Source organism: Triturus cristatus, chromosome 4_2 (assembly GCF_964204655.1).
Source record: "Triturus cristatus chromosome 4_2, aTriCri1.1, whole genome shotgun sequence".
In the NCBI taxonomy this organism is placed as follows: Eukaryota; Metazoa; Chordata; class Amphibia; order Caudata; family Salamandridae; genus Triturus; species Triturus cristatus.
In genome coordinates, this window is record NC_140586.1 from 396,300,655 (window position 1) to 396,444,833 (window position 144,179).

The following is a 144,179-nucleotide window of genomic DNA, read 5'->3' on the forward strand; positions in this document are numbered from 1 at the left end:
GACCACACTTCATTTCTTTTTTTTATTTTCAGCCGGATTGTCGGACCTTGCGTGAATTTGGACAAAAATATAAAAAAATTGCTTTTTTGGGCCTTAGGGGTCCCTGTGGTACCCCCTGAGTAGCCCTAGGGGGTCACAGTGTTCGTATCCTGCCCCCTTTTCTTCTTTTTCCACCTTTTTTCTAGTGACAGTTCAACCGATTCCCACGATGGCTGCCAACAATTCCTGGTTTGAAGTGTTGGCAGCGAATCAGAGTCAAGCTCGTGATCAGAAGGGTTCAGAGATCCACAGCTGTCACCAGATACAAATATTTATTTAAATATGAATTTCCTAGGAACTACTGAATGGATTTATAGGAGCGCACTCTGGGTCCCGAGCTACCTCTCTGTGAAATGTGGTGTAATTTCGTTCAGCAGTTTGGGCTGTAGCTGCGACAAACTTTTCCTATGGACATTGAAATGGAGAAAACGTGCTTTGGGTCACCCTTAATCTTTCAAGACAGGAGCTGACCTGAGCAGGGCATTCGTTTTGAAAACTTCGTGAAGGTTCGTCTAATGGCGCCAAAGATATTGCCAAAAGAAAAAATGCGTTTTGAATAGAAACAGGATCCTAACTATAACTACCTACTGGTATATTCACATAAGTTTTCTTTATACATGTGTGGTTTCCCTAGGGGCTACAATTGGCCCCCACGGAAACCACACATATATAAAAAAATACATACATATATGCCTGCTGTTTGAGAAGAGCGCCATAAAACTACTTATCTGCACCAATCTGTGGTCCGTGCTCCTGTTCGTACTTCAAGCAACGAGTGCAAAGCGGAGAATTTTGCCATAGATATATATATATATATATACAGCTGCGGCCTTAGATATGTAGGTAGCACTAAGCTGCCAGTGCACCAATGTATCTTGCAACACCTCAGGGCCATAGTCAACAACGATGCTTCATACCCCATAGCACGACACTTCAAGGAGATTCACAAAAACAATCTGGGTGACCATTGCCTCGCTTAACAATGAAAAGGAAAAAGTCACTTTCTAGTCCTAATCATGTATGTATATATAAATTGCCTGTTATTCGCCGCAGCGTCTTCTTGCCATGCTTGCTAAATAAACCGGCACCACTACTGGAGTCTGTGTCCCTTTTATTTGACCTGGAGAGGTCTTACTCTGTGACTTTTCTTTGTATATATATATCTATTCACTGAAAAAAACATAGGTTTCAGGCACATTATAGTTAGGAATTAGCATTAAAAAAAACCTTAGAAATTCACTGAAAAAACCATAGGTTTCAGGGGCGTTATAGTTAGCTGGACATTTCATTCGTACAAAACCATTGAAATTCCCCCGTTATCGTTAGTTCAGCCAACTATAACTACCGCTCCCGCAATGCACTGCTGATGACGTCACATATTACATCACTCATGACATGGTCAGTGACATCACTCATGACATCACTGCTGAATGGAATTACACCGAATTTGGCAAAAAGGTAGCCCTTGGTTCAGAAAGAGCCCTTTTTGTTAAATGGTGTAAATCCGTTCAGTAGTTCCTGAGAAATTATAGAAAGAAAAAGTTTCAATATCTGGGGCAGCGGTGAGTTCGCAAACCCTCCCGGGCTCAAGCTTCACTCTAATTGGCTGCCAACACTCCAAACCAAGAAGTGTTGGCAGCCATCATCGGTAGAACTGAGTCATAAGAAAACGGTAGAGAAAACGTTGTGATACAAGAAAATGGGACAGGGTAGAAACACCCTGACCCCCTAGGCCTACTCATGGGGTGCCACAAGCACCCGCAGGGCCAAAAAAAGCATTGTTTTTTAATAATTTCAGCAGAAATCGCGAAGAGGCCCTGAGGTGTTGCAAGATACGTTGGTGCACTGGCACCTTAGTGCTACCCACATATCTAAGGCCACAGCTGCATATATATATATACATATATATATACATATACATATATGGCGAAATACTCCACTTTGCACTCATTTTATTAAAAAAACGTGGGTTCCTGCGTGTCGTTTAAAAAAAGCCCCTGGATAGGCCGGGTCCCGGAGGCACTGCCAATTTATTAGTGGGGGACTGCCACCTCCCCGGGGCTGTGAAAAAAAATGTGTGGGGGGTCCCAATCCCCTCCACACAACCACGGGGGGCACGCAGCCCCCCTGCAGCCCCGGGGACCACCACCTCCCCGGGGCTGTTAAAAAAACCACAGGTGGGCCCAATCCCCCCACGCTGTACCAGGGACCGCCACCTCCCTGGGGCTCTTTTATTAATTAAAACCTTTGTGGGGGGCCCCCACACGCCCCGGGGACAACCACCTCCATGGGGCTTTGTAATGGTAGGGATGGGGGCCACACGGCCCCCCTCCTGAAGTCCTTCATGGCCCTGGGGACAGCCACCCCCCAGGGCCGGCTCCTGCAGTGTCCCGGGGTGCCCACCCCTGGGACACTGCTGTTTGCTATGGCAGGGTGGGAGCCGTGAGGCTCCCATCCTGTCATAGCAAAAACTGGTTTGGATTTTGGAAGCAAGAGCAGGTTTCCTGCTCTCGCTTCCAAAATTCAAAGCAGATTGCTTTTCCACAAGGGGAGCTGCATGTTAGCAGGAAGCAGGGAGCCGGCGGGACCATGGGGTAATTGGGGCTCCCCCCACGGTCCCCAACAGAGAGCCAGGCCCTGGGGAATGGGGTCCCTGAGGCCAAAAGTGGCCTGGGAGGGGGGCCACGTGGCTCCCCTCCCCAATATTAAATTTTTTTAAAAGGAAAGGCCGGCCCAGGGGGATGCGGTCCCCGGGGCCATAATTGGCCTTAGGAGGGGTGCCACGCTGTCCCACTCCAAATAAAAATAAAAAAAATAAAAAATTCTGGCCATGCCCTGGGGGATGGGATCCCCAGGGCCATAATTGGTCTCTGGAGGGGGGCCACGCAGCCCCCCTCCCTTTTTTTGTTTAAAAAAATAGGGGTCAGGCCCTGTGGGATGGTGTCCCCAGGGTCCCAAAAATAGTAAAAGAAGGGGGGCCACACTAAAAAAACAACAAAAAAAGCTGGCATCGCGCCAGAGGCCCCACCCCCTCCCTGCAGCCATCTGCAAACGTTCCCCCTGGCGCGTTGTAAGTTGGGAAATTAATTCCCCTTGAATACTGAAGGTCCCTGGGGGCCGAATAGCACACCAAGTACCTCCAGTATGCGCGAGGGAGCTGCGTTGCAGATAGGTGGTCCAAAGTTACGCCCCCTTTTACACCATTCCGTAACACAGCTCTATGGCACTTACTGGAGGTACCTGGTGGGCTAGTTGGCCCCCAGGGACCCAGAGGATTCAAGGGGACTTAATACCCCAACTTAGAACGCGCCAGAGGCCCCGCCCCCTCCCTGGAGCCATCTGCAAACGTTCCCCCTGGCATGTTGTAAATTGGGAGATTAAGTCCTCTTGAATCCTGAGGGACCTGGGTGCCAACTAGCCCACCAAGTACCTCCAGTAAATGCCACAGAGCTGCGTTGCAGAGAGGTGGTCTTAGGCCAAGCTCCTTATTATACCTCTCTGCAACGCAGCTCAGTGGTGCTTAATGGAGGTACCTGGTGGCCTAGTTGGACCCCAGGGACCCTCAGGATTCAAGGGGCTTAATCCCACAACGTAGAATGCACCAGTGGGCGAGTTTGCAGAGTGCTGCAGGGAAGGGATGGGGCCTGATATATGGGACTTACTGGAGGTAATAAAAGGGGTAGTTTGCCCCCAAAGTTGATGTTGGGAGCTAACTATCCCTCCTGTTACTTCCGCTAAATCCCACACAGTGGGATTGCTAAACTGTGTATGAAGGTCACGCTCACCTTTTTCCACAACTCTGCAAATGCAGCTGCTACGTTATAGGTAAAAATTAGCATTTAAAAAACCTTTATAATTCACTGAAAAAAACATAGGTTTCAGCCACGTTATAGTTAGAAATTAGCATTTAAAAAACCTTAGAAAATCACTGAAAAAAACATAGGTTTCAGGGACGTTATAGTTCGTTGGACATTTCTCTCATAAAAAACCATAGAAATTCCCCCATTATAGTTAGTTCAGCTACCTATAAATCGCCCACCTGTGATGCACTTCTGACGACGTCACAAATTACATCATTCATGACATGGTCAGTGACATCACTGATGACAATCTGATGCACCTCCTCACACTCTAATATAACCTTTGATACACCCACTGTAAAATACAGACTACCATTTTCGAAACCATCGTCACACCAATACCAGTTACTAAATACGCACTCACTGATTCCTAGGTCTACACACACATCCACTCATTCACTCATACAATCACTCATACATACAGTCACTCATCAATACAACACTATCATAAGCACTCATACACCTATACAGACACTCACACACCACCACTCATCCATGGAGTTACTCACACACCTAGTCAGTCATGCAAAGAATCAATCACACTTCCATTTACTGACCTATAGAGTTATACACACACCACATCACATATTCAAACAGAAACAAATGCATACTTACTCTCTTATACAATCATTGATAGAAGTACACTCTCATCCATACAGCCACTCTCACAATCACTGACTCTCACGTATAGTCATTTATATACTCCAACTCTCCCATACACTGCCTTTTACATATGTAGTTACTTGGACATGTACCACTGAGACATCCATTGCCTCACCAACACACCCATACACACACTCACCCACCCATACAGCTGTTTGCACATGCACTCTTGAACCCATACATCCAGTGAATCAACCACTCACACATCTATGCACAGAGTCACATATCTCCCACCCAACCTACCCACACACACACTCAGGCAGCCATATAAATACTCAGGAAACCAATCAATAGCCCATATAGACACTCATGTAGCTACTGACAAACCCATGCAGCAGCTTACACATCAGACAGACTGAGACAGACATTCACACAGTTAAGTCACTAACCCATGCATTCAGTAAGACATGTTTAATCACTCACTTACACAATCAGTCACGCACCTACAAAATCCTCCATCCACACACCTATACACCCACTCATTCTTCAATACACCTTGGCATATATATATAAAATATACTTAAACTTTACAGAAACACACAGTCACTGGTTGATGTCATCAGTGAAGTCATTTGAGATATCATCAGTGAAGTCATCAGTGACCATGTCATGAATGATGTAATATGTGACGTCATCAGAAGTACATTGCGGGTGTGCAAGTTATAGTTAGCTGAACTAAAATAACAGGGGAATTTCTATGATTTTAAACAAGAGAAATGTCCAACTATCTATAACGTCCCTGAAACCTATGGATTTTTCAGTGAATATATATATACTTGTTTGCCCTGAAATAAATATCTGTTAACCAAATTGGATTGGCGTGACTCGTGCTTGCGAGGAAGTTTTGCAAGCCTTTTGGTGGATATATATATATATATATCGCCAAGCACTCCTCTAAACCACGCTTTTCCCTTCAGCCACGGCAAAAAGAGCACGGACCACGTTTTTCTTAAAATACCGATTAATTTATTTCATGTCGGTTCACATCAACAAAACTGCAGCCATTACGCGTTTCATCCCTACAAGGGGACTTGATCACACGACGCTGAACTACCAATGGTATCTCATTTTTAAAGGGGTTGTGTACTGTTTTTTTCACTTTTTTTCTTTTTTGTTCAACACAAAGTGATTGGATCATGCATATTAAAAACATAGTGCTGCATGTTCATTGCAATTTGCTATGTTTTGTGTGGCCAACGAATGAAAATTCAATAATTAGTATCATTATGAAGAGATTGTTTAGCAGCACATAAACTTTCGCTTTCTGTTGGCTGCTAATTAACGTACCTATGCCTGTATCAATACATTATTCTGGCTCCAACATATAAAGAGCAATATTTTCTTAACCAGTTATTACTTCATAAATGATTAAGGTAATGGGCACATTTTTAAATAAACAGAGAAAAATACATAGATAAATAGAAAAATACAAACATGGCTCTATATATACACATATTAAAATAAATATATAAATATATAAATATTGGTATAGATTTATAAATATAACCATAAAAACAGTCATAAATACATAAATAGAGTTGTTATAAAATCCCTATTCATATGTATTGATAAAATCCAATACAAAATAAATTACCATCTGTATAGCAATATAGACACATCCATTCATTACTAAGTGTGGAACCTCATTATTTTGATTAGAGAATAACAGGATAAATCCCTTCTTAAAGATTTATCAATAAATTTCTATTGTAGACTCATCTTGCTTGTGCCTATGTTGTCAATATCTGTATTCTGTTTATTGCTTGCCCATTGATTGTTGGATCACTTGCTATTCTGTTATTTGTTCGAACCTTAATACTCTCTATAATCTCCTCAATCTTGGCCCGCTTAAATTTATTGGTCCAGTGAAGTGTTGTTTGAAAAAAGATGTGCTGGTGTAAAAACCTAAAAACCCACAAACAAAAAATATATACATAACTATATGTATATATGTGCACATTGTGCTGAAATTTAAAATGATAGTAAAAAAATTAAAGTCAAAAAGAGAGGAGAGAGAGAGAGAGAGAGAATATATATAAAGAAACAGAGATATTTGACTATAGCCTTTATGTTTCTGTTGCGACGACAATCATTTATTTAAATACTCTAGTTATTTCAGTTGGTCCAAATGTTTAACATGTTTTTGTTTTGCTAGGTATCACAGTTTGAATCAGGTCTTCAGTAGGGAAAAATATGAAATTTAATTAGCACCGTCATGCACTTACTGACCATTATAGATTGGCATGGAGCTCCTCCGAGCTATTTAGTCCGTTAGGGTGCTTGCTATCCAAGTTTAAGATATAGTACATTTCCAATATTCTAAGTGATTTTTCCCTATCTCCGCCTCTTTTGTTCTTAGGGACTGAGTCAATGAGGAAGTAACTGAGATCTTTGGGGTTACCCTCATGTTTCTCTTGGAAGTGACGTGCTACTGGGTACGCCTGGTCATGGTTCTTAATGGCACTAATGTGTTGGAGTACTCGTTTATGCCCTGGTAAAATGGTACTTCCAATATATCTTAATTTACACGGGCACTCCAACACATATACCACATGATCCGTCTTGCAGTTTAGAACTTTGATAATCTCATTGTTAGGTCCACCAAAAGGTGTAGAATAATTGGTTGTAGAGACCCCATGTTGGCAGGCTTTGCACACCTTGCATTTAAAAAATCCCTGTCTTTGTGCCAGCCAAGATCCCTTGGCTGGTATACCACACGGATCATTGTCTACCAACACATCCCTCATTGATACACCTCTTCTATATGTTATAGCTGGGTGTTTGGGGACCATTTTTCCTATTATAGGGTCCTGTCTGATGAGGTACCAATTTTTATTACTGCTCCCTCCAAACGGTTATATTCAAAAATGAATCTAAAATTATTTGAAACTTCGTCTGAGGTGCTGTATTTAGGTGTTTGGTCTATCAATATCCCTCTGTCAACCTGATTACATTTAATTAAGGCTTTTTGTAAACATTTGTTGCTGTAACCTCATTCCTTGAATCTGCCAATGCATTCCTGATGTGCTATCTTTAGGGTTTCGCCATTACTGCAAATACGCTTAATCCGCAGAAGCTCACCATAAGGAATGCTTTGTATGAGGTGATTGGGGTGGGCACTACTGGCATGTAGAATTGAATTTCCAGCCGTCGGTTTCCTATGTAGTTTAGTTTCCACTTTGTCCTGGTCTATGTATACCTCAACATCTAGAAATATTACCCTCGTGCTACTGATGCTGGCAGTGAATTTAAGGTTTAAATCATTGATGTTGAGCAAATCAATGAAATCCCTTGCCTCCTTTTCCGTGCCCTTCCATACCAAAAACAGGTCGTCAATGAACCTCCACCAACATTTAGTATTGTTTTCAAATGTTTCATTATATTTGGTCATGAGTACAAGCTCCTCCCACCAGCCCATGTGTAAACACGCGTAGCTGGGAGAGAAGCTTACACCCATCGCCACTCCACGCAGTTGTTGATACAACACATCCTGAAACATAAATATGTTGTTAGTTAGGCACAGCCCAACCATGTTCATTATCATTTTGTTGTGCTCAGCATAGGCGAGTCCTCTTCTTGCCAGGTAATATTTCAAGGTGCGTAGTCCATCACTGTGTTTGATTGATGTATATAGTGAGGTTACATCTAAAGCGATTAAAAGATAATCCGCATGCGATTGGAGATTTTTTATTTTAATTAAAAAGTCACCTGTGTCCTTGATTTATGAGGCTAATTTCTGAACATGTTCTTGTAAGAAAAAGTCCACATATTTGGAGGATTTTTCAAATATTCTGTTTCTTGCTGATATAATCGGCCTGTCTGGTGGATTTATTTTGTCCTTATGTATTTTGGGTATAAAGTACAATATAGGGATTAAAGGATTTTGGGTCCACAAATATTTGCACTCGTCCATTGTTAATAGGCCCATCTCTCGCCAGGCCATTAATTTGACTCAGTATGTTGAATGTACTGTATTTCAAGTCATTTTGTTACTCCTCCCATAACATAATTTATCTTCCAGGTGGCTCATTGCTTCCTTTAGGTAGTTTTCTCTTTTCAATAAGACTACGTTTCCGCCTTTATCCGCATTACGGACTACTATTTCTTTGGTATTTTTTATTTTTGTCATTAATTGATGGAATTGAAGCTCATTTGTATTTTTTCTGGCCTTCATTGATAATTTATGAGTCGATTTGTTGAGATTTTTTAAATCCACAATCACTTGCTCTTGAATATATATATATATTCCATTTCCCCCTTCACGCACACCACCCTCCAGTATCCAGCGCGTCTTGAGGGCGAGCAGAAGAACAGCACCAACAACTCCTGTGTAATGAGGTAACTCGTTTTTTATTTTTCAAAGTTTCAAATGGCCTCCATTACTCACGGGCCATCACAAGCAAAGTGCAAGAGTGCATACAACCAGAAAAGATGGCCTACGCGTTTTGGCTTGCGCCTTCTACTGGGTCATAGAGTGTTGTGCTGAGTGTCAATTTAAAGGGAAAATACTCCCTTTCACCACCACCAATTCAAAAACAGGTATCACTTTTAAAGGGGAGACAACCACAAATTAGGTTAGTAGAATGAAGTGCTGCTATACCAAATGAATTTCACAATAGTTGTGATTTAGAAGCATCAAGAAAAAATTCATTGTAAAGGACACTTAGTCAGGGAATTGTTTGTAATGAATCTAGTATGAAATAAAGACTTGTCTGTATTTTCATCTGAAGGATGGAGTATGCTACGGGCAGGACAAATTATCTCTAGGAAAAATATATGTATATATGTGTGCATACACTATTGTATATGCCGCTGGGATGGAGGTACTCCTTCATTTGCTATTTACAGTGACATTCCTTGGGGATAAAGTAACCACCTCCATACCAAAAAAGATATATATATAAATGTATTAAACTTTTTGCAAGTAAAAGTACTCATCTCAGCCTCCACATTATATATAACTGTTTTTCCACTGATAATATTATCATTCCATATGTTGATTGACACTTTACCCTAGATATACATCATATAGACATTTAACACAAAAATAAACACTTTCTAATATATATGTTCCACCGTACATTTGCAACACCCTAATGGTGTATTCCTACATTGATCACCCATTCCAATACACATCAAACCATTATAATCAAAATAACCGGTTAGTTTTAGCTCATGAAAAGATGTGTGTAGTTAATATTCACCATATCTTCCACAATTAACAAAATGCAATGTGCATGTATTGATCACTAAATTCAGTGATACCTCCCAATTCTGTAATCCTCCTCTTATTTTAGTTCACTCTATAAAGAAAAGGTCTGCTTTATAGTGCAAATTACTGCTCACGAAGTGACGCATGTTGGCATTAAACATTCTGAATAAAGTGCAATATTCTAAAGCTTGCTCTAACCTGCTGAAAAGAAACACTAACTCTAGGTTCTAATTTCCATTGAAGTGCATGGTACATGACTTCCAAGAAGAACACTTGCCCCTGGTTCAATGTCTTTGTTAAAACATTATCTTGGAATCTTTGTAAATAAGTTAATCAATGTGATTTCCTCAAAACTAATCAAAGTGCAAAGTGCAACAGTACTCTGTTGTATAAAAAGTGACATGTGAAATCTTAGGATATCAATGGACAAGTATTGGCCGTGAACAACCATTATTTCAAAAACAAGACAGTAGCATTACAATTGATTAAAGCACGGAAATATCATGAATCTGTACAGGGAGCAACAGCCACTGTTATCATACGGTTATGCTCTAGTAAAAACAGCTTTCAAATATCACAGTCTTACAGAAATGTATATAGTTCCGCATCCGTAGTCAGGCCCCAAGGAATTTCTGTGCCCAAATTCACAACCCATCGCGATTCGGCACGCCGTAGGGCTAATTCTCTATCCCCTCCCTTGATCTTTATTGGGATGTGCTCAATGCCAGAGTAGAATAGGTGGTTTGTATCAAAAATGCCATCATGATCTTTCCAAATGTGCTTAGCCATTACATATGTGAAATCTTTATTGGTCACAGCCCGCAGATGCTGGAGGATGCATAACTTAAGTTTATTCACCGTACTCCCAACATAACGTTGTCCGCATCCACACTCCAGCAAATATGCCACTTGTGTGGTCTCGCATGTGATTCTCTCTTTAAATGGACTTCTTAAAACCTTGGATGATTGTTATTTCCACCATATTCCATCCATAGTTGCAGGCTTTGCACTTATGGCATTTGACAAACCCCTTGTAAGATAGCCAGGTACTTCTTTGGGCATTTTTGTTGGTAAAGTAACTTTGAGTTAACAGATCGCCCAATGACGGTACCTTTCTGTAAGTGATGTTCACATGCTGTGCAATCACTGGTTTGAGATCTTGGTCCTTTTTTAGAATATTCCAGTGTTTGTTTATTGCCTGTTTTACTCTGATATTGGAGCGATTAAAATCCTTAATAAACCTTGTAGTTTCAACAGTGGATTCAGTTGATGTCTCAGTACTTTTGGGTAGTAATAGAGCCTCCCTTTTCATGTTTGTGACACTCAGTCGTGCGTTTTCCAAAACCATAATTGGATTTCCTCTTCACAAAAAACGTCGAACATTAGGTCTACTTGTCTCATGTACTCTCCATCCCCAGAGCAATTCCTGCAAGCCCGCAGGAACTCTCCATACGGGATGCTCCATTTTAGGGCCTTTGAGTGTGCGCTGTTTGCTTATAGAATGCTGTTGCAGGATGTGGTCTTTCGGAAGAGGGTGGTGCATATTCGAAATAGTCTCCCCAGTCATACGGGAGGTGATAAATTCCTCCCTCCTTAGTGGAGTGGTGCCCCCTCTTTGGAAACAGGCACGGGTCAAGGCACTTTTAAAAAAGACAAATCTTGACCCTGAGGATTGGGCCAATTATCGGCCCATCTCCCTGTTGCCAGGAATCAGCAAGTTAGCTGAAAAACATGTTAATTTGGTACTGTCAGCATTTTTGGAAAAAAACAATTGTCTGCACCCCTCTCAGACAGGTTTTAGATGCCAACAGGGCACTGAAACTGCCCTTATTGTTGCAACAGAGGAGGCCAGGAAAATTATGGACGATGGAGGCTGCGCGGCTCTTATATTGTTAGATCCCAGCGCAGCCTTCGACACTGTCGATCACTATCTTATGGTTCAAAGACTTAGGGAGGTGGGCGTGGCAGGAGTTGCGTTGAACTGGCTCCAGTCCTTCCTCGAAAATCGCTGCTTCTGTGTCTACGAAGATGAAGCTGCCTCAGAGCATATCCCCTTGCAGTGTGGAGTCCCCCAAGGATCATCATTAAGTCCCACCATGTTTAACATCTACATGAGTTCTCTGGCTGAATTGGTGTATCCTTGGGGGATCCAGATCGTCACCTACACTGACGATACACAATTGGTGGTATCCCTTAGTCAAAAGGACAAATCTGAGCCTGGTCTCATATCATGCTTGGGGAAAATCTCTGAATGTATGGACAAGTCATTCCTAAAACTGAACGGAGCCAAGACAGAACTTATGCTCCTTGGGCACTCCGTCCCTGCTAGTATTGATGCATCCTGGCCCAGTTGTCTGGGCCCCCCACCTGTACCAAAAAACCAGATTGAGAGTCTGGGTGTATGGCTCAACTGCAAGTTGGATCTAAAAGAACAGGCTCGTAAAGTTGCAGCTAGTTGTTATGGACTTCTCATGATGCTAAGGAAGATTCTCCTGCTTCTTCCTTTTGATGCTAGACGAGTATTAATTCAAGCGCTGATACTTTCGCGACTGGATTATGCAAATGCAGTGTATCTAGGAGAGCCCCAGGGAACTACCAACAGACTGCAAATTGTTCAGAACGTTGCTGCTCGCCTATTAATGAACATCCCTAAACACAGTTCAGCCAAACCAGCCCTTTTTAGCCTGCACTGGCTTCCCATTCAGGCCAGAATTAGCTTTAAGGTGATGTGCATCATTCACAAAGCCATTTCTGCAAAAAGGCTCCCCATTGAGCCAATCTATGGCGCAACTATACCACCTCAATAGGACGTTGAGATCTAACCATAAACGCTTACTCATAGTGCTCATGATTAAGTGAGTTCGCACAGGAGGCTGACGGTCTTCATACAATGCAGCTAAATTATGGAACCGAATTCCTGAGCATATTCGCCTAGAATCAAATTATTTCAATTTCGGGAAACAGCTGAAAACCTTTCTCTTCCCTTGATTTGTGCTTTGATGGACTGAGGCACCACATCAAGCGCTGGGATGCCCTCGGGTAGCCATGTGCTATATAAATTCGATTTCATTCATTCATTCATATTAGTTTGTTCTCAATATAGATCCGTATATCAAGATAATCTACGGAGGTCCTGCTGTATGTATGTGTAAACCGTAGATTGAGAGAATTATTGTTGAGCGATAATAGAAAATCCTTCAAATCATCTTGTTCTCCCTCCCATATGAGGAATATATCATCGATATAACGGACCCAGCTCCACCCTCTCCAAGTTGATGTTATTACTTTCTGACCACAAACATTCTGCATCCCAAAAGCCCATGGTTAAGTTTGCATAGGTTGGAGCAATTGATGTGCCTATGGCAGTTCCTTCATTCTGCCTATAAAACTTGCCATCAAAAATAAAAACATTGTTGAAGGACATCATTTCGAGAAGCATTTTCGTGTGGCTCAACAAATTGAGGGACCTTAATCTTAAAAAATGCTTGCATGCTTTGAGATCATCCTCATGAATTATTGAGGTGTACAACGAGACTACGTCGACCGAAACAATGATGTAACTTGGTTTCCATGGGATGTTATTAATCCGGTTCAGAAAATTCATGGAGTCACGGATATACGATGGTAGATTCGCAACATAGGGAAAGATAAAAATGTCTATGAACCTTGAGGTGTTTTCAAGAAGAGATCCACACGAGCTAAGAATTGGGCAGCTAGGAGGATTTTCAAGACTTTTATGCACCTTAGGCAGCACATAGAGTGTTGGCATGATGGGATGGTCTACTTTCAGGTATTGTAGCTCGTCATCATCTATAAGGCCATCTTCATGCCATTGATGTAACTTTGCATGAAAGGTGGACTTAATATCGTGGATTGGATTGTTCTTCAGTCTCTCATTGTTGGTCAAATTCCCCAACTGTCTTCTGATCTCTTGTTGATATTTATTCCGATCCATCACCACAATATTTCCGTCCTTATCGGACTGTTTGATGATGCTATTCATGTCCTGCCGTAGGTCTGTGAGTGCCCACCAATCTTCCTTTTTCATATTACAGTTCTTGCGAATTCTTTTTCCTTTATGTAGATGTCCCTCAGGTCTTCTGCCACCAGTTCCTGAAAGACATCCACCCTATTACCTGGAGGTAATTGTGGGCAAAATCTAGATTTACCTTTACGTCCACTACTCACAGATCTAGTGGTGTCAATACTAGTGGCTGTACATAGATCAGAAGGATTTCCCCCATCAAATGTGGACACATGTGATGTATTATCATCCAGTAAATCTTGTATTACTCTCAGGGGTTTGATGTCTTCTCCCGTGAGGTTTGTTAAGGATGTTCCATATGGGGTCCTGGACACTGGGTTGGGCCTATTAGCAAAGAACTTTCTCAATTTTAGTTTTTTGCAAAAATTTATAAAGGTCCACCCGAGCTGATGCAAGATCCATGCCTGAGTCTGGGCAAAATGTCAGTCCCTTATTTAGTAGTCTTGTGTGTTTTTCATTGAGAATCTTGTTGGATAAATTATCTTCCTGTTGCAATTCACCGTCACTAATCATAGTTATTTCCCTTTCTTTCCTATTTCTCAGCCTTTTCCTGCTGCGCTTTGTTCTTTTTGTTCTTCCATTCCTGATGTTGGGAGGGTAAGGTTTTTTCCTCTTCCCCTCATCGTCATGCGCAGCAGCCGCATTTCCCCCGGAAAATCAATTTTTGGGCTGACCATCTGGGGTCCCCCGAACTAACCTCAGAGCTGTCAACACTTGAGATTCTATGTTGTTCCTGTCCTTGGATCTGTTCCATAGTTTGTTTCTTGAAATTTGAATCATAGTGACGTGCAAAATGTATAAACTCTACCAGTGGCGTAGTCAACTCTGTCCCTATTGAATTTTTTCACCTTTTTCAACTGGATCTCCTTTTCATGTTTATCCAGTCTTTTCTCAAGTTCCTCTGAAGCCTTCTTGCCTTCAGCTGTTTCAAAGAATATTTCCAGGGACTATTCCAAAGCTGTAACCTTTTCCATTGCTGTTTTTAGTCTCCTTTCTGCATGGATTATTAAAGTATCCATTAATGTCATAGAGCATTCTGTGGTATCACTTTGCCATTTGAGGAATAGATCTGGGTCCAGGTCACTGAGAGTTGGTAGGACAAAAATTCGTAGCCCCCTTGGGATGCACTTGCACTCAATGTATTTCTTCAGGGTGACACTCTCCCACCACTTATTTACTTCCATTACCGTGGCTTGTTCCAATTCTCTCAATTGCTGTTTTGGTGTTTCCAATGTGTTTGACATCTGACTACACCCTGCTCCTTCTTGTATTCCTGCATCGTCATTGAATATATCTTTTAGCAATGATTCACGTTTACTCCATCTATCAGCCATGTTCTCAAAGGTCGATATTATGATTATTGTCCCTGTGTAAAAACGATGCTGCAATGTGTCCCTTTAAAAAGGCGATAGACCTCTTATTTGCTATCAGTATTAATATCCAAATTGGACGTATGCACCCGATAAATTATCGTATCATTTAAAAAAATGTTGCCTCATATACAGCGGATTTGTTAAACACATGCAGGACTTCCTTTCAGAGTTGTGCTGCCTGTTGTGCTTCCGGGATATGAACCTCGAAGCCACGGAGTCTTCAACACTGATGCAATGTGGCAGAGCAGGTTTAATCATTAGAGTTACGTCGGACAGAGAGATGCGAAAGGTAGAGCACTCGCAGAGAACGCCTGCAAGCAGCCCGTCTCCCCTCGTCGGAGTCCTCAAACGGATGTGCAATTGAAACACGGATTTAACATTCTTGGGTATGCCGGGCTTAAAGGCAAAAGGAGTCGGACACTCGCTAAACCAACAGCAAGCGCCGGTCTCCCCCAGTCCCACTGCCAAGCCACGCACCGTTAATGTGCAATCCTCAGACTCCATCCCTCCTCCTAATCCGGTAAGACTTGGGGCTCGGAGCAAACTCCTTCTTCCTCTCGCATCCATGCCACAATTTGCCGGTCCTGCGCAGCTGCTTCACTCCCGGGTGCTTGTTTCATACAGACCAGCTCTACGTTTCATATTTCCATTTTCCCCTTCACGCACACCGCCCTCCAGTATCTAGCGAATCTTGAGGGCGAGCAGAAGAACAGCACCACCAACTCCTGTGTAATGAGGTAGCTCGCTTTTTATTTTTCAAAGTTTCAAATGGCCGCCATTACTCATGGGGCCATCACAAGCAAACTGCAAGAGTGCATACAACCTCAAAAGATGACCTACGCGTTTCGGCTCATAGAGTGTTGTGCTGAGTGTCAATTTAAAGGGAAAACACTCCCTTTCACCACCACCAATTAAAAAACAGGTATCGCTTTTAAAGGGGACACAACCACAAATTAGGTTTGTAGAATGAAGTACTGCTATACCAAACGAATTTCACGATAGATGTGATTAAGCAGCATCAAGAAAAAATACATATACATATACATCTATATATATCTGCGACATCATTAGCATTAACATAGACAATGCAAATAGCAGAAAAAGGGGGGAGCATTTATCCAAATAAAATATAAAAAGGTGCACTGCTAGGAGAACCAACAGACATGGACATCAAAAATCATGTTGATATATTAAGTGATTAACCCCACAATTCAATTTATGTTATGTGCATCTGTAGGGGTAGTAACACTTATCTCAGTCATATTAAACTATAGGCTCCATGGCTAGATGTACGGGGCGCTTCCTCCATAGTCACACACTAATGGTACAGAATGAGTTATAAGACAAACATCAGGATGTAAATACTGGTAACCCAATTGAAAAAGGTAGCATTCATTTTTCGCACAAAGCTTTGTGATAATTAATAATTTCTCAAGTATAATCTCACATTTTTCATGCATCATGCCACACATTTGTTAGTGGCATTTTCTCTTTAAAGCCCGTAGGTAATATGGGCAGGTGCAGTATGTGTTTGCCATGCCACCCAGCATACAATACAAGTTTTCGCCATGGGAGACCTATACATCTTATTAATGTGTACCCACCCGGTGCGGTGCCCACTAAACATGTAGACCTGCTGACTGTAGAAGGGTAAGCGTGCTGATGTTCAGCTAATTTTATGAGCTACATATTAAAAGTGCTTGGTCTATATATTTACAATTGGTGCTAAACAGCCCGAAGCTCGCTAGCCTCAATTGGTGCAGTTTTCTGTATCTAATGTCATTGTGCAGCGCATTATAAGAATATGTGCCATTGGCGGAGGTCAAACAGCAAAGCCTTTTATCTGACTCCAACACTGTCAATAAGCTACCTGTTAGCAGCAAAGCTATGGAGGCCGATCAACAGAGACTTACTTTCTCAGAAGGTCGGCGAGGTGGAATTACCTATTGGCCGTAATATGAGACGGAGGCTCTATGCTCCGACTCCCGATAAATAGTCAATGGCGCTTTGATGACTGGCTAAGCGCCTGTGTGGTCTATCCTGGTGCTGGGAAATGTAGTTTGTACAAGACACAGCTAGCATTTTATTTACATTGGTGATGTTTTTCTTACAAAGACACCCATGTGCTGTTACACTACTATGTAAATGCTGGGTGATGTAGTTGTTGCTAAACGGGTGGTAGTGCCGAAATTGGCGGGGACTTATAGACCATCCAAAAATATAGATCTGTATGGGCTAGTCACTCTATATTATGTGGGTGCAGATAGATGATTTTTACAATTACAGAAAAGCGACTTTTTATTTTCCAATTTGTTTTCTATATATCTATAGGTACTATATTCATCTTTGCTCAGCCCTGAATAGTTGTTTATCATGGTTATCTCTTGATTGGATATGTTCGATGATGGTCAATTTGAAATCATTTGCAGAATGTTTTTTGTCAATGAAATGTCTCATTAGCTTTCTGGTGTTCTTCTTGCACCTAGAAGTATTCCTACTTTCGTTTATCTGTACTTTTGCTTTCCTTGTGGTCATACTGACTTATCTCTCTCCACAGGCAGAAGTAAGTAGATACACCACATCGGTAGAGTCATAGTTTGTGAATATTCTTTGCTCCCATGGGGTTCTCAGGCCCAAGTCTATTTGTCTTGTTCTGTTTGTTAGGGCACATATGCTGCAATATCCACATGGGGCATGGCCTGATATGGCTGGTAGATTCCACGGTGTAGTTAGTTATCCTTTTCCTGCTGTCATTTTGGACGAGTATCGACTAGTTCATCCTTTATAGATCTCCCTCGCCTGAAGGAGAACATAAGTTTTGTGAATTCTAATGCTCCCTATATGAGAATATTCCAATGTCTTTTCACTATCTTCTGAACATACTTGGAATGTTGGCCAAAGGCGGTGACATATGTCACCTGTCTGGTGTCTCTCTGATGGACTTTTCCAGTAATGCTTCTCTCGGAGCGTTGGATGCTCCTTTGCATGTGCGATTGATACATGTTGGGGATATTTTTGCTCATTCAATTTCTCAGAAAGGCGTTCTGCATGTTTTTTAAAGTCTTTTTTGTTGGTACAATTTCTTTTCAGTCTGAGAAATTGACACACTGGAAGATTGTCTCATAATGACTTTGGATGATTGCTGCCATACTGTAATAAGTTGTTTCTGTTTGTGGGTTTATAGTATAATTCACTTCTCAGATTGTTTTTATATGAACTGACCATTAGATCTAGGAAGTGAATTTCTTTGTTACTCAATGTCGTTTTAAATTTTAGATATTCATTCACACTGTTGATCCAGGCTGTGAAGCGTATAGCTGTATGTGCTGTACCTGTCCAAAAGACAAAGATGTCGTTGATTTACCGTTTCCATACCTGGATGCAATCAAGGAATGGGTTCTCCTTATTGTAGATGTATTCTTCCTCAAAGGCATGGACATACAGGCAGGCCACACTGGGGGCGAACGTGCTACCCATGGAAGTCTCATGGGTTTATAAATAGATTTCATCTTCAAAATTGAAGTAGTTCCTTGCGAGTGCTGTATCTGCACAATCCAATATGAAATTTCGTGGGATTATGGACATCCAATTTTCTTTTTGCAATAGCTGGTCCAATACTCTGAGTGACTCTTCTAGTTGGATGCTTGTGTAGAGTGACTCGACATCCAGAGTTAAAAGTATTTGCTTGTCTGGGTCGAATGTTACCTGCATCAGGACTTTCAGCATGTCTTTGGTGTCTGGTACATAAGATGGCATCCTCTTGACTATTTGGTCTGAAGAAGCAAGGTTTCACATCTAAAGAAACTTGCTCGTATGCAATCCTCTCAAATAACCTGTATTACTATAACCAACTTGTCCGTGAGTACTAAAATCACATCACATTCAATACTATTGTATCTAGGGGACGCTTGCCTATGTGCTTCTCTTAATGACTAACCCGAGTGTATTAAAATGTCCGCTAAACGCGGGAAATCTTCTGCACATGCATCTACGACATCACGTGGTGTGACGTTCTTCTGTCGCTTGGGGGAAATCTTTACAGCTGCGCAATAGCTTCTAATATGGCCGCTTCAAAGCAACATACCAATGCGCATGCCGAGTCGAAACTACCCCATGCCAGTTCGACTCAGCTATTAATGCGAAAGATTTATTAAGTAAATGGGGTTAGAGTAGAAGTAAGTGGTATACAGTGAATTCATTTAAATTCTTCATTCTAACATGTTTCTCTCTGACTTTATTAATAGTTCGTATTTGGGCCTTGGAGGGTGACTGATGTCCTCAACCTTTGTGGCAACCACGCATGTGCCTTACAGTCCTGCTCTGAAGTCAATGAAGTCCTTTGACGGACTGCCAAAGCCCAAACCCAGCAAGGACATGTGAAAGTAAACTCCTGACCCTACGAGAGAAAGACCCAACTACATTGTACCTTAGAATTATCGATCCTCTTCTGAAATGCTTGTGGGAATAAAGCTTGTAGGTAAAATTAAAGGGCAGGGAATTAACAATAGACTTAAGAAAAATATTGCACTTGGTATGGTGTGATGTCCTCTCCCCACTGCTTGGCTCAATCAAATTGCGGGTGAACATAGAATTGAAACATTTGGGGGTGGATCATACACTTGACTTTGGTATAACAGAGGTAAGTTCTAGAGAGTTAGACACACTTGATGCGGAGATGCTGATGCTGTGCTGAGAAGCTGCCCGATTTTGCTGCAACCTGACTGAAGAATCCTACACTAGGGAAATTCGCAGAACAACCAAGGAGGCACATCCAGGGAAGGGTCCGGACGCACCTGAACCGGACAGAGTAGCACCAGAGAGGGGTGTTATGCTGGCGTTACACTAGAAGAGGTCACTTTCCTATCCTGAAACTCTGACACTCTGACGTCGGGGTCCTTACACCATACTAGGTAAATATAATTGTAGGGTAAGTGCCCGGTACTTGCTTTTCTGTCCTTTGTCTCCTCAGGTGCTGTCATTGCAAAGAGTTATAAATGCAACTGATTATAAGCTAACTGTACTATTTTTCCTGATGGAGATTTCTAGTTTAGTCATGTGTATATTGATTTGACTCACAAAATTATTAATTCAGATAAACATTTAAAACTTTCCCTGAGTCTGTTGTTCTTTAAATTGAAGTTAAATGCATTATTGTCTTTCCTCCCTATTCTAATCTACTACTAGATCGTATCGCATGTACATCTACTCAGGAGACAGGAATGGAAAGAATACTGGTGTAAAGGTTTCCTAGGGTGAAATAAAATTGATGACCAGTGGATATTTGCTAGCTCATTGCGTGTATGAATGTATATGGGCCCAAATGTGTGTTGTGTGTATGAATGTGTAGAGCTGGTAAACTCCACTGCATCAGGTCTACACATTTGGATAAGGGTTCTAGTGATGAACCTATACCCGCTACAATGGGTCGTCCTGGCATGAGGTGTTTTTCATTTATGTATTTTTGGCAGTATGTAGAAGTAAGGCACAATTGGTTTTGATTGGTTTTGGTTGCATCTCTTTCCAATTTTTTGTAGTTTCTGTGGCTCTTTAGAAGCTTCCTACACTCTTGTCTGTACAGCTCCACTGGAAGGCTGACTACTGTGCTGCCTTCATCCGCTGGCTTAATCACAATTTCCATCTTTTCTGTCAAGTCAGTTGATGCTTTTCTTTCTGCTCTTCAGATCTTATGAAATAATTCTTTTTGTGTGTTTTTTAATGCAGCAATCTCCTTTGTGACTGCTTTTTCAAATGTTTGTACTTCAATGGATAAACTATTAAAAGGTGGGTAGAAGGTGGATTTTCAGCCATCTCTTTCCGTAGGGTAAATGTGTCATGTCTTTGGGTTGACAGGAAATCTAAGCCTTTGTTCAAGACTTTGACTTGCAATTCAGTAAGGTCTACTGTGCTTAAATTAACCACTATATTCTGTCCTTGCTGGTCCCTGGTTGTGGAGAATGGTCTCTCTGATCTCTTTGTTTTCTTGTGGGTTCCACTGTACCCAGTGATCCTTTCATCTTCCTCTGTTCCTTCCTCCACCTCTGGCTAAAAAAGGCATTGCTAGCTGAAACCGTGGGTGGTTCCTGAAGGAGGTTTGTAATGGGGGCCTTGGAAAGGATTCCAACCCATCATTTGTTGAGGAAATTATAGTGGGCCAAAATATTGTTTTCTATATGGTCCTCTGTTTTTTAATTTATCTCCTCTGAGTCTGTTGTGTTCACTGTCACTCTGATCGGATCCTTATGTTGAAATTCTGGAAGAAAATCGTTCTGATCGATCGCTCCTATTACTTTTGAAGTATAGTTTTGAATATGGATATACATTCTTCATTGAGAATTTTTAAAGATCTTTCTGGAATTTCTGTATTTTTTGGTTTGTCAGATTCTCTTTGAATTCATTAATTGTTTTGTTAGTCACATCGAATTTCTTTTTGAAGATTGTGATAGAAATCTGTGTTTTTAATGCAGTTTCACTTACTTTGAATTCTATCAACAATAGTCCGAAAGTTTGTTTTCAGTCTATATGATTAAAACCAACCAGTCTCTGGTGCATTTCCATGCTACCAGAGACCAATTTTGTTTAAATTCCCCATTTTTAGAAAAATGCGCGGTTCATTGGTCACAACTAGACGTCTTGAGGACACATCACCCCACAGGTACTAAGTCATTAGAGCACCGTGTAACAGTGTCTTAATTTGTGTACGCTTGAGTTCGGTCAGAGATTCCCAATCATTAAAACGAATGATGGTTTGGCTCATAGTTGTGTCATTGAGAAGAGGAGGTGCAGCTAAAATTGAATAAATGAAGTCATCATCAAATGCCAGGCCTTCTGCCATTTTTGTGTTATTTTTTTATATATATAGTTTACTGGAAAACAATGTCTTGTATGCTGGGCGGCATGTCAAACAAGTACGGCACCTGCCCATATTACCTACGGGCTGTAAATAGAAGCATGAAAAAACCCACTAATGAATGTGTGGCATGATGCATTAAAAATTGTGAGATTATATTTGAGAAATGATTAGTTATCACAAAGCTTTCTGTGAAAAATGAATGCTACCTTTTTTCAATTGGATTGCAAGTATATATGTCCTATTGTTTGTCTTCTAACTCATTCTGTACCATCAGTGTGTGACTATTGAGCAGGAGCCCCGTACACCTATCCATGGAGCCTATAATTTAATATGACTGGGGTAATTGTTACCGCCCCTACAAATGCATATAACAGAAATTGAATTGTGGGATTAATCACTTGAAATATACAACATGATTTTTGTTGTCCATGTCTGTTGGTTCTCCTAGCAGTACACCTTTTTATATTTATTTTTGATAAACGCTCCTCCCTTTTTCTGCTACTTGTATTGTCTACATTAATGCTACTGATGTCCCAGATATATATCAAAAAATGCTACAAAAAAAATGCTACTCATCATATTGGGAATAAAATTGACAGGGAAGAAACCACAAGGATCTTGACCCCGACTGATCAGAAGTTGGTGTCTGCTCTATGTACGATCCTTATTATATGTGTCTAATGACTCAAGAGAAGCAGGTGCAATAAAATTGTTTTTTACCAACTAATCCTCTTGTGGCTAATAAATATATAATGCATATAGAGATGTTGGTATCATCACCTGATAATATGCGCCTTAATAGATTTGTCTCCCCTGTCTTTACTTTTATCTCACTCAGATATTAACTGAATTAGCGGAGGCACCAGTATGGTATTAGGCATCTATTTGCATGGTTTGAATGTACACCATTGCCCGATAGACATTTACCCTGAAGAAGACCCTTGACCTGTTTAGACTTGTATGGAGGTCGAAACAGGTTGGTAATAGATATTCCTTAGGTCAATTGATTAATTGTATTTTGCTAGATGACCACACTTTGTTACTTTTTAAAGTATTTTTGGAACATACCAGAGGTACTCACCGAATAAAATAATATTTTGAGTATACCTCTAGGTATATTGTATATTCACCCTACACATAAAAAAGCGGGATCGACTGTACTGTCCTGAACTAGGATTTATAAGAACTCCGAGGGTTAGATTAGCTTCCCATGGTCGAGTCTGCCGGCTCGGCACTGCTCCTAACCTGGTGTGAGATGGCCTCTCCAAAATCATTTGATGACCCACAACCAGGAGTTGCCAGATAAATCTAATTGGACTCAATTGGCTGCAAAGACCATCAAGTACCTTACTTATGTTGTACAGCTTTTGGAGGATATACATAGGTGTGGAACCTCCCTTACTCTCCTTATAGGGATTTAGGATCAGAAACGTAGACAGCAGATACTGAAACAGCATCAGAGGGAGTGGACAATGGGTCAGAATCTGGGATTTTCAGTCATCACAGTTCCATTCGAAGACTCATCTTCCAGCAATTCTGAGGGAGACGATGACAGTTGCACTGTCCCTTCGCAAGCACAATTTGTGCAGTGTAACAACTGCAGCAGGTTAGACCAACCCTGAGAGCAGGCACGTGCGATAGCAAGCACAGCCGGAGTGTTCTCTTGGCAGCCTCCCAATTTAGTTCAGTCCCAAATTCCACCTTTGACTGGCGATGCTGGATGTAAAGTCAATACAGCTAACATTTTGCCAATTGACTACATCCATCTCTTTTGGGATGTTGACTTACTTGATGAAGTTGTGCAGCAAACAAATTTGTGTCCCAATCAATTTCTGAGGGAGCATGGAGGCACTCTCAAGCCTCATTCTAGGGCACACAAGTGTACTCCCACTTCATTAGGGGAGTTGAAGATATTTGGGGCCTTGAGTTCAGATTGGGGGTGGTGCATAAACCAACCTTGCTGTCTTACTGGTCTACTCACATGGTTTGGGTAGCCCCCATCTTGGCACCATGCATGAGCAAAGATAGTTTTATGCTATTGCAGGGCATTCTGAATTTCAATGATAATTCTGCTGCATTGTCCTAGGGCCATCCAGACCATGACAGGTTGTTTAAAAGTTGGCCTATCAAGGAACATTTGCCTGCCAGGTTACCAGTGGTTCACATCCTGGGAAGAATATAGCCATCGATGAGTCCTTGATCCTGCATAAAATACAGCTGCTGTTCAGGCAGTACATTGTGAGCAAACAAGCTTGGTATGGTATCAAGCTGTACATGCTGTGTGAGAGCCTACTGGATATGTGTCCAGCTTGAGAATGTATACAGGGAAGGAGGCAACTCTAAACCCTGTAGGTTGACCAAGCTAGGGGGTCACAGGGAAGATTGTATTGGAGATTGTCCAGCCTTTTTTTCACAAAGGTTATAAGCTTTATGTGGACAATTTCTATACAGGAGTAGAGCTGTTCAGTGAGCTATACAAAGCTGGCACTGTGACCTGCAGAACAATTGGTTGTTGTTGCAAAGGATTCCCTCAGGAGCTTGTTTACAAGAAGCTCCAGAAATCCCAGAGCACCCCATTGCATTCCAACAAAATGCTTGCAGTCAAGTTCTCAGATAGTTGTGATGTGTACATGCTCACCACAATTCATGATGAGAGCACTTCCCCATCACAGTTTGGGGTCAATGGCCAAAGTCCATAAGCACACCTGTATACTTGATTACAAGTACATGGGCAGTGTGGACAAGAATGGCCAGGTTCTTCATCAATACAATCGGAGTTGTAAAACTCGCACTTGGTATAAGAAACTGTTTACCCACCTGATCCAGATGGCGAAATACAATGTGTATGTTGTTTATCGTCAGAAAACAACAGGAAGACTTATGTCTTTCCTTGACTTTCAGTTGTCTTATTGAAGTCTCACTGCTAAAGAAGTAGCAGCCTCCACTTCATGTGTTCTGGAGGACATGACAAGGCAGAAGTAGCAACACTTTGCTCATAAAATTCCTGCAACGCCCAAAAAGGAGTCACTATATCATCATAGTAAAGTGCGCTCGAAGCAGGGAAAGAGGCAGGAGACTTGAGTTTACTGTCCCCAGTGCCCATCTCATCCTGCCTTGTGTTTTCCTACTTGGTTTATGTTTGTATCATACTAAAGCAAAGTACTGGAAAATCGACTGAGGTAGAGCTGCAATTAGGTAAACCTTCCAATTGCTGTGAATGAATACCTACTGTCTGTGGGCCACTACTTCACTAGGCAAGCAGCTACAGAATTTTAGTTCCTCTACTTCAGGAAATCATGGATCTCTCAACACATGTATCTGCTCTCAGAATGTGGTAGGTGTTCTGTTCGCTGAATGACAGGTGCATTATAGTCCCCACGCTACACATACTGGTGGACAGAACATGTGCCACATTGCCACGGAGTATCTTGTTTGGCAAAATGTTAAAGACTTGACTGGATTTTGAAGTGCTCATTAGGGAAGAACCACCCTTATTGCCATTGATGACCGGAGTGAGCGTATTAAGTCAAACAAATATGGAATGGGACTTATTCACCAACATTTCTACTTGCTTTGAAACTGTGCAAACTTAATTAGTAACCATCTTATTGAAAAGGGGGACAGGACAAAATATCTTGTATAATGATTGTTTTCACATCTTTAGTATAAGATATGAAAAAAATCATCATACGTGATATTGTGCCCTGTACCCTTTTTCAATAACATTGGGTTTCATGCTGTCAAAGTAAAAGTGTGGGTGAATGATTCCCACAGGGCATTTGTTTGGCTTATTATTTTAGGAAACTTAGACAGTATTCTCCAGCATGTTTTCCTTATTTTCAAAGGTAGATAATACTCGCAGGGAATGGCTTAGCGGCATACTTGGACAACCCCAACTTGCATCCACAAACTGGAATGAGTTGGATTTAGAACAGTGAGTACGCTAAAGGCGCATAAAAGACATGTCTTCCAGAGCCTCATGTGGCTGTCATGGGAGCCATTAGTAAAGGTCTACTCTGGATGAATTTGGTAATGTTCTGAAAGAAGGAAGCAAATGCTTGACAGGTGGTAAAATGTAGTCAAACTCATTACGTCTTGTGGTGTATGAATATGATGGGCCCTCTGCATGGCGGTGGTATGTTGATGTGAGTGCAAGTGATCTGTTTGATTGGGACATTGGTATGAGATTCTTGTGTGTGGTGTCTTGAAGTAGCTTTATGGCTCAGCTTCAGAAGGTTTGGTATAAAAATGTAGATACTTTGATAAGTATTTGTGCTTTGAAGTGTAAGTGGTGAATTAAATTTATCAAATTAGTACCAGGTTTATATTTGTGGCTGTAAGATGGCCTTAACTCCTTAACCGCAGCGTGAATTTTGCCACGGTGCGGAAGTTCTAAAGAGTGGGTGGGGCTGCGTCAGCCAACGGGCGTGCGCAGCACTGGGCAGGAAGTGCTTACGTCGGCCGTTGGCCGACGCGAGCACAAACGGGTTAAGTAAGAACTTTAGCTGAGGATTTTGTACCCTAGCTCAGCCGTCACCCAGGCAAACCTGTTCATTTTTGACAAGTAGAAAATGAGGGGAGACAGGGGTGCATGACTTGCGTTGCTCTCACCAGGTTTATTTGCCCAGAATCCCCTGCAAACCTCAAATTTAGCTAAAAAATCAAATTGTCCTGACATTTAAGTGATGGAAAGTTCCAGAGTCTGTGGGGACCCATACATTTCCATCCACCCAGCATTTGCCCAAGTCTACTGATAAAAATGGTACCACATTTGTGTGGGTAAGCCTAGCGCCCGCAACAAAAATGTGAGGAAAATTTTTGGTTTTTTAGACACATTTTTAGGGATTCTGGGAAAACAGAACCTGGTGAGAGCTACACATGTCAACCCATTGTGCATTTTCCTGGGTGTCTAGTTTTCAGAAACCAAGTTAGGGCCCAAAATCCACAGCTAGGAACATTGCAAAAAAGGGTCAGTTGTCACTGGAAAAATGTGATGAGCCCATGCTGCATTTTGGGCCATTTCCTGCTGTGGGCACTAGGCCTACCCACACAAATGAGGTGTCATTTGTATCGGAAGACATAGGGAAATACAGAATAGTAGAACAAGTGTTATTACCAATTGACTTTCTATGCAATTCTGCCTTCCAAATGTAACAGTGTTTCAAAAAGAACTAATTTTGACAAGTGCCCTCTAATTCACATGCCAATATGAGTACACACATATAAAGAGATGTGCAAATAACCACTTCTTCTAAACTCCATATGTTGTTTCAATTTCAGACATACATAGAGGGATATGTACAATGAAGTGGCGGAGTGTGTTGCTAGCCTCCTTGGCTTAATGGCACGCTCCGCCACTTCGGAAACACAAGGCTGCACCATATTTACAAGAATGTGGTGCAGACTTGCGTTTCTCCTAGTGATGGTGCTAGGTTTAACAACTTAGTGCCAAAGCAGGCCCCCTACACCAGAGTGCAAGGGTGTCTGCGTGCAAGGGAGGATTGTTTATGTGGAGGAAGGTGTCTCTTCCTGCACATAAACAATCCTAAAATGCAATTCTGTCACTTTCATGCAGCACACATGACAGTGACAGAATTGCATTTGTTTAAAGGTTTGTTTATATACAGGAAGGGACACCTTCCTGTACATAAACAAACCATGGTGTTTTGCTTTTTCCATGTGTGCTGCACAAGGCAGCACACATGGGAAAAGCAAAAACCAGCAGAAATAATGCATTTCTCCTCGTTTCGCCAACTTAAGACCAGGGTATTCCTGGTCTTAATTTTGGCGCTGCCTCCTATGTACGCCACCCTTGTACATGGGGGCAGCATCAAATACAATGGGTGTTGCGGTGGAAAGCCCACCGCAACACCCACTGTACGCCCTTTTCACGCTACCCATAGCGTGAAAGGGTGCCTCATGTACAACGCTGCCTTGTGCATAAGGCAAGGTCCCTATCACCATGGGAATGTCACAAAAAGTGACGTTCCCGTGGCGATAGGGGCTTGTACATATGCCCCATAGTTTTCCTTGATACCTATTTTTCACTGTTTGTATTTTACATAATGAATTGCTGTATACCCAGTTAGTTCACAATGAAAAACCATTGCGAGCTACAGCTCAGTTATTAGCTCTGGTCACCTAGGGTTCTTGGTGAACCTACAAGTCCTATATATCCCCACAACCAGAAGGGTCCAGCAGACCTAACGGTATAGTGGTTTTAAAAATCTGCTATACTTAGAAGAAGTTACAGGTGAAAACACAGGCACAAATTACTGTTTTCTTCAACCTATTTTCAATATCCCTTGATTTCAAAGGATGTATGACGTTACAATGCACACTTTTACAACGCATGCACTTACAACGCATTTTTTACAACGCATAATCCATTACAACGCATGACATTACAACGCATGACACTACAACGCATTTTTAAAAACTACCTTTACAACGCATTTCCATTACAACGCATACTACCTTTACAACGCATACCATTACAACGCATAATATTAAATTGCATTTAAGGTAAGTATTAGATAGTATAGGGGTAAAAGTTACTTTTCTAACTCCAGGGGGTGCAACAGTAGGGTAAGTGTTGGATAGTATAGGGGTAAAAATTACTATTCTAACTCCAGGGGGTGCAACAGTAGGGTAAGTGTTGGATAGTATAGGGGTAAAAATTACTATTCTAACTCCAGGGGGTGCAACAGTGGGGTAAGTGTTGGATAGTATAGGGGTAAAAATTACTATTCTAACTCCAGGGGGTGCATCAGTAGGGTAAGTGTTGGATAGTATAGGGGTAAAAATTACTATTCTAACTCCAGGGGGTGCAACAGTAGGGTAAGTGTTGGATAGTATAGGGGTAAAAATTACTATTCTAACTCCAGGGGGTGCAACAGTAGGGTAAGTGTTGGATAGTATAGGGTTAAAAATTACTATTCTAACTCCAGGGGGTGCAACAGTAGGGTAAGTGTTGGATAGTATAGGGGTAAAAATTACTATTCTAACTCCAGGGGGTGCAACAGTAGGGTAAGTGTTGGATAGTATAGGGGTACAAATTACTATTCTAACTCCAGGGGGTGCAACAGTAGGGTAAGTGTTGGATAGAATAGGGGTAAAAATTACTATTCTAACTCCAGGGGGTGCAACAGTAGGGTAAGTGTTGGATAGTATAGGGGTAAAAATTACTATTCTAACTCCAGGGGGTGCAACAGTAGGGTAAGTGTTGGATAGTGTAGTGTAATATTATGCGTTGTAATGGTATGCGTTGTAATGGTAGTATGCTTTGTAATGGAATGCGTTGTAAAGGTAGTTTTTAAAAATGCGTTGTAGTGTCATGCGTTGTAATGTCATGCGTTGTAATGGATTATGCGTTGTAAAATATGCGTTGTAAAGGTAGTGCGTTGTAAAAGTTGCGTTGTAAAGGTTGTTCCCCGATTTCAAATGTTACTTTCTATAGAAAATCTTGAAGGATCTACACAAATGACCTCTTGCTGAATTCAGAATTCTGTCTAATTTTCAAAAATGTTTAGGCTTCCAGGATCCATTATTGGTTTCACACCAATTTCTACCACTAACTGGAAGGAAGTAAAAACCACAAACAAATAGGAAAAATAAGTTATCTCCCACTAAAATGCCAAAACTGTGTAGAAAATGTTGGTTCTATGACAAAAGTTTGCCTTTTCCTGAAGGTTGTGGAGATAGTGATTTTAGCACTGCAACTCCTCTTGTTGATACCATTTGCAGGAGAAAAAAACAGAAGCTTTCTTCTTCAGAACTTTTTTCCCATTTTTTTCCAAGAAAATACAAAATGTAGCTGTATTTTGGCAAATTTCTTGGTCCCCCCAAGGATATCCCAAACCCTCAGTACCAGTAGAATCCCCAGGATATTGGAAGAAAGGATGCTAATTTGGCATAGATACCTTATGTGGAGAAAAGTTATGAAGCCCTAAATAGCAAAAAAGGGCTCAGCACTGGGGGCGGGCAGCATTTAAGGGGTTTAGATGGCCAATCTCCCAAAGAATACAAGATATAAAATTGTGCAGGAATTTGGTGCGAGACTTTAAGCATTCTATTCATCAAAAAATATATCCGCAGGCCATGAGTACTTGGTGCTAAATCAATGCAAATATGGAGGCCTGAGAATATCCTACAGTCTTTTAAGATTTTGAAACACAAGCTGTTTTGAAGAATTAGGACACTTCTTGGTGATGAGTAAATATATAACCCTGCAAGATCAACATGCAAGATGTGGTGATTAATATAAGCTAATTTTGATAGGGTTTTAGAAAACTATTCAATTTTTGAACAAATGTTGCCATGAATCTAGCTCAAACTCTCACCCGGCATCATCTGGGGCTGTATTATGTATTGGCATTGTTTGCGCCCAGCGGATCTTTGAAATGGTGCGTGGGTGCAAACAATGCCAATGCGCCCCATTATGGTGAATGAGCTGCCCTGGGGGCAGTCGTGAACTCATGCTGCCCCTAGGGCAGCGCATTGCTGTGAAAACACGGAACAGCTGCTCTGTGTTTTCACAGTGCAGGTGATAGCCGCCTGCACTTTAAAGGGGATTAGAGATACCCCTGCAGGCAGGTGCAGTCAGTGACTGTACCCGCCTGCAAGGTAATGTCTGGGCAGTCCATGGGACCCCCTTTAACCCCTGCAGAGGTCTGCTTTAAGGAGGTGCCCTGACAGTGCGCCAACCTTTTAAATGGTACACTGTCAGTGTGCCTCCTGAGGACTTCTTTGACTCTGCGCCCACGTTTGTAATATGGCCAGACGCAGAGTCAAAGGAATTCCCTCATGCACTATGCAAATGAGGGAACACCCTTTGTTGATAGCGCTGGTGCTTTAAGTGCGCCAGCGCTATCGGTATTATAGAAGGGGACGCACAAGCGTCTGTGCCCCCTCCTATAATGCCAAAGTGCCACGGGGGCGCACCAAGCGAGTTCAAACGTCTGTTGCGCCCCTGCTGCACCTTATGTAATACCGCCCCTACTCTGCAAAGGTCAAAACTTAGGGGGATTGATAACTAGTATAGATAATTACAGAATCAAGGAGGTAGTCACCAGATGAAAAGTTTTGTAGATAAAACAGTCCATGCACTTTCTCAGAGGCAGAGTGGCTGTCAATCTCATTAATAGGCCATAAGGCAGTAAGAGCAGCAGAATTTAAGACAATGTCCATTTTATCCCCTTGGATGGTATACTACTCTCCAACGCTCTCCACAGAATGTATTCAGCCACGGAAATCGAAGCTTTCTCAGGCAACAGGGGATGGGCAGTTGGTTGCAAATATTTTTTGATGCAAAACACAAGACCTGGTAATAATAGAGAACTTATTTGAATACATGGGATAAATAGGAGGGTAATGTAAACAACTATTACACCATCAGAAGTAGTTCTAAACATGAACTATCAATAAATCCCTTGTGCCATGGAAATTAGTATTTTAAAATTCCAAAAAGTGAAAAAATTCACCAACCATGTGAAAATTATTCCACCAACTTCTGTGAAGACTAAAAACAGAAAAAAGGTGTGAAAAAATGTGTGAAAAAAAGAGAAAGCATCTCACGTGCGCAACACCAGGGGAGCTGCTGGCAGGTTCTCACCAGTTTGCTCACGCATTTCTCATCATTGATGTCTTTCTCATATGACAAACAGGGAGGTTTGTATAGGCAGCCCAAAACCACAAAAGAAAGGGAAAGGTTTTATTGAAAAGAAAAAGACCTGTGAAGTCTTAAAAGTAAAATTAGGTCTGGCCCACATATATAATTCCGATTATTTTATTTCATTCTGTGAGTCAACCCAAGGTTAAAAACACGGTCATGTTATGTAACCACATTCAAGAATGGCCAACATGTTTCATTGCCTACTTATCATTGCGGCAAATTCATCAGGGCGTCAAGGAACTGCAGTCACTTCCCTGGTTTCTATCTATTCAAAAAATATAAAAAAAACTGCACACATGCAGAAAATATAAAAAAAAACACATAAGGTTGGTGAATACATGAAAGAAAACAATAACAACCCATCTTAAAACAACCAGAGGCATCCTCTAAACAAATGACTGCAAGGTCATAGGTGTAAATTACCTAATGAGAGCCACGGGCCCGCATACCAGCTCTCATGTAGTTTAGAGGGACAGTGCAAGTCGCACGCTTTGTTCCAGCAAAAAGCACATCCGTTGCTTACACCTTCATCTGGAGAAACAAATGTGGGGGAGATTTGTCGAATGAGCGAAAGTGGTCCCTTTATCTAAACCTTTAAACAATCAGCCTCATCAAACTCATTAGCAGCAGAGATGATAAAATGTCTATTTAGTGCCAGCCTTTCACACTACCACTATCGCAGTTGAATAGCAATGCTCATGTAGTGTGGGAGGACCCCGAGCACCCAGCATTCATCAGCGTCTCGATATCATCCGTGGTTAATCATAGTCTATACCCACTAATAATTGGGCCATCATTCCCTTCGTACTATCACTCGTGCCAAAAAAACCACGGACCCGCAACTATCAGTGTTTTAGCAACTGAGATAGCACACTTTGTACCAGCAGATCTAACCTCACCGTCAGATTCCTTGGACCGCGTCTTCACTCATTCCAGGATCAATGGGACTGTGGACGCGTCCGGGATTATAACTGGCGACACTTGTGAAGTGCTTCCGGATATGAAAAGCGCTTCTGGGTCGAGGGTGGAGACCGAAGCCGAACAATCAGAGTTAAAACAGCATCGGTTACTCAATAGCCAACGGGGCGGCCATCTTACAATGGCACAACTTATGTGAATGAATGCTAGGGTAACTAACTGGATGGAATAAACGGCACATACACGCTGGCATGGATATTGCATTTTTCAAAAAATCAACCAATCACTCGATGGGCCACATCCCAGCTAATAAGAGAAAAAATGTTCACATAGTGAAAGTACGTCTTCTCAGCGTGCCACAAGCAAATACATAGCCTGGATTTACAGCAGCAGTCCGTATCAGACTTCTCCAGATCAAACCTTGAAGCCACGACAGGACAACCAAGTCACAACGCCATTGCTTACTAAAGGAGCATCAAGGCAGCCATCTCACACTGGCAAAAATTGTATAACTCAATACTGTCATAGCTCAACAAATACACTCATACTGAACTATATCTTACATTTTCCAGAAATAACACTGAGCGACCACGATCCCAGTCTATTAAGAGGTGGGGTGCTAGAATTGTAAAAACAGTTGATCAGCAGGTGGCACAGCTTACTAGTTTCATGCAGGGCTAGAGGGTAAACACTCAAAAAAGTATATATCTCATGCCCGTATAATTTTGGCGCATTTACAACAAAATAACACTCAACTGTCCTAATATATATACTGTTTTTTTTTTTTACATACAGTACAGGTTTATCAGACGCTCTCACCGTCTGGAGACCTTGTTCCATTCAATCTGATCATTTAAGCCAATCTGATCAACTTTCTCCGAGTAAATCCAGCGGGCCTCTTTTACTGCGAGAGTGTTCTCAACCTGACTCGCATTATCCAGTACTTTTTCTAACACCACCCATTTCACAGCCTTACAGTTGTGTTGACTATCTTTATAATGTTGAACCAACATCGTAGTCAATTTACCATTTTTAATAGTACTGAGATGTTCTTGTATCCTCACTTTAATTTTTCTTGTGGTGAGGCCAATATAATGAAGCCCACATGGGCAAGTTAATCTATATATGGTGTTGATTGAATTACAGTTACTGAACTTGTTCAGATACCAAGTTCGTCCACTCTGCAACTGTGCACTAGTTGTCTTCTCCGTCAATTCACAGACTGAGCAACCCCCACACGGGTGGTGCCCCGAAGGAATAGATGTGCTTGTAACTTGTAATGGGGGCCTCGTATGAACCAGTCTATCTTTAAGGTTCTGAGCCCTTTTAAAGGCAAAACGGAGCACAGGCATTTTAAACTCATTCGTAGAGAGCAACGACCAATGCTTCCTAATGGCCTGGCGGATTTTTGTTGCAAGAGGATCGAAAGTGAGTACTATGGGTAAACAATCAGCTGCCTCTTTTGAACTCCTTTCCAACAAAGCATCACGAGGGGTGTTCTGAGCCCTTTTACGAGCTCTGTTGACAATTTTTCTGGGATAAGCCCGTTGGACCAATTTCTCAGTGAGATCTTCAGATTGCTCCAAAAAATCAGCAGTCGAAGAACAGTTTCTGCGATCTGTTCTTCGACTGCTGATTTTTCATAGCAATCTGAAGATCTCACTGAGAAATTGGTCCAACGGGCTAATCCCAGAAAAATTGGCAACAGAGCTCGTAAAAGGGCTCAGAACACGCCTTGTGATGCTTTGTTGGAAAGGAGTTCAAAAGAGGCAGCTGATTGTTTACCCATAGTACTCACTTTCGATCCTCTTGCAACAAAAATCCGCCAGGCCATTAGGAAGCATTGGTCGTTGCTCTCTACGAATGAGTTTAAAATGCCTGTGCCCCGTTTTGCCTTTAAAAGGGCTCAGAACCTTAAAGATAGACTGGTTCATACGAGGCCCCCATTACAAGTTACAAGCACATCTATTCCTTCGGGGCACCACCCGTGTGGGGGTTGCTCAGTCTGTGAATTGACGGAGAAGACAACTAGTGTACAGTTGCAGAGTGGACGAACTTGGTATCTGAACAAGTTCAGTAACTGTAATTCAATCAACACCATATATAGATTAACTTGCCCATGTGGGCTTCATTATATTGGCCTCACCACAAGAAAAATTAAAGTGAGGATACAAGAACATCTCAGTACTATTAAAAATGGTAAATTGACTATGAGGTTGGTTCAACATTATAAAGATAGTCAACACAACTGTAAGGCTGTGAAATGGGTGGTGTTAGATAAAGTACTGGATAATGCGAGTCAGGTTGAGAACACTCACGCAGTAAAAGAGGCCCGCTGGATTTACTCGGAGAAAGTTGATCAGATTGGCTTAAATCATCAGATTGAATGGAACAAGATCTCCAGACGGTGAGAGCGTCTGATAAACCTGTACTGTATGTAAAAAAAAAAAACAGTATATATATTAGGACAGTTGAGTGTTATTTTGTTGTAAATGCGCCAAAATTATACGGGCATGAGATATATACTTTTTTGAGTGTTTACCCTCTAGCCCTGCATGAAACTAGTAAGCTGTGCCACCTGCTGATCAACTGTTTTTACAATTCTAGCACCCCACCTCTTAATAGACTGGGATCGTGGTCGCTCAGTGTTATTTCTGGAAAATGTAAGATATAGTTCAGTATGAGTGTATTTGTTGAGCTATGACAGTATTGAGTTATACAATTTTTGCCAGTGTGAGATGGCTGCCTTGATGCTCCTTTAGTAAGCAATGGCGTTGTGACTTGGTTGTCCTGTCGTGGCTTCAAGGTTTGATCTGGAGAAGTCTGATACGGACTGCTGCTGTAAATCCAGGCTATGTTTTTGCTTTTGGTACGCTGAGAAGACGTACTTTCACTATGTGAACATTTTTTCTCTTATTAGCTGGGATGTGGCCCATCGAGTGATTGATTGATTTTTTGAAAAATGCAATATCCATGCCAGCGTGTATGTGCCGTTTATTCCATCCAGTTAGTTACCCTAGCATTCATTCACATAAGTTGTGCCATTGTAAGATGGCCGCCCCGTTGGCTATTGAGTAACCGATGCTGTTTTAACTCCGATTGTTCGGCTTCGGTCTCCACCCTCGACCCGGAAGCGCTTTTCATATCCGGAAGCGCTTCACAAGTCTCGCCGGTTATAATCCCGGACGCGTCCACAGTCCCATTGATCCTGGAATGAGTGAAGACGCGGTCCAAGGGATCTGACGGTGAGGTTAGATCTGCTGGTACAAAGTGTGCTATCTCAGTTGCTAAAACACTGATAGTTGCGGGTCCGTGGTTTTTTTGGCACGAGTGATAGTACGAAGGGAATGATGGCCCAATTATTAGTGGGTATAGACTATGATTAACCACGGATGATATCGAGACGCTGATGAATGCTGGGTGCTCGGGGTCCTCCCACACTACATGAGCATTGCTATTCAACTGCGATAGTGGTAGTGTGAAAGGCTGGCACTAAATAGACATTTTATCATCTCTGCTGCTAATGAGTTTGATGAGGCTGATTGTTTAAAGGTTTAGATCAAGGGACCACTTTCACTCATTCGACAAATCTCCCCCACATTTGTTTCTCCAGGTGAAGGTGTAAGCAACAGATGTGCTTTTTGCTGGAACAAAGCGTGCGACTTGCACTGTCCCTCTAAACTACATGAGAGCTGGTATGCGGGCCCGTGGCTCTCATTAGGTAATTTACACCTATGACCTTGCAGTCATTTGTTTAGAGGATGCCTCTGGTTGTTTTAAGATGGGTTGTTATTGTTTTCTTTCATGTATTCACCAACCTTATGTGTGTTTTATATTTTCTGCATGTGTGCAGTTTTTTTATATTTTTTGAATAGATAGAAACCAGGGAAGTGACTGCAGTTCCTTGACGCCCTGATGAATTTGCCGCAATGATAAGTGGGCAATGAAACATGTTGGCCATTCTTGAATGTGGTTACATAACATGACCGTGTTTTTAACCTTGGGTTGACTCACAGAATGAAATAAAATAATCGGAATTATATATGTGGGCCAGACCTAATTTTACTTTTAAGACTTCTCGGGTCTTTTTCTTTTCAATTTGACCTTTCCCTTTCTTTTGTGGTTTTGGGCTGCCTATACAAACCTCCCTGTTTGTCATATGAGAAAGACATCAATGATGAGAAATGCGTGAGCAAACTGGTGAGAACCTGCCAGCAGCTCCCCTGGTGTTGCGCACGTGAGATGCTTTCTCATTTTTTCACACATTTTTTCACACCTTTTTTCTGTTTTTAGTCTTCACAGAAGTTGGTGGAATAATTGTCACATGGTTGGTGAATTTTTTCACTTTTTGGAATTTTAAAATACTAATTTCCATGGCACAAGGGATTTATTGATAGTTCATGTTTAGAACTACTTCTGATGGTGTAATAGTTGTTTACATTACCCTCCTATTTATCCCATGTATTCAAATAAGTGCTCTATTATTACCAGGTCTTGTGTTTTGCATCATTGACTGAGTGGAGGGTGGCCTGGTATAGTTTCCCTCTTAAACTCCTCTCTTTTTTGAATAGATATGCAAATATTTTTTACCTGCCAAAGGGTTGTACGGTTTTGGGAAAAGGTGTTTTCTGCCCTTAGCCTTGGTTTCCAGACTAAAATCGATCCAAAGGCCAGTGTGGAACTATTTGGTTTCTTACGTCAGAGGCCGTTATTCGCAATTGGTAAAGGGGGTCAGGCTCTCGCATTGATCCTCCAGAATTGGAATACATCTAGAGTACCAACATATCAAGAGTGGCATAATAAAATGATTTGAATAAAAAAACTTGAAGAAGCATATGCAAAGAGGGTTGTGGGTATAAAAAGATTTAACGCCTAGTGGTAGTTTATGGGGGGCAGCAGTAATAGGGTAGCTATTAGAGGCACAACGGCCTTTCAGTGATGGATATTGCTGTATATGTTCCGTATAATATCATTTAATTTTTTCTGATGGCAGCTATATTATGAAAGTTGTCAAAGGCAAGAAGGTACTTTCAGTGGTGGATATTCCTCTATATGTACTTTATATATCTCTTTTCATTTATCCTGACAGCTGCGACATTATGAATGCACGATCGGACTTTGTGTGTGGGCTGTTTTGAATTGGCACCCCACAATTCCCCTGCGCTCTGTAGTGGATGGCTGCTAAGAAGGCTAGTTTGCACTTTTTCTGAGTTGACTGCTGTTATACGAGTATCCTATAACAAGTTTACTTTTTTTTAACTTTAGGGAGATGTCCCTCTGTTCTCCCTATTTTTTAGCTACAAACTATGAGGCTCATTGTGATGGCGGGAGGATCGCAAACGCCGGGCCGGCGGTGGCTATCCTCCCGCCATCATAATGTGATTCACCCACCGCTAAATTAGGATGGCGGTGGGAATCACATGGGTTCCGCAAGGCGGTCCTTTTCAGCCCACCCTGTGGGACCTAGAACCAGGGCATCTTTGTGGTGGTGCCATGCAGGCACCGCCGTAGTGATTAGGATGAGCCCTTCCGCCTGTCTTTTTGTGGCGGTTATCCTGCCGCAAAAAGACAGGCGGAGACCGGCTTTGGGGGTTAAGGGCCCGTTGCGGTCCCCCTCTGTGGGGGGGTGCAATGGGGGGTACATGGGTACCCCCCTACATTTCCATGCACAAGGTGGCTGGCACCTCTTGGTGCCTGCCACGTTGTGCATGGAAATGCACATCGTGGTATTTTCACATTGTGGACGGTGCTGCTTTAAGGGCAAGGAACTATCGAGGCAGCAAATGTAGCTTGGCACAAAGGCACTGTATTGCTATATGTAGTATATGGGTGTTTTAAATGATTGTCAATTTCTGAATAATGTTTAATACCAAGTTTGTAATTTAATGAGTACGCCGTTAACAGCTATTTATTTTGAATGTTATTGACTTATCTTCTCTGTAATTGATTGTTCTGTGACTCTGCTTAATAGAAAATATTTTTTTTTTAAACGGATAGTGAATGTGGACTGGTTTAAATTTCAAATTTGCACTCGCACCCTAATTTAATACCCTTTTTAAAATTGCTCTGAGCCTTTCCTCACGGAAGGGGCCTTGTTGCATTTTGCTTGGCTAGGGGTAAGATTGTGATTCAGGTCTCCCTTTTTTATTTGTTTGAACAGGAGTGGTTTACGCTCTTTGAATCCCAGTTAATATGGACCTGGTTTTGGAAATGGTAAATTTACTCCTGTAGGATTTCTTAAGCATTTGTAGTAAATTTCTAACTTTCAAAAGATTTACAAAGTGCCACCCCCTGGCAGACCTTATTCACATGACCAGGCCACATTGCAGTTGGTTTGTTAAGCATATAGTGCAGTCCTATCACCCAGTCAACAGGCCCACAACCCAGTCCTCAGTCCCATTGTGAATCTCCCAACCTGCGGTCACGTACGGGCCCATTTGGAAGAAGCAACATCTGCTGTTAAGGAAGCATTGGCAAAGTCAACTGATCTATCGCTTGAAGGGGAATGCTAATGTATTGGCTTTACGATTGCTGGATTATTTTCACTTTACCGTTCTAAGTGGAAAATCATGCAGCAGTCATGTTTGAATGGTTTCTAAGCACTCGCATATGGCCATCACTTGTGCACATGCATCTCTACAAATATACATGTATTCATGATAATGCATGTGCATACATGTGATGTGATGCTCCAGTGGCCATTTTGGTTGTTTTAGTTTACGGTTCTTTCACGGCAAGTGCCCATTTTAAAACAATGAATAAAAAATGTGTGGAAGTGCAAACAATTGATTTGTGCAGCTCATCAGCACTTTGCAGCTGCTTGGCAAACCAAAAAATGTTTTAATTGAAAGTTGAGCAAGAAGGCACAAGGAGTAGAGAGGAGCAAGGCACACAATAGGGTTGGGTCAAGGTATAAGGGAAAAAATAGCAAGAGCATGGACGATGAGCTAATTGGGAGGGAGGGTACAAAGTGTGGAATTCCGAATAAGGTGTTTCCATCCATGAAAGTCGATTGGATATACCAGTGATATTGGACAACCCCTTTAGCGAGTGAATAACGGCAGATGTATATCTGCAACCAGTGGCTGAAAGTTCAAAATACCCTTTCTCTATATGTATGTATGTGTATGCTGTGTGGTGTTCCTTGTGTATTCTGTTGTGTATGGTGTGTAGTGTGTGTTGGTAAAGCTGTTGTAAGAAAATGGTTTATTAGTTGAGAAGGGTGGAAGCCCCACTCAAATAATAAACACAGTCCTTGTCAGGGGGAAGCACAAAAGTAACTAAAAAAACCTGTACTTAACCCTCTTAGAGCTTGGCACAAAAGCAATCAGCCTTAACTTACAGGCAATGTGTAAAGTATTTATGCAGCACTCAGGCAGTAATAGTGTGAAAACACAGCACACGAAAAATACCAAACCAATTTAGAAACAATAGAGTAAAAAATAACACTAAAACGACAAAAATCCAATCAGTTGAACCTAAGATATTAGTTTTTAAGTTTTAGTCAAAATAGTGCCAAAAAGCACAAAGTACCATTCATGGTTATCTGGTCGCAACGGACCATAAGAAAGTCATAGGTTTAGGCCGACTGTGATGGAGTGCAGGTCGAATACAGGGACCAGGTTCGCCCTGTTTAAGAGCTACTTTCTCAAGTCTCCATGAAAAGGTGCTGTTCACATTGGTAGGGGCCGGGAATTGGTCATTGTTGGCACAAGTAGTAGGTCAGGCACTACAGATGGTTGTTGCTGTAACATCAAGAGCTGCTTGTCAGTGGTGCTTTGCATTAAAGGTTGACGTGTACTATTGCTGTCAGCATGAAGTGCATATCTCACTAGAGCCTCGCATTGGCAGTCATTGCAAATGGTCGCTGTTGGTGTGAAGACCAGGTCACACTGGAGCTTTGTTGTTGGATGTCATGAAGGGCAGTTGATTTTCAGTGCGAAGAGGCCACTTTGCGGTCAGAAGGAGACCCAAACTTCAGTATCTTTACCTTTTCTTCAGGAGTACACCCTGATGCCAGCCAAGGGTCCCAGACCTGGGGGGCACCACTTGGGGTTCAGGACTGACTCCAGCAAAGGCCAGCAGCAGTGCTCAGGCATGTCTAGGCAGGCCCAGATGGTGGCGGTCAGCTGGGCTGTTGAAGGGAGGAATCTGGACGCTTGTAGCGTTCCTGTAGCTCAAACAGGAGGTCAGCCATCTGGCCCATGGAATCACTTCTGAGGAGGCTGGGTTAGAAGCAAACTGTTCAATCTTCCATCTTCAAACAGCAAGGCAGTACTTCTTCTGTATCTGCCACAGGTTCAGGAGTGCTCCGATGAGAGGTTCTGAATGTGCCCCTTTTATCCCCAGTTCCAGCTGTGTGGGAGATGCCCCTTTGTCTAACCTTACCTATTTTGTGGGTTAGGCTCCAAACTTTCTAGGGTAACAAAAAGCAGGCAGGCCGAGGAGTGAGGTGTATTTGTCAGTGAGAGGGCAAGTAGCCCTTAGTAGTCAGGTAGGAAGTGGAAAAGACCTGAGGCTGCCCCTTTGAAGCCCATGAAGGCTGAGTACAACCCTCCAGGACATCCTGTTCAGGAAAGCAACACCCTGCCCCACACCAAATGTTCTTTTGGCTCCATGTTTGGAAGGAATGCACAAAACACAACAGGAGAGGCATTCACCTTCATGTGACCCTAGACATTGGCAGAAAAATAAAATTGGTTTAGGCAGAAAAATGCAAACTTTCTAAAAGTCAATATACAAAAGAAGAGGACACCTATGCCATAGATTTGTTAAGAAATTACCAAGGAAGCGTTACTGTTTATCACCTGCTCTCACAAGTCTACTTTGCCTTTATTTCAAAATGTTTTTCAGTTACCCTCACCTGTTCTACAAGCTTATACTGGATGCCTAATGAATTAAACAAAGCAATAAACATGACAGGCAATAGTTGTTCTTTCTTGTAAATACATTATCTATTAATAACGTGTATTCATTGTCAATGGGGTGATATGCTGTGCTCCAACCACAGAGGGCCACCTGCTGTACTTATGATAACATGCCAGGAGGTTACTGTTGTATCCCCTTTGTTGGTATATTATTTATGTTGGACACTCTTCTATGTTGATATAAATGTATTTTTGAGCCTATGTAAATGTTTATGTTGGATATTGATGTAATTTTTTTGAGCGTGCAGTCAACTGTCAATTGTCATTATATGTATATCAAGGTGAATACACATTGTGAATGGAATATATGTTCACAGGAAAGAACACCTATTGTCTGTCATGTTTAATGGTTTGATTAATTCATTATGCATCGAGTATAAGCTTGTAACGCAGGTTTAGATGTATGAGCATATCTGAAAAAAACACGTTGAAATACAGGCAAATTAGGCTTGTAAGAGCAGGCACGAAAAAGTAACACAGCCTTGATAATTTCTTAACAAATCTATGTTATGGGGGGTCCTCCCCTTTTGTGTATTGATTGTTTACAGATCCTGCACATTATTTCTTTAACACGATCACTGCCCGTCAAGCCAGACAACTTTCTAAACGTGGCCTTTTCAGAATAGTAACTTAAAATCTAACTTTACCATTAACCCCTTCGCTGCCAGGCCTTTTCCCCTCCTGTGCCACGCCCTTTTTTGGCTATTTAGGGTAGTGCGTGCTGAGGTCCCTGTAACATTTTGACCACGTAAGGCATCCACGCCAAATTTGCGTCCTTCTCTTTCAACATCATGGGGATTCTAAAGGTACTCAGGGTTTGTGGATTCTCCTAGAGGTGTCACAGAAATGAGCAAAAATACAGCAACATTTTGTTTTTTTCGGAAAAATTGGAAAAACGGGCTGCAAATGAAAGCATCTGGGGTTTTTTCTTGCAAATGTTATCAAAAAAATGTTTGTGGGGTTGAAATCACAATTTTCCTAGCTTTTCAGGGATACCAGACTTTTGTCAGAAACACAACATTTTTTACACAGTTTTGGCATTTTTCTGGGACATAGCCTAATTTTGCTATTTTTTGTGCTTTTGACCTCCTTCCAGTTAATGGCAGAAATGGGTTAAAAAGCAATAATGGATCCTGGAAAGCTATACATTTTCGAGAAGAAGACAAAATTCTGAATTCAGCAAGGGGTCATTTGTGTAGATTCATAAAGGTTTTTTTATAGAAACTAACAGTTAAATATAGGATAAATTGAAAATTAGTTGAAAAAAACAGCCTTTTGTGTCAACATTTTCACCTTCAACTTCTTCTAATTATGACAGCTCTTTGAAAGAAATATACCATTACATCCGCTGGAAATTACTGGTTGTGGGGATATATAGGACTTGTAGGTTCACCAAGAACCCGACGAACCCAGAGCAAAAAACTGAGCAGCAACTTGCAACGGTTTTTTATTATGTACCGGGTATATAGTAATTATTCTGTAAAAATGTGTACATGGAAAAATCGGTATGAAAGACACCTATGTATTTCTGAAATGGGAACAAAATATAGAGTTTAGAAACTGTAGATATTTGCACATTTCTGAAATTGGGAATACTCATACTAGCATGAGAATTATCAGTCATTTTTTAGAATGACTTCTTTTTTACACAATATATTTCATTTGGAAGGCAGAAATGCATCGAAAGTCAATAGATAATAACAGTTCCTTTACAAATATGAATTACCCTAAGTCTCCCGATAAAAATGGTACCTCACTTGTGTGGGTAGGCATAGTGCCCACAACAGGAAACGGCGCAAAACGCAACGTGGTCACAACTCAATATCGCAGTGAAAATGTACCCTTTTTTGGCAAAGTGCCTAGCTCTAGTTTTTGAACCCTAGCTCTGCGGGCACCTTAGGAAACCTAGCAAACCTATACATTTTTTAAAACTAGACACCCAGGGGAATCCAGGATGGGGTGACTTGACTGCCTCCCACCAGGGTCTGTTACCCAGAATCCCTTGCAAACCTAAAAAATTGTAAAAAAAACACATTTTCCCCACATTTCTGTGGTGGAAAGTTCCGGAATCTGCGTGGATCCACAAATTTCCACCAACCCTGCGTTCCCCAAAGTCTTACGAGAATAACGGTACCTCACTTGTGTGGGTCGGCCTAGTGCCCGTGACAGGAAAAGGCGCAAAACGCAACATGGTCACACCTCAATTTCGCAGTGAAAAATGACCCTCTTTTGGCAACATGTCTAGCTGTAGTTTTTTAACCCTAGCTCTGCGGGCACTTTGGGAAACCTAGCAAACCTATACATTTTTGAAAACTCGACACCCAGGGGAATCCAGGATGGGGTGACTTGACTGCCTCCCACCAGGGTCTGTTACCCATAATCCCTTGCAAACCTAAAACATTGACAAAAAAACACATTTTTCCCATATTTCTGTGGTGGAAAGTTCCGGAATCTGCGTGGATCCACAAATTTCCACCCACCCCGCGTTCCCCAAAGTCTTACGAGAAAAACGGTACCTCACTTGTGTGGGTCGGCCAAGTGCCCATGACAGGAAACGGCGCAAAACACAACGTGGTCACACCTCAATTTCGCAGTGAAAAATGACCCTTTTTTGGCAAAATGTCTAGCTGTAGTTTTTGAACCCTAGCTCTGCGGGCACCTTAGGAAACCTAGCAAACCTATACATTTTTTTAAACTAGACACCCAGGGGAATCCAGGATGGGGTGACTTGACTGCCTCCCACCAGGGTCTGTTACCCAGAATCCCTTGCAAACCTAAAAAATTGTCAAAAAAAACGCATTTTCCCCACATTTCTGTGGTGGAAAGTTCCGGAATCTGCGTGGATCCACACATTTCCACCAACCCTGCGCTCCCCAAAGTCTTACGAGAAAAACGGTACCTCACTTGTGTGGGTCGGCCTAGTGCCCGTGACAGGAAACGGCGCAAAACGCAACATGGTCACACCTCAATTTCGCAGTGAAAAATGACCCTTTTTTGGCAAAATGTCTAGCTGTAGTTTTTGAACCCTAGCTCTGCGGGCACCTTGGGAAACCTAGCAAACCTATACATTTTTGAAAACTCGACACCCAGGGGAATCCAGGATGGGGTGACTTGACTGCCTCCCACCAGGGTCTGTTACCCATAATCCCTTGCAAACCTAAAAAATTGACAAAAAACCACATTTTTTCCACATTTCTGTGGTGGAAAGTTCCGGAATCTGCGTGGATCCACAAATTTCCACCCACCCCGCGTTCCCCAAAGTCTTACGAGAAAAACGGTACCTCACTTGTGTGGGTCGGCCAAGTGCCCACGACAGGAAACGGTGCAAAACGCAACGTGGTCACACCTCAATTTCGCAGTGAAAAATGACCCTTTTTTGGCAAAATGTCTAGCTGTAGTTTTTGAACCCTAGCTCTGCGGGCACCATGGGAAACCTAGCAAACCTATACATGTTTGAAAACTAGACACCCAGGGGAATCCAGGATGGGGTGACTTGACTGCCTCCCACCAGGGTCTGTTACCCAGAATCCCTTGCAAACCTAAAAATTGACAACAAAAAAACACATTTTCCCCATATTTCTGTGGTGGAAAGTTCCGGAATCTGCGTGGATCCACAAATTTCCACCCACCCCGCCTTCCGCAAAGTCTTACGAGAAAAACGGCACCTCACTGTGTGGGTCGGCCTAGTGCCCGCGACAGGAAACGGCGCAAAACGCAACGTGGTTGGCAAAATGTCAAGCTGTTGTTTTTGAACCCTAGCTCTGCGGGCACCTTGGGAAACCTAGCAAACCTATACATTTTTGAAGACTAGACACCCGTGTGCTTCCAGGGAGGCATGGCTTGCATGGATCCCCCAACGTTTCCTTACCCAGAATCCCCTGCAAACCTCAATTTTAGCTGAAAAAATCACATTTTTTACACATTTTTGTGTGGGAGAGTTGTAGCATCACCGGGCTCACTCAAATTTCCCACCACCCAGCGTCCCCCCCGGGTCTCCCGGTAAAAATGGTGCCTCACTTGTGTGGGAGGCCCAAGTACCCGCGACAGGCAAGGGCCCAAAACGCAGTGAGGCGACATCAAAATTGCCTATCTCAAAACCACCTGGTTTTGCAAGGGGGGTCACTTGGGTTTTTGGCCCGGTGCTCGGTGGCCATCTAGGGAAACCTACCAAACCCATACATTTCTGAAAACTAGACACCCGGGGGATTCCAGGGAGGTATGGCTTGCGTGGATCCCCCAACGTTTCCTTACCCAGAATGCCCTGCAAACCTCAAATTTAGCTGAAAAAATCACCTTTATCACACATTTTTGTGTGGGAAAGTTGAGGCATCACCTCGCTGACACAAATTTCCTACCACCCAGTGTTCCCCCGGGTCTACCGATAAAAACAGTGCCTCACTCGTGTGGGAGGCCCAAGTACCCGCGACAGGCAAGGCCCCAAAACGTATTGAGGCGACATGAAAATTGCCTACCTCAAAACTACCTGGTTTTGCAAGGGGGGGTCACCTGGGTTTTTGGCCCTGTTCTCGGCGGCCACCTAGGGGAACCTACCAATCCCACACATTTCTGAAAACTAGACACCCGGGGGATTCCAGGGAGGTATGGCTTGCGTGGATCCCCTAACGTTTCCTTACCCAGAATGTGCTGCAAACCTCAAATTTAGCTGAAAAAATCACATTTTTCACACATTTTTGTGTGGGAAAGTTGAGGCATCACTGGGCTGACACAAATTTCCTATCACCCAGCGTTCCCCCGGGTCTCCGGATAAAAACGGTGTCTCACTCGTGTGGGAGGCCCAAGTACCCGCGACAGGCAAGGGTCCAAAACGTAGTGCGCCTCAACAGGCAAGGGTCCTAAACGTAGTGCGCCTCACTTGGGCCTCCCACATGAGTGAGGCACCGTTTTTATCGGGAGACCCAGGGGAACGCTGGGTGATAGGAAATTTGTGTCAGCCCGGTTATGCCTCAACTTTCCCACACCAAAATTTGTGAAAAAGGTGATTTTTTCAGCTAAATTTGAGGTTTGCAGGGCATTCTGGGTACGGAAACGTTGGGGGATCCATGCAAGCCATACCTCCCTAAAATCCCCCGGGTGTCTAGTTTTCAGAAATGTGTGGGTTTGGTAGGTCCCCCTAGGTGGCCGCCGAGCACCGGGCCAAAAACCCAGGTAACCCCCCTTGCAAAACCAGGTCGTTTTGAGGTAGGCAATTTTCATGTCGCCTCAATACGTTTTGGGGCCTTGCCTGTCGCGGGTACTTGGGCCTCCCACACGAGTGAGGCACTGTTTTGATCAGGAGACCCGGGGGAACGCTGGGTGGTAGGAAATTTATGTCAGCCCGGTGATGCCACAACTTTCCCACACAAAAATGTGTGAAAAAGGTGATTTTTTCAGCTAAATTTGAGGTTTGCAGGGCATTCTGGGTAAGGAAACGTTGGGGATCCACGCAAACCATACCTCCCTGGAATTCCCCAGGTGTCTAGTTTTCAGAAATGTTTGGGTTTGGTAGGGCCCCCTAGGTGGCCGCCGAGCACCGGACCAAAAACCCAGGTGACCCCCCTTGCAAAACCAGGTGGTTTTGAGGTATGCAATTTTCATGTCGCCTCAATACGTTGTGGGCCCTTGCCTGTCGCGGGTACTTGGGCCTCCCACACGAGTGAGGCACCGTTTTTATCGGGAGACCCGGGGGAATGCTGGGTGGTAGGAAATTTGTGTCAGCCCGGTGATGCCACAACTTTCCCACACAAAAATGTGTGAAAAAGGTGATTTTTTCAGCTAAATTTGAGGTTTGCAGGGCATTCTGGGTAAGGAAACGTTGGGGGATCCGCGCAAGCCATACCTCCCTGGAATCCCCCAGGTATCTAGTTTTCAGAAATGTGTGGGTTTGGCAGGTTTTCCTAGGTGGCCGCCAAGCCCGGGGCCAAAAACTCATAGGACCCCCTTTGCAAAACCAGGTTGTTTTGTGATAGGTAATTTTGATGTCTCCTCAATAGGTTTTGGGCCCTTGCCTGACGCGGGCACTAGGCCTACCCACGCAAGTGAGGTACCATTTTTCTCTGAAGACTTTGGGGAACGCAGGGTGGGAGGAATTTTGTGGACCCACGCAGATTCTAGAACTTTCCGACAAAGAAATGTGATGAAAATGTGTTATTTTGAACACATTTTTAGGTTTGCAATGGATTCTGGGTAACAGAACCTGGTGAGAGCCAGTGTAGTCACCCCATCCAGGATTCCCCTCGGTGTCTAGTTTTAAAGAATGTACAGGTTTGCTAGGTTTGCCTACGTGCCAACTGCGCTAGGGCCCAAAATCCACAGGTATGCACATTGCTAAAAAGAAATCGGAGCCCAGTGGGTTTTCTGCCACCCTGGGGGTGAATCGGGGAAGGGGGTTTCATCCTGATATGCCCCTAAAGGGGCAGAAAGACTGTGGCTAATTTTTGTGGGGGCATTGGTATGACCATTTTGGGCAGCCCCCACCCCCATGCATAAAAAAAGCCTGCATACTCGCTGGCGCCTACTTGGCTTTCTGCCCCCCCAGGGGGCAGATCAGGGGCCACTGCCACCATCTGCCCTCCCGGGGGGGGCAGAAAGACTGGAATTTCTCTGGGGTTGGGGTGGGGTATTGTCATACCCATTTTGGGGAGCCCCTACACCTACACTAATAAAACAAAAAAATCCATGGTTTCTAGTGGGCATTCTGCGCCCCCAGGGGGGCCAGATTGAGGGCTACAGCTCCCATCTGCCTCCTGGGGTCAGAAAGACTGTCATTTTTGTGGGGGGGGGGAGTGGGGGCATTGGCGTGCCCGTTTCGGGCAGCCCACACCCTAAAAACAATTGCGCAAAAAAAAACCCTGGTGTTTAGTGGGCTCTCTGCCCCCCCCCCCCCCCGAAGGCGCAGATTAGGGGCCAATGCCCCATCTGCCCCCTTGGGCGGGCAGAAAGACTGTAATGGTGGTGGGTGGGTGGGGGCAATGGCGTGCCCGTTCCGGGCAGCCCCCACCCTAAAAAAAAAAACTGAAAACAAATCCCTGGTGTATAGTGGGCTTTCTGCCCCCCCGAAGGGGCAGATTAGGGGCCAATGCCCCATATGCCCCCCGGGCAGAAAAAGTGTAGTAATTGGGGGGTGGGGGCATGGGCCTGCCCGTTTTGGGCAGCCCCCACCCATATTTTTATGGATAAAAAAATTCCCTGGGGTCTAGTGGTCTTTTTGCCCCCCCCAGGGGGGCAGATGGGGGCTGATGCCCCCATCTGCCCCCCAGGGGGGGCAAAAAGACTAAATTGTGCCAAATTTACATGGGGGATCAAAGGCCCTTGCCCAAGGGGCCGCTCCCCCCTCCCTGGTGTCTAGTGGGTGGATCCCTGCTTGGGGATCGCCCTCCTGTGGTGATCCCCAAGCAGGGATTCACTGGGGAGGGGTACCATTGGAAAGGGAAGGTTCTCCCCTTTTCAACGATACCTCTCCCGTCTTTCTACGTGATCAGGGGGCTGAGATAGCCCCCTGAGCACGTAGAAAGTGAAACTGAAATGAGCCTCTTGGCTCATTTCAGTTTCACTTTCACTGTAATGACGTTGGCGCGACGTGCGCGCCGATCGTCATTACAGTGAAAGGGGGGGGGGGCCTCGGGAGCTGGGGAAGCTCTTCTCCAGCTCCCGAGGCTATTTTGGCAGAAAGGGAATCCCTCTGGTGCCAGCACCAGAGGGATTCCCTAGGGTATGCCTCATGACGAGCTGGACTCGTCATGGGCACAGCGCGACTGTGCTCCATGACGAGTCCAGCTCGTCATGGGCATCCAAGGGGTTAAAGAGGATTTTAAATAACAATTCATTTGAGCGTGAACAGCATATCTCTGGCTGGTCCCAACCTGTAGTTATCACTCAATTAGTGCAATACGATAACCCAGTGTTAGGAGAGATAGCGTTACATAAGTGAAAAACTACCTCATGAATTTTTCACTGCCTTGACAGGTAAAACTTAAGCACGCATGTCCTACTTTTTAAATACCATGCACCCTGCCCTATGAACCTTTAGGGCATACTGTAGGGGGTGATTTATAAGTACTGAAAAGGAAGCTTTAGGCCTGGCAAAAGGTTTATTTTGCCAGGTCGGAATGGCAGCTTTTAACTGCACTACAGGCTGCAGTGGCAGGCTGAGGCATGTTTCACATAGGCTACTGGGTGGGAGGCACAATGAGTGCTGCAGTCCATTAGTGGCATTTAATTTACAGGCACTGGGTACATGTAGTGCCATATACTAGGCCAATTTTACTATGTTTTCAATAGAGAACACAAGCATTTTACCACTTGTTAGCAGGGAAAAGGGCATAAAGTCCTAAAAGCCAATAAAATTGGTTTCAGCAAAGGAAGGCTAGGGAAGGCAACAATCTGGGGTGACCGTGCAGAAAGAGCCAGGTCCAACAGCTTTCTATAGATGACACCTAAAAAGACCAGAAAGGCATTGAGGGCAGGCCGAGCTTACTCTGCACATAGGAGCAATGTAAACGCATGCGTGCGCCAAGGCTATTCTCAGCCTCATTCTTCACATACATGGAAAAAGAAGGGCTGAAATATAGAAGACTTAAAATTCCTTGAAGATAAATATCACCATTGTTGGAGGCTTGAGTTAGGGGCTTTTCCTTCTCCTGCTAACTGGAAAAGGCTGAAGTGCATTATGGAGAAAACTTTTTTAAAAAAGTAATCTTTCCTTGATTAAACCTGCCTTATTTTCCTTTATGAGAAATATCATGGCTAGCAATCGTATTTTCATTTTTTTGAAAAAAAAAAGAAGCACCATCAACAAGATCGAGCCCTGCAGTACTTCACAGAATTTGGACACATGTACATGGCATCTGGGCTTGAATAACTTATACATTTATGGACTGGTGAATCAAATCGAAGTCATGCATGTTTAACGAGTAAATCACGCTTTAATGACTGAAACATCCCTCTGAATGAGGTCCCAAAGGAGAAAGACTTCTGAGAGGTTGGCAGATCCGAGGGCTGCCACTTTAAAATAAAATCAATTGCAATCGAATGCATTAGTATGAAGTGCAAATCTCTTTATTACCGACCAGAATTCAGCATGGATAAAAATAAGGATTGAAACATAAAGCGTACTGTACTAAAAACAAACGTTTTCACGTGCTACAGCTTCCGAAAGAAAATGTCAACACAAATATTAATGTATAACAAGAGGTTGCTCCTGTGCAGTACGACCATGAGCGGGGTGAAATTTTAAAATTGACCAACACCGACGTTTGGATCTGCAGGTTCCTTTATTGAGTTTTGGGTTAACGAATCGTCAATATTTCAGATGATCAAGAGCAAAATACCGGACGCCAATCGGGGGTAGCAAGCAGGAGCGACTGCTACTCAAAGTTTGCCATTTGGTACTTCAGGCATTGCCCTTGTTAGCCCCGGTTTCAAGAGCCAATAAGGCAGCAGAAGCAATGAAAAGCAAAAAGGGGGCGTAAGCGAATAGGCGGATGTTGACGGGCTAAGAGTTGGATTATTGTCCTGAGTTTGTGACGTCACAACCGCTGGCATTTGGCTGATTCAAAGGCCATGAGCACAACACCCGTTCCCCATGCACTTCAGGAAAAAGTGTGTGTGTGTGTGTGCGTGGGTGTGTGTGTGTGTGTGTGTGTGTCAGTCGATATATATATATAAATATATATCCAGGGGGAAGCATGTGATCCCTTTGACCCCATATACATTGAGAAACTTAAAACATACATAATGTGGAGACTGGATTCACTGAGGACACAGATTGAAGGGCACGATCTAGGTTTATCCCACAACTTCCCAGGGACACAAGCGTGCACATTTGTCATGCATGTTTTTTTACCTCGGGCACCGCAAGAAATGTAACAGCTACAAAAGATTGCTTCCAGCAGAGTTTACATTATGCCTTCTTCCTCGCATTCCTGATCCCTGTGGGCGGCTGGATTCCCTTACTTAACTGCTGAGATTGCCCAGTGATACATATGGTGAGTGGGACGATTGAAGCATTTGCCATTGCAAATTTGGTGCATGCTGAGTGAGAAACATGTTTCTAAGCGCTCTGAGATGAGGTGTTCTAAAATACCAGCATTTGTCGCATTTCACACAGATGAAATTTGGATGCAGGGTTTAAAGTAGGTATTGGCAGAGTAAACCAAGGAAGTGTAAAATATTCTTCAAATACTTCATTGTACAAATACTTGAAGATATAGGAATAGAACAGCTGGTCATGGTAGCATGGTTTATGGTGGCCGACAGGCAGACACTGTTTGAAGAAAATGTAACTTTTACGTGAATTTGTTGTGACCACAGGTTAAGGCACAGAGGCAAAATTGGTTTGGGCACCAAATTGAAAGTGGCCCCCTCTAGCGAACCAGGGTGCTGTATTAGAGATAGCGCCCAGCAACAGGTGTGTGCCCCGGCTTTTTGGCACCCCCTCGGGCACTATGGTGTTACTGAAGGGGCTGCAGACGCTTGTGCATCCCCTTCTGCAATACTGATAGCGCTGGAGCACATGTAGCGCAAATGCTATCATGAGAAGGCATTCTCTCATTTGCTTTGGGGCATGACCCCAGTCAAATGAGTTAATCTCTGTACCTGTGCACCTGTGCTATATTATAGATGTGGGCACAGTCACAAACAGGCCCATAGGCGGTGTACTAACAGTCTGCCACAAAAAGGTGGCACACTGTGAGTGTGCTCCATGAAGACAGCCCTCATAAGCCTGAAAGAGGGACCCATGGACCCCCCAGACATCCCCCTGCACAGACATCACCTGCTCTGCATTCCACTGCATGTGATGGGAGCAGTGTGAGGTTGCGGCTCCCCTGAGGGCAGTTAATTCATCATAATAGGACGCACATTCTCTGTTTGCACTCAGCGCACCTGTTTAAAAGTGCGCCATGGCGCACACAGGGAAAGTATTCCTTATTTAGAATAGGGAACCTGGTAGCTCAAAAAGTGGTGTATATTTGCAAATCAAGCTACTTTTGAACTTGTAAAGACACACTTTATGGGTATTTTTCAAGGTATGGGAGACTGCATTTATTTGTGTTTGTCCCAGACAATTCTTGAGGTAATATCAGCGAATTCTTCAGTAAAAAACGGTCCACCTTGTCACAAAACAGTCCCACAAACTGCTAAAAAAAACACCCATGCACTGACCTGCCACTGCAGCCCTTAGAGCACTGCCAGATTGCCCTATAGGCCAGTCTGTTTCTGTGTGACCACAGAGAACATCCAAAGCATGTGAGAATGAACACAAAATAGCAACACCCCTCAGGGAAAATTACACTAAGGGCTTTATTTGGTGGTGGAACCAACCGATCGTATGTCGGCCGTTCCATGGTGCTGTTGCAAACTCCCATTTCTTCTATTGAAGCTTGTGCTGTGTGCAGTTTCTGCCCGCAGCACAAGCTCCCCTAGACAAATGGGAGTTTGTGTAAATCCCTGGACCGTGTGGCAGGCATCTCACAGTGCCTGCCATACGGTGCAGGGATTTACAGGAGGCACCAGGGAGAAGGGGGCCGACATGAAATGCCTGTTGGAAATTGACATTGTAGTCCCGATGGCGGAAACGCCCTCCTAAAGGATTAGGTGCCGGATCCGACTGGCTGATGAGCTCCTTGAGCTTGTTGGAAGCCAACGAGAATGACCGTCCGGTTTCACTTCCAACCACCATCATTATAATACGGTGGTCGAAAGTGAAACCGAATATGTCAGTCAGAAAGCAGGTTAGGATCTTTCCGACCAACATCAAAATGAGGCCCTTAGATAAAAGACTGGTAGTCCAAGAAGACAGGTAATTGGAATTAGGTGCAAATTTGAGCCTACACCCAGATTGGGAATAAAAGTAGTGGCCACAGTTTTTACTTTTTCTCCTGCACAAAGTTTGTAGGTAATGTATCCAGTTGGAGGGATGGTGCAATATTCCGAAATTCACAAACTGGAGTGGGTAAAAGTGTGCAAATTACCAAATTTTCCACCAGTCCAACTTGCAAAATTCTGAATGGGCTGACATTCATAAGAATGCAGAAAGAGTAAACTTCCAAAATGATTTGTCATTGAGAATCATTGACATTCCTTACTCATGGCATGAATGATGGCTCTTCTTAGATCATAATCATTGCATGACCATCCTCTACAATTGTTTCCACTTTCAAATCTATTAGGTCAGGTTAAATGATATAAGAACTGAATTAGAACTGGGGGTGGTAGTGGAAAAACGATTTTTGGACAAAACATTCAGTTGTAAATATCTGGAGACAGAAATATCAAAAATACCATTTTGTGATGCACAAATATCGTGATGCAAGAATAGTGTCAAGAATATCATTTTTTTGGGTAAGTAATATTGTTTTTAAGAAAATTGTTGTTTTAATATAGTTTTCAGTAATATAGTTGTATATAATACAGTTTTTAAAACTTTTTAATGTGTTTTAGTTGATATATTAAGTCTATGTGTTACTTTTGTCTGTATAATTTTTGTTCATTTTTTAAATGTAGTTTGTAATTTTAAGTGATTTAAAATGTTGTATTTAACTGTTAATAGTAATTTATAGTGTTGCAGCAAGTTGTTGGGTTTGTAGGGGGATAGGTTGGGAAATAAATTAAAAAAGAATGAATTATAATTCATAATTTTAATTAATTAGGTGTTTGATATTGATTATGTAAAATATGTAACACTGATTATTTCAGTTATATTCGAGGTGCACGTTGCTAGGTTTGTAGGTGTCTAGGGTAGAAAGTTAATTAAGTAATACTTAATTAACAAATAATTACTAATTTAGATCTAATTATGTAATTGATTGCTAATTATGAACATTGTGTAATACTTATATAGTTTAGTTATGCTTTAGGTGAAGGTTGTTAGGTTTGTAGGGGTTTAGGAGGGGGAGTTATTTAAGTAATAATTAATTAATAATACATTATTATTTGTTAATTAACAATGTCAATTATGTATCTTGTGATATACTTATTTATTTTAGGTTTTTTCAGGTGTGGGCTGCTAGGGTAATATGGGTATATGGTGGGAAGCTAATAAAGTAACAACTAAATAATTATGTTAACAGTTTTTTAAATAGTGAATAATTATCACAAATATTTTCAATAGTAAATCATTATTATTAAAACAGTAAATATTATTTTTAGTTGCTAATTAATGACTAAATATGTAATTTAATAAATATATATATTTGAATGTTAATTAGTGTTCATATTAAGAGTTTAATAGGGTTCTTCAAATATGTAATGTGTTTAAAGTTAAGTGCTTAGACTCGAGTGGGAATAGTAACTTTTAACCCTCCGCAGTCCAACTCATTACCTACTGTTGTAGAGACAGGAGTGGGAATAGTAAATCTTACCCCCTGAAGTCCAATGCTTCCCCTACTGTTGCCTTGACTGGAGTGGTAATAGTAAATGTTGCGCCTCCAAAGACCAGCACTTTCCCTACTATTGTGCTGTTTGGAGTTGGAATAGTATATTTAATCCCTTAAACGTTGACTGGAGTGGGAATAGTAAATGTAACACCACCACAGTCTAACGCTTTCCCTAATGTTCCTTAGACTGGAGTGGGAATAGTAAATGTAACACCTCCACAGTATAATGATTTTCCTGCTGTTGCATAGATAGGAGTGGGAATATTAAATCTAACCCGTCTGAAGTCCAACACTTTCCCTAATGTTGCGCTGTTTTGGAGTGGGAATAATACATTTAGGCCCTCCAAAGTCCAATGGTTTCCCTGTTGTTGCACTGACTGGAGTAGGAATAGTAAATGTAAAACATCCATGGTCTAATGCTTTCCCTGCTGTTGCTTAGACTGGAGTAGGAATAGTAAATTGAAACCCTTTGAAGTCCAATGCTTTCCTTACTGCTGCTCTGACTGGATTAGAAATAGTAAATCTATGCACTCTGAAGTTCAACACTTTCATTACAGTTGCAAAAACTTGAATGGTAATTGTATATTTAATATTCCCAGATTCCAATACTTTTCCTATTTTTGGTTACATACATTTAAAAAATATATATATATTAGTTTCCAATTTCTTTTCATTTTTACAATATGTTTTGTCATTTTGTTATTTAGTTCTTTATCCTTATATATTTGGTGATTTATTTAATATTTTGTCATTCATTTTGCAATATTTTTAAGTTTTATATATATACATATGTAGATATATATTGAGAATGAAGTGTTTCACGAGCATCCAGAATATAACGATCGTTTGATCGACTACAAAACAGCTCAGAAAACTACAGACAGGCATCCCAACAAGATAAACAACTCCATCTTGATCAATTTTGGGGTAAACTTCTTTGGGAAAGCAAAAATCGTAATTCAAGAAAATTTGGGGCATTACTGAATAGACAACTTAATGGAACAACCAGACAGGGGAGTGCAAACATTGCTGAGGCAGAATGGGTTGCATTTTTGACTGACCATTTTAAGGCCAACGGAGGTGCAGACCTTCTAGCAACAAACATCTCCATTACATCCAAAGACGGGCCTTTGGAGCACCAGGATAGTACCCAAGAGCTGATGCAGCCTCAATGCGAGTCGATCTTTATTACCCAAGCAAGGCTGATCAAAATATTATCAAAAGCGAGAGCAGACGGAGCGGCCAGGCCCAAATGGTCAGCCAAAGGCCTTGTTTAAAGCAAATGTTCCCTATTGGGCACAACAATCCTCTTTAGGTCTGTGCTGAGATGCTCAACCATACCAGACTCATGGTGAGGTGAAGTAATTCACCCAATATATAAGTCCAGCGTCCACTCGTCCCCAAACAACTATAGGTTGATAGCCATACTGGACAATGAGGCAAAGTACTTTGCGAGCATTTTACTTGAAGAATTGAGCTCCTGGGCGGACCAAAAAGGTTTGATTCCACAAAACCAAACAGGCTTTACTGTAAATTCAGGTACAACATCTAATCTACTGGCATTATCAATACTTATTGATAAATTGCTTACTTCATCTAAGCTGGTCTTCTGTTGTTTTGTTGATTTCAAAGCTGCCTTTGACCGGGTCCCCAGGGAAGCACTTTGAGCAAAGTTAATGAAATGGGGAATCCCGGTCAAACTACTGGAGGCCATTGTCCAACTACATTCCAACACCTGGATTCAAGTCAAGCTTGGTACTGGCACACATCTGTCTAAAAAAATTCTAACAACACGAGGAGTAAAACAGGGGTGTGTGCTAGCCCCATTGCTTTTCAACCTGTTTATTGCCGATCTCTCAGCCGAACTGGACGAGATAATTAGCCATTCCCCCAAGATCAGTGGCGTGCAGTTAAGTAACCTTCTGTATGCTGATGACCTTGTTCTCTTCAGCCTCACCTGAGTAGGGCTGCAACGATTGTTAAACAAACTACATAGTTATACCGTTAAGAATAACCTAGAGGTTAATTTAAAGAAAACCCAAGTGGTTATATTCGGCAGAAAACGTTATGGAGGTGGTAGCTGGTCATACAACAATTCCAGTCTTGTTGTAGGAAAATCCTATAAATACTTTGGGGTTAACTTTGACTCTAGAGGCACCTTCACCAAACATCGTAGTGACATTTCAATGAAAGCCACAGCTCTCCGATTGAACTTCTCAAAACTCTCAAAAAAACTGATGGGTCCGAGTTTAACCCCAATGATGGAAGTTATGAAAGCTAAAGTCGGCCCCACGCTGTCATATGGTTTTGAAAATTTCAGGGATAAAATAAGCACAAGATTAAATCAACACGTGACCAAGATTTATAAAAGTGTTTTTCACATGCCGAAATCTTCCTCCGCCGCACAGATTAGATTAGAACTGGGCCTCTTAAACTACGAAATCTCCAGCTTAGGTGGCTACTTAAATCTGTGCCATAATCTAAGGCGAGCTGAAGCTGGTTCCCTTGAGTCAATGCTATGGTCTGATATTGGCATTAATAATCTAAGTGGGTCTTACAGTAAATTTTTTAATGAATGTGTTCAGCAATTTTCAGCAGGTTACCTTTGGAATCTAAACCCCAGTCAAACAGCTTTTAAATCCAGCATTAAGAAGCGTACTCGCATCCTGTCCCACACCATCGACAAAGCTTCTCTTGCCAAACGCAAGCATGCATGGGCAGTAATTAATTGTTATCAGTTGGCATCACCGTCATCATACCTGCCCTGCACATATTCTTTGTATTTAAAACTGCGATTTATGGCACTTAGACTGGGGGAATGGCACCTGCTGAAACACTTACCTATCTGGCGCCGCTTGTCAGATAACCAACAGTTCAGGGGTTTCGAGGCCTTGGTGGAATCTATGGAGCATGTTGCATGCCTCTGTCCCGCTCTCCTGACTCAGCGTAGATTAAAATTGAGGCCAGAATGGAACAGACTGGGAGATCAGACCTGCAGGCAGGCAATTATTGCGGCTTTGAACACAGTTTTAAACATAAGTTTTACTATTTTTATTTATCATGTATATCGCAAATTTAACCAGCAAATTGCAGGCCCGGTAACAATTTTAAAGAGAGTCAAAGGTGTCTAAAACAAAACTGTAGACCTACAAGATTTCATTCTGGTCCCCCCTGTGCTCTCGATGCCTGCAATATCAGGGTATGCGATCCCGAGGATTTTTTATTGATACTGTTATTTGACGGTTGTTTTTATGAAATGTTTACACTCTCTGGGTCTCCTTATAATTCTGGGCCTTTTTCTTAGATTCTGATAGTAACACTCATTTCCTTGCCATATCATCAACATTTTTGCTGCTACCTAGTTTTAAAATTCGCATTTTTATATAATTCTTGGTCATTTTAATTATCTTTTTTTGTATATGTGTGGTGTGTATGTCCTGCTTTTATGATTATATTTTTAATCAAATAAAGTTATTTGCACGAGTCATTTAACATTAAGGAAATTAACTCAGTGTACTACTTTCAATAGAGTTTATTCCAGGCAACGAGTTTCAACCTAAACAGGTTTTCGTCTCAGCCACATCTGATATTAGTGCCCCATCCACCATAGAAATAACTTCAAAGATGATAAACATAGAAAAAATACCACTATGAAATTATCATAGAGGAGACAAATGCAATTAAAAGAGACCAATTGGGAATGATATATATGAAATCACAGGATGGAACAAAAAAGAAAAAGTCTTTAAGACACATATCAAATTGGTATTGGTGAGACAAATTATATGTCAACATTTGGTGGGATTGCACATGTAGTACAGATTACATATAATGGCCAAGTAGCCAAATACCATCAGAAGAACAACAATCTTAACCAAACACAAAGTCATGTGACTTAAACAATGATCAAACCAAAATTGAAAGATTTTTGAAAATTTCAAAGTTTTATATTATATCGTGGCTGGTGAATCACATTATCCTAATTTGATGTAATGTGGACCAAATATTGAACCTTCCAAAAACAGATCACAAATCGATAAAGTAAAATTGAAGATAATATGTAAGGTAAGTAAAGGAATTGCATACAATCAGGCCAAGTGGCCTATACATAAATTCATGATACAACCATGAAAAAAATATATATGACAAAAATATATAAAAAATATATCACACCCCTGGCCTCAGAACATATCCAGCAAAACTGTGTAGGGGGCAATGACGTGTAAAGGTGCATAATGTGAACAAAACGAAAGGTGGGGGGAGAAAGACACTCAATCTAATATAATGGGGCATGAGCTCAATGAGGGGGATGAGAAACACACATTTAGCGATCCATCAAGAAATTATGCTATCGAGGTGCATGGAGAGGCAGAAGAGGGGGTTGAAAACAGGTCAAGAGGAAAACAGAATGAAATAACTTCAATAAAATACCACATCAGCCGATATGTAAATGAAGCTCCTCACTCTCATTCAAACCTCCCGGAAACTTGCTGCCAAGCAGAAGGATATACTCAGGTTCTTTCTGCTGTATATGTCACTCTCTGTTGCCAACTCTGACAGTCCTTTCAATCCTGTCAACAGCAAAGAAAACAATAAGGTCAACATTTAGTTGGTGCACCCTGGCCCAGGGTCTGGCTACAGGGTATGTCTGATCAACATTCTTGATAGCCCTGTAATGTTCTAAGATATGTTTTTTCACTGGGCCAATAGTGCTACCCACGTATCTGAGCCCTCAAGGACATGTAAGGACAGAAACAGAGAAATCGCTGCCACAGGTGATAACCTTGTTTATGCGTTTCTGTTTACCTGTGGCTGTGGTATATGTTATCATGTTGCTGCTACTTTTGCATGCCTTGCATCTATCACACTTGTACAATCCACTCTGTTTCCATAACCAGCCCTCTCTCCCAGTATGTTTGTCAATGTAACTGTGCACAAGCATATTGCATAATGATTTGGGTTTTCGATTCATGATTTGTGGGAATGGGCCCGACTGCTTTACCAGTGACTGGGTCACGTTTGATCAGGTTCCAGTGACGTGCAATCACACTCCTAACCTCCTGACTCTCGCTGTTGAAGGTGGTAATGCGTCTCACAAGTTCCTGGTTTCCCTCTGGTCTTTTTTCTTTTGACTAGTAAGGTGTTGCTAGCCACTCTGGATGCCTTATCACTGGCTATTCTCAGAACTTTATCAGGGTAGCCTCTGGCTCTAAATCTTGAGATCATCCTTCCTTTTTCTTCCTCAAACATGGCATCAGTGCTGCAGTTACGTTTGGCTCGTAGCAACTCGCCATATGGAATACCCCACTTAAGATTCTGTGGGTGATGGCTATCAGCATGTAAAATGCTGTTCCCTGCTGTATCCATACGGAAAAGCTTGGTATGTAATTGCCCATCATGAATATCAACAGATACATCTAGTAAAACAATTTTGGTGTGGTGCATCTTGGAAGTGAATGACAGATTCAAATCATTGTGACCAATACATGCCAAGAAGTCTTCCAATCATGTTTTGGACCCTCCCACATGATGAATAGGTCATCTCTGTAGCTGGTGCATATTGTGATGTATTTCGTCCATTTCTCATTCTTTTCCACCCGCACGTGGTTGGCCTCCCACCCCCTCATGAAAATACAGGCATAGCTTGGCGCAAAGCAACTGCCCATTTCAGTGCTGACCATCTGATGATACCACTGACCATTAAACACAAAAAAGTTGGTATTTAGACAACATTCCAACATTTCAACCAGCATCATGGTATGTTCAAACCTGGAGATAGGCTTATCCCTGAAGAATAGCTTACACATTTCAATTCCTAAAGTGTGATCATATATATAAATATACTTAAATATGTATTTATATATGTATGTGCATTTCATAGTAGTACATTTTAAAAACGTAACAAAGAAAATTTGCTATAATGTAAAATGTATATTTTAATAATTATATGACACTATAAATATTCATATATATATACATATATATATATATATATATATATATACACACACACACACACACACAAATATTAATTTGTATGTGTGTGTGTGTTTATAAAAGTATATAATTATACATGGTGTTAAGTATTAGTGGAATTTTAGTAATTTACATTATCTTCATGTTATATACTAAAATATTCAAGATTTACTATTTTAAACTATATATATCTATAGAGAGAGAGAGAAATATATACAAATAAATATATATATTTCCTACTCACGGTTAGGACCTAGCTTCCACAGGAAGAGTGTTTTTTTATTTGCCAATAACTTTAGCGCCGTTTGACGAATCTTCGCAAAGTTTTTAAAACTGATGTGACGCTTACTTCAGCTGCAGTCTTGAAAGTTTTAGGGTGATCCGTCAAGCGGGGGCCAAGAACCAGGGGGTGCTTAAAAGCACATTTCCCCCCTTTTAATTCCCTTACGACATTTAGACACGGCTACAGCCCAAACAGCAAAATTGCACCAAATTTGTCAGGAAGGTAGATGTTTGTACAAGGAAGGGCCTTTTTGTGATTTGGTGTAAATTCTTTCAGTAGTTTCTAAAATATATTACAAAAAACAAATATAAATATTTGGTATGTGGATCCTCCGACCATCCAACAGTCCCCGTGCTGCAATGTGATTGGCAGCCAAAATGACAAACCAGAAAGTGTTGGCAGCTATCTTGGGACTCGGCTTGAAGCCAAGTCTCAGAAAAAAAGTAAAAAATATAGAAAGGGTGCAGGGTAGGAATACCCCGACCCCTAGAAATGCTGGTGGGGTCCCTGTGGGACCCTTCTGGGCATTAAAAGCATTTGTTAAATTGTTTTCGGCTGGAGTCGAGCAGGAGCCTCAACTCCAGCCACAAAAAAAACCATGAGCTCCCTTATTTCTTCATTAATTATCCCCCGGGGTGGGCCAGGTCCCGGGGACATTCTCTAAACATAGTAGGGGGCACACAGGGCCCCTCTCCGAAGGCTATTCTAAGCCCAGGGGACCGCCATCTCCTCGGGCAGTAAATTTAAATTACTGGCGGGGAGCCATGCGACTCCCCTGCTATCCCAGGGACCGCCACCTGCCTGGGGCAGTTATAATATGCTGAGGACCTGCGGGGAGGGCCTACCGCCTCCACCAAAGGCCCGGGACCACCAACTTTCTGGAGTAGAAATAATATATTTGCGGGGAAGCCACCTTGCTCCCCCGCTGTCCTGGAGGGGGGCTACGCAAGGACCCTCAAGAGCCAAGGGGACTACCTCCCAAAACTAGTAGTGTGCCATGAGGTGCATTTCCAGAGTGGTGGAGATAGGGGACGTGGCCTATTGGCAATCCTGCTGTGTTGGACTTACTGGAAATAACAGGAGGGGTAGTTGGTCCCCATGAAAGTCCTTGGGGGCCAACTAACCCTCCTGTTATGTACATTAAGTTCTTCACAGTGAAATTGTAAGAGGTTTCCAAAGGCCACGCCCCCTTTCTCCACCACTCTACAAATGCAGTTCCTGGCCCACAACAGGTTGGGGGATGAAGTCCACTTTACTCCTGATGGACTTTGGGGACCAACTAGCCCTCCTGGTACCTCCTGTATGTCCTACACAGCAGAATACCTGGGAGCTGGTCAAAGGCCCCGCCCCTTTCTCCACTGCTCTGCAAATGTGACTGCTACTTAAAAATACATAGAAACTCACTGAAAAAAACCAAAGGTTACAGGGAGGTTATAGCTAGGAATTAGCACTTAAAAACATAGAAATTTACTGAAAAAACAAGCTACAGGGACGTTATAGTTTGGCTCAGGTTTCACTTGCACAAAACCAGTGAAATTCAGCCATTATAGTTAATGAGATAACTATAGTTTGTACCCCCGAAATGCACTGCTTATGACCTCACATATTACATCACTCATGACATGATCTGTGACATCACTGATGACATCTCAAATGACATCATTGATGCCATCACTGATGATATCATCCATAGGACCACTCATACCCCCATATAACCTATCATAAACCCACTCACGCACCCATACAACCACTCAAATACCCATTCACAGACCCATATAATTACTCACACGACCACTCACTCATCCATAGTCTCTCAAACACCCACTCAATAACCCATACAGCTACTCATACAACCAGTCCATCACCCCACAGCCACTCACACAGCCATACACTCACCCACACAGCTACTCACACACAGACTTATTCAGCTATACAGGTACTCACTCACACACCCATACAGCCTCACAGCAGTGCCCCTCACTCACCCATACAAACACTCACACACTTACACACCCACACAATCACCTACAGACCCTTTCACACATCCATACAAGCACTCCCATTTCTGCTCACTTACCCATACAGTCATTCACACAGTCACTCACTCTCCAATATAACCACTCACACACCAGTTCAGTTAACCAAATACTCACTCAACATAGTCACTAACACACCCACACTCACCTACACAGCTACTCACATACCTTCTTATATACCCATACAGTTACTCATAGACCCATGCAGCCACTCACATACCTATAAAACCATTTACATACCCACTCACACACCCTCAAAACTACTCACGCGCCCACTAATATACCTATACAATGCAAACACTCAACCACCCACTCACAGGCCCATACAGCCACTCACAAACCCACTCACTAACTATATATTCTCTCACACACCCACTCACAGATCCATACAGCCACTCACATATCCACTCACAGACCCACATAGCCACTTACACACCCACTTACAGACCCATTTAGCCACCCACACACCTACTCAAACACCCACAAAACCACTCACATACCCGCTCAAACACCCATACAACCACTCAGACACCCACTCACACAGCCATACAGCTACTCACACAGCACATTTTTGCCATGCAGTAACTCACAAACCCACTTACTTACACATACACCCACTGATACAACTGCTCTTTCACCAGTACAACCACTAACACAACCACTCATACACCTAAAGACCTAGTCAGAGAAATCATACACTCGCCCATACAGTCACTCATGCATGCACTCACACACCCATACAGTCACTCACACACCCACTCACACACTGATACAGTCACACACCCACTTCAATCATACATGTCAGTGATAGTATCAATCACTAGTAGTACTACTAGTATACTAATCTAACTTTGTAGTAGGTTAGTATATATGTTTAGCACCCATAAACTCCTAAGAACTCTTACACTCACTTGATGATGTCACCAGTGATATCATCAGTGATGTTATTTGAGATGCCATCAGTGATGTCACTTACCATGTAATGAGTGATGTAATATGTGAGGTCATAAGCAGTGCATTGTGGGGGCATAAGTTATAGTTAGCTCAGGTAGCTATGACTTCTGAATTTCAATGGTTTTACATGAGCAAATTTTGAGACTAACTATAACGTCTCTGTAGCCTTTGTTTTTTTATTTTCGTTTTTAAAGCTTTATTCGACATTTGTCATAAAAGCATTCCCCTATCCCTAATACAATAAATACTACAATAAAATACATATTAAACATGGAATGTCGAGTAAATACATAATAAAAATAGAAATACTTCAATTTGTCAAATTTCATAAAATATAGATTTTTCTATAAATAAAATACAATAATTCATGCAAGATTGAGAATATACATATTTCATTACGATACAATTGCCATAAGTGAACGAGTACGAATTGACCATGACCAGGCCAAAAATTTTGCTACCCCAACCACAAACAATATCGAACAATCTGTTTCAAGTATCCTTAGGGCTGCAGATTGACTACGGGTTCCCAAGCTAGAGCACACAGGTTTTAACCATTTGCGTCTGGGGGACGAATACAGTGGGCAACAGAACAAAAGATGGGAAATGTGCTCAATTTGTTCTTTACAGTGATGGCAATGTTCATCCCATACTGGGGACCAGTGCTTCTTGAACGCATTCACCGGAAGTGTACCTATGCGAAATTGAAAATAGAGTTTTCTATCAAAGGGTTTTTCAATGATATCCCAAAAAATTTCGCAAGAAGGGTACATTTTTATGTCCAAGAAGCGAGATGTTAGACTTGTATTTGTGCCGTCCCTAAACATTGTAAAATATACCATTTCCCAGTATAGCTCTTTCAGCTTTGCCTTCGTTGGAAAGCAGGTTACATCTTTGGTGTCCCATAGATGGTTCAAATTCATTTTTGTAAGGAGTCCCCGGAGCTCCCTTAACCATGGGATAATATGGAAACGGTCGAATTTGATAACATCCATCAGAGCCGCAGCATAATGGCTCAATTCTGGGGTCACCATAATCCGTCTCCAATATAGGAGAGGGCGTAGCCTCACTATGTCCTCTATTCCTTTTCTTCCCATATCCAATTTTAGTGGGATTATGGGTGTGCTTTGGGAGACCATCACAATACCTCGTAAGAACCTGTTTTCTGCTCGGCCCAGTTCTCTCAAGTTAGAAAACCCCCATAGTTCAGAACCATATAGACAAGCCCCTAGTACTTTCATAGAATATATTTCCAACACACAACTTACTGGCTTTGTCAGCGAGGAGCGATGTTTTAGGGTAATTGCGCCTGCTAGCTGCCTAAACTTTAGTAAAGTTGTGGTTATGTGTGGCTTCCAACTCATTTTTCCTTGGAGGGTGATGCCTAGATAAGAGAAAGAGTCCACCCTTTCTAGGGGTGTACCTTTGTATTTTATTACACCTTTAAAGGTGGACAGCTGGTTGAGGCACATGAATTTTGTTTTGGAGGTGTTCAGTTCAAGGCCCCTCTCGTCGCAAAATATACCAAATGCATCAACCACTTTTTGGAGCCCACTAGGAGTGCGGGAAAGTAGCAGCGTGTCATCTGCGAACATGAGGATGGGTACACGAGAGCCTGCAATTACTGGTGCGTCACTAGCAATCTTCTCTAGATGCTCAACAATGCCATTTATATAAATTGAGAAGAGAGTCGGTGCTAATACACACCCTTGCCTCACCCCACGTTCTACCGGAAAGGGATCAGTGACTTCTCCTTGCTTGCCCCACCTTATTCTTGCAAAATTATTTTCGTGGAGACGAACAAGGAGTGTGAGCAATTCCTGGCTTAAGCCCACGTCCGCCAAGGTCTGCCAAAGTTTTTCTCTGGGGACCAAGTCGAAAGCGGCTTTTAGGTCCACAAAAACTGCATACAATGTCCCCTTCTTTAAGGTGACATTTCTCCAGTAGATGGTTAAAAAGTGGAGGACTTGATCAACGCTGCTAGTTAGAGGGCGAAATCCAGCTTGATAAGATGACAAAATATTGTGTTCGTTGATCCATTGCTGCAGTTTATTTTGGACTAATCGGCCCATTAGTTTTTGTGCTGTATCAATCAAACTAATGGGTCTATAATTTTTGGCCAGGGTTCTGTCACCTTTTTTAAATATGGGAATGATTTCAGCTCCCTTCCAAGAGGCAGGCACTTTCCCTCCCATTGCCACCGCGTTAGCCAGAAATGCAAAGTAGGTACACCAGGAATTGCGATCCGATAAAAATATATCAGCCGGAATTCCGTCCATGCCCGGGGCTTTGCCCCCGGCCACACAATCCAATACAACACTCACATCCTTTTCATCAAATATTGGAGATTCGTAAAAGACTTGTGGGGGCCGACAAACAATGGAAAATATGGGATTGGAGGCATACTGCGGTTGGAAGTATTCCACCCAATTGCTTTTTGGAACATGGTTTGTAGGGTGGAGTGCTGTGCCACCCTTATCCCATTTTACTGTGGACCAAAAGCGCTTAGAGTCCTTGGAGGCACACGCCTCCTTGAGTTCGCTCCAATAAACCTCATCCCAACGCTTCTTTGCCAAATTTTGGGCCTGTCTATACTGGTTTCTTGCCAGCCTTACTGCTGCTGCATTTCCTGTTCTCAGTTCCACGCTAAGGTTGTCTCGTGATATCCTGCAACTCCTGTCATACCATCCTTTGCTCTCTTGGACTTTTTTCTTTTTACATGGGGCTACTGTTTTAACAAAGAAACTTTGAATTTTTGAAAATAGTTTCTCGTGAGCAGCCATCATGTAATCTGTAAAATCAGTCCTCCCATAATGGCACTTTATCTTAGATACCTCAGTCGCCACTAATTCTTTTAGAGTCTCTAGGTTGTCAACATCTTCCAAGAGCATACTCCACTTCAGGTGGCGAAGATTGTTTGAACTTATGAGATCTTGCGTCACCATTTGGTTCCCTCTTGGGAGATCGGACATTTCATGGTAAGGATGGAGTGTCAGGCACAGTGGATTATGGTCACTTTCTATTTTGTCTTTCACTTCCATATCCACCAATTTATCCCAAGCCCTTACGTCCAGTAGCATATAATCTATTCTGCTGGCTGCTCGACCATTGTCAAATGTGTTTTTCCCCATTAAGTCAGAGGGTGCCCGTCCATTTAATGCTCTAAGGCCTCTTGATAGGCAAAGACTCTTCAGTTGGATTGCTACTGTGCTCCATTTTCTAATGGCTGGGATATCCAGTTGGGGAATTCCCCACTTGGCATCCTCATCTTCGGCCAGTGTCCTATCTTCATCGCCCAAGGGTTCGAAAGTTGTGTTAAAATCCCCGCCTATTATTACATGGGGAAGCACTGGTAGCATTTCAATATAATACTCAAGGGTCGTTAGGGTCTCTGATGGTTTACCCCTACCAACTCCCCTGGAGTAAAGATTGAACAGAGCTAGTTGTTGGCCATTTTGCCAGCTAATGTCAAGAGCTAGGATATCATTAGAGGGTATGGACCTTCGTTTAACTGAGCAATTCAATGTTTGCCGTACCCAAATCAGCAGGCCCCCAGAGTGTCGACCCACTCGGTTTCTTATGGCTGGGACATAGAAGTTCAGATATCCTTGTCGGAAAATTGGGGTGAGCGCCCAAGTTTCTTGCAACATTATTATATCGTACAGGTCGATAAAATCGACCCAATCTGGGATATTTAGCTTGTTTGCGATACCAGCTATATTCCAAGAAATGATAAATAATGGCAATATGTCCAGTTGGTGCTGGATCTGGTCAATGACAAAAGTGTGTATACAATCTTCAGGTTCTAAACCTGGCGCTAGGTCGCTATTCAACATTGGTGTATTCTCAATTGGCTCTAATGATCTTTTTTGTCCCATCCAGACTCCACTTAGATCCTCTTGGGAGGGGGTGGGAGATGTCTTGGGGGCCGGGGTCAATTCATCTAATACAGGCTCATTAAGAATCAGAGACCTATCATGACCCTGGTGCAGCTGGAGTTCGGGGGCGACAGGAAGAACACATGCAAGTCAATCACACTCGTTTAGGTCAGATAGCACAGAGTAGTGATTATCCAACCTCAACCCCCACTCGCTTGCTGGGTCAGTCCTGGGCCTTCTACTTCCCACAACTGACCACTTTGTTCTTAATGTGCTAGGTTTAGCTAATAGACCTCTTCTACTATAGAAGAAATCCAGAGTCAGTGGTATTATTTCTGCTGTTCTGAGTTGTGGAGGGAAGATGTTCCGTAGGACATCAGGTAGAGCTTCAGGACCCTTAAAATTCAAAACCACGCAATCCCCTTGGAATTTCTTTGCCTTAGTGCCTATCCACTTAACCCTTCTTGCTGTGAGCAGGTCATCAGATAGTTTTTCCTTGCCCCAGGGGGATATGTGCATATTATTGCTAAGCCACTGCAAAGCCTTGTTTCGTAAGGAGTCCGAGGACTCGGTCTGCCCTGTTTTCAACGTTGGAGTGTTTGCGAGTACTAAAATCAAGGGGGAGGCTTCAACAATTAATTCAACTGGGCCAGTTTCTGGATTAAGAGTCTCAGTGGTAGTATTGCCTACTGGTTGTACTGTTTCTAATATTGGGGCAGTATTAGGAGTCTCACCATGTCCAGAGCAGGCTTGATGAATATGATCAGATGGAATTTGCAGGCCTGTATTTAAAGTACCCCCAAGTAATTTCCCTGCGGCATCTATGTGTTCAGGTTTGGATATTATTAGGTTTGATATTTCCCCCATCCCCTCATTGGTTTTTCTTAAGAGGGTCTCTAGTTTATTTACTTTATTAACTAATTGGTCTACTTTTGATATAAGAGGTTTCATTAACCCTGATAGCTTAGACTCCAGTGCTCCCATGAGCTTGTTTAAAAAGGTATCCTCCCAATCTACACCTTCACTCTCTTCTTCCCTTATCCCTTCTTCCACCCTCTTCTTTACTCTTCTTGGTGGGGTTACAGATTTAGTTTTACAGGAACGTAGACCACCTCTTCTAGGGGGTTCCTTAGTAATCCCTTTTTTAACTCTTGGTGCAGGGACAGGAGTGGGAGGAGTATTGCTCTCAGGATCTAACTCCATAATTGTGTCGGATTGGTTTGGCTCTTCTAAAATAAGTAAATCAACAATAGGATCGAGTTGTTGGACAGTAGAAGGCGTGGATACATTTGATATAGAGGAGTCGCAGGGGACCTCAATCGGGTCATTGGTAACAATTTCATCTCTAGCAGACTGAAATATCCCTGATTGGTTAATTTGGGCACAAGGTGGGGAATCCATAAGTCCCAGGGAAGACCTCCGATCATTGTTAATCTTTGTCACCACCTGTACCAAATAATTATCCATTGTGTTTGCCAGGGTGGCAGGTGTTTTTTGTCTCGACATTATAACCTGCCAAATCCTGTACAGATCTACCCTGATAGTAACTGTAATAAGGCAATTTCACTTTCAATAAGAATATATATATATCGTTATATCGTCTTACCATAGGTAAATTTGAGGTTGGGGGAAAGAGGGGTGGCCCAGTCCAGTCTCTCACAGTCTAGAACGGGCTAAAACGGGCCCGCCCTTGGCCCGGGCTTTGCCCGGGCGCTGCCCGCGCGCGTCCCGCGCTGCGTGGGGCCTGTGTGCAATTTATACAGCCCGGGCGCTGCCTGATGACATCAGCGGCAGGCTCCCGGAGCTGAGGGTGCTGGGTAATGTAGTTTCGCCGCCGCCTCCCGGCGGTATCCCAGTTCAGGCAAGGTCCTTTTGTCCCCGTTGGTGGAGCCGTTCCCCTCACGGCGGGCCTGGTACAAAGATATGGCAATGGTAGATTCAGTAGGCGCGTCCCCAGGACAGTCACTGTCTCAGCCCACGTCGCCCCCGTCTTCCGAGCTCATTGTCTGCAACAAGGTGTTTTTTTATATAAATGTATATATATTCACTAAAAAATCTAGGTAGTTATGGTAAGACATTGTTTCCATAGGGAAAGCGATTTACGACTTGCCTATATGTTTGGTGCCGACTGACAAATCTTCGCAAACTTCTCCAAAAAAATGACCCGGTGATTCCAGTTGTGCATTGAAAGTTTTGGGGTGATCCTTCAAGTGGGGGCCAAGAAAAAGTGTGTTTCTATTGTTAATTCCTATGAATATTTCAGACACAACTACAGCCAGAACTGCTGAATGCAATTACACCAAATTTGGCAGGGAGCTAGCTCTTGGTCAAGAAAGAGAGCTTTTTGTTATTTGGTGTAAATCCATTACGTAGTTCTTGAGATTTTAAAGGAAAACACATTTTTATATCTAGGGATGCAGATTCTCCACAGATCCTCCTTGAATTTGTGAATCCACTCACCAACAGCAATGCCATATTGGCTGGCTGCAACATGAGTGGAAAGTTGCACTGCCAATTTGTTCATTGGCACTCACTCTCCCATACAGCTACTCACACAACCACTCACTCACCCATACCACTACTCACATAACCATTCACTCACTCATACAAACTTTCATACACTTGCTCACTCACTCATACAGCCACTCGCACAGCCAGTTACACATCAATACAGCTACTCACATGCTAGTCACTCACCCATACAGCATACCCACTCACTCACTCATACAGCCATTCACACACCCACTCACTCAATCATATAGCCACTCACACACCCACTCACTCACTCATACAGCCACTACAAAGCTACTCACACACCCATACACCCATACAGCTACTCACACAGCCACTTTCTCAACCAGACAGCCACTCATATACCCACTCACTTACTCATACAGTTATTCATACACCTACTCACTCACTCATACAGCCACTCACTCACTCATGCAGCTACACACACAGCATTTTGTTGCCCATACAGCCACTCATACACCCACTCACTTACTCATACAGCCACTTATATTCCTACTCACTCACCAATGTAGCCACTGACACAGCCACTCACTCACCCATACAGATACTCAAACAGCCACTAACTTACCCATAGAGCCATTCACACACCCACTCACTCACCAATACAGCTACTTGCACAGCCGTTCGCTCATCCATACAGCTACTCATTTAGGTACTCACACACCTACTCACATACCGATACAGCCCTTAGATGCCCACTCACGCATGGACGGATACACACAGCCACACAGCCACTCACAAAATATATTTTAGAAATAATATCATTTAGTAGTACAAAATGTATGCTAATTAAAATTTTGTTGTACCTTAGTATATATCTCAAACATTCATAACTTTTCAAAAATACAATCACTGGATGATGTCATCAGTGATATAATTTGAGATGTCATCAGTGATGTCATTAATGATGTCACCGACACTGTCATGAGTGATGTAATATGTGAGGTCATAGTTAGTGCATTGCGGGGCGTAAGTTATAGTTAACTCAGGTAACAATAACTGCTGAATTGCTGTGGTTTTGTACATCTGAGCCTAACTATAAATGTCCCTGTAACATGTGGTTTTTAGTGAATATATATTACATAGCAGTTAAAGGAATACATTATTGAGGCTCTCTTCTGTGGACATTGTCACATAATATGATTTAAAATGAGTATCAAAGACGTAGCAGGTATATGAACAAGGCCAGTGATGTGGCCAAAATGCATCATGGAGGATTGTTGTGCAAAATAAATATGGATAAAAAAGTCGGTGTCGGCGTCTCGTCCTTGAGGATTACAGGGGAGAGATGGGAAGTGGGGGAGTTTGAAGCAGAAGAAGGCTTTGTTCGCTTCACAGACCCCCCTCTTGTCGAGGCTGAGCAAGAATCAGCTGAACCAGTGGTGGCCAGACCTAGAGGGATGTGTCAGAAAAGTAATTGCTTGGTTCCCCGCTCCCAGAGAAAAGACCCAACAGTGAGGGACGTACGGCACCGAGTTGCAGGACCCGAGGCGTGCAACCAACAATCTGTGGGTGAGTGTGGGAAGCGGGTGAGAGGTTTTTGGATGTTTAATGATTCCAGTGACAAGCATACACATGGGGAATCAAGTATTTTGAACTAAGCACATTATCCAACGTGCTGCCACAGAGAGATGCAGCTGCAGACACACTGTTTGACAATGCACCAAGCCCAGAAAGCAGGAGACCACATCTAATGAGGACAATATCAAAACAAAATTGAGGTAATTGGAAAAATTGATGAAAGGAGAGATAACAAAATGGTGGGAATATAAATCTCTGCCCAAATATTTGAAGGTGGGTCATATCCCGCGTGGACTTAAAATTTTATTTGGCACCGAGTTGTGAAAACCCAAATCCACTAATGTTCCAGGAATGACCTGAGAGCAGCATGAAAGCTTCTGCCCGACTTATGCGAATCCTATCTATGCAGGACAGGACAGGAGTACCCTGCAAGCACAAATTGAACAACTTTATGCAGAGATAGAGATGCATTCGGAGCAAGATACAATAAAAAACTGCATGAGGAAATTAAAGCACACATGAAAAAACATGAGGAAATAATAAAAAACAGAAAAGCACTTAAATTCCAATGTGACAAGCTGGATTACGAACAGGGACGAATCTTTACATTTGCGAAGAGTTTCGATGTGCTCAAGAAGCAGAGACTCACAGTTGGCAACAGGGCACTCTAAGAGAATAAAGGAAACTGGATCAGAATTAAGTTCTGGCATTGAAACAGACTCAGAAAGCAGGAGAGCAATCACAGGCACTACTGGAGGAATCAGTAAACCTTCAATAATTGAGGAATCAAGTTTTTTTACAAGCCGACAAACACAACACCCTGAAGCCAATGTGACCGCAGTCCAAGCTTGACAAAGGCAGATCCAACGCAGGCAAGAACACATGAGGTGCAATAGGCAGAGCAAGCCCAAAACATCAGTGGAAATGGAAATAAAAACAGTACCCCCAAAAACGAAAATCAATATCTATGGGGTGTTACTCAGGAAAGGGAAACAACAGATTTTAGCTTTGAGGTTGTCATTCCGGCCGAAGAGTGCTTTTAATTATGCTCTAATGAGAATAGACGTATATAAATATATCCGGAAGTTAAAGCTAGCCAAATATCAACAGTAAAGCAAACGTAAAGTGGTCAGCATAATTGAAGGGAACCAGAGGATAATTTGTCCATTGCTGATTTGAAGTTAATGCAAGAGCCTAAAAAACTGGAAAGTGAAATGATTGACCCAAGGGAGCCTATTTTTGAACAGGACAGCATTGATTTGATGGATTTGGATGTTTATGTAGATGCAGATACAAATTTTAGACCAGTCTCAACGTTCATACACATATCAACCAAAGATGCTACAGATGCATTCAGTGACAGAATTGTAGTAGACTGGAAAAAGCCCAACAAAAAAGTGCAGAATGGAAATAAAAGGCATAATTTTAAGGAGCAGGAATATCGAAAACTGATAAAGAAATTACAACAGCAGAAGAAGTGGTCATTCACAATTCAGATAAAGGTAGTAACATCGTGTTTTGGCCTCTGGAAATGTACAGAGCAGAGGCATATATGCTATTAACGAACAGTGAATGTTACAGCAGAAGCAATTGGAAACAGGTTTGGCAGGCTAAATATAGATACATGGTGCAATTATGGTATTTGAAAAACAAGGGACTGTTAAACTATGAGGAGTGTCCATGTATTAAAAATGAGCATCCAAAAATGCTGGTTCTCTACTTGATCCCTAAATTCCATAAAAATGAGTCAGAGTCCCCTGGCAGACAAATAATATCAAACAATATGGAGCTAAAGAGGGAAAGATCAAACAGGTCGCCCCCCACTCACTACACTGTAAATAAATGAACACAAGACCTGTTCATTAATAGGCTCCTCCTCTAGAGGTTAAACATATAAGCCGAGGAAGGGGTTCCATCACAATTATCCTTATACTACTCCTCACTTTCAATCGAGGTAGTATCCTCACACTTTACTGCCTGAAAATTTGCTACTAAAAAAATGTCTTAAAAAAACTTTATTTATATTTATACACTTGACAGTCACAGCATCTTAATCCCAGATACATATAGGGATATATACCAAATCAACAACAAGGTTCCATCAATACATGTGAACCAAAAAACCCAGTAATTTCAGTGAAAAAAAGGGGAGGACGGCAAGATGGCACCTCATGTGCGCACCACCAAAGGAGCTTGCTGATTGGTACTCACCAGCTCTGCCCACTAATATCATCATAGGTAACCATCTTGCCAAACAGAAAAGAAAAAGTATCTTGCAATACTCTTGCACCTTTTTGGGACACACTTTTTCTTTTCTGAGGACGCTAGGAGTACCGGATACCTCGCAGGAATTAATAACGATCTCCGATATAAGGATTGCCTAAGAGAATTTGGGGCTGAAGGAACAAACTCCCCCCCTGTTTCTTTGACTGTCCAATATACAAATAAGAAGAATACACATGTGTGCTGACATGGTGGCACAGTCAGATTACAAATAAAAGTGGAGGCCGTTTCCCGATTTTAATAACGTGGGTACAGAGCTACAAACAAACGGATTATATTATACTATCAGATCAGATCGCTCTAGACAAATTACAGAGCAGTAAGGATATGATATAAGGGGGTGTGATACAATGGTAACCAACCAGTGCCAATTATAGGAGAGCTACATTTTTTGGTCTTGAAAAAGATGGAATATTGAATAAAGCCATTGAAACGCGTCGACGCCGAAATCAACATAATCCGTTGGAAGAGGTTCTCCTAACAAAATAAGAAATAGATAAAAAGCTTAGGATGAACCATTAAGAAAAGATCTTTGACAGAACGGATGTGTTAATTAATGACAACAAATATTGTCTTCTGTTGTCTCTCTGTTATCTGTTTGTAACAGCTAAGTGTCTCAATAGAGGAGGTCACTATCAATTATATGTGAAGTTTGTTATATGTTTTCTGTTTTAAGACATTAGACAGTTGTATGTCTATTTAATTGCATTTGCAATGTGTTTTTAATAAATTTTCCACAAATATATATTTTTTTAAAATACAGTGATTGTTATGGTCTTTTTGAAGCTGTGATGTTCTAACACATGGGCTCAACATTTGGGTTGTGATTGGGATTTAACTCAATTGCTTAAATGTATTATCACCAAGGGAAAATATATTTCCACTGACAAAGGATATAGGTCATACATGTTGGGCTGGATTCAAGAGTTCCTTGAATTTAATATTGGGACGGCCTCAACAACGGTGGTGTGGGACACCCTAAAAGCTGGTATTCGTGGAGAGACTCTGCGGTTTTCCATTAGGGAAAACAAGAAAGAGAAGATGCAGGTCTTGGATCTGCAAGATAAAATAAAAAAAGCAGAGGAGAATTAATCCAGGCAGTTCAACTGGGGGCTGAAATTGAAGCTGCACAGATTGAGGTAGTAGCTGTCAAGGCTGAAATTGGGACTATTTTTGCAGAAAGAACGGCCGCAAAATGAGCGTCGGCCCGCGAGAAGGTATATGAGTGTAGCGAACTCATAGGCCACCAGCTGGCCATTAGGACCAGACAACAGGTTTCCACCAATGTTATACTCTCGATTCAAACCGCCACCAGAGAGCTGACTGACAACCCGGTTAAGATTCAGAGGCCATTTAGAGAGTTTTACAACAAACTCTATACTGAAGAGAATACTTGGCCCCCGGATCTGAGAGATCGGGAGATCTCTAAATATCTTAACACTATATCATTGGCTCAACTTAACGCGGAAGATCATACTCAGTTGGAGAATCCTCCAACCTGGGAAGACATTTCTACAGCACTGGCAAGTCTGCTGGATGGCACAGCTGCTGGTGCTGACTGTATTCCAGTCGAGTTTTATAAAAAAAATATCTCCTCAAATAAAAGATCTCTTTACAGATCTGGTAATTTCTATCTTTAACGGGGTCTCCCCACCCTTGTCTTGGTCTACAGCTAAGATTGTAATTTTTCCGAAAAAGGATAAGTCACCATTAGAGATGGGCTAATATAGGCCTATTCTTATTAATTGCGATTCCAAGGTATATTCCAAACATTTTTCACCCAGACTATCCTCTAGAATTGAGCCACTTGTCTCGAAGTGGCAGCATGGGTTCATTCCCAAAAAGAGTACTGTAGAATATATCCGGTGGGCCATCACCCTATTTGACGCTGCTAAAGTGTCCAGAGACCCGATTTCATTAATCTTACTCGATGCTGAAAAAGTATTTAATAGGGTCTCCTGGCAATATCTTTGGGGTGTTATGAGGCGGATGTGTTTTGGACCTAAGGCAATTCAAGCTATTCAAGCTCTTTACCTAAATCCAACAGCCAGAATTTCGATAAATGGGAAATTGACAGAGCTAATTAGAACATCACGTAGGAGGAGACAGGGCTGTCCTTGTTCTCCACTGCTCTTTGCCATCTACATTGATCCCTATATTAAACAAATTGAAATTAATCATGATATTCTTGCTGTGAACTGGTTTGGCGCGGAAACTAAGATCATGGCTTATGCCGATGATCTGGTCGTGGTGACTCCTGACACAGAATCAGCCACTAAAGCTCTGGAACAGGAGGCTCAAGAATATTGGGAAGATATCCGGTTATGCACTCAATAGGGAAAAAACGCAGATCATTCTAAATGAAGGAATTAATTGGGAGGACAGTAGGGTTGTACACAAAGCCAAATATTTGGGGGTTACCATCGTCACTGATATTCACACTATTGTTAAAGAAAATCTGATCTCGTTGGCTGCGCAAACAAAGAGAGCATGTGATTAATAACCTGCACTTGAGTATAGTAGGGCGGTGTAACGTTTTGAAAATGATCTTTTTTCCCAAACTGCTCTACTTCTTCAGGGCTATCCCTCTAGAGTTTAATAAACGTATGCTTCAAAAATTCCAACAACTATTCTCTCAATAAATTTGGGCCTATTCTCAACCGAGGTGGGCCTTTAAGCTACTCTCTCTTCCTCGGGACAGAGGGGGGTGGGCGATCCCAAATTTAAGATTATATTATTGGGCCACGGTACTACAATATTGTACGGAACTGCTTCATGAACTCCCGTCTCCCTTCACTTTACTACTTGGGGAAGAGGCTTGGGGATGTCTTATGCGGCAACTTGAATTCAGCTATTATAAACAGGTCAGATTCAAGACCCTATTGAGTGCATATAGGGTATTTTCTAATGTACGCAGACTCTTTGGGCTAGGTAGATTAAACTTCTACACTCTCATCAATACCAATATTAATTTACCAGATATTTTTGGGAGAACATATCTACAAATTTGGTACAAAGCAAGAATTTCAAAGCTTGGAGACTTACTTACTTCTGAAGGAGTCCGGCAGTTCAGTGACCTTAGATCGCAATTTAATCTGAGTGAGAATCAGGCTTTTAACTCTTTTGCTATAAGGGATTTCCTGTCTCGCAAGGCTGGTGGGGTAGTGGGGTTTGCAAAAATAGATCTTGTCGATAAGCTACGGGGGCCCGCTTTACCTCGTATTGGGTATATCTACTCTGCATTGAATAGTCGAATGTCTGACGACTTGGCCAAAATAGATGACAAATGGCAACAGAAACTAGATGTCCCTTGCAATACGTTCTGTCTCGCTCTAAGCTTCGCTCAGAGTGATTTGTTATCAGCCAAATTACAGGCACTTTTCTATAAGACTGGTTTCTTTCTGTATATTACTCCCAGCAGAATTGCTGAATGGGGAAGAGGTAAAGGGACGCTCTGCCCTAGATGTTCGGAGTTCAGTGCAGACTCAATTCACATGTTCGCTATCTGTTTGAAATTATAAACCACTATTTGATAAAATACAACAGTTTCTAAGTAGGATTTTATCACAGGACATCCAGCTAACCCCAGCTATTATTCTGATAGGAGTACAAGATACGCTTAATAAAAAGAACGGGGGAGCATTAATATTTGTGGCTATGACTATACTTAGCCTCTTCCTGGATAGACCCAAACCCCCCTCTGTTTTCTCAATGGCTGGCCCGACTGGTAGCGACTTGTAATCTTGAGAAGGCCATCTACGCCAAGAAAGGCGCTCGGGCAAGGAAAAAAGGATTAGTTATTTGAGAACCATTAATTGTGTGGCTTAGTCAGAAAAATCCCTAAGGTATCTGTAATCTGTATTGTATGTTGAATTACTAGTTTATTTTTTATTTTTTGGTAATACCTCAACTCTACCCCGGTATGCTTATCTATACATTTTTCATGTGTTTTTGCTGCTTTTTCAATTTGCACTATTACTGCAATGTTTGCACATGGATTGTACAAAGGTGCCTCGTATTTGCTATATTAAGTCTACCCTCGGCGGAATTAGTATTTACACTTGTGGACTCAAGCTTATTTAATGCTATTGATTATTGTACAAGGAAAATTGCTTTTTCATTTTCTCCCACTGCTTGCAAAATGTATTGTATTCATTTCTCGGGTGTGGGGTGAGGGGTTCTGAGATGTTAATGAATTTATCAATTTTAATTTGATCTTTGTATCGCATGTTTATAAAAAAAAACAATTTTGACCGTCGTGAGGTAGCAAGAGAGCTCAAATTAGAGGTAGTCATCTAAATACCTCTAGACTTTTGGAGGGTTCTCTGGTGTGAGATGGGTGGGTCACTAGCAAATAGAAAACACTAAAAATAAGCACTTTTGATCTTCTCACTGGGTGGGAAGCATGTGGGGAAAACCAAAATAAATAATGTTCTCATTTGTTAATATGGCTCAAGCAGATCGTGTTGGTGCTTTAGGCTCCCAAATATGCTTAGTAAACACAGGCTACTCAAGTCATTGTGTACCTACCTACTCCTTTCATGATGAATCCAGATGGACTTAAGCAGTTGAGAAATTTATTTTTGAATGTCAATGGCCTTAGAGTTGTCCTTAGAAGAAAGAAAATCTTGGAATACTTGAGACTATCGGACAGTCAGGTTTTTCTTATACAAGAGTCCCACTTGCTTAAAGAGGACTGGGCTGAGATACTTAAAGGGCAGAAGTGGATTGATCATTGTGTGTGCACCACTAAATTGTGTTCAGTGAAGGGAGTTGCACTTTTCTTTAAAATATCTATCCAAGCTACATTAGGGGACTGTGTGGTCTACCCTCTTGGTAGATGGGCAATAGCTAGGGCTTTTTATGATAAAAAAACGTGGCCATCAATCCAGGATAGACTTTTTTCTTGTGGATTCAGTGAATAGCAAGAATAACACCAGAGTCGCCCACGTCTCGGAACACCTATCTGACCAATCTGCAGTTATCCTAGAGATTAATTTTAAGAATAGACCTCTTTCTCTGAGCTGGACTTTGAATTGTTCTCTACTCCTTGAGTCACACATAGTGGAGAAGTTGAAAGTCGCTACCAACAACTTTTTTCTCTTTAACATAGATTTAGCTCCCCTACATATTGTATGGGACATGTATAAAGTCTTCTTAAGAGGTACTCTAATTGGCCTGACTGTTGCACACAATAGGAAAGTCAGGGAAGAGATAAAAAAACTTGAACCAGCTGTAAATACCCACCAGCTAGTATTGGGACAAACTCCTAACAGTTCAAGTGCACTACAAACTGAGAAAAAGTTGCAACTATCAGAATCGGAGCTTGCCGACTATCTCGAGGCAAAAGTTAGGAGAAAATGGGAAGCTAGCAGGTTGTCTCATCCTGAATACGGAGAGGGGTGTGGCAAATTTCTTGCCTGGAAGACTATAGCTAATCAGACAATGAATCTAATCAAAGATCTTAGATGTCAAATTTCAGGCAATATAATCGCAGATGATGATGAGATTGAGAATGCTTTTGCCCAGTTTTTCCACGACCTCTATACAGAGGGCCTGATGGTAGGTGAAGATCAAATTGAGGACTTTCTTCAAGACTTAGAACTTCCCTCCCTAAAGAGGACTGTGAAAGAAGATCTTAACAGCCCCATTAGTCTTGAAGAAACTTTGAATTTAGTAGCTTAAAAAAAGGAAAGCTGCAGGCCCTGATGCCATCCTTAATGCGATCTTTATCATATTAAAGGACGAGCTTGCCCCGATACTGTTACTGCTTTTTAACACTGCTTTTTCACACAGCAAGGATCTCCCGTCATACTGGGATGTTGCCACTAAAACCATTCTACATAAACAAAATAAGAACCCGAGGGCTTGTGAATCTTATAGACCCATCTCTCTCCTTAACAGTGATTATAAAATATACACCCAGATTTGAACAAAAGCAACTGGACAAGGTGGTGGGAACTTTAATTCACACTAATCAAAAAGGTTTTATGAAAGGGAGACCGCTTCATGAGTTAACCCACAAGTTAAAAGGTGCAATCAACCTGGCAAAGGAATATGGTAGCCCTTTAAAAGGCCTGCAATACTGTCAGTTGGCCTTTCCTGTGTAAGATGATTCAACACTTTGATTTAGGAGAGGTCTTCTTAGCAGCAGTCAGGGCCTTATATAAAAAACCCTCGGCTAGGGTCTTGGTTAACGGGAATCTTACTAAGCTAATAAACATCGACAGGGGGACCAGACAGGGATACGCCCTTTCTCCTCTCCTGTTTAACCTCTACATTGAGCCATTGGCATGTAAATTAAGGGCATGCTGGAACATCTACCCCTTTGTTTGTAATGGATGGTCAAAAAACATTGGGCTATATGGAGATGACATGATGATCTTTACAAGAGACCTGCCCAGGTCTCTCCCTGCAATCTGGGAGATGCTGGAAGGGTTTGGTAGGGCATCGGGGTACTCCATTAATCAAAAAAAGACGGAGTTAATGCAGTGAAACACCAATTACAGGAGTGAGTTAACAAGACAAGCAAAAAGATATTTGGGAGTTCAAGTAGTACATAATTTGGAGAAATTAGCTCAGATGAATTTTGACAAGCTAGTTACTAGTGTCAAAAGACAGTTACAGGCTTGGGGAGCACTTCTAATGTCCTTTTTAGGTAGATCAAATCTCCTGAAAATGCTAATTGTCCCAAAGTTTACTTTTTTGTTTAATGCCATCCCATTAGAATTTAAGAAGGGTTGGTTTAAGAAAGTGCAAAGAGAGTTTACCAGATTTATTTGGAGAACTAAAAGCCATAGAATCTCCAGGAAAAAGCTTTGAAGATGCAAAGAACACGATGGTATTGCTAATCCAGATCTTTTTCAGTAATACCATGCTTTCCATCTGAAGAACTTCTGACAGCTTCTGATTGGTAGCTCTTGTTTGTCCCCGCTTTTTAGGGTTCTTACTGCAGGTTGCCCAGGTCAAGCAGACTTTTTTCTCCTCAAATTCGGCCATACCAAATTCTTCAAATAAGTCAGGCTAAAGATTCTCATAGGTGCTTATAAGATCTGGTATCAAGTAAGACTTTCCTTAAAAATACCTTACTACAGCAACCAGCACCTATCTGGGATTCCCCTGGTACTCCAGACTGCTTTCTAGATTCACTTGCAACTCCTTTGCAGGAGTGTAGAATTCTTTGCTGGGGGCAACTTATAGAGGATACCAAACTAATGTTGTGGCAGCGATTTCTGGAAATATCTGAGGGTTCTTTCTCTAAATTTAAATATTACCAACTAGAAAGCTGAGAAAATACCCTGGGAAAGGACAGTAAAAAGAATCTGAATTTGGAGGCTAGGATACACCTACAACCTCTTTTAAGGAAAGAAGTAGCAGAATGGTACTGGATGTTAATTCAGACCGGAGAAGAACTGCAAAACCTCCTGACAGAGATCTGGAAGAGGGAGCTGCCAGACCTGGACCTTGAATCATTATGGCAAGTATTTATGTCTCACTTGTGGTCATATGTGAAATCTGATCCACTATGGAAGAACCACCTATTTACTGTCCATAAAGCCTACTGGACGCCACAGAAATTATCAAAGCTGGGCAGTCGGGAAGTGAAGAAGTGCCCCAAGTGTGAAGAAGACAATGTGAATGATGTTCACATGTGTTGGCAGTGCCCTTCAATCCAGATCTTCTGGCTTAAAGTGGGTAAGATTATTTTGGAAACCCTGGGTAGAGAGATTAAGGTGACCCTGGCTTTGGTAATCTTTGGGTGGTTCTGGGAGGGGAGGGGAACCGGGTTTTTCTTAAAACTCATAAAGCCCTAATTTTTGTTTTAATCCTCCTTGCATGTAGAGAGTTGTGTATTAAGTGGATCCTTCCATGCCACCCTATGGAGGCAGAATTGATCTGATCAATACAAAAAATTGCGACTCTTGACCAGGCCACTAAGTTAGTTAAGAGAACAACATTTTGGGAACTCTGGGATGACTGGTTTAAGTCATATGTTACCAATTCAATCCCCTGAGCATAGAAATTACTTCCCTTCTCTGTTTCTCTGTTTCCCTCTCTTCTTATGTTTATGTTGAAAATATACAATGCAATGATTAGCGATATGCTATACAGGTTGCACAAAATTTGTGGTCACCTACTTGAACTTGTACAGAGGAGTCAGATTCACCGACCAGGCATGAGGTCTTTGTGTGGCCCAGTGCTTGGTGAGTGCACGAGTTATAGTTATAGTTACCTAAGGGCATGTGTTATAGTTACTTGAGATAACTATAACTGCTGCCTTTCTCTGGTTGTGTGTGTGTAACATCTGAACCTAACTATAACGTCCTTGTAACCTTTGTTTTTGTCAGTGAATTTCAAAGGTTTTATACATTTTATTTCCCAACTATAACATCCCTATAACCTTTGTTTTTTTCAGTGAATTTCTATGTTTTTAATGCTATTGCTAACTATGACGTCCCTACAACCTAGGTCTGTGAGTTGGTGTGTGGGTGTGTAAGTGGGTGTGTGAGTATGTAGTGGGTGTGTGAGCGGGTGTGTGATTTGCTGTGTGGGTCTGTGAGTTGGTGTGGGAGTGTCTGTGTGGGTGTGTGAGTAGGTGTTTTGAGTGGCTATGTGGGTGTGGGAGTGGGTATGTGGGTCTGTGAGTGGGTGTGTGAGTTGCTATATGGGTGTGTGAGTCGCTGTGTGTGTGTGCAAGTGGATGTGTGAGTAGTGTGTGATAGCTGTGTGGGCCTGTGAGTGGGCATGTGGGTGTGTGAGTGTGTGGTAGGTGTGTAAGTATGTGTGTGACTGACTGTGGGTTTGTGAGTGATTGTGGGAGGGGCTGTGTGAGTTGTGTTTTGGGTCTGTGAGTGGGTGTTTGAGTGGCTGTATGGGTGAGTGAGTGTCTGTGTGAGTGGTAGTATGGTTGTGTAAGAGGGTGTGTGAGCGGGTGTGTGAAAGCTGTGTGGTTCTGTGAGTGGGTGTGTGAGTGGTTTTGAGGGTCTGTGGATGGGTGTGTAAGTGCCTATGTGGGAGTGGTGTGGTTCAGTGTGGGTGTGCAAGTGGGTATGTGAGTGGGTGTGTGAACACTGTGTGGGTCTGTGAGTGGGTGTATGAGTGTTTGTGTGAGTGGTTGTGTGAGTATCTAAGTGTGTGTGAGTGGCTGTGTGAGTCTGCGAGTCGGTGTGTAAGCGGTTTTGTAGGTCTGTGAGCAGGGGTGTGATTGGTTGTGTGGGTGTGTAAGTGGGTGTGTGAGTGAGTGTGCAAATAGGTGAGTGGATCTGTGAGTGAGTGTTTTTTATATGGGTCTGGATCCTCTCAGAATCCACCCAAATTAGTGAGGATCTGGGAGGATCCAGGGAGGATCTGGGGAAGATGATAAAAACAAATTTGGGACAATGTCTTGCCCATGAGGGGTCCCTCAAAAACCCCTGCATTAGTCCCATGGACTCAGTGTACCTCTACCCTGACCCCTTCTGTAAGTTTTTAACTTTATTTTCCCTGCTGGGAACTGAGTCCCAGTGAACAAAAGGGCAGCTGCAACTTTCCTCTTAGGTTGCGGCCAGTTAATCATGGCATTGCTGTTGGCCCGTGGATTTTCAAATCCGAGGGGGATCCGTGTCCCTAGATATACAAATTTGTTTTTCTTTTAATATCTCAAAAACTACTGATTAGATTTACATTAAATAACAAAAAAACACTCTTTCTGGACCAAGAGCAAGATTTCTGTCAAATTTGGTGTAATTCTGTCCAGCAGTTTGGCCTGCAGTCGTGTTCCAAATTCATATGGGAATTAACATGGGAAATGCTCTTTTTTTATCCCCCTTTTTCTCAGCCCCCACTTGACGGATCACCCCAAAACTTTCCATGCACAAAAGACCCAACTTTTGGGAGAAAGTTTAGGGAAGATTAATCAAATGGCGCCATAGATATAGGCAAGTCAAAAAACGTTTTTCCTATGAAAACAAGATCTTAACTATAACTACATACTGGCGACCGCCAGTAAATAATTTTAAAAATGACTTTTTGTATGTTTTTGGACAATATTAGTGTTATACAATATTTTATTTCCGATATTTTTGAACTTACCATTATAAGTATAGAGACATGATATTTTGTTAAACAATATTTTGGTCACAATATTTGTGTCAAATGATATTGTTTATCTCAATATTGTGTCAGTGATCTGGAGAAACATCCAAGTTTTGGAAGATAATATTAGTTGAGTTCCTTCCAGATTTAGCACCTCCTCTACAAATCAGTGGATTTTCAGTTATAGTTATTCTTCTAGCACTAGAATGCTCAACCATAGAAGTGCCCTCAAGAAATTGGGTTTTGATACCAGAAGTTAAAGTCATTTTCAAACATTATTATGCTCTTTTTATGTAGGCGTATTGTATAGTCCAATTCTTCTACATTTTTCACAGTAGTTGATGAGGAAATGTTCCACTCAAATTCTGCATATACCATTCTTGAGGGACATTGTGCCGTAAGGATTCAAGAGGATTTGTGTAGTTGCGCTATCCTGTTCCAACCCACAGTTTAAGTTGGTACCCATTCTACAGCCATGTATATACTGTTAGGGTAAGCAGAAATATTTGTAGCTGTAGCTCGACCAAGTGGGGGGTCTTGTCACTCAAGAACACTCTGTCATGTTAGTAGAAGCGAAAGATTGTAATATTTAGGTGCACATTTCAGTTTTATTCAGTAATCTTTTCTCGGGCATACACTTCAATCATGTTCATTAAATTAGGCGATGGCCTATAGTAACACAAACCAACATGTAGCATCTTTACTCCCCCCTTTGAGTATGCAGTATCTCAAGTTATTATGATTTCATTATAATAAGTTGTTTGATGTTGAGTGATGGTTGCCTGCCTCTCTTTCCACCAAAAGCTACAAGCTGTTGAGCCTTTGTTTTCTTTTTTGATATGTCAGTTTCGCCTACTGCCTCTGACATAGTCAGTTCTCTCCTGTTAGCTGCCTGTTTAATGTCACGTTGATCTAGTGCTTAGTTTATGCTGGTGTTTTTTGGTTGTGCACCAGCTCTCATTTGGGGTCCATGGCCCATTTTTCATCATCAGTTTTAGATACCATGAGAAAAAGGAGAAAAAAAGAAGGAGGAGAAAGATAGAAAACAGTGCAAATAGGAGAAAGTAGAAAGGAGTAAAGATTATGTTGGGAAGCTCTTTTTCTTTTCTTGGCTCCAGAATCTGGAATTTGCCCTACAATCTAACTTGTGAATCATCTTAGTTTCTGTACGGCCATCAAAACCTTCTTATCCTGTTATTTTTATGTATTTGCTATGTTTTTTTCCAGTGCCAGGAAGTCTTTTAATTTGCAATGAACTTTAGACTGAAAGTAGATAAACAGACAGAGATAGATAGATAGATAGATAGATAGATAGATAGATAGATAGATAGATAGATAGATAGATAGATAGATAGATAGATAGATAGATAGATAGATAGATAGATAGATAGATAGATAGATAGATAGATAGATAGATAGATAGATAGATAGATAGATCAATAAACAATGAATTAAAGAGAATAGAAACTTGGGGTACTAGACGAAAGAGACATGAAGTGGAATCAAGATTAGATATCCGAGGCTCCTAAGAAAAACAATGGGCCTCCAATCTTAGCTGTTCGCAAATTATTAACTGATTCAAGCACACTGGAGCTACTTCTGTGAATCATGAACTTTAGAAACGAAGAAAAAAATAAAAAATGTTTATCGTTCTGATATTGAAAAGTGCATGCAACCTTAATTCTTCAAGCTAGAGACTCTACAGACCGAAATCAAACTTTGGGAGAGAAGAAGGCAAGTGACCGTGTCCTATTCAACTCCTTAAACGAAGTGCCGAGCGGGCTGTTGGTGAAAGCAGCGCGCAATTAGGTGTTTTCAATAAGGAGCAGGTCTTTTCAAACGCTGGTCGTGTACTGCACTCTCTCATGAATGATGACACCTGTTGCATGGAGATGTCTAAGCCACTTGAGAGTACATTGCCTTCCTGCTTTTCTTTCATCCTCCTTTTTGTCCCTTTTCTCTGGTATACGAAGTGACTTTATTGCAAGTTACCATGGTGACTTTCTCTACATTAGAGTGAAAATGCAGATTACATCTGCTCTGCACCCAGAGCGACTTAAATCAAGGTCGCACATCAAGATCCATGGTCTGTGAGCACGGCATCTGCAGTACTCTAATTTCAAAAGAGCCTGAACAGAGGAACATTTATGTGCCTTTAATTCAAACTCTGGAACATCGACTTAGCAGAATAAAGTGTACAAATACGGCTCATTAGATACCCCGAGAGCTTCTACTGATGTACGCTTAAAGACCGTATCAAAAGTATAATTTTTACATTCTGCTTGGCTCTTTCGATCGTTTTTTTTTTTTCAAGCGAGTTCTGTGTTGGGCATGAAATTATGTTCCAGGACCTACTTTATGAAATTCGATTTGCTGTTCAGCTTCAAACGTTACATCCTCTACAGTGTTTGTGTATGGTAAATGCTCTATAGTCAGTTAAATCATGCACTGCTTTTCGCACTACATACTATAAAACAGATCAATCGCCCCCTCTTGTAATAAAAGAATGGAATGATTGTGTGCAGGCGTGATTAAGATGCGCTGGCATGTGCATGTTAAGACAACATTCTGCTCCCCCTTGCGGTCTCCTGGTTGCAGGAATGGATATGCAGGGCTGTCCTGGGCTTAGCGGCACTGGGCGCTTTCCCGGTGGGCCGGAAGGGCGGGTTTTTTGTTACTGGGGGCCGGTTTTGCAGCAGTACAGCAATATCAGCCCCCTTTAACAAAAGCAGCAGCAGTGCTTCTCACTAGCACCCCAACACCCTCCCCCTCCATTGGGGCTGGTTCAACTGAATTGCTAGGACTGGTTTGTGTTCCCAGTCCGGCCCTACCTAACGGGTCCTATTCACGAAGGCGCTTCTGAAGTAGGACTACTGCAGGGCTCTTTTAACCCCTTGAGTGCCCCGCCCTTTCCCCCTCCTGTGCCGGGACTTTCATTAGCGGGCGGGGTCCATGACGAGATAGTCTCGTCATGGGCACAGCGCAACCACGCTCCATGACGAGACTATCTCGTCATGGGCATAGAAGGGGTTAAGCATTCTTTTATGCCTTTGTGACCTGACCCAACATAAAATAAAATGTAACTGTTCAGGAGATATTTACATACAGTTAGTAGGAACAGAAAGGACTGGTTCCTATTTGCACTTTCACTAATAAGAAGTTGGATGTTTCAAGGCCGATTCAAAAAGACATGTAAACGTACATAAAAGAATACTCCTGCAGTACTACATCTCATGTTCATAAATGCTTTAGTGAAGAGGCCCCATCAAGCCCGGTTTATGTACACACAGACACAGACACACACACACACATGCACGCAGACACACACGCACACACAGTGCTAAACTTGGCATCTACGGCATGGTTTCCCCTGAACTTTTGCCTCCACCACCTGTTTTTTTGATGGTATGTTGGATTTCGTTTTTGCTGGCTTAGATGCTTTGCTGATCAGTGTCAAAGTGCAAGTGCTCCATATGTAAATTGTCATTATGTTTGGTTATCCATAATTGGTACATTTGATCTACTGGTAAGTCCCTAGTAAAGTGCACTGAGTGTGCTGAGGCCTGTATATCAAATGCTACTATGAGCTTGCAGCACTAATTGTCCCACGTTCAGGAGTAGCTCTGTAAATCTGTCTCAGACCTGCTGCTGCAGTGTATGCTTGAGCAGTCATAACTGCCATGTTAACCTAGCAAGTGCACCCACTTGCCTGGTCCCAACCTTCACTTTTCTTACATGTAAGGCACCCCTAAGGTAGGCCAAAGAAACACCCATGGGCAGGGTGCAGTGTATGGGAAAGGTAGCACATGTACTGGTGTGTTTTACATGTCCGAGCTGTGCGAGCGACTGTGCGTGAGGCATCCGGAGGTGGAGGACGCCGCACCGTATCGCTCTGCTTAGCTCTCTCCCTCAAGGAGATGCCGAGCGCCTCTCGGATTTTCCGCAGCTTCCGTGGCTCCCGCGATCCTTGCCGTTGCCGCTTGAGGGTCACTCCCGCTGCCACTGCTGATTCGCGGACCTTGTGCTTAGCGGAGGGAGCAGAGAGAGCGGAGCAGTGTGCAGAGAGCAGTGTGTGGCGGCGGCGGCAGCTGGTCACCGGCAGCGATTTAAAAGCGAGCCTTTAAGCGGTTTACACGCTCAGCCGGTATGGAGAGTTTTGCGGGGGGTCAAGTGAGGACTTGAGTTTGAGCCCGAGCCTGAGCCTGACCCCGATGGACTACGGATCACCGGATTATCGGCTCCTTCGATCAGTGGAGACGTGCCACATCTCTTAGCAACATCCTGATACACCAGTTCCATCTGAATCAGCTGTGAATCAGCTGGTAATTAGCTGAAAAATCCACGCTGCTATAGTGGTAAGTGCAGTTGATTGCTGATATCCGTAATGAAATAGAAGTGAGCCAAAGCATACAGGATTGCTGAAACCAGCAGTTAAACTGCAAGTCTGTTAGACTGCCTGGCTGACTTAAAACTTTTAGTGAAAACCTGTATTGCAGTGGTACGTCTGTGGTCTTGGAACCAGGAGGGGCCGGCAATACCAGGAAGTCCAGTAGGGGGTGACGAATATAGGCTATTTTAACTTTCAAATCTTCAAACCCTTGCCTTAGCCTGCAGACCAATGAGATCAGGCTGACAGCGAGGGGCGCCGCTTAGACCCCAATAAAAGCAACGTCAAAAGAGTGAGGATATTTGTGCCACTACTACTACAAAGAAGTGTATGACAAGAGAAGCCTCCATGAATGACTCAGTTAAAACGGCAGTCACCCCCACAAATTCTGGTCAAGATTATAAAAATCAAGTCCACGCTAAACAGCCATCTATAAAGAGTTTTTTTAAGCATCACCAAAAACTGTCTCAAAAACAACAAAAGAATCAAAATAATGAGTCGGATAATGGCCTGTTATCACCTTTATCTTCAAAAAGTGTAAAGAGAGTCTGCCCGCCTGCAATATTACAATCTAAGTCACTCTTAGAAATAGAGGAGTTAAAAGATGGTGGACAACTCCAAGTTAAGATCAAAAATTCAGGCTCAGAAAAGTTTGAAGTGTCTCCAACTCGCAATCCAATTCTAAAAACACCAGGCCAGTTACAGGCAAAAGCCCAAATCCATGTGCAAGACTTTGCTATACAATCAGTTGCGGTATCTATGGTCGATGAATCTCTAGCAGTAAGTCCAACCAGACGGGAGGAGCCTCTTAAACTGCTGGTTTGTAGTCAAAGTGAGATTGGCTCAGTGATTAACATCTCCTCTGGCCTGGATCAAAATCTAAGCGACGAGGTCTTCACGGTAGGCTAGACAGAAAGTAAGAGGGTGTGTCAAATATTGATACCAGTGATACCTGAATTATCATCTAGCCCAAATGACCTATCTGATATAGTCGGTAAGGTAAGGTCATTTCATCCGGATCAGTCAAGTATAATTCTGGAAAACTGCTTCATTATTAATAAATCACTACTGATACCAGGTATTGCCAGTGTCGAGAATGTGCTCATTTCAAATGAGCAAAGTATATTCACACAAGTAGTTCCAAATAATCCGTTCAACTCGGTGGACTTTTCATTATTAACCAAACTTGATGGGAACTATCAAGTTAGATCTGGCAACACAGACTCTTCTAGTCCCGATCGTGGAATATGGGAGTGTTTACTCCACACTATGGATTCGATCACAAATGCTCTTAGCTTTCATTCAGATAAATTAAATATCCAAGTAGACATTTTAAATACATTGGCTACCCACGTAGTAGGGATTGACGCAAAACTTTTCCAATTGACTAATTTGATAACTAAAGTTCAATCGAATAAAGAGAATCAACTAGTAACCTGTACTTGCGCACAACTGATTGACAACATTTCAGATCTCCCGTCAATTGTTAGTTCTATGGTACAGGAAGTAAAACTGATGTCGGGTAGAACATCTCAAGGCAAAACAAACCCCGACGAAGATAAAACTAATTTATTCGTGGCAACAAATTACTTAAATTATCTGGACCAATTGGGATTGACTTTCAAAGAAAGGTCAGTGAATTCACAAGAAAAAGTGAATAAAGGAAACAAAATTACAAATGTAAACTACCCAATGAGTAAAAGTCAATTCCAAAGTGCAATTAGTGCAAAAAGCAAAGTAGACAATACGAATAGTCAACTTGTAAAAGACGTAATTATCCCGAAAACGTCTGAGCTATCTCAAGATAGGCTCAAAAGAACTGAACCTAGGGAACAATCAATAGTGGAAGAGGTGAACACCATTCAACCTAAAGTAAACCAAGCCTTAAGTGCTACTACAAACTCTGAGATCTTGTCCAAAAGGGCAAGAAAAAGGCTAAGGAAAACTCATAACAAATCATCAAAGGGAAAAAAAACTCTAAAGGACGCTGTCACTAAAGAATCCAATGAGCCTAAAGAGTCTGATACGAAAGTTCTATTTCCAATTTTTAGATCTGCAGAAGTATCTGCGGTTAACTCAAAGGTTAACCAAAACAGAGAAGTTATCGACATTTCCATCCCTGACGTGTCTAATGACAGTATAAGGTCTAAAAATTCTGTTCCATCAACGTCGGGGGTTATTGGACGAGAACCGTCACCTAAAGAATTGGCCGATCGACATGGAGAACAAAATATCCTCACTCAGATAATTGTAAATAATGTCAGCCATGAGAGTTATAAAGAGATTCATATTGAGCAAGCAATTATTCCTGACCAAAAGTCATCTGAAGTCCAAGGATTAAGAGAATTGGCATTTCCAGTTTCGGCTCCCACCATTGGGAAGAGAGATTCATTTAGTCATATAAATAAGGAGAAAATAAAGGCTACAGACTACTCATATGAACTAAAGAAAGTAATCTTTTGTCCTCAGTATACTACAAGAGGCCCTTACGATATTTTGAACCGTGGAAATATTCTGAAATTATTTAATGCAATTGTAGATTTGAAGGAAGTAACATCAGATGATTTGGAATCAGTTGAGTTTAAGAATGATTGCAATAATCTCTATAATGAAATAACGGTTACAACTTGGAAAAGTGATTAAATTATCAGCAAAATAATCACTAATAATAATCAATTTGAGAAATGGGGCATCAAAGTTTGGAGAATTTATGGGTCCCAATATCCGACTTTGTTGATCCCGAGTAGGTCATCTTGTAGCCCGGACTCTAAGATCAGTGGGCAAAAAACAGGTTTGGGTCCACACGTTTGAGTTTTGTAAGGTGCTTCAGGTCCATCAACAAAGTTGAATTTGTCGTTTGGTATCAAGATCAGGAGCTGTCAACCAGGGTTTCGAATATGTGAAGAGTTAAAGAAAGAAATTAATCCGGTTGAAGATTGGAGTTGGCTCCCGTCTACATTGGCAAATGGAAATCTTGTGAAGCGCGATTGATGCCTGTATACCTGTGACAACGCATTAAAACCTTTTAAAATCTGTTCTTGGAACATAAATGGTTTTAAGTCACTTCTTGAGGACCCAGATGTAATAAGCTTTCTTAGAGAATTTGATATATTAATGCTCCAGGAACCTGGAATATGACCAGTGAACCCCTCATTGGTTATTTTGAATATTCAAATGCGGCTCTCCGTAAGGCCTCTACTGGTAGTCCTAGTGGCAGCCTTTCCACGTATGTTTCTGTTAACTTGGATGCTAAACATTTTGAGATTGACTTTCAGGTAAAATGGCTACAGTGTATTAAATTAATCTCCCAGCAACCTATTATTTTTTTTAAATATTTATATAAATCCAAAACATAAGGTTAAATCTACTCAACTATCGAGCCTGTGGGAAATAGTGAAAGTGTTGTACTATGACCATTTAGACTCATTGATAATTATTTCTGGCGATTTTAACATGCATTTGTTTACTTGTAAAAAGCCGAATATACATTCGAAACTATCCCAGTGGATTAATTCCCAGTTCATAAAATTTTATCTTAAAATATTGCAAGATGAGGATTACACACCGACATTTAAAAAAACGTGTAATCCTTCTATTATTGATTACTCCATAATTTCTGGGAAACTGTTAAATTTGCTTCAAAGCTATCATGTATTACCAAGGATAGAGAGTGACCATAACCCACAAGTTATTTCCTTCGCTTTTTCTTTAGACCACTTACCGGAAACAAGAATAATTAAAACTGCTCCTACACCATTTAATCTTAAAAGGTTAGTATGGAATGAGAGAACTGAAAAGGATATATTGGAAGCCCTCTCTTGTTTAATTCTAAAAGCTCAAGATGCAATTGCTGAAGGAAAATCCATGGTTGCTCTCTGGCCTTCATCGTGTTCTGCTCTTTTGGCTAACTTTCCTAATCTCAAAACATCAAAAGGAGCAACTTTGACGTCAAATAAACCTGGGTGGTTTTCAAACCGGCTACTCTATCTTAAAAGAAGTCTAAATAGAGCAATAAGAGCACTGTATAGAAAAGTGAAAGGAACATCTAATTTTCTTGTGTCCCAACAAATTAAACAATTGAAAAAGGGATACAAGAACGAAATATGGAGGGATAAACAAACGCACTATGAAGAAATTTGGTCTAAATTACATTTTTCATGTAAAATTAAAGACTCAAGGTCATTCTCGGGTATTATCAATAATCTTGAACTTGATAATCATAGAGGCAATAGTGCCAATATTGAAGAATCAAGCTGGGTAAACTTTTTCCAGAACTTACATGCTGTTTTTCCAGGCTCACAGTTGGATTCTAATAAATTAGATTCTGCCCATCATGGCTCGCAAGAAAAAATAAAAGGTGGTGGCTCAGACTCAAATGCTTACGACCCATTGAGTCTAGTCGACAAAGAGCCATGGTCGGTAGAGAAAGTTAAAAAAGTAATAAATAACATTAGATCAAATGGAGCTCCCGGCCCTAATGGAATCCCTAATATAGTTTTTAAAATAAATCTCAAGTATTGGCCAGAGGTTTTAACATTTTTATTTAATGATGTGGTTAAAACGGGCTCCATTCCTGATTCATGGCAGGGAAGTATCATTCAACCAATATATAAAAGCGGTCCCCAAGATAATGCTGCAAACTACCGTTTAATTGCTTTAGCAGCTGTGGAGGCCAAAATATTTGCTAGTTGCCTTTTGGAAGAACTGGAAGCATGGGCTTTGAGAAAGGAATTGATTCCAAATTTATAAACTGGTTTTAGAAGAGGAGAATCGACTAATACGAATTTGATTTTATTGAAGTTATTGGCCGATAGGGCGAAATATAGGAAACAAAAGTTGTATATTTGTTTCATTGACTTAAAAGCCACCTTTGATTCTGTACCGCAAAATCTATTATGGTCGAAGTTAACCAATTGGGGCATATCTAATACTCTACTCAATATGATTAAATTATTATACTCCAACACATGGGTACAGATCAAAGTTGGTGATGGAAGACACACAACTCGGCGTCTTGAGACCAATATTGGATTGAAACAGGGTTGTGTCTTGGCACCTTGTCTTTTTAATCTTTTTATGTCTGATCTCCCAGTTCATTTAAAACATGTTAATGCCCATTCTCCTGCTCTTTTAGGCAAAGAGATTAAATACCTATAATATGCCGATGACACCATTCAATTAAGTTAATCTGTCGTTGGTCTAAAAAGATTAATTGATTCTTTTAATCAATATGTTTCTCAAAATGGCCTAAAAATAAATACAGAAAAGACAAAAATAATGACTGTAGGAAAAACGAAATTAGGAATGAAAGAATGGAATATCAATGGTTTGGTCGTTGAATGTGTAAAATCATATAAATATTTAGGAATCACATTTGATGATAGTATAATGTTTAGGCAGCATTTTAATAACCTTGAAGGTAAGGGAACATCACTATCATTTGGTTTCAGAAAATTGAGAGATAAGCTATCGTGCCCGAACTCTGATCATCTGTTGAAGGTTATGAAGGCAAAGTTGATTCCATCCTTGGATTACGGTTCTATTATTTTTCGCGGCAAAGACGCGAAAATCCTTGATGATATTGAAATAAGAACATATAAATCAGTTTTTAGGATTCCCAGATATATTAGCCGTGCCAATATAAGATTAGAATTTGGTCTAAAAAGACAAACATTGGCCCGACAATCTACATTTTTAAAAACCTTTTTGTCATTGTCCCGTGCTGAAGAGGGTTCCCTTGCAAATCAGTGTTGGCATGAGACGATGAGAAGTGAATATGCGAGTAGTTGGCAACCATACCTAAATGAGTGTCTACATAATTTTGATTGTCCAAACCTAGAAGATGAAATCAGGAGTAAAGTTGTTTATAAAAAATCAATCAGCCAATCAGCTATTTTATTGTCGACTATAATAGATAAAGATGAACTTAGGAAAAAAAATCATTTATGGTCAATTGCAAATTCTTTTGGTAAATTGGCACCCCAACCATATTTGTCTTTCCATTTAAAACCTTCAATTAAGAATACATTTATGCTACTTCGGTTCGGGAGATATACAACTAAAGATGGTATACCAAAATAGGAAAACAAGTGGCCTTCTAAATTGTGTAGGTTACGTGGTTCTTGTGAGGAAACCATAGTGCATATAATAACTTTATGCCCCAAATTGCTAGAGGAGCGGAAAACTATATTAAAGTCTATTTTTATTGAATTGGGGGTAAGATCTTGTAGAAATGCCATAATCCTATGTTTAAACGGTGCCACTGTTCGTCTTTTTTCCCTTTTTGTTAAATTAATTTTTATAGCTGCAAAGAAACTTTGTAATATTGACAAATGAAGTGAAGACATTTATAACACGAAAATTATTTATAATGTTGTAATGTATTTTCAGAGTTATGCATGGTCTACTTTAAACAAAGTTGCCAAGGCTTGCTAGTAGAATAGTATTTTATTTTGACTGCTAGCCCCAGTGTACTGTTTGTTATATCGCTATTAAATGCTTATAGGCGTAGGGCTGGCATCTTTTAAACTAAGATAGTTAAAGTTTGCATAGCGGAAACGCATACTATCTATGAGGTGTTGAACAAATGTATTTTACTACGACTTCTTCTCTCTCGTTCCCGCTTATGCTGTTATAAAGCACTCTTTAGAATGATGTATGGTATATTGTAAACCAATGCTGCCAGCACAAAGCATTATATTTCCTCTATTAGCACAAACACACTTTATTGCTAATGTCGTTTCAAATGTAATTTTACTATGGTTGGTTCTTTCCTATGCATCATTCACTGTTTTAAAGTTTATAAGAGTTACAAATGGTATATTGATAATTTTAGTTTCTAGCACAAGGCACTTTAGTTTCCACTGTTAAAAGTTTACTAGCACAATTGCACTTTATAGCCAATACTGTACTAAATGTAATTTGATTATGAGCGTTTTATTTTTGCATGTTGATCATTTGTAGTCAAACAAACTATCTTGAGGCTTAATAGTAAATCTTGTTTGGATATAATTGTACACTGTAGCCACAAAACAATTAGAAAGGGAAGATAAATATTTTATTTTTGATTGAATGTTATATTTTTAATTGAATCTTATTTTGTATGTGTATCTTGCTGATTGTAATGATTTTAAATAATCAACAAATAAAATATTACCTACCTACATGTCCTGATAGTAATAACTGTGGATTTTGTGTTATAACTATTGAAAGGCTGTCTATCCCCTAGGATAGAATGGGAGCTGCACTGTAATATCTTCCAAGTGTAACTCTCGATGGGGACAAGATAGAAGAATGGAGTTTGGGCTCTCTGAAATCAGAATTTACTAACACATCTTTTAGTAAATGTGGTTTTTAAATTGTGTGTTTGAAACTGCCACTTTTAGAAAGTTGGCATTTTCTTGTTCAACCATTCTGTGTGCCTCTGCCTGCTGGTGCAGTCGCTGTCTGGTTTTGGAGTGACAGGAGCTGGGGGTGTGCATTCACTCTAGACAGTCCCAAAAGGGGGGTGAGGTGTGCCCTGCCTTTTCTAGGTGACTCATAGTTGGGCTGAATAGATCTGGGCTGCATCTAGAGTAGTAGGAGGAGTTTCACTAGCACCTGGATAGGCTGTGTCTTCTTTGCACAATACTGTCTCCACCTCCTGTAGTAAAGCTGGGCCAGAGAGGACAGAACTGGTTTGGACTGGACTCAGAGACCCTTGCCACAAAGAGAACAAAGAGAAAATGGAGTATAAGTATTAACCCTGGGCGTAGTTCGCGAAGTAGCACTTCGCGAAGCTACGCAAAGTGCACTTCGCACTACGCGAGCTACGAGTAGCACTTCGCGAACTGCGTAGTACCTTGTTTGCACTGTTCCGAATGTCGTTTTCAATGATTGCACAGTGCGGACAAGCAACTGGCACTGTGCAATCATTGAAAATGGCATCTTGCACAGTGCGAGCTGTAGTTTTCTGCTGCTTGAGTAGATTTTTACTCGAGCTGCAGCTTTCTCAACGCGAATTGGTAGTTTCTCATCGCGAGCGGTCGCGAGCATACGTGACCACTCACAATGAGAAACCTGACCTCCTCGCGTTGGGAATCTCGCCGGGAGGTTTATTTTCCATGCTCGCGATCGTCAACTTGATGTTGTTGATCGCGAACAAGGAAAAAGTCTCGCCGGGATGTCATTTTGCTTGCTCGCGGTCGCCAACTTGACGTTGAGGACCGCAAACAAGCAAAAAATGACCGCAGCACTACGCAACACTACGCTACGCGTGTTCGCACTGTGCTACGTGCAATTCGCGTAGTGCGAAGTAGCGCGAACTTCGCAAACTACGCGAGCTTAGCGTAGTGCTTTGCCCAGGTTTAATAAGTATTGGACCTTAGACTCCATAGAATTAGATCACTTCTGGATTCAAAAGGAACCTTTGCAAAGGAGAAGAGCTGGAGAGCTGTAAGTACCCTGGGTGGAGCTCGTAGAGTTTCACTGCACAGAATCCCTCAGAGTTACTGGAAAACTCAACCAAATTCCGTGGGGTTCCGCAAGCGGGCGGAGTACCAAACTTGTCACACCATATGTCCATCAAACAGACAAGCCTTAGGGTATAGCACCCTTTGCAGGTATACTACAGCACTGCAATTTGCACCACAGTACCCCTGGAGTATTCAATACATCCCCCCTCCCTGGGTAGGTAGATTACAGTGCCACCTACATGTGGCGGTACACATCAAGCACTCATCTTTCTTGGGCACTAGAAGGTTGCTCTCTCTGCACGATTCAAGCTGCTTGGCCTGATAAATGTCGCTGTCAACTGCATGCAGCTCCCCTGTCCACCAGCCACCTTGGTAGTGCTCCTCAGCTCCAACGCCCTTGGGGAAGAGGCAGCCAAGGCTGCGAACACAGAAGCCCATCCGAATGGGGGCAGCAGGTTCCCAAAGCCAGAGTCATCTAGCCCATAATTAGAAGACTCCGGGCACCACGGGGTCGGTCGGGGGCTCTGACCTGCACCGGCTGCCCAGTGCCAGCCATGCCAGGGCAGACACCAGTAGAAACAGCATGGTGCATTGCACACTGCAAAAGGGGTCAACGCACCGGGAGATGAGGACTCGAAGCAGCAGAAGCTGAACCAGCGGCACCCACATTGAGAGCAAGCACACATCATCAAACTCCGGTGTGGAAGATGCATCCATTCTACTCATGTGTTGGGGGCATAACTGATTCACAACGGGTAGACATTTTAATAACAGGCTCTGTAGTGATTGAAGTGGGTTAACTCATCGATTGCACAGGGCCCTCCTGACTCTGACTTGGCCGCCTCCATGTAGCATATTATGACATAACATAACGGTCCAATTTCAGTCAGCTCGGTGAGTAATATTTTGCTCAGAGCCATACTGATCCTGTCAGATTTAATGTTCCAAATAACTGACTAAAATGTAAGAATATCCCTGTTCACACAAGAACAGACAGATATGACAGGTCCGGGTGCACTGAAAGGGTTTTGTCTGCTCCACGCTGAGTGACTGGGACAGTGTTATCATTATGCATCAGCGGGGATTTAGCCAGCGCAGTGCAATGCAAGGGACTTATTGAATATGGTTACTGCTGGTAAACCCACTATGCTCCTCCCATGCCGATGTAGAAAAACTCCGCTCCACAGGGAATGCAGAATTTTATCAGAAACTCTGGATTGCATGGTGAAGACTTCCTGAATTCCACAAACTCCATCTGCGGAGTCAGTTTCTCCACCCTGGCCAAACTGTTAGGAGGGGTACTGCCCCTCTGCTGTGTTGCTTTGCTAGGTTGGCCTGCAGTTGCTGCTTCTGCCAAAGAGAGAACAAAGACTGGAACTTTGTTGTGAACCTGCTTGAAGTAGAACCTCCAAAGGCTTCTGTGTGCTTGCCTCCTGTTCTGAAGTCTCAGGGTCACAAAGATTTATTCTGCACCCACTGACCAACACCTGGACTCCTCTGTGGACGCCTGTATTCAAAAGGATGCCAATTTCTATCCCGGGGCCCCGAGAATTGTGTGGTTGGGGCTGTCAAGCAAGAAGAACAACTCCAACACTGTCAGCGATGCCGTCACTGATGCCGCGACCTGCACCAAGGCCAAGGGCACCGCTCGTGAAGTGCACAATGCCACGCCCCACCTACACCACAACTCCAACGCCCTGCAACACCTGCAGTAATTGGCCTTCCCTATGCAAGTGCTCGCACCGAGGCCATCACAGCCAGCATCCACATCATGTTAACACGGAGCCGATAACCGACGAGGGTGACTTCACAAACTATTCGACGTCGCATCGCCTCACCGTACCCGCATCACCACCTAAATTGCCCTGTCCTGGATTCGACACCTTGCCTCTTTTCGGACTCAAGGCACGCCTCCTCAATGGCAGAAAGGAACCGGCTTGGCATCAGCACCGACGCCTCACCTCCACAATGCTGTGCATCATCTGTTGACTTCATTTCCAAGCTACTGTTGTTTGGGGGTCCGTGTGATTCTGTAGCCAGATGGCACACCTTCCAGTCGGCGTAGTATTTGGTTTTGTGCCTGTCACAACATCGTAATAGCCCCCGGTGGAGCTTTTTTGTTGCTACTGTTCTATTTTTGCAAGTAACCATTTTAAATGTGTTATCTTGATAAATGCATGCTCGATTTTTGTCATTTTGGTCTTGTTTGAGTTTAGATAAAGATGCTTTGTTTTGCTAAACTGGTGTGTTGTCCATTTGTGGTGCGTTCACTGTCTTACTGTGTGTGGTGGTACAAATTATTTACTTATTGCTTTTATGCTAAGCCTGTCTGCTCTTGCCCAAGCTACCAAGGCTGTGAGCAGGGGTTATCTAGGGAGTGTAATGCCCTTACCCTGACTAGAAGGACGGGTCCGTACTTGGACAAAGGAGCCTACCTCTATCAGTTAGAGACCCCCATTTCTAATACACACACATCCATAATGAAAGTAAAATAAGTAAGAACGTGTAACAAAACATTCAAATGAATAGGCACAGTAGCTAAATTCTGGAAACAAAACACAATTTGCTATCAGTTTGATTTACAGTAAAATCCCAGTGAACTGATGGAGCTTGAATCACGGGTGATTGCAGGCAGATTAATCACGTGTCAGGTTCTCTATTTGAACATAATTGTTTATATAGCATTTCTACTAGATATGCTCTAAAGTGCATCACTGTGGAAGGACAGGTGACTGGCCAAGAATGAGTATGTAATGGTGGGAAAAATGAAGAGTGATTGGTGGAACAACATCCCTAAAAGTAAATTACATATACAATTACAGGGGCATATTAGCAAGCACGGCTTTAAATTTATCGTAGCTTTAGCGGCAGAAAACTGCCGCTAAAGCGGCGATAATGGGCTTGATAATATGCCTCAGAGAATTCCAATAGAAGCCCATGTTGACACCAGAACATGGGCTTCTATGGGAATTCTCAAGGGCATATTATCAAGCTCATTATCGCCGCTTTAGCGTCAGTTTTCTGCCGCTAAAGCGGCGATAATTTTAACGCCGTTTCTTGATAATATCCCCGACAGATTTTTATGTGTAGAACAATAAAATGTGTGCCTACCCACCTGATGAGCTGGGAGACAAGGGGGTTATTGCCTGAGAAGCTGGGAGAGAAAGGGGTTATTTGGGTTGTATGCACTGATCTTCTAGTCTGGGTGATCTTTGAGAGTGGAACTGCAGCTTCACTTTGTAAGGTGTTCCAGAGGTGTAGAAATGCAAGGATCTAGTGACTGGATGTAAAGTGTACCAACTGCTACTGTTGGGACATAAAAAAAGGGAATATGGTACAGGAGACCATATACTCCTGGACTTGTAACAGTATGTGTTCTTTCTGGTTTCAACCATGGTATGTAATGGAAAAAAATAGACTGCATTATGAGACTGTTGCTGCATTACAACATGGTAATCCATATTGAAGTTGGACATATATTACAGGAATACTTTCTGTTGTTTTTTAATAATTTTTATTACATAGCTATTGTTTGACAAAATGTTAATTTCCCTTCTGCTGTCCATTATACAACTATTTTGAAGATGTATCAATTAAAATCACTAATTCCTTGAGTGCAAACAAAATCTTGTCTGCTACATTACACGTCTTGAACACCACAACCAGGAATACAGTAGTAAGTGTAGGAAAGTAGGATCTGCTTGTTATGGTTACCCCCACTTTTTGCTGATATTTACTATTTTTCGACTTTAGTCTGGCTGGGGCCCTGCTATTCAAGACCCCAGCCTAGCTGCTTCCTCTCTAAATTGATTTCTAGTAACTTAGGTACACCACAGATTGTATTCTGGGGTGCCCTTATAAGTCCCTAGTATATGGTATACTATGTACCCAGGGCATAGGTACCCCCAGAGGCCTACCAGGGGGTGCAGCATGTATTATGCCACCCCTGGAAGCACTTCAAAATGACACCATAGGTCTGCTACTGCAGCCTGAGTAAGGGGGTGCATGCACCCCTTACTGAGATATAGGTTCACTATATCTCACCCTATCACTGCACATATAAACCTATCAGTCACCCCTATGGCAGGCCTTATAAATCCTGAAGGCAGGGTGCTTGGTTTTATGAGAGAGGGTGCCCATGCATGAGCAGAGTCCCTCTGCAGCCTTTGGGATCTATTCTCAGGGTTGTCTGTGATGCAGCCTGACCATATACTCTTAAGTGCATTATAACCTCGCTGTAAATGCTAACTTTGGTATGGCTACACGGAAACATGTCGTGTTTGGTGTCAAAAACCTTGGAATCATACCCCCACACCAGTAATTGATGTGGGAGTATGATCCCACCCTTCTGGAGGAAGAGACATGACAGCACCGGAATACCCGGTACCAGCTTACAGAGTCCTGGCATCACAAAATGGATGCTGCCAGTGACAGACACAAGTCTGGCGTCCTGCTGCTGACCAAAACTCTGGCAGGGGAGGCCTGGACAATAGGTTTCCTGTCAGAGGGAGGTGTTATCACCTCCCAGACAGGCCTTAGTGGATTAGGGCTGGGTGGGAGCACTCCAGGAGTGCTTTGATGTCTGCACTGGGGGCACATGTGGTGTCCCTGTGCATAGTCCAGCTCAAACCAGTTGCAGGGGCTACCAGCCCCTGCTCTAGCGCGAAACTGGACAAAGCAAATGGGTGTAGACACCCCTCTTTCCAAACCCTCCCATAGGTGGGTCCCCAGAGTAAGTTCAACCCCTTTCTTGGGTATAAAGAAGGAAACCCTGGCTACAGGATTTTAGATCACATCTGGACGAAACTCTGATACAGAAATCCCGGAACTTCAACAATCTATACGACTAGATGAGTGAAGAAGTAAAGGAGTTACTACCCTGCTTGGCAAGCACCAAAGACGCATCTGCCCGGTTTGCATCTCCGAAGCTCCCGCAGGACTCCGAAGTATTTGCAAGACAGAATGTGGGTTTCCAGACTTCCCAGAGGCTGGCCCAAGTCCCCAGCAAAGCTGAGACCCATAGCCCTCGTGGGTACCGTGGAAACGGAACGCCTGGACACTGTGCACATTTGCAAGTGCATTAGCTTCTCGATGTTCCTTGAGGCTGTGCATTGGGGTACTTGTAGCCCAGACCCGAGCACCTTTTCTGCTGAAGTTTGCTGGCCTACACTCCACGAGTGTTCCGTGAGCTGGCCCTTTGTGTTTTCCCTTGAGGTACCTTCGTGATCCCTGGTCCATCGACTGGTGGGTCCCTGTGAAGGAAACTTTAACTTTAATTGGGCTTCCCTGGTTGCTCCAAATGTGCCCCAACTCTCCATTGCTTAGGGAGTCCCCAGGACCTTTCTGGTCCGCAACGAAGCATCTCTCCTCTTCCTACTTGGGCTGCTGTTGCCAAGGCTTGTTGTATCCAATCCGGGCACCGATGCTGCAGCACTCGACATCCTTCATGGGACAGCTCAAATCCAGCTCCTGGTTGTCCTTGACACCTCCTGGTCCTCGTGGCTTAAGAGTCAAGCTTCCCCTCCTCGCACCTGAAGCACCCGACATCGGTGGGCATTCTTCTATCATGCCCCTGGTCACTGGCAAGTGACCCAGACTCTTTCCCCTCTGCTTTCAGGTTCTTTACATCTCCGATCCAGGCCGCTTCTCCTTGGCAGCAGCACTTTTCAGCACCCGGGAATTGAAAACTACGACGCAACCTGACACCATTTCACACCTATGCACCCGGCTTCCCTGGGTGAGTTAACACGAGTACTCCGGTGCTCCCGTGGGTGTTGGCCCTAGAACCATCTAAATCCAAAAGGGTTTGTTCCTAGTCCACCTCTAAGTGTCCTTAAACTTTTATATTCTAACCGTGACTTTCCCCATAGAAGCTAACGGAGCTCGCGGCTCTGTTCTCACACTGCACACGTCCCCTGTGTCACTACTTTGGGTGGTTCCTTGGGGTCCCAGTGATTCTACAGGCTCTAGGCCATGTGTCTAGTCAAGTTGTGTTTCTTATACCACTTTCTTAATATATGGTTTGGTTCGCCCCTAGGGCCTATCGTATATTGGGCTAATTTACTGTGATATAATAAGTGTAACATATGTGCTTTGACCTCTAGCCTCATAAAGAGAATAGTAGGGTGTGTTTAGTAATAAATACATGTATTATATATATATACCTGGTGTGTTTCTCCTTTCATTTGGACATTCAAGAGATTATAGGCTGGTAAAACAAGCTGCTTTACATTCCTTCAAGAATTAGCCTGAAGGCTGCTCTCCATAGCTACCACTAGGGTAGCTTTCAAATAAGGTTGTGTTCAACTTATCACCTCTAAGGGGTTGTTTGGACTAGTGCAAGGTTCCCACTATAACTAGCTGGACAGCATATACCAGGCCAACTTCTCACATTGGTGGCAGCGGTGGGATTCAAGCTTGCTATTGTTTTACCAGATAATCAGTGAGTGACTAACTGAAAATCACTAAAGGTAACTGAGGTACATATAATTCAAGCTTAAATTTACAGTAAGTTCTACTGAACTTAGAGTTGTGTGTCAAGGCCAAAGCACACCCTTTCTACAACTCAAGAGAGTTAAGTAGGCAACACTAGAGTAGGTAAGTGCATACACCACACCTCATTAGTGATCTCTTCAAGGCCAGGAACCAGTGGGTCCCTACCAGAAGCCAGTGGGCTTCTAGTATCCAAGTATGACAAACTACCATTCTTGGTATTGACTGCATTGTGTAGTACTAGGAAGTTGAAGACAGGGAAAAGTGCAAACACCCAACGCCTCATAAAGGTACTTCTATTGGATGATCTCAGAAAGACCTCAGGGTATGAAGGGGTAGGCAGAGTGGGTGGGGCAGCAGATGAGGAAAGGCCCAGAGGTGCAGATACCCCTGACCTGACCTCTGGAGCTGACCAGAAAGATGACAATGATCTTAACCTTTAAGATACAACTCCTCCTGAAGATAAGGAAGATGGCCATGATGGTCCTCTCTTTACTCCACCAGGGAGAGTTGGAAGTGTGCCTATAAGGTCAAGATCTCCTTCTCAGGAGCCTAACCATTCTGACACCTCCATAGGGTACTCTGTTTTCTCTCATAGGAGGGAATCCTCTCATGAGAGGAGAGACTGCTCAAGTATGAGGAAGCTCAGCTTAGAATCAGAAGAGAGAAGATAGCCTTAGAAATTGAGTCCCTAGAGCTTCAGAAAGCTAGAAAAAAGTTGGGGCTAGAGCCCCATGGTGGCAGCAACATCCCTAGTGTTAGGGAGAGGTCTCATGACCATAGAGACCTAAACAAGATTGTCCCTCCCTACCAGAGTGGGGATGACATCCACTAATGGATTAATGCACTGGAAAGGGCCTGTAAAGCTCAGTGGGTCCCCCAGGAGCAGTGGGCAGCAATCTTGTGGTTCTCCTTTGCAGACAAAGGTAGAGATAAGCGCCTCACTGTTAGAGAAACGGATGCTGATGATTACCACAGCTTGAAGAGTGCACTGATTGAAGGGTTTGGCCTAACCACTGAACAATATAGGATAAAGTTCAGAGATACCCAAAAGGCTCAGAATCAAGACTGGGTGGACTTTGTAGATTGTGCTACTAAGGCTCTGGAGGGCTGGTTGTTTGGCAGCAAGGTGTGTGATTTCAAAGAATTGTACAACTTAATTAAGAGGGCACAGATCCTTAATAATTGTCAAAATCAGCTGTTGCATCAGTACCTGGTGGACTCTGATCTGACCTCTACCCAAGAATTTGGGAAAGAAGGCAGACAAATAGGTCAGAACCAGGGTGAGGCAGAAGGTTCAGAACCAAGGTGGCGACCCAAAGAAGCAAGATTTAAAGAACTCTGACAAGGGTGGGGAGAAGGGTAAAGACCAGAAGCCTTCTCAAGGCCCCCAAAAATCTGCACCTGGACACTGTGCACATTTACAAATGCATGAGCTTCTCGACGTTCCTTGAGGCTGTGCATTGGGTTACTTGTAGCCCAGACCCCGAGCACCTTTCCCACTGAAGATTGCTGGCCTCCACTCCACGAGTGTTCCGTGAGCCAGCCCTTTGAGTTTTCGCTTGAGGTACCTTTGTGATCCTTGGTCTGTCGACTGGTGGGTCCCTGTGAAGGAAACTTTAACTTTAATTGGGCTTCCCTGATTGCTCCAGATGTGCCCGACTCTCCATCACATAGGGATTCCCCAGGACCTTGCTGGTCCGCACTGAAGCATCTTTCCTCTTCCTGCATGGGTTGTTGTTGCCAAGGCGTATTGTGTCCAATCCAGGCACCGACGCTGCAGCACTCTACATCCTTTCTGGGACAGCTCAAATCCAGCTCCTGGTTGTCCTCGATGCCTCCTGGTGCTCATGGCTGAAGAGTTAAGCTTCCCCTCCTCGCACCTGAAGCATCAGACATCGGTTGGCATTTGTCTATCGTGCCCCTGGTCACTGGCAAGTGACCCAGACTCTGTCCCCTCTGCTTTCAGGTTCTTCACATCTCCGATCCGGGCTTGGATCTCTTCGGACAATTCTCCTCTTCCCGGCAGCAGCACTTTTCAGCATCTGGCCATTGAAAATGATGATTCGACCCGACACCATTTGACACCTATGCACCTGGCTTCCCTTGGTGAGGTAACACAAGTACTCCAGTGCTCCCGTGGGTGTTGGCCTTAGAACCATCTAAGTCGAAAAGGGTTTGTTCCTAGTCCACTTCTTAGTGTCCTTAAACTTTCAAATTCTAAACGCGACTTTCCCCATAGAAGCTAACGGAGCTCGCGGCTGTGTTCTCACACTGCACACGTCCCACGTGGGTCTCCTGTGTCACTACCTTGGGTGGTTCCTTGGGGTCCAGTGATTCTACCGGATCAAGGCCTTGTGTCCAGTCAAGTCGTGGTTCTTATACCACTTTCTTAATATATGGTTTGGTTTGGCCCTAGTGCCTATCGAATATTGTGCTAATTTACTGTGATATAATAAGTGTAACATATGTGCTTTGCCCTCTAGCCTCATAAAGAGACTAGTAGGGTGTGTTTAGTAATAAATACATATATTTTATATATATACCTGGTGTGGTTCTCCGTTCATTTGGTCATTCAAGAGATTACAGCCTGGTAAAACAAGCTGCTTTACATTCCTTCAAGACTTAGCCTGAAGACTGCTCTCCATAGCTACCACTAGGATAGCTTTCAAATAAGGTTGTCTTTAACCTAGCACCTCTAAGGGGTTGTTTGGACTGGTGCAAGGTGCCCACTATAACTAGTGGACAGCATATACCAGGCCAACTTCTCACAGTAATCCTTCCATTTCAGGCCTAAAATGCACAGCCATTGTGCTGGAATTGTACGTTTTTGGTCTAAATTGGTAGCACACCTGTCTGCATAACCAGTTTCTTACGATTACAATATTGTTCGTAAACTCGTCCAACCAAATCGGTTTCAGACTCGTTTACGACCTACTCAGGTTCTGCGAGTCCAACCGACCGACCGATTTCAATGCTTCCCAACATCGTTTAGTTGGACTCGCATTGACTTCAATGGGAGCCTGTGTTCTGAACGAGAACACAGGCTCCCATTGAAAAAAGGGGTGGTTGTGGAAAACCTTGTACCCTGTGGTGGGCACTCCATGGTGCCTGCCACACTGTGCATGGTTTAACAGGGGGCACCCCAACCTGAGACCTCAGGGTGAAGGGGAGCCTGCTATGGGCCCCCAAATTCAGATGCTGACAGCTGTTTCGTGTCGGGGAGACCGAATCCGAACGGCTGTCCGAATCACTCATCGTAATTACTCGCTGGGACACCGTTTCCATAGAGCTGTACGAATTGGCTCTGAAAGACTCAGGCTGTCCGAATGCCGTTCGGAACCGATTCGAACCGCCCGAACGGTTTCCTTGCATTGTACATCTATTGCGCATGGTTGAGAATTACACGTGTATGCAGAGTAGCTTTGTGAAATGGTGACTGGACTCAGAAACTCTGAATCAGAGGAAGCGTTGTTAGTGTGTAAGGTTCACATGATAATTTCATGATTGTACCGGGTAAACCAAATCTACAATTTTGTTGTTTCTATCAAATCTTCACACAATAAGGTTATATTTATTGTACCTTTCCCCTCCACTCCACAGCTGCTTGACCCTTCAAAACATCCTTTAAGAACCCTTAGGTGACTCCTCCAAAAACATTTATTTATTTTATATTTATAACAACGTGTATCCTGCTAGCATTACTAATCTCTATTGGTTTGTGGTCCTCTGTATTCCATTTGGTGAGCTGGCATAGGAGCATTCGATTTCAACATCTTCATCTCTTTAAGAATACTACACAGTTTAAGTCGATGTGAATGTTTTACCTCTTGAAGACAAGATTTCATCAATCCCATACTTCGCAATGTGTACTTTTTTCTTAATGCGCCAATTCTTGTCTTTCTTTTTAAAATGATCCATGTGAGACACGAATTAATGTTAAAAAATCTGATATAATGGTAATCAGTGCAATACCATACAAATGCAAAATACCAATGTATTCAATCATCAATTGCCTTAAAGAGGAAACATCATGCTCTGAATACGTTAAGTAAATGGGGCGCACGGTGAGCATCTTTTTCAACAGACGCCATGCATGGCATCGCTTCACGTTCGCAGTTCTGTGCTTCACTTAAACATATCTAATTTGACCTGCTCTGCAAATAACTGTCAGATGGGATCAATTACCTACATTAATGGCGAAGCAGTGGACATGTCTTCTCAATGTTTCTGACGAAGTAGCTAAGTAAATTAAGCAAATTTTGCACCATAATATTGAGGAAATTTAAGAGGTGCGGCACTGTCAATCATATTACTTTTAAGCAAGAGTTCAGCTTTATACACCTTTCCAAACGAGCTCAATAGTAGGGAATTCCAGGTGGAGTTAATTGAACAGCCCAATAAGTCTTCCATTTGGTGTTGTAATGTATTAGAAAGCCTGTTCCATATAAGCAAAACTGGTTTCGGTTCCAGATTTTCATTTAACAACCAAGGTGCCGATTCCGATCCGTTAAAAGAATTTACAGTCCGACTCGTATCCGTATTTCTTTACGTACGAGTCGCACAAGTACTGTACAAACTGCCAAGCATGATTCGTACGTGAAAATAACTACGATCAGTGTCGGGAAAAGTCTACGAGAGTGCGTCGGAAAGTGTCCACGTCCGAATATCATCGGGAAAAGTGTACGAAAGTGAGCCGGACAGTTTCACTTACAAATAGTAAAACACAAGTCCGAGCGCGCAAGTACGATCCCGACCGTCCGTCCGAATACACAATCGCAGGTAAAATGGCCCGTACGGAGCCAACGCAGTAGCAAACATGTACACGGGTAAACTCATGCCCGTGTACGAGCTGTACAGCCCCCCCACCCCCAAATATGTCAGCACCGTACACCACCCTGTCCACACTGTACACCAGCCCCGCAACTGTACGTGCCGTCCCCCCCATGTACGCACCATACCCCCCATGTACGCGCCTTACCCCCCCGTCCGCACTGTACCCCAGCCCCGCACCTGTACGCGCCGTACCCCCATGTACGCGCAGCACCCCCACATGTACGCGCCGTACCACCTCATGTACGCACCATTCCCCAGGGCCGCATGTACGCACAGTACCCCCAGCCCCCCACCGCATGTACGCACCGTACCCCAGCACCGCATGTACGCACTGTACCCCCAGCCCCCCAACGCATGTACGCACCATACCCCAGCACCGCATGTACGCACTGTACCCCCAGCCCCCCAACACATGTACGCACCGTACCCCTGCACCGCATGTACGCACCATACCCCCAGCCCCCACCGCATGTACGCACCGTACCCCAGCACCGCATGTATGCACCTTACCCCAGCACCGCATGTACGCACTGTACCCCCAGCCCCCCACCGCATGTACGCAGCGTACCCCTGCACCGCATGTACGCGCCGCACACCAACACCGTACCCCAGCACCCCCACCCAGCATCGCGTATGTACAGATTGTACCTACGCGAAAAAGACACACACAGAACCAGGACACTGTAAAACAGCACAAGGAGGGTCAAATCGACTCGCACAACAACACAAAACACGTCTACACGACAAAATACATCTCATTGACTGACCTGCCACATCCAAACAGGCCAACAGAGGCCCCAAACACAACCACCTCTTATAACACACCCACCAAAATTCAAACCCAGCCACACCCAAAAATAGACCAATAAAAAGGGCCCATACACACAAACCATGAGCCTTTGCAACAGACCCACTGCTGCCAGACCCCACACACAAACAACCCCACATAACTCATACCTTCGCTACACCTTCACTCACACACCTTCACACAACCACCTCCACAAACATCCCCCTCTTCACATTCACACACACACACTCACATTCACACCCACAACCATCCACGCCCACACCCCACACCCTGCCCACAGACAAGAATCCAAAGTTCACAACGGCAGAGCTGGACCTCCTTGTCAACGAAGTCATCAGAGTCGAGCCACAGCTGTTTGGAACATTGGTTAGACAGACCAGCATAGCTCAAAAATCCGCCATGTGGCAGAGGATTGTCGATAAGGTGAAGGTCCAGGCATGAATGCCAAGCCAGGTGGTACGATCTGCGCAGGGCGGTCAAGAGGAAAATGAATGAAGAACATGCCCAGACCAACATCACTGGAGGTGGGCCGCCCCGCAGACCCGTACACTACCATCCCTGGGAGGAGAAGGTGATGGCCACGCTACTGCCGGTGGGACTACACGGAGTCGAAGGAGTCGCAGAGCCTGGTGATTACACAAACAACTCACGTAACATGGGGGAATGACATCCACACCCCAACCACAACAAATGCACGCCCCCACCCCCAAGCACTCACGGCACACAACCACACTAAAAAACCACGCACATGCCACTAACGTCACCATTCACCCTTCACAAATCAAGGCAAGGCCATGTCCAAGGCTACAAATTACACAAACACAAGACTGGATGTCCGGGAGGCTGGGAGGGTGGGCCCCACACAACACATTGTGAAAATGAGATGCAGACACCAATGCCCTCAGCCCATATGGCATAGGTACATACCCATGCACAATGCACAGGGACTGGCAAAGTACTGACAAGGTAGCTGCCACTGGGCCCTGCTGTATGCAGCACATGGCCCTCCTGGGACCACTGTACATTCAAACACCAACTCCACAAGCATAGGTATCTGGCACAGGAACTCACACACACTGTCATGCCAGCATGCAACATGAGGGGACACACACATCACCTGGGAGACCCAATTACAACTCACACTACACACAACAGTACGCCCGGTCACACCCCCCCTAACACAAGCACACACACCCGGGGCAGGCAACGGATACACACACTCCCACAATGGACATGTGACACAACAAGACCAATCCAGAGCCAAGTAAGCATCAGAGCCAACTATCTACAGGTCACACACTCAGGAGAACATTCCAATCTGTCCCTAGGGTGACCAACTGGCATTGGTGCAAATTCAGGACAGGAGGTCAAAATTCAGGACAAAACTTCAGGACAATGGGTACGTTTTACAGACACATCAGAGGAGGTCGCGCAATCGCATATATTTAAGCCCAGCCATATCCAAACATATTCAACCATTTGCTAACCTATCCATCATGTATCCTTCCATCTATCATTTCACTCATCCATCCCTTCATCCACCCATTCACTCATGCATCCATTATCCATCCACCTTTTCACCCTATCCATCTGTACACTCATCCATCCACTCTTCTACCCATCCATCCATTCACTCATCCATCCAGTCATTTACCCTTTCACCCATCCAGCCATCCTTTCACTTACTCATCCATCCACCCAGTCACTCATTCTACCACCCATCCACCCTTTCAGTCATCCATCCATCCTCCCTTTCTCTCTCCATCGACACTTTCACTTAGCCATCCGTCCTTCCATCCATCCATCCACCCATCCATCCATCTACTCATCCACTCATGAATCCATCCATTGACCCTATCACTCATCCATCCTTTCTCTCATCAATTTATCCTTTCACTCCTTCACTCATCTATTCATCCTTTTGTCCACCTACCCTCCCTTGCACTCACTCATCCATCCTTACATCCACCCTTTCACTCATCCGTCCATCCATTCACCCTTGCACTTATCAATTCATCCATCATTTCACACATCCATCCACCCTTTTACCCACCCAGCTACCCTTCGACCCATACATCCAGCTATTTACCTTTTCTCTCATCCATCCTTCCACTCACTCATCAATCCATCCATACTCTTACATTATCCATCTATTCAATCTTTCATTCATCCATTCACCCTTTCACTAATTCATCCAACCATCCACCCATCCCGTCACTTACTCACTCGCTAACCTTTTCATATTAATTTTGAGCTGAGCCTTTTTGAGAAGAGGCCTATCAAGAACTTCACCCTCGCTGCAGGAGCCATTCCAGGATTGGGACAGAAAACACCCAGGGCGGAGACAGTATCCACCACAGGGGGAGGACAGGAGCCATCACAGGCGGGGTGGGGGCAGGAGCCACTACATGGGGGGACAGGAGCCATCACTGGGGGGGGGGCAGGAGCCATCACAGGAGGGGGAACAAGATCCACCAGGGTGGGCACAGGGGTGGGCATGCAGTATCATCTGGGTCTTTTCCAGGGTGGGGTAGGGCTCCTCATCCCCTCCTGGACAAGACAACGAGACGACAGGCTCTCTTTCTAAAATGTTAGTTTTGCCATCCACCACTGTGATGTACGCACCTTACCCCAGCACCGCATGTATGCACTGTACCCCCAGACCCCCACCGCATGTACGCAGCGTACCCCTGCACCGCATGTACGCGCTGCACACCAACACCGTACCCCAGCACCCCCACCCAGCATCGCATATGTACAGATCGTACTTACGTGAAAAAGACTCATACAGAATCAGGACACTGTAAAACAGCACAAGGAGGGTCAAATCGACTTGCACAACAACACAAAACACGTCTACATGACAAAATACATCTCAATGACTGACCTGCCACATCCAAACAGGCCAACAGAGGCCCCAAACACATCCACCTCTTATAACACACCCACCAAATTTCAAACCCAGCCACACCCAAAAATAGACCAATAAAAAGGGCCCATACACACAAACCATGAGCCTTTGCAACCGACCCACTGCTGCCAGACCCCACACACAAACAACCCCACATAACTCATACCTTCGCTACACCTTCACTCACACACAACCACCTCCACAAACATCCCCCTCTTCACATTCACACACACACACTCACATTCACACCCACACACCCACAACCATCCACACCCACACCCACACCCCACACCATGCCCACAGACAAGAATCCAAAGTTCACAACGGCGGAGCTGGACCTCCTTGTCAACGAAGTCATCAGAGTCGAGCCACAGCTGTTTGGAACATTGGTCAGACAGACCAGCATAGCTCAAAAATCCGCCATGTGGCAGAGGATTGTCGATAAGGTGAATGCTGTTGCTCCCATCCGAAGGACCAGGCATGAATGCCAAGTCAGGTGGTACGATCTGCGCAGGGCGGTCAAGAGGAAAATGAATGAAGAACATGCCCAGACCAACATCACTGGAGGTGGGCCGCCCCGCAGACCCGTACACTACCATCCCTGGGAGGAGAAGTTGATGGCCATGCTACTGCCGGTGGGACTACACGGAGTCGAAGGAGTCGCAGAGCCTGGTGAATACACAAACAACTCACGTAACATGGGGGGAATGACATCCACACCCCAACCACAGCAAATGCACGCCCCTACCCCCAAGCACTCACCGCACACAACCACACTCAAAAACCACGCACATGCCACTAAGGTCACCATTCACCCTTCACAAATCAAGGCAAGGCCATGTCCAAGGCTACAAATAACACAAACACAAGACTGGATGTCCGGGAGGCTGTGAGGGTGGGCCCCACACAACACATTGTGAAAATGAGACGCAGACACCAATGCCCTCAGCCCATATGGCATAGGTACATACCCATGCACAATGCACAGGGACTGGCAAAGTACTGACAAGGTAGCTGACACTGAGCCCTGCTGTATGCAGCACAAGGCCCTCCTGGGACCACTGTACACTCAAACACCAACTCCACAAGCACAGGTATCTGGCACAGGAACTCACACACACTGTCATGCCAGCATTCACCATGAGGGGACACACACATCACCTGGGAGACCCAATTACAACTCACACTACACACAACAGTACGCCCGGTCACACACCCCCCTAACACAAGCACACACCCCCGGGGCAGGCAACGGATACACACACTCCCACAATGGACATGTGACACAACAAGACCAATCCAGAGCCAAGTAAACATCAGAGCCAACTATCTACAGGTCACACACTCAGGAGAACATCCCAATCTGTCCCTAGGGTGACCAACTGGCATTGGTGCAAATTCAGGACGGTGAGTGTAAAAATTCAGGACAAAGGTTCAAAAATCAGGACACAAATTCACGAAAGGAGGTCAAAATTCAGGACAAAACTTCAGGACAATGGGTAAGTTTTACAGACACATCAGAGGAGGTCGTGCAATCGCATATATGTAAGCCCAGCCATATCCAAACATATTCAACCATTCGCAAACCTATCCATCATGTATCCTTCCATCTATCATTTCACTCATCCATCCCTTCATCCATCCATTCACTCATCCATCCATTATCCATCCACCCTTTCACCCTATCCATCTGTACACTCATCCATACACTCTTCTACCCATCCATCCATTCACTCATCCATCCAGTAATTTTCCCTTTCACCCATCCAGCCATCCTTTCACTTACTCATCCATCCACCCAGTCACTCATTCTTCCACCCATCCACCCTTTCAGTCATCCATCCATCCTCCCTTTCTCTCTCCATCGACACTTTCACTTAGCCATCCGTCCTTCCATCCATCCACCCATCCATCCATCCATCTACTCATCCACTCATGAATCCATCCATTGACCCTATCACTCATCCATCCTTTCTCTCATCCATTTATCCTTTCACTCCTTCACTCATCTATTAATCCCTTTGTCCACCTACCCTCCCTTGCACTCCCTCATCCATCCTTACATCCACCCTTTCACTCATCCGTCCATCCATTCACCCTTGCACTTATCAATTCATCCATCATTTCACTCATCCATCCACCCACTCACTCATCATCCACCTTTTCACTCATCCATCCTTTAACACATCCATCCTTTCACACATCCATCCACCCTTTTACCCATCCAGCTACCCTTCGACCCATACATCCAGCTATTTACCTTTTCTCTCATCCATCCTTCCACTCACTCATCAATCCATCCATACTCTTACATTATCCATCTATTCAATCTTTCATTCATCCATTCACCCTTTCACTAATTCATCCAACCATCCACCCATCCCTTCACTTACTCACTCGCTCACCTTTTCATATTAATTTTGAGCTGAGCCTTTTTGAGAAGAGGCCTATCAAGAACTTCACCCTCGCTGCAGGAGCCATTCCAGGATTGGGACAGAAACCACCCAGGGCGGAGACAGGATCTACCACAGGGGGGAGGACAGGAGCCATCACAGGCGGGGTGGGGGCAGGAGCCACTACATGGGGGGCAGGAGCCATCACTGGGGGGAGGGGGGCAGGAGCCATCACAGGAGGGGGAACAAGATCCACCAGGGTGGGCACAGGGGTGGGCATGCAGTATCATCTGGGTCTCTTCCAGGGTGGGTAGGGCTCCTCATCCCCTCCTGGACAAGACAACGAGACGACAGGCTCTCTTTCTGAAATGTTAGTTTTGCCATCCACCACTGTGATGTACAGTACTTAAAGGAGATACTCCAAGAGAACTGATTGTCCTCCGTACTTTGTGAATCAGTGTGGGTGCGATTGTGCCATGTCTTTATTTTATTACATTATAGACTGCATGTTTGAAGAACCAGGTCTGCTTACAATTTAGTGACAGTTATTAAGCTCTGTGAAGAGAACCACGTGCTGCCTCTGTGTAATCAAGGCCGGTTCTAGGATGTTTGGGGCCCTGGGCAGAAAGGGAATGTGTGAGGCCCCTCTAAATAGCAGAGACATGACGCATTCAGGGCTGTTTGCATCTGAACAGATGCCCCTGCTCCTGAAGCTGCAGCCTCCCCTCTCAGTCACATTCAAACACCTCTTAACAGCTCATCAAGGGCGAAGGAGTGAGGGTTGCCACCCCGCTGTGCCTCTCCAATGCTGCTGGGTATCTGAGCTGTGGTACTGCATCGGCGTCTGTTACACCCGACCTCAACAGCATCGGAGTCAAGCAGGGAGGTGGTTGGAAGCTGGGCCGGCTTTAGGGTGGTGAGATCGGTGCCCTATTAAAATTACGGACAAATGGCGTCCGTTAAAGAATCCTTCACGGACAACGGACAGACGGCCAAAATTACGGACTGTCCGTGAAATTTACGGACGGTTGGTCACCCTATCTGTCCCCCGCAACATACCCATCCCCAAGTGGACACTGAGAGGAATGCCAGGGACATCCAACTACCTGGGGGAGCTGTGTCAACTTGAATATGTGTGAAACATGGATGTTGCATGAAACAGCATTAACATTATCTCTCTCTCACACACAGGGCAACGTCAACAATCTCCCCCCCAACACTGGGGGGAAGAATCCCAGTCCCAGGCACCGCGTGAAGACGATCCCACCGGCAGCGACGACTCTCACCACTCCATGGATGACCCCGACCAACCTGGCCCCTCTGGTGTTCAAGCCCCTGCAGCACCTGTGTCAGGTACACCTGTGCCAACCCCCACCCCCATTCCTGCCACATCCCAGGAGACACCCAGGAGCCCTGCTCGCACTGAACAACACAGCCAGTCTGACCAGGAGGGACAAGGTTCTGCGGGCACCCAGGAGGAGGCAGACAACACTGCAAATGCCATCCCTCAGGGGTCCCGTAGACCCGATGTGCCCACAACGGCAGGCCAGGCTCGTGTGGGCAGGGGTGGTGGGAGTGGAGGCAGGCGGAGGCGCGAACCTGACCAGCCAGCTCAGGACCCCGGTATGTCACACATACGCAACATCCTGGACTCATACCGGCGTGACACCGAAGGCATGGACCAGGTCGTGTCCAGGCTTTCCGGAATGCAGGGGACCCTCGATGAGATAAAGAACCTGCAGGTCGAGCATCATGCCAGTCATCAACAACACCAAGGATGGATGGAGGCAAGACTGGCTGAGCTCCTGGCGGTGCACAGGGACGTGAGCCAATCACTCCGTCAGATCACCCAAAGTCTGGCAAACCCTCCCTGTGCCACCAGGCGTAGACCAGCACCAGACACAGGGAGGGAGGAGGAGGAGGAGGATTCATCTGATGGAGCATCCCTAGCATCGTCAAGGCCTGCATCTGAGGGTGCCCGGAGGAAGGTGGGTCGTCCACGGAAAAGACCGTGAGAGTCAGCGGACCATCCCCATCTCCCAGGTCACCTGGCCTGGCACCTGGCCCTCTGGCGCAACAGCAGCACCTCACCTAATGACATTCTCTGCCACATGGACTTGCTGGTCACAGTCTGACCAATGATGACCAATACTGCGGTCTGGACTCTGATGACTCCAACTGACAAGGATGCCATCTCCCCCTGTGAACTTTGGATTCTATTCCCCCGGTAGAGCACCTTAGCACATCTACCAAAAGACTCACCCCACCAAAAATAAATTTATATTGTTCTGCACATGAGATGTTGCTGTCATTTGGCATTATTCAACGACATATGTGTGTGGAAATGTCTAACTATGCCTGAGTGTTGAACCAACTCCAGCCATCCATACCCTGGGAACAGGGTCTGGTACAGGACACACATGGGTCACAAGGTATCATTCAATGTAGGCATGGAGCACAACACTCACCTGTGATGGCCTCTGGCTGCTGAGGGGGTGCTTGCTAAACTGTGCGGACAGACCTATTTGGGAGATTATCATCAAGGCGTAGAAGTCATGGCTCATGTGGAGGTTCCCGGGGAGGGAGTCCCAGGTATGTGTGGCCAGGTGGGAGAACAATGTCCTGTATGCTGGTGGATGTGAAGAACGGTGCCCAGGGCAAGGTTGGATGCACGGAGATGGACCAACGGGATCTAGGATGACAGGCGTACAAGGTTGGTTTGGGGTCGGGGTTGTGGACTGCATCCTGAGTGTGGGCGGGGAATGTGGAGGTCATCCTGCAGCAGACAGTGATCCATTGCAGTTATCCATGGTGGACGGTGAGGTGGCTGGTGCGCAGGGTGTAGAAGCTGAGGTGTGCAGATGCCCCCTGGAAGTGGACCAGTTTCCTGGGAGTTTGGATGTACTTGCTCCGTAGAGGGCAGGGCAGTATTTGACACAGATGTCGTCATGGACCTGGGGAATGGTCTGTCGTGACTTGGAGTGGATCTATCTGTGGATCATGTGCATAATGCAGAGGGCGTTGCAGCATGAGGTACAGATGCTGTGGACTAGCATGGCATATGTGAGCGAGCCAAACATGATGCACACCATCTTGTGTGTGTGGCCACTGGGTGCTTGTGCAGGGCCCACAGCAGCAGGCGCCATCTCCCTGCAAAATGCCCCATTTTGCACACAAAGACTAGGATGTCAGAAGGACAACTGCAACAGGCGCGTGTGTAAAGTAAGGAGTGTCCAATGTCACATGGCACACCCAGAGACAATGCATGCACAATCACCAAAGAGCCAGTACACCGGATCAGGAAACTGAAGGGCGACCTGCGCACAGGAGAAAGACACTCAGCAGCTGGTGATGGCCCATTGTGTGGTCGACCTTGCTAAAAAACATACACGACCATGTACTTCATGCCCAATAGAGAGCCTAATCCATGAGCAACTGCATGCATGTCGCTAAACTACACATGGGCTCCTATGCATTATCTACAGCAAGTATGCCAGAGATGCCGCATGCCAAGTGGCAAGAGACCTGCATTGACACAGATGAGGCACCTTGGAGTGTGACAAACACCTTTATTACTCAGCCTCACACTAATGGAATTGCATCCATTGGAACAGAATCACAGGTCATTCGGCTGACCATGTGTGACCTACACTGCACACCCCCTGCAACACACAGATGTGGTAAATCCTACTGAGCTGGCACACAAGTGAAGGGGTTGAGCCTCACACCCCTTGCTGCAGACGGAGAGTCTACAATTCCCCATTGAGCCTCATATGGGGATGTCCCACACCATGTCCACCATTAGCATCCTGTATGTTCCTGAGGGATGTTATACACACATTGATGCCTTCATCAGAATCCACAATCCATGACAGATGACAGATGACTGTCAGGAAGGGTGACTATCAATTCATGGGAGCCATGCAACACGTCACGTGGCCCATGGTGAGTCGACATGTATGCATGGTAACACAACATGCACAGGAGCAGTCCCCACATATCACAGACATGTACCACCCACAAAACGCCTTGCTGCACTCCTTACCCAAAATGACTTTTCACCATGTCTGTGCATGTAACTCTGATCCAGCACACGTTGCAATACTCATGAGGAATAGCAGGAGTGCAATGATGACATGAGCAGACGACAGCCGCAGGAACCTGGGGAGGACAGACACACAACAAGTCAGCGAAGAGCTAGTAATCCGCAGACATGTACATGCACTCTACAGGATTGATGTTGTCACCATGCTAATAATGAATTTTGTGTACCCGCAAAAATTTGGGGAATGACATCATCACTTGAATTACACATCAGAACACACCTTCAAGTCACTTAGCACACAGTCAGCTCGACACACACATTGCAACACATGCCACACAAGGCTCTAAGCGTGCGCACTCAGACACAGGGACTCACCATCATGAGAAGAAGTTGCGGATCAGCTGACTCCGGATGTCCTCATCCTCATCCTCATCCTCACTTGCCCCGTGCCCGAGCCCTTCATCCTCCACGGGTGGATTATCCAGCTCATCCGGATCCAGGATGAGTGGCACGGCCTTCTCCACTGCCATGTTGTGCAGCATGCAGCACACAAGGAAGATTTTGCAGACCTTCACCGGGGCATATGGGAGTGCGCCGCCGGTCTTGTGGAGGCACCGGAATCTGTGCTTCAGGAGTCCAAACGTCCTCTCAATCACACGCCTCGTCTGCCCATGGGTGTCGTTGTACCGGTGTTCTGCGGCTGTTCTGGGGTTGCGGAGAGGCGTCATCAGCCATGGCATGTTGGGATAGCCAGCGTCCCCTACATGGAAACATCATGGACAGAAGTGGGTCAGGGGAAGCAGTAAGATATTAAGATACCGCTAAATACAGGACTAACAGAGTATACCCACCAACAAGACATGCACATTCATTGCGCAGCTGCAGCATCATTTCAGGCACCCTGCTACGCCTCATGATGTAGGCATCGTGTGCTGATCCTGGAAAACGGGCACAGACATGGGATATCATCATGTTAGCAACACATACCACAAGGGCATTGATGGAGTGGTAATGTTTGCGGTTACGGAAGGCTACCACCTGTGCGTGTGGTGGTACCAAAGCCACATGTGTCCCATCAATGGCCTCAATGACATGGGGCATCCCTCCCAGGGCATAGAACTCACCCTTGACACCTGTCAACTGCTCACGAGTTGGGAAATGTATGAATTCATCCAGGTGTAACAACATGGCCTCTAAGACATCATGCAGGACACGGCTGAACATGGTCTGGGACATGCCACCTACATCAGCTAGGGTCAATTGAAACGTACCTGTGACAAAGAAATGTAGGGCTGCCATCACCTTCATCTTGGGTGTCAGTGCAGAAGGATACCTGTGTAGCGGTTGGAGGTGTGGTTCCAGCCTTGTGGTCAAGTTGTCAGTCAACGGTTGGGAGAAGCGGTAGCGGCGTATACAGTCACGTTCCCTCATGGCAGCCAAGTCTGGCATTGGTCGGGGGAGAGGCGGTGCCCTGCAGAAATTTGGAAGGAATAACGAAGATTGAGTACAGCACTACACCACTGTCAATTAACTGAGCACATGTTCAACAGCTAATACACATATGCTACATACAGAGTCTGTACTGTGCAATGCATCCAGGACATGTATGCCAGCCAGGTGACACCCCTACCAACAGTCAGCTACACACGTGAGTGCTCAAGGTCAACATGACATGCCATGGAACTAGCTGTGGCCCAGTGTAAGTGAACAGGCAGACGCATTACAGGAGTGACAGACATCCACATATGTGCATAAGAAGGATGTTTCATCATACAGACCGGTTGCGAAACACTAGAGGCACAGGTCACATGTCCTTGTAATAGGACAGTCCACACACCTTGCCATGAAGGGGTACATGTCAGGAATGATCACACATACATTGAGACTACGCAGATATGTCCTTGTCTCGCAAGTCCATGTGCGATGCATACATACACCCGTTACGTCTGATTCCACATGTGGCCTGGTGTGTGTAATAGTGTGCCATGCCCATCGACACGCACACACATGTTGGATGCAGCAACTGCAGATGCATGTCACGGAACAACTACAGCAAGCTCATGGGAACACATGACACACACATGACATAGTCACATCGTGCAACGCCGGTAGTTACATCTCAGGTGTCATTATCCGTGTCCGGGACAGGGGACAGTTGCGGGTGTAGGTGATTGTGCCATGCCAGTGATGCAGTGCTCGGCTGTCTCCAGAGAGTAGCACCTCTGTATCAATTGATATCAAGTAATTTGCTGTTGTGTCATGCTCCCCATTGTTTCCCAGTGGCATGGTGGGTAAACCAACTGTGTGTTACTCATGTTGCTGTTCATGCTATGCGCTGTGTCCTATGTAGTTTGGACTCATGTGTCATATGTATACAGGTGTCTGATCATTTCCTGTCTCTTCACCTTGCCCACAGCATCATCGGGGGAAACCGAGGGAGACACTGGCACGGATGTGGGGGAGGTATCCGGCACCGGGGCCACCAGTGCTGGGGAGTCTGGCGCAGCAAGTGGCACGGAGGCCAAGGGGAGTCAGGCGGAGGACAGGTCCAGTCCCAACACCGACTATGACGCTGCCGGGTCCGAGGCAGAGCTCCCAGAGGGGACGGAGACTGCTCCCAGAGCTGAAGGCAGCACTCCATCTCTCTCCGCACCCTCCATTCCCATCACCGCCCTCCCACTTGCTCGGGTCCCTTGTGTCCGTGCTAGGTGACAACAGGTGCGTGAGAGACGGCAAGGAGGTGTATTTAAAATGGTGAAGGGTGCACTTCCACTCCGGATCATTCTGTGGTGTGTAGGCACATTCAATTGCATGGTGCTTGTCAAATGCACGCTCATGATTTAGCTTGTATTCTGAAAGTCATTCGTGTGCCAGTTATGACCCCGTCTTGTACGCTGCTTGCTAACGGTAATTATGTGCTATTCAATGATGAAGCTTACTGTGGGATGCTTCCGGGAATTCCTCACATCGTGACTGTATCAATTCAATTCAATGATCTTTATTCTCGATCATTTAGATCATCAAAGATATAAATACATAACAGTTTTTTAAAATTTTAAAATTTTCAGTACTTTAAACAATTTCATTTACAAGTAAATTTCAGAAAGAAAAGGAAATCCCCATAAGTCAAACATTAAGAATCATAGAAGGATAGGCCAATATCTTATAGCTTCATACAGTGCCCCCCTTTTTTAGAATACGAGACCGAACGTGCCACATGGCCGTTAGGTACTTTGCCACAGCAAAAACAGTCGGAGGTGACAAATCATTTTTGAGGATTCTAAATGCAGGGAGGTATTTCCTAAAGCCCATATTTTTGAGGATAGGTAAGAGCCAATACCTCCTTGCTCTTTGGTAGGCTTTACAAAAAAGGACCACGTGTAGATCACTCTCCTGGGGATATGTGCAGGCTGGGCACTGCTCTGTTGTTAAGATGCGAGACCAAGAGCTAGTGAAGGCCCTCAAAGGTAGAGAGCCATACCTCCACTGTAAGTAGAGTTTTCTTGTCAACACAGGACCCATACCATCTAATACAATTTCCAATTGATAGGAATCTTTCAGTTGGATAAATGTGTGGGTCAAAGATCCCGCACGTGTGTTGTCTAAATCCGTAGTCAGCCTTGTCTGATAGTAAAGTTGTATAAGTGCCTTTCGAGAGATCCTCCTACTTGAATTAGCAGGGTCGGTCCATAGTTCCGGGAGACCTAAACTTTCACATGTGCTCCTTATATATTTTAGCCAGGGGATGTTATTAGTGTTTGGTAGAGCCAGGAACTCCTGGAGCTCACTTCTATAATCACTGAGAACCTGGCTACTCCATATTCGTCGCCAAAAGGCTAGGGGCTTTATACCTAGCTCCTCGGCAATTGGCCTTAGACCTAAATCCAGTCTCAGGGGGAGCAATGGGGTGCTAGAGGGGAGGGCCACTAGTTGTCTGAGGAATTTATTCTCTGTAGTTGTTAAGTTTTTACAGGAACATGGCCCCAAAGTTCCGCCCCATATACAACTGAACCCCGGGCTTGAGATTTATAAATCTGTATCATAGGGCCCAGTGGGCGATATATAGATTTGCCTGTCATCCTTAGAATGCCCCCCGCCTTCTGCAATAATTTCAAATTTGCCTTAGTCGTATGTGTCCTCCATGTCATCTTCTCGTTCAGGGTTACCCCCAGGTATTCAAATGTGGAGACCCTCTCCAATCGCACCATACCCAACAAAGGGTTTGGACGTGTTGAGGGGGTAGGGTTTAGGATCATAAATTTTGTCTTGGAGGCATTGATTTCTAGGCCCCTCTCGGTACAAAATTTCAAGAACCCATCCACTATCCGTTGGATTCCCATGGGGGATTTGGACAGCAGCAGGGTGTCATCTGCAAACATTATGGCAGGCACCCTGCTGCCATTCAATTTGGGAGAATCAATGTCTTTCAGCCTGGACAGATGGGCGATTACCCCGTTGACAAAGAGGCAGAACAGGGTGGGTGCAAGCACACATCCCTGCCTCACCCCCCTGTCAAGCTGCCGCCCTCGACGAGTGCCGTCCTCCAGTAAATGAGATTGAGGCGAAAGATTTGGTCCATGGTGGAAACCCCTTTCATGAACCCGGCCTGATAAGGGCTCATAATGGCTGCCTCCTCTATCCAATTCTGTAAGCGGTCCAAGATGAGCCTCCCGAAGAGTTTTTGCGACACATCTATCAGGCTGATGGGCCTGTAGTTGGATGGGAGCAGGGGCGAGCCTATCTTGAAGATCGGGACCACCTCTGCGCCCAGCCAAGTACAGGGCACCTCCATGCCCCTTAAAATCGCGTTAAATAGCATCAGGAAATAGGGGGCCCATATGTCCGGCTCCTGTTTGTAAAGGTCGCCCGGAAGGCCATCCAAGCCAGGCGCCTTTCCAGTTGACAAGCCTGTTATGGCAACCCGGACCTCTCTAAGTGAGAATGGGTCCCCTTCCACGAAATTATGAAGCGATGAAATAGTGGTGCAACCCCCATGGCCAGGCTCCTCTGTATACAGAGACTGAAAGTGCTCCTGCCAGGACTTGGAAGAAATATTTGGCTCTATTGCCGGGGCAAGTTCCCCAGAACCTGAGTTGACAATTCGCCAAAACTTCTGTGAATCCATAGACGCTAGGGAGCTAGCAAGTTCTTACCATTTGTTCTGCTCCCAGTCAATCTTTGCATTGACAATCAGCTTTTTGTATTCGCGTCTACTGGCGTGAATTTCCAGCCTACTTTTACGATTCTTAATACTCAGCAAAAGATCTCTCCTTGCTCTGCGGCACTCCGCATTGTACCAAGTACACTGGTTCCTTCCACCCCCCCTCCTTGGACCATTATTAAATAAATCTGCAGACATAGTCTTTATGACTTCTTCGTGGTTCAGCCAGATTTGTTTGTTAACGTCCCCTATATTTGGTTCCTCACTTAAAAACGCCATATTCTCTAAGATAGGAATACAATTTTTATAAAACTGTGGGAGCTTGGCTGTACTTGCTGCAATTTTTTCCCACTTGATTCTTCTCCTATTACTTTCAAGGACTAAATCGGGGTTTGTCTTGGGTAATTCTACTTCCCCAAGGTCCCGTCCGGGAAGGAGAAAGTCCAATTCCAGGGCATTGTGGTAGCTGTCTTCTCTATCAGTGACCCTAAAATCAATGACATGCGACTACGAGGATAGTTGCACTAAGATATAGTCTAATCTTGATTCACTGCCTTTCTGATTAATTGTAGGTTTACTCGGGGTATCAGATTTAGCTCGCCCGTTACAGGCCCTGACCCCATGTCTTAAAGTTAAGGCAGTAATCTGCACTGCCAATGGACTCCAAGCTTTGGGCGGAATAGATACTAGCGATGGTACTCGCCATCTTGTCTCTTCCTCTAAGAGGTCCCCATCTAGGAGACCTGGCAGGGGCTCATAATGTGAGTTCAAATCCCCACCCACTACAAAAGGGAAACCCTTAGGGAGTTCAGTCAAAAGATCTGCTAATTCATCGATGGTGGGTGACTCCTGAGAAATGGTTACCGGTCTCGAATACACATTTACCACCGCTAGTCTACAGCGATGAGACCATTCCAGTAGAACCACAAGTATATCTTCTGATGCCACTGGAAAGCGCGTGGCTTTGCATCCCAGGTGCGCTGCTACCCAGGTTTCAAGTCCACCCGATGGGCGCCCCCTTCCTCCCCATTTCGCAGGAATGGAGAATACTGCAAATCCCTGCCTTGCATGTTCCTGTCTCTCCCAAGTTTCCTGGAACATGCATAAGTCTTTGGAGTCGATGTATTCAATCCATTCCTGGAAGTCAGACTTGTTACTTGTGTGGAGAGGTGTGGCTCACTAGGTAGAGGCGGCAGACCCGTAAGCAGAGAATCGGCCATGGACCAGGGTTCAATTCCCGACGCGGCAGGGTCGTGGACCAGGGTCAAAATGGACTTGATAATTCTCGCCTCGGTACCTACTCTAACCAGGAACACACTCGGCAACTCTGGGCATTAAGCTTGCCTCATCTCTACAACGGCCCCCCACAGATGCCGGGGATGCCTGGTTTCACCTTGGAGATACCCAGAAAGGGACCATCTCACAGGGATAGCCAGGACGGGTTCCCCAGCGGTCCACAGCGCCGGGACGCCCCCGTTGGTGGGCAGCTGTGCGCTTTACAAGCTTACAACATTTACATTCATTTATTTTACCCAGGCCCGCCACATTCCATGATAATATTTTTAGTATGGGGGGCCTATCATTCAAAGTAGTGGTATATGTGTAGACAGTCCCTTTATTGCTGGTGATGATCTCTAATGGTATTAGGGGGGTACTTAATTCTTCCCGCGCATTATATCCTGCCCCGCCAATGGAATCGCCCAACGCCCCTTGATATTCTGGGGTATTGGGTGGCTCCATTCCAAGACTGGTTCGATCCACAACCTCCCATACTGTATTATGACCTAAATTGCCAATGGAATTGCTCAGAGCCCCATAATGTTTGAAGGTATTGGGCGGGTCTATTTCTAAGCTAGTTTCATCCACAGCCTCCCATGCTACAGAATTGGACTTCCTGCCCATATGTATAGGCAGTCAATCCACCATGTCTAGTTGGCTGTACCTATTGTGGGTTGGAAAGTGAAATTGCTGACATTGCTGGAGGGGTCTCCGGGGATAGTAATTTTGCCCACCTGCACCCCAATTGCCGCCTTTCCTGTGGCAAATTTCCCATCCCTCGTTGTCCATATTGGAGGTGTAGTGGGCTAACTCCTGTCTTCGAGAGTTGGGTGGTTCTCTCCATCCTCTTAGCAGCCCTCCACCCGATCTCTCGGAATAAGTGTATTGTGCATGGATTTCAGGGTGCTCTTGATATTGGGTTCTGGGGTGGTGGTAAACTTCCCTTCTTTTGAGATCTCCCCACCCGGTCGATCTTTGTATCCGATCCTCCCAAATCTCGTCCTCTCTATCATATGCTAGAGGGGGGTAAAAAAAAGAGAGGGGTAGGGATTGAACAGTAGTCCCATCTTCCTCTGAGATCCATCCACATATATGCAGGACGGTCCTATGATCTTTAAAATTGACTATAACACAGTCACCATTTATGGATTTAGTTGAACTGCCCAACCATGGGACCCTTCGTACCATAAGAACAGGGCTCAATATACCTTCCAGGAGTGGTCTATGTGTTCGAAGCCAATTTATCACCTTGTTTTTAAGGGAAATGGTGGATTCTTTGGAGGCAGGATTCAATTCTGGTACCCCCGCCAGAACAACAGTATATGGGGCTGCCTCTGGTGGAAGGTGTATTGGTCCCGGATCTAGCCTCTTGCTCGCACCCCCCGTCAGTTGTTCCCCATTGTTCGGTGCATTGGTGGGAGCACAATCACTTAGCCCTGCTTGGTTTACCCTGTTTTGAGGGGAAGGGGAATGATTCAACTGAGCTACATGATTTTTTGAAATGTTTGCCTTCGGGTGAGTGTTAATACTTAGCGACGGAGTAGGTGATGCCTGGTGCACTATGTGTGTAGCGTTTTTAGTCCCATTTGTGGACTGAGAGAGTCCCCTTTTTGTTGCCCTGTCTGGAGCCTTGGTCCCACCATTGTTCATTGTTTTCAGACTATCAGCTAGTTGGACTGTCGATTTTTCTATAACCACGAGCCTAGCTTCTATTTTTATTAGCCTTTCTTCCAATGGACTTAAAAGGTTTCTTATAAGGGCGCCTATATCTGCCAGGGTGACATCCTCCTCAATGGTCTCAGGCAAGTTTGATTCAGCTTGATTACTTGTCTCCCCCGGGGGATTAAAACGAGGGGTCTCAGCTCTATCTTTTTGCGTTTTTTCCCTAGTATTTAGGCAGAAACTTTTTGGCAGCGGATTCAGGGAGGGTTTTGAGATGTTTGGCTTTCGCACATTCTTATTCTTACTTCCTCCTCTGTTTTTCGGGATAGCTCCTTCTCTGGACCCCTTTCGCTTTGTCATTTTTAAGCATGTGGAGTTGACATTGTCAGGATCTGGCGTGGGATTTATAGTAGGTATGGAGTGGGGTTGAGCAGGGGGGAGAGTTAACATACTAGAATCAACAAAATCATCATTGGGGTCCTTCCTGCTTAACTGGGAAATACAATTTGATATGTCCAATGTCCCAGAAAGATTTATTGTGCCATCCACCCCTGTATCCGACGTAAGGAGCTCTGTGCTTACCACAGGTGATTTTGCCATAGCCAAAGGACCCATGGACGATGTCCGCACCCAGTCCAGTTCTTGAGATATTCGTCTCTCCAGGAGCGTTATGTCCTCAATTAGCAGGGACCCAGCTTTCACAAAATAATTGTCCAATGTTCCCTTTGGTGTAGGCTTAAGAGCCATGGCGCTTTTACTCCTTGTTTCTCTTGTTGACATTTCTGGAAGTGAGCAGAGATGATAGCCCTCGCACTCCGCCAAAGTTTCCGGGGGGTCCAGGGGGGAGGCCCAGGCCCGGCCTCATCCGTCCTCTAACGGCCTCAAACGGCCCGCTCTTTGCCCGGTCTTCGCCCCACGCTTAGACCCGCGCGCGTCCCGCTAGCGCGTATGGGAGGGTCTGTATTAATAAGGGGAGAGGGGGCGGAGGTAGGGGAGGAGTCGGGAAGAGGACCAGGTGCAGCTGGTCTGCGTCACCCACAGCACCCTGGTCCTCGCAGTCCCGAGTGCGCTAAACTCCCACTCCTGTCCGAGTTTCAATCAGCGCCCTTTCCCCAGTCACAGGCACATCGCATGGAGTGTACGAACGTGCAATCAGCTCCCAAAGATGAATCCAAGCGGCAGGCAGCAAGTTCTCTCCCTCGAGCGGCTCCCGCGAAGCGGGGGCCGCGAGTCGCAATAAAGGTGTTGGGGGAGGAGTCGGGAAGAGGACCAGGTGCAGCTGGTCTGCGTCACCCACAGCACCCTGGTCCTTGCAGTCCCGAGTGCGCTAAACTCCCACTCCTGTCCGAGTTTCAATCAGCGCCCTTTCCCCAGTCACAGGCACATCGCATGGAGTGTACGAACGTGCAATCAGCTCCCAAAGATGAATCCAAGCGGCAGGCAGCAAGTTCTCTCCCTCAAGCGGCTCCCGCGAAGCGGGGGCAGCGAGTCGCAATAAGGGTGTTGGGGGAGGAGTCGGGAAGAGGACCAGGTGCAGCTGGTCTGCGTCACCCACAGCACCCTGGTCCTCGCAGTCCCGAGTGCGCTAAACTCCCACTCCTGTCCGAGTTTCAATCAGCGCCCTTTCCCCAGTCACAGGCACATCGCATGGAGTGTACGAACGTGCAATCAGCTCCCAAAGATGAATCCAAGCGGCAGGCAGCAAGTTCTCTCCCTCGAGCGGCGTGACTGTATCACTACGAGTGGTTTTCTGTCATTACGTCCTTTTCCCACCCCCGCATGGCCGGTTCGATGTATCCATCTGGCCTACCATTCCAACCTTGAAAGCTGAGTTCAACAAGATGAGCAGAATAAGGGCTCTATTGTCTCAAAAACAAGTCGTGTAGACTTCATCCCGAGAAACATTTGTCCTTCACGTAGCTCACACGCGCACAGAGGTGCAAGCGCTTTTGAACACTGACCTCCCACTACATATTTGGGACTCGGATTCTGACTATCTTTCATGCCTCGTCAACAAGTGGCCTGGATTTTTTTTCTAAATTGTGGGCTCCGGGCTCGTGACCTCCTTCCAAACTCTGTTTGGTGTGATCCCCGCATTTCATCATTCGATTTTTGCTAGCGTCTTCGGAGGTCTCCCTTTGCTTCTCGCCCTCGTAGCTGTGGTGCTATTATTGATCTGCGTACTACGCTGTGGCTTCACAACTTGAGTTACAAGACAGCATGCACCGGCTGCTCCATCTTCGGAAACAGATGCTTGAATTCTACGGCACTCTGCCGCTGGCGACCTTAAGCAGTGCCTATGGATTGTCCTTCCGGTTTCCCTTCTTTACCTGCGTGCAACCTGTCTTTCATTGCTTAGATTGTCCATTCGAATGGGCTCTGGATTTGTGCCTGTCTAACTCGGTGTCTCCTGGCCCGGATTATGATCGACTGATGAGCCCCTTAGTGGCTCATGAGTTGGACTGTTCTGGCGTCAGGAATATGGCCTGTGCTGCAGCACATGGAGTCCTAGGGAATTGAGACATCGGAACGGCTGCAACTGAATTCTTATCCAGAAGTTATCTTGATGTCCCCACCTGTTGTCCACAAATGGTGCTGGATGCCCCGATTGTTGAGGAACACGTGTGTTCTTTCCCCCTGCTCAACTGGATGGCAGATAATTTTGCGGAACGTTCAAATGATTTCCTCTTGGAAGCTGTTGCAACTTATTGTGCTTATACATTGATGGATTGACTTTAGCCCTGCTCATTTCATGGTGCATCCATCGATGTTATATTTTTTCCCCTTTTACATGGTTAATTTCCCTGCAACATCGTTCATAATTGACATTTCTTTTCTGACTTTTTCGCTTCCCTTCTATGGACTTCCAGTTCATGCCCTTGGTTCCGTTCTATCAAACTTGAACTCTGCGTTCTCGAATTAGCGCCCCTATTGGTTAGTGGTACGAACAAGGGGGGGTTTAGTGATGATTCCTATCTCCCTATGTACAATGCTAAGTTGGCACCACCGCGTTAGTTGTTAGTAAGCCATATTGCCAATTTTACTGCTTTTGCACGCGACACTGTAGTTGCGTGTTATTATTTTTAACATGCCTACTCGAGTTTGCTTCACATGAGGACTGTCTGTTGTTTGACACCCTTCACAGTGAGCAGCGAGCTTGTACTGTACATTGTGTACACAAACAGTCTGGGTGACTAGACGGTGCATGTTGTTGTGTGCAGGTTGATCGTCCCACTATTTAGCCATTACATGCACGCAGCTGCAGATACCTGATAGACGAGTGCTTGCCATATTGCAGTGCAGCACGTTTTAGTTTCATTGTGATGGAGGACTTTCACAGGAGATGAGACTAGATGATCCTGTGATGTGATTCCACTGAGCTGATCTGTATGGTGGGGTGTCCCCCGTTCAAGCCTAGAGACCTTCTATTAGTCGAATGATACTACTATTGGTTTACTGGCGACAGGAAGGTTGCTGTTTCCGCTGTCATTTTCTTATGATTGCTCCTTTCATTGAATATGATATTGCAACAATGCTGATGCTTCTGAACGTAACCATTTGTCTGCTTATGTTAGCCACAGTACTGCATCTTAGGACGCGAGGTTCATTGAATGAACTCTTTCAACTTTACCGTGTCTGTGTCTATTCTGTTGTGGACTGATCTGAGAATAATGACGAATAGGTATGTCTGATTCCCACCATTCCTGAGAATATTGTCATGCGCTTGTTCTGGGTTGTCTATACATTGGGACCGCCGAGCTCAACCTCGGCTAACGAATGGGACACTAAGCTAGTCAGATAAGGGGGTTCAGGGTTCTGAGGGGAGTTTGTGTTACAGCAAACATGTCTCCTTCGTGCCAGGCACCGCACCCCCTGCCCATGTTTCCCCTGCTGCCGTCAATGCAGTCTGTGGACATTCAGCGCCAGTTGCAGGTTGGTCAGACATCGCTGCTGCGTGTCCTCCATGGCCACACCAGACTGCTGACACGGATGGTGTCGTACATGGAGGCCATGTCATCAGCGATGTCTGACCAACGGATGTTGCTGGGGTCCATGGACTCGTCACTGACGGCATCAGTGGGTCTCCTGCAGCGCTCCGTCCCCCCCCTGCCCCGGCACCATCCGCACTTCCCACTCCCATGCCTGTCCCATACACACGCAGACGTCCCCATGCACGCACCCCACCAGACACAGGCAGCACACCACCAGGGAAGGCCAAGTGCACACCTCCTATCACGCACACACAGGGGGGAGAAGGCACAGGCACTGGGTCGGGGGGCAAACAGCAGCCACGCTGTCACAGTAGGAGTCCGCAGTCCTCACGACCCACTACCTCCAAAACCACTCCCCTTGGCTCTCCTGCCCAACAGAGAGTCCTTCATGGCCAGTCCGTCCCTCAGCCCCAGTGTGACACCACCCCGCAAGCATTAGAGGGATTCCTCGGGCAGGGTAGTAGATTCCCCCCCCTGTCCACACCCTCCCCCAGTTGCGCTGTGACCCATCCCTCCGACCCCCCCTCCTTGGGGCCTGTGGTTCCTTCGGGTGCAGGGGAGACACTGGAAGAGCTTGCGGCCATGTGCAGTGCCATACTGACCTCCTCCTTTGGTGCTGCCCCACCCCCTGTGGTGGAGTCATCCGTCCCTGCACCCACGACACGTGGCCCTCCTGTCCCTGCGGTGCCTGGTTATTCCCCCCCCATGATGCCCCCCCTTCTGTGGATGATATGGTACAGTGCACTGTGCAGGCAAGCTAGGGGAGACGCGTCCCAACGTGTCCCCCACCAGGACTTCGCATCTGGCGTGGCCTATGGGCTTGGTGAATAGTGTACTGTAGCTAATTTTCTTCGAAATGCTGAATGTGGTTTTTCGTTTTTCCTTTGCACACTATAGCTTTTCTGGTATTGCTGTTGGTGCTGCTACTCCCTGAGTTGGGGTGGTGATTATGTGTTGGGTGTCTGGGAAATGTTGTAGTGTGCTGTTCATGGGGTGGACCCTGGTATCTGCATGCCGTCACAAGGTGTCTGCATATATTCGTAGGTCATGTTCGCTCTTACTGCATGGTGACATTGTCCCAAGGTGTGTTCCTTCCTCTGTGGCACCTGACATCTTCCCTGCAGGGTGTTTCCCAATTGTTGTGCTGAGCTGTGTCAACATTTCCTCGGTGTGTGACACATCCCTTCGACTTTGGCCATGCATGCTCTGCAATGTCTCCACCTGCATCGTTTGTGGCATCCTTGCTGGACACTGTACTTGTGTATGGAGTATATTGACATGACTTCATGTGGACATTTTCCCTTTTCCGCACTATGCATGTGTGTACTCCCTGCCTCAAACACATGTGTTACGTGTTCTTCAGGGTATTTGGGCACCTGACTGACAATTGTGGGCATTGTATCTGTGTGTACTCCACCCTTTTCCTTCCATGGGAGGCTACAACTTGTTGGCTGCCCCAGCACCTGTACATTCCTATCATTCCTGGAATGTGGGTGACAGTGTGTGTTCCCTTAGGCTCTCTTACTTTAGTGGTGTTTGACATGAGGATACAGTCTTGTTGCATGGTCTCAGTGTGTGTATTGTGCTGCCTCCTCCATGGGTGGGTATGCATGTGCGATTTGTCATCACACCCACATGTGGTGCGTCATGCAGTGGGGGAAGGACATACATCCTCATGGGAGTGGGACACTGCTGTCAGTGATGTGTTGTCATGGCACTCTCAACATTGTCGCACATTGTGGATGCCTTCATGCACCCATGGAGTATTGTTCATCGGAGGGTGATGTACACACCCCCAAGTCTCTGTCCACTGCTGGGGGTCCTCTGCACCCACCCCCATTTGTCTGTCCACTGCTGGGGGTCCTCTACACCCACCCCTCAATTATTCTGTGCACTGCCGGGAGTGATCATCACCCACCCCTCATATGTCTGGGCACTGCTGGGAGTGATAGGCACCCACCCCTCATATGACTGTCCACTGCTGCGAGTGATAGGCACCCACCCCTCATGTGTCTGGGCACTGCTGGTAGTGATATGCACCCACCCCTCATATGTCTGGGCACTGCTGTGTGTGATAGGCACCCACCCCTCATCTGTCTGGGCACTGCTGAGAGTGATATGCACCCACCCCTCATATGTCTGGGCACTGCTGGGAGTGATAGGCACCCACCCCTCATATGTCTGGGCACTGCTGGGAGTGATCGGCATCCACCCCTCATATGTCTGACCACTGCTGGGAGTGTTAGGCACCCACCCCTCATATGTCTGGCCACTGCTGTGTGTGATAGGCACCCACCCCTCATATGTCTGGGCACTGCTGTGAGTGATAGGCACCCACCCCTCATATGTCTGGGCACTGCTGGGAGTGATAGGCGCACACCCCTATGTATCTGTCCACTGTCATGCTACGAGCCGTACCCACGTGCTGATGGCCTGGGTACGGCCCGTACCCCTACGGCACCCCAACTTTGGGGGTGCGGCCCGTACCCATGCCTTTGGGACGTGGCTACGGGCCATCCCGCCATTGTTGGTGTGACGTAGGGGTAGGCGTGGTATGTGCTGTACCCACGCGCTGATTGCCTGGGTATGGCCCGTACCCCTACGACACACTAACTTTGGGGGTGCAGCCCGTATCCACGCCTTTGGGACGTGGGTACGGGTTGTACCGCCATTGTTGGTGTGACGTAAGGGTAGGCATGGTACGGTCCGTACCCACGCTCTGGGGGGCGTGTGTACGACCCCTACCACCATTGTGGTGTGACGGGTACGCGTCCACGTCCACTTCCGTTGTGGCGGGACGTGGGATTGGTGGACACGCCCCACGAAGTGACCAGTCCATGGAGGTAATTAATGTGCAGGATGTTTTAGTATTTTGTGGGGTGTGGGTTATGTTTCCTGCCCCTTGCACACACACACACACCCCCCTTTGCCCCTGGGGGTTGTTCTGACCTTCTGCGGCGTCTGCGTCAGTTTCTGTACATGAGGTGGTAGGCTATGAGGGCCGGGATGGCGCGTAGGTTGGGGTCCATCGCTGTCCGTCGCGTACCGGGGCTCCTTGTTCGCGTCGTCCTCAATTTCCTGGCAGTTTTTGGCTCCCATAAAAACTGCTGTGTGTGGAGTGACGTCGGCACGAATCGTACTTGCTGGTCCGTAGAACGCTGCCTGACTTCGTCCGGACGTCGCGTATGTGCCGTCCAGAATTAGATTTCTATGTATTTTTTTGCCGGTCGGTGTTTTTTACGACTCGGACGGAAATGGTATTTCTGTGCGAATCGTACTTGCGAGTTTGTAAGGTGTTTTTACACGGTACGTGTCGGACGGAAAAAACGCTCCGTACGACCATTCGTACCCGGGTTTTACCGGATCGGAATCGGCACCCAAATGTGCTGTTTGATTTTAATCCTGGCCCACCTCAAATCAATAACTTGGACTAAAGTCGTAGTTGCAGTGGCCTCTTGAAGATATACAATACCTAGAATATAGCCTCCACAAAGACATGGTGATCTTAACCGAGTAACCTTGTCTGATTCCTTTTTTCAAAGAACAGTGGTAATTTATATATATAATATATATAAATCTACTGGCAGTCGCCAGTAGATAGTTATAGTTAGGACCGAGTTTCCATACGAAATCTCAAAATTCTATTTTGAATAACTTTGGTGCCGGTTGACGAATCCTCGCGAAATATTCAAAACTAATGGGGCGCTCCGCTCAGCTCCTGCCCTGAGAGTCTCGGGGTGATTCATCAAGTGGGGGCTGAGAAAAAAGGGGGGTCCCAAAACGCGTTTTCCGCATGCATTTTCCCATAGGACCTTTAGTCGAAGGTACAGCCCGAACGGCTGAACAGAATTAGTTGAAATTTGGCAAAGAGGTAGTCCTCAGGTCAGGCATGTGCCTTTTGCATATATGGTGTCAATCTGCTCAGTAGTGCCTGAGAAAATTGCAGTTAAAAGTACATAAATATCTATAGCCGCGCACCGTGCGCGCACCGTGCGCGCACCTAACGTGCGCGAGCGTAATTCTGATTGGTGGTTACATGTCAGTCAACATTCGAATCGGTCGAAATCAGGAAGTGTTGGCCGCCATTTTGTGTGTTGTGTGTGTGACAGGGAAAAAGAAAGGTGGAGAACGTGAAAAGGGGGCAGGGTAGAGAGTTCCTGACCCCCTAGCCTTTGTCAGGGGGTCCCTGAAGGACCCCGAAGGGTGAAAAAAACATTTTTTTTTTAAATCGCGGGGCGCACACGGCTGAAAAAAATCATTAAAAAAAATAGATTTAAAAATCAAGTGTAAGTGTTTAGATGTTGGTTGGCTCTAAAAAGAGCCGTTGTGTTAATTGAGGAACAGAGGAACAAAAAAAAAAAAAATTATGGGGTGGGGCATGTGTGCTGCTGTATCTTGGTCTCTATTAGGTCAATGCTGGTGTCACCATAAGAGAGAACAGCATTGCACATATTGCACCGTATATGAACCCTCTGGAACAGAGGGTGGATATCCAGAGGTCGAGAAGAAGGTGAAGCTACGACCGCAGATGAAGTTACTAAAAGAGTATTTTTTTTTAGGATCTCCTCTTGATAAGACCACTCCACAAACGGTGCAGGTGACTTTAGGAGCATTCACCTTCTTCTGGCCCTCTGGAAAAGTAAAATATTTCCAAATAAATGAGTCTTTTTGTTTCCTCTGTCTTGGTGGCACAAAGCTCTCCTCCTCACTCCCAGAAGATGACTGCTGCTCTGCCATTTTCAAGTACTGGAGTACTGGAAAAGCTGCTCAGCTCCTTCTCCCAGGGAATCAGAAGAAATAATGAGGGGAGTGGGTGTGGTGTTGGAAGATTCTGGATTTGAAACTACTATGAACCAATGAAAAGTGTTGTTTCGTAATCACATGACTTGCCGTGAGCGCACCGTGCGCGTCCGGAGCACGCGCGCATGCTCGCATGCGCGTACGGAGCACGCACGCATGCGCATACGGAGCACGCGCACATGCGCATAAGGAGCACGTGCGCACGGAGCACGCACGACGTACGCATGCGCACACAGAGCACGTACGCATGCGCACACGGAGCACGTACTCTTGCGCGCACCATGCGCACACAGTGCACGCACAGTCAAAAACCCTAAAAAAAAGAATTACAAAAAAAATTAAACTGTTTATAAGTTTATAGAAGATATTAACTATGCTGTTCAAATTTATCCAAATAAAAAAAAAAAAGAGCTGAGCCATTCCTATACAGGATACAGTCAATCTATAACTATATACATAGGTAGCTTATTGTAAAATAAATATTTAAAAAATATGATAATACATTCATAAATTAGCATTTACAAAACCTTTGAAATTCACTGAAAAAACCATAGGTTTCACACACGTTATAGTTAGAAATTAGCATTTAAAAAACCTTGCAAATTCACTTAAAAAACCATAGGTTTCACACACGTTATAGTTAGGAATTAGCATTTAAAAAACCTTGCAAATTCATTGAAAAAACCATAGGTTTCACACACGTTATAGTTAGGAATTAGCATTTAAAAAACCTTGCAAATTCACTGAAAAAACCATAAGTTTCACACATGTTATAGTTAGCTGGATTTCACTCGTACAAAACCATTGAAATTCCCCCGTTATAGTTAGTTCAGCTAACTATAACTCGCGCGACCGCAATCCACTGCTGATGACGTCACATATTACATCACTCATGACATGCTCAGTGACATCACTCATGACATCACTGATGACATCTCAAATGACATCACTGATGACATCACTGATGACATCATCCTTGTGTAAGTGTGGCAGACGTCCTCTTATCCTAATATAAACTTTGATACACACATTGAAAAATACAAACTAAAGTTTTGAAAACTATAGAGATACCAATACCAGTTAGAACAACCTATTCAGTAATTCCAAAATCTACATATGCATCCACTCATTCATCAACACTTCTATATAGTCACTCATACATGTATTCAGTCATCATATGTACTCATACACCTATACATCCTGTTACACACCTACACTCATGCATAGAGTTACTCACACACATAGTCACACATGCAAATAAACATCCATTTACTTGCATATACAGCTATACACACACCACTACACTTACTTCTACAGAAACGTACACATACTTACTCTATAAAACAATCACTTATAGAAACACATACTTATTTATACAGGAACTCTTCCAATCTCTCACTCTCATATATCCTCACTTATATACATCAATACTCACATATACTAGTTTAAAACATGGACTTACTCATAAAGACACTATTGAGACAGTCATTCACTCTCTTACTCACCCATACACACACTCATCCACCCATACTGTCCTGCTCACATACTGTCTTCAAAACACATACAAACAGTGAGTCACTCATTTATGCATCTATACGCTAAGTAACATCCCCCACTGAACCATACAGACACTCATACTGATACTCTAAAAACGAACTAATAACCCATATACACACTCATGTAGCTACTCACCCACCCATGCAGCCAAACTTATACACAAAGTGAGACACTGATACAGATATTTAAATATTTAAACATTACTCACTAATACTTATATTCACTAAGATACTGTTAATAAGTCAGTTATACAATTAATTTTACAAAAAAACCCATCCATTTAGACACTTATTTACCCATTTATTCTTCCATTAACCTTTAGATATACATATATAAAAAATATTTATTTTTCAGAAAGACACATATTCACTGGATGATGTCATCAGTGATGTCATCAGTGATGTCATCTGAGATGTCATGAGTGATGTCATGAGTGATGTCACTGAGCATGTCATGAGTGATGTAATATGTGACGTCATCAGCAGTGGATTGCGGTCGCACGAGTTATAGTTAGCTGAACTAACTATAACGGGGAAATTTCAATGGTTTTGTACGAGTGAAATGTCCAGCTAACTATAACATGTGTGAATCCTATGGTTTTTTCAGTGAATATATATATATATATATATATTACCTACTGGCGGTCGCCAGTAGGTAGTTATGGTTAGGACCTATTTTCCACAGGAAATCTGCAACATTCTATTCCCAATAACTTTGGCGCCGATTGACGAATCTTCGCGAAATTGTCAAAACTTTTGGCCAGCTCCGGTCCACTTCTATCCTGAAAGTCTCAGGATGATTCGTGTAGCGGGGGCCGAGAAAAAAGGGGGGTCCCAAAACGTGTTTTCCCCATGTAATTTCCCATAGGACCTTTAGCCGCAGCTACAGCCCAAACTGCTGAACGGAATTACACCAAATTTGGCAGAAAGGTAGTCCTCAGTTCAGACTCATGCCTTTGCTTAAATGGTGTAAATCCATTCAGTAGTTCCTGAGAAAATCAAAATTAAAATCACATATATATCTGGGCGGAGCCTAACCACACATCTCATCGTGAGATCTGATTGGCTGTCAGCACTTCATGAATGAATGAATGAATGGAAACTTATAATCGCGCTACTTAGCCCGAAGGCATCAAGGCGCCTAAACAAAACAGTTCGAAAATGAGGCAGATCATATCTAAGCGTAGGCCTTGGCAAAAAGCCAGGTCTTAAGGGCCTTCCTGAAAGCCAGCGCCGAGGGAAGAGATCTTATCTCCAAGGGCAGGGAATTCCACTGCCTAGGAGCGAGAGTTGAAAAAGCTCTACCTCCCCACTTAGCTTTACGTATCCTGGGCACTGAAAGCAAAAGCTTATTTGACGACCGGAGAGTTCTAGGGGGAATGTAGGGGACCAGCAAATCCTTCATACCACCAGACCGATTAGTTGCCAAAGCTCTATAAATCAGAATCAGGGACTTGAAGGATATCCTGGACTCAATGGGGAGCCAATGTAAGGTCCTTCTTGCCGAATGAGCCATGGCCCGTTTGGGCAGGTCCAGGACCAGTCTAGCGGCAGCATTCTGCACCATCTGAAGACGGGTCACCAGGCCTTTATTGATGCCCAAATAAAGACCATTACAATAATCAAGTCTGGACCCAATCAGTGCCAGGACAGTATGTTTCCTGGCCTGGAAAGACAGATAGTGCCTGATCCTCCGTAGGATGTTTATCAGTCCCCAACAGGTGGAGATGGTCCTGCTTACCTGTTGATCCATCCTCAGAAGGGGATCGATCAGAACACCTAAGTTTTTGGCCAGGGTCGACGGTGTAGGGCACACCCCCATAGAGGGCGGCCACCAATCAGCCGACCAGAAATCCTCCTTTCCCCCGAACACCAGAATCTCTGTCTTTTCCCCATTGAGTTTCAATGAATTACCCACCATCCATTGAGCGACTGCCTTCAAACAGTTTTTAAAATTGGAGGCAGCCAGGATAGTGGGTTGGGTAAAAGACAGCAGAATCTGTGTGTCGTCAGCATAAGAGATTACCTCCATCCCAAAAGATCTAATAAGCCTGGCCAGTGGGGTAACATAGATGTTAAAAAGGGTCGGACTTAAAGCCGACCCCTGAGGGACCCCACAAAGCACAGGAAGGGATGGAGACAAGAAATCCCCCAGCTTAACCCTCTGTTCCCTCTGATTAAGAAAGGATGTCAGCAGACTGAGTGCTGTGCCCTTGACCCCGATCTCCCTCAGCCTTGATGTTAATACTGAGGGAGACAGGGTATCAAAAGCAGCCGAGAGATCCAAAAGGATGAGGAGAGTAGTCAGTCCCTTATCAACCCTGGTGCGAATGGTGTCAAGCACGATAGTAAGGGCAGACTCGGTACTGTGTTCTCTCCTAAAGCCGTGCTGCGAGTGGTCCAGCTTATCATGGGCTTCCAGAAAATCAACGAGATGCTTGTTTAGATGGATTTCCAGCATCTTGGCAGGAGCTGGAAGCAACGAGATGGGGCGAAAGCTTTTAAGCACACCCGGGTCAAGAGAGGGTTTTTTTAAGAGAGGCTTGACCACCGCTTTCTTCCAAGAAGTGTTGGCAGCCATCTTGGGACCAATATACATGATAGCTCCTCATTAAAAAGTATTGCAGTTAATAGAGGCATTAAGACTTTAGTTACATTAGAAAATCATTTGTTGATGGTACCGTACTCATTTTAGGAATTGTGGTATGTCCTAAGGTAATTTTACCATGTGAAAAAGCCTTCTGCTCGGATATCATGAATCATGTATGAGAGAAAACTATTTTCTCATGCTTTTCCCACAGAGGTTTGGAAGGTGATCTATAAGCTAAACTGAGAGCATATTTTCTGTAAATTCACATTATCTTTCTCAGTCATGTGAGAATGAAGTCTGACATTCTCAGTAAAACATGTACATCCAAAAAGGGCAGAGACTGTCAGTTGATTCCTTTGTGTTCTACTGCAGCTTCTCAGTGTGTTCCAAAGAACAACTAGAGCGCTAACAGTCCTACTTATGATAAACGAATGGCACACCTGAAGCTATCTTGATTGGAATAAAATGGTAACTGTTAAAACATTTAATTTAAAAAGGAACATATTGAGGGGGTTCATTTTGCCATAGAAAGTATGATTAGTGCTGCAGAAAGAAAAATTAGGGCACATTTTGAGTGACTTCTCAAATCCTCTTTTATTTCATAAAAATATTCTGACATGCAGAGTGAAACATGCACTTTCAATACCAGCAGCAGACTTCCCTGGTGAGCAGTACCTTTACTACAGTTATCTAATGAGCAACTAGAGTGCTAACATTCTGAATTTATGGCAAATGTGTGACACATCTGAATGCCTTCTTGATGGAATCAAATTAAAAAACTGAAAGTATTCCTACTGAGGAGACTGTAGTAAATGAGGAAATTAAGAAACTTCATAAGAAAAAAGTCTCCCAAGATGGCCACCAGATACAAAATAGCCCAAATGTAGCACAAATATCACCCAGATGTAGCCCAAGTATAGCCCAATTGCAGAATGTCCCAGAGTGTTCTATAGAACAACTAGAGCACTAACAGTCTTAGTTATGACAAAAGTATGGCATACCTGAAGCCATCTTGATTGGAATAAAGTGATAACACTTAAATCATTTAATTTGCAAAGGAACAAAATGAGGGGGTTCATTTTGCCATAGAAATTATGATTAGTGCTGCAGAAAGAAAAATTAGGGCACATTTTGACTTCTCAAATCCTCTTCTATTTCATAAAAAAATTCTGACATGCAGACTGAAACATGCACTTTGAATACCAGCAGCAGACTTACCTGGTGAGCAGTAGCTTTACTACAGTGATCTAATGAGCAACTAGAGTGCTAACATTCAGAATTTATGGCAAATGTGTGACACATCTGAATGCCTTCTTGATGGAATCAAATTAAAAAACTGAAAGTATTCCTACTGAGGAGACTGTAGTAAATGAGGAAATTAAGAAACTTCGTAAGAAAAAAGTCTCCCAAGATGGCCACCAGATACAAAATAGCCCAAATGTAGCACAAATATCACCCAGATGTAGCCCAAGTATAGCCCAATTGCAGAATGTCCCAGAGTGTTCTATAGAACAACTAGAGCACTGACAGTCTTAGTTATGACAAAAGTATGGCATACCTGAAGCCATCTTGATTGGAATAAAGTGATAACACTTAAATCATTTAATTTGCAAAGGAACAAAATGAGGGGGTTCATTTTGCCATAGAAATTATGATTAGTGCTGCAGAAAGAAAAATTAGGGCACATTTTGACTTCTCAAATCCTCTTCTATTTCATAAAAAAATTCTGACATGCAGACTGAAACATGCACTTTGAATACCAGCAGCAGACTTACCTGGTGAGCAGTAGCTTTACTACATTGATCTAATGAGCAACTAGAGTGCTACCATTCAGAATTTATGGCAAATGTGTGACACATCTGAATGCCTTCTTGATGGAACCAAAGTAAACAAGCATTGAAAATGCAATAGGTCTCGCCCTCGTTTAAGTTAAACCAATTTTGTTTGTAATTAGGTGGCTTTTTAGCTTTGCTTTTATTAGTGTTTTTCAAACTTTCATGTACATAACATGCATATGCATGCATATATGTATATGTATATGCATGCATTTATATTTGTATTTATATAGATATGCAGATTATATATATGTTTATATATATGTATATATATATACACATACATATATAAATGCATATATATGCATATATATGTGTGCATATGTGTGTGTGTAGAGAGAGGTAGAGAGAGGTGTAGAGGTAGAGGTGTAGAGGTAGAGGTAGAGAGGTAAAGGTAGAGAGGTAGAGAGTAGTAGAGAGAGAGGTAGAGAGAGGTAGAGAGTAAAGGATGAGTAATAGAGAGTAGAGAGTGAGTAGTAGAGAGTGAGTAGTAGAGAGTAGTAGAGAGTGATTAGTAGACAGTAGTAGAGAGTGGTTAGTAGAGTGTGAGTAGTAGAGAGTAGTGGAGAGTAGTAGAGAGTGAGTAGTAGAGTGAGTAGTAGAGAGTGGTAGAGAGTGAGTAGTAAAGAGTAGTAGAGAGTGAGTAGTAGAGAGTGAGCAGTAGAGAGTAGTAGAGAGTGAGTAGTAGAGAGTGAGTAGTAGAGAGAGTAGCAGAGAGTAGTAGAGAGTGAGTAGTAGAGTGAGTAGTAGAGAATAGTATAGAGAGTAGTAGAGAGTGAGTAGTATAGAGTAGTAGAGAGTGAGTACTAGAGAGTGAGTAGTAGAGAGTAGTAGGGAGTGAGTAGTAGAGAGAGAGTAGTACGGAGTAGTAGAAAGTGAGTAGTAGAGCGTGAGTAGTAGAGTGAGTAGTAGGGAGTAGTAGAGATTGAGTAGTAGAGTGAGTAGTAGAGAGCAGTAGAGAGTGAGTAGTAGAGAGTGAGTAGTAGAGAGTAGTAGAGAGTGAGTAGTACAGAATAGTAGAGTGAGTAGTAGAGAGTGAGTAGTAGAGTGGGAGTAGTAGAGAGTGAGTAGTAGAGTAGTAGAGAGTGAGTGGTAGAGAGTAGTAGAGAGTAGTAGAGTGAGTAGTAGAGAATAGAAGAGAGTGAGTAGTAGAGAGAGTAGTAGAGAGTAGTAGAGTAGTAGAGAGTGAGTAGTAGAGAGTGAGTAGTAGAGAGTAGTAGAGTAAGTAGTAGAGAGTGAGTAGTAGAGAGTAGTAGAGAGCGGGTAGTAGAGAGTGAGTAGTGGAGAGTGAGTAGTAGAGAGTGAGTAGTGGAGAGTGAGTAGTAGAGAGCGAGTAGTAAAGAGTGAGCAGTAGAGAGTGAGTAGTAGAGTGAATAGTAGAGAGTGAGTAGTAGAGAGAGAGTAGTACGGAGTAGTAGAAAGTGAGTAGTAGAGAGTGAGTAGTAGAGTGAGTAGTAGGGAGTAGTAGAGATTGAGTATTAGAGTGAGTAGTAGAGAGCAGTAGAGAGTGAGTAGTAGAGAGCAAGTAGTAGAGAGTCTGTAGTAGAGAGTGAGTAGTAGAGAGTAGTAGAGAGTGGGTAGTAGAAAGAGTAGTAGAGAGTAGTAGAGTAGTAGAGAGTGACTATTAGAGAGTAGTAGAGAGCAAGTGGTAGATTGTGAGTAGTGGAGAGTGAGTAGTAGAGAGTAGTAGAGACTGAGTAGTAGAGAGTGAGTAGTAGAGAGTAGGAGAGAGTGAGTAGAAGAGAGAGAGTAGTAGAGAGTGAGTAGTAGAAAGTAGTAAAGTGAGTAGTAGAGAGAGAGTAGTAGAGAGTAGTAGAGAGTGAGAAGTAGAGTAGTAGAGAGTGAGTGGTAGAGAGTAGTAGAGAGTAGTAGAGTGAGTAGTAGAGAGTAGTCGAGAGTGAGTAGTAGAGAGAGTAGTCGAGAGTAGTAGAGTAGTAGAGAGAGAGTAATAGAGAGAGTAGTAGAGTAGTAGAGAGTGAGTAGTAGAGAGAGAGTAGTAGAGAGCAGTAGAGAGTGAGTAGTAGAGAGCAAGTAGTAGAGAGTGTGTAGTAGAGAGTGAGTAGTAGAGAGTAGTAGAGAGTGAGTAGTAGAGAGAGTAGTAGAGAGTGAGAAGTAGAGAGAGTAAGAGAGAGTAGTAGAGTAGTAGAGAGTGAGTAGTAGAGTGAATAGTAGAGAGTAGCTGAGAGCGAGTAGTAGAGAGTGAGTAGTGGAGAGTGAGCAGTAGAGAGCAGTAGAGAGTGAGTAGTAGAGAGTGAGTAGTAGAGAGTGAGTAGTAGAGAGTAGTAGAGAGTGAGTAGTACAGAATAGTAGAGTGAGTAGTAGAGAGTGAGTAGTAGAGTGGGTGTAGTAGAGAGTGAGTAGTAGAGTAGTAGAAAGTGAGTGGTAGAGAGCAAGTAGTAGAGAGTCTGTAGTAGAGAGTGAGTGGTAGAGAGTAGTAGAGAGTGGGTAGTAGAAAGAGTAGTAGAGAGTAGTAGAGTAGTAGAGAGTGACTAGTAGAGAGTAGTAGAGAG